We start from the raw sequence: 122426 nt of genomic DNA, 5'->3' as shown, positions 1-122426 counted from the left end.
ACAGGAAGAGAACAGGCTGATATGGAGGGCCAGCTCTGTTCTAGGATGCCCTCTGGACCCAGTGGAGATGGTGAGTGTTAGGTCTAAACTTGCAGACCTCGCTGTCTCAGTGGCCTGTTACTGTGAAGGAAGCAAGACACTCAGAGCTCCATCGGTTTTTACTTGCAAGGGAAGTCCGGTCAGGTCTAGAGTTGTAAACTTAGCCAACTCTGAATTCGGCCTCCCCTCACAGTCCTTTTATCAAGAACAGTAGTTACACAAACATTTCATTTATCATATGACAGTTAAGACACTCACATGTGAACATGTACGTCTGTGATGTGTGTGACATTTTCTGCTACACCACATATCACTGTGACCTTTCACTGATGTCCCTAGTCACCCCATGTATGGCGTAACCTTTTAACGAACCAGTGTGTAGAAAACAGAGGTGAGCAGTCTTGCTAAAGATCTAATCATCTTGCACAATGACAACCATATTGATCTACAATTCTCTAACAGTGAGTGACAGGAGAATGGAGGCTAAGCTGTCATCCCTGTTGGACAGCATCTCCCAGCCCATGCAGGAGACTCTGACAGCACTGAGCAGCTCCTTCAGTGGCAGGCTCTGGCACCCATGATGTGGGATGGAGATGGATTTTGCCGGTCTTTCCTTCCTACAGCTGTCAGACTCCACAACAAAGATTTTCCAGCTGACCAAACACACAAATCCACACATGTGCAATAACACGAAGTGCAATTCTCTTTTTCTGACTAAATTGTATTTTATTCTGTTTTATTGTGTACAGTATCTTATTCTTATTATCATATATTCCAGTATTTTTTCTAAATTTTCGCTGCTGTAACATTGCACTGTCCAGTTTTGGCTTGTTAGATTATAATATTATTTTATGCCATGTTAGATCCCTAATTAAAGATTGTGAATTATTATGTAGTTTTAGTTTGCATTATTCTCCTGAATTAGAAGCTGATAACTATTGCATCAGTTAAACTGATTTGCATTAAAGTAGACTGCTGATTTATTGTGAATGAATGATATTGTTTTATGATGCATTATACTGCTGAGTTATAAGAAATACTGTTTGCAGAAAGTCATCGCCTTATTTGTCTGATTAGAAGAGAACAGAACATACTGGAGTTTTCTGCCCCATCTCAGCAGGAGCAGATAAACAGGGAGCCAAGGTCGTAGCTTAGGCGCCGTGTGAGAGAAAGCATGTGAATGTTTAGGCTTTTATGATAAGGTGGAGGCACCAGAGGCTATAAGAGTTTGAGCAATGCTCCACCATTTTGAGATCTGAGACTGTCTGCATCAGTGTCCATCTCCCACGCGTGTGATCATTAAAATCATCGTTTGACTCAACCCGGCCGGACCAGTGTTGTTATTGTGGTTTTTCTCTTGTCTCCATCCCCAATAATTTTGAACCTAACAGGCTGTAACTAAACAAATTTCCCAGGTGTGGAACTAATAACGGTTATATAAAAATAATAAAATTATAGCACACCAGAAAGATAGTCAGGAATTCTGTGTCATCAAAGATGAAAAAACAGGGTGACACAAAACAAAGGTGCGTGAGAAAGAATCATATACTCTGATGAGGGGACTGATTTATTTTAAATAAATGTACCACTGATGGTCTACTTGTCCTGTTTGTGTTTTGGGGTCTTTGTGTCCGGTTGTCTGAGTGCTTTCCCATTCTCATCTCCAGCCCCACACCTACTATGAGAGGAGGTTAAGCAGATGTGTTGTTCTCACAAGGCATTGCTCCACCTCCGCACAGTGTATTTACATCTCAGTGCCTTCAACCAGCCTCAAACAAACTCTGGGCTTTATTTACTGACCTCTAGTGGCAGTAAGGTGACATTGTTTTTTTGAAATTAGATTTTGCCGTTTTCCATTTGGCATCGTAAACCAAGATTTTGTGTTCTTCTCCGTTAAGCACACTGATTTGCCATGTAATGAAATGTGGTATGTATAATATTACTGTCTCAATGTTAAAATGCTGGGTTAAAGAGTGAAAACAACGACACAGACACTTAAAATTCTCTTAAGCCTTAAACCTCTCTTATCAAGAGTTCAGCTTTCTCATTTTGAACCTCACAGCTTCTGACCGAATTTGGTGGTTTGTTCAGCTTCAAACTTGAGCCAGTGAGTCTGGAAAGTGTGAGACACACTCAGGTTGATGGACCCTTTTCTTCTAAAGAAACTGAAGCCAAAGATGTAAATGACAAAAAAAAAAAAAGATTTAATATACTATTAACACCTGTCAGGTACCTCCTGATGACCTGTTAAGTAAATTTATTAATTTTTCAATAACATTTTCACATAAAAGATAAAATAATAACAACATTTTAAAACTGTTCTCTTCACCAGCCTGTACAAACAAAAACAAAACAATTTATGAATGAAGACATATCATTTACAACAAAAGGTACCACACGGTGATTAGTTTAGTTTCTGAACTAGTAGGATCAAAAACATTGGCTTGTTCTCCACAGTGATGTGTTAAAATAATCAGTAGATCAGGTCCATCAGACAGAAACGGAGCCTTGAGACATCTGAGATGACGTTTTTGAAGCTCTTTGTCGACGTTTCTCATAATATTTCTACAAAAAAAACAGAAAAGTGAGAAACCAAACATTGTTAGGCCAAGAGTGTGATTTTGTGTACTGAATGGTGTGTGCGCATGCGTACCTGCAGGTTGTTGTAGTGTTTCTGGCTGCAGCAGTGGAGTTCCTTGGCGGTCTTCTCATTCAGGTAGAAAACAGAGCAGATGTTACAGAAAAATCCTGATTTTGGGATCACAAACTCCTGACCTGCAGAGGAGTAGAAACAGGAAAATTAGACAAGTGTTAACACAGCATTTGAATCGCGTGCGTGTGTGTTTATGTGTGTGTCTCACCGAGGGGGCTATTGGGGTTGAACTGAGGCAGTCTGAAGTCTGCTACAACACACGGAGACTGAGAGCGAGATCGCTTTGCCTCAGGTCCAACAAGCTCCCTCCTGCGTTTGCCCACAACTGAAAATGGAAAGAGCGACACATTAATCATCAACAAATCTGCTGCAGGAGCCACCGGGTTTGTAAAATATTAAATTATAACTTAAGTAATTAAACAAATGATTTTTGATTTATTTGAAAAGGTGAAATGTTTGTCAGCCACTTTATTAGGTACACTTGTTTGACTGCTCATTAATGTAAATCTCTAATCGGCCAATCACATGGCAGCAACTCAGTGATCTAGGTATGTAGACATGGTCAGATGACCTGCTGAAATTCAAACTGAGCATCAGAATGAAGAAGAAAAGTAATTTCGTGGACTTAAATGTGGCATGTTTGCTAATCTTAGCATTTCACTGATGGGATTTTCCCAAAGAAGCATCTCTAGGGTTTACACAAAATCGTCTGAAAGACAAAATGAGCAGCAGTTCACTGGAAGAAAATGCACTTTTGAGTTCAGATGAGTATGTAATAACTCAAATAAACACTTATTACAACCAAGGTATGCAGAGGAGTATCTCTGAACACACAGCACATCCAACATTGAAGCAGATGAGCTGCAACAGCAGAAGACCACACTGGGTTCCACTTCTCTAAGCTAAGAACGTAAAACTGAGGGACCAATTCACACAGGATCAGCAACGCTGTAAAAGAAAAAAAAGTCTCCATTTCTGCTGTGACATTAGGATGGCAGGGTCAGAAAGCTTGGATCCATCCTGCTTTGTATCAAAATTTCAGGCTGATGATGGTGTGGGATATATTCTTGACATTAGGATGGCAGTGTTAACTGAAAAGACACGACGTCGTACTCTCATCCACAGCGCTTTATTCGTTCCGCCATTTTTCACTCACAACAACAACAACCCTCTCGCGGGCAACAGAACTCTCGCGATAAAACAGAAAATAACAAGTTAACAATCTCCCTCTTTCTTAAAAAAAAAATAAAATAAAAGTATAAACACATCCCTGTAAACATTTGTATACATATATGTATATATTTATATAAACAAAAAAACATTTCAAAAGTGCTTTGCTTTACTTGAAGCATACTATCATTGCACACAATAAACAATGGTACATTTGAATGCAAAGACAACTTTGTAAATAAAGGATTACAGTATCCAGAGTCCTTCATCTAGCGCCTTTAGAAGGGCTAAAGGTGAAACTCCCTTTTTTGTCAGACAATCAGCAAGTTGAGATTTTGAATCTGACCAACAAACCTGTCTGATTTTCTTGGCTTGTATGAGCTCTTTAATGCTGCTCATTTCTAGCCTCAGTCTCTTCTCTGTAACCTGCTTAGTAGACTTGAGTGCATCAAACAAGGAATGATTATCAGTCACACAGATCAAAGGAAGAGCGTTCAGACCAGTGTTACCAGTTGTAAGCTCAGAAAAAAGTGTTGCCAGGAAGAGCGCACTGTCTATTCCATCTGACATGGCAAGAGTTTCTCCTGCCAGTGTACTTCTGACCATGCGCCTGATTTTTTTAGACTGCCAGAAGAGAGGACAAAACTTTCCTCCTTTACCCATAAGGACGATTAATGCCCCTCCTTGAGTACCGCCATCAGGAAGGTTGCCAAATGAAGCATCACTGAAAACAATCAATGCCAGATCCTCACTGTTACCCAAGTGCTGAAACTTAAGAGTCACTTTCTCTGCCTTAAGTTTACGGATAACTTTGTTCACTTCATGAATAGACTGTACAGTTGCATCTTTGATATTAGATCCAAGGCTACATGTGTCAAACATAACATCAGGCCTTGTTTGTTTGGCAACCCACAAAATCTGTCCTATTTTTGACCTGAGTTGCTCACGTTCTGTTTCACTTAAGGAAGCCTCCCTCTGTACAGCCCGTGCTGCTTGTAACTGAACCGGTTGTAGGTTGTCAATGTAAAGTTGTTGATGCACCTCTATTACATCATTAACTGTACAAATGTCCATACCAACATAAGAAAAACTGTCATGTTCTTCACGGCCCACAAGGAAGGTAGATTTCAGTACAGGAATGATATGAGTTGCAAAGTGACTTGAACCAGCCCAAAGGAAATCATCAACATGACATGCAAGCACTCCTGTAACCTCAGATTGTTCATTCTGCCAATAGAACACTGCAGGATCAACCTGTGATATTTTACCACCAGTTTTGAGCATAATGTCTTTGACCTTATTGTACCAATAAAGTGAAGCATCTGCAAGTCCATAAACACACTTTTTCAGTTTCCATAGAACATTGTCCTTGCCAGCTTCAGGTGGGGGACGAAGATGGACGTCTCTTGACAGTTCCATTCCCTGCAAGAAGGCAGATTTAATGTCCATTGAATTTACTCTCCACTTGTTTTGACATATCACAGCTAGCACCAGTCTGAGGGACTCAGACGCACATGTTGGAGAGTCTTTCTGTAGTTCTTTAGTATTTACCTCTTCAAACCCCCGTGCCACAAGTCGAGCCTTTGGGACAACACCATTAGTAGTTTCTTTGAGTGTACAGACCCATCTAGTAGACACACATTTTTGACCCAGGTCTTTCACTTCATCAAACACACCATTACTTTGCCAGCTCTCAATCTCCTGCTGCTTAGCAGAATCAAAGGAAATATCTTTTGTTATGAGTACATCTGCATCTCTGTTTTCAGCTTCAGTGCAAAGACCATCAACAAGTGACATGTCTACAGCTTTCTTTTCACCTTCACTACCATCATGCTCAAGATATTGCACATTGTACCAGTTTTTGTATTGCCCTTTTGCTTTTCCCGCTCTGCCTAGCACTCTGGCTGTGTGTTGAACACCGTTGTCTCTGTTGGTAAAAGCAATCAGCTGTCCTGATCTTAACTTTACATTAGCAGAGACATGATGAGTGGGTGTAGAGGGCTCATTTGCAGTTTGTGTGACAGACATGTTTTCTGTAGTGTGTGTGACAGACATGTTTTCTGTAGTGTTAGTTTCTCTGTCAATAGTGATGTCTTCTTCCTCACTAATACTCTGTTCACCATCGGGTGTGTCAGTGTCATCATTTTCAACTGCGTCTTTGTTGTCATCATCAGTAGTACTGTGTGGTTTTTGTTTATCTCCAGTCTGTGAATCCACTTTAGTCAATCTTGACTGGTGTACTCTTACAAGAGTCCCCCCATGTCTTACAAATACAACAGTTCCATCCTGCCCAATAACTACACCTGGACCCTTCCACTCTGTACAGTCGACTCGTTTGTAGTATACTTTATCTCCTGCCTCATATTTGTCATCTGTAGGCCTAAGTTGTTTGCGTAGTGCTCTCCTGATCCTTTCTGAACACTCTGCCTCAGTAAATGCTTTCCTGGAAGCATGTAATGCTGAGATATGTTCAGCTACTCTTGCACTTACAGTTGTGCCCTCTAAGGCAGGTGGCTTATCCATCAACACAGAAGGAAGGTTGGGGTTTTGGCCAAACACAAGTTGATGTGGACTATAACCATGTACATTAAGCATACTGTTTTTGGCCATAAGGGCCCAGTCTAGCGCAGTGTGCCAGTCACATCCACGTTCCTTTTTTACCTTCAGGAGGATTTCTGTAAGTGTCATGTTATGTCTCTCCAGTAGTCCGTTGCTCCAGGGACTATACCCCGCCGTTGTTTTTACCTCAATGTTGAAGTTTTCAGCCATGTCCCGGATGTCTGTGTTGTTGAACTCTCCGCCGTTGTCTGTGTAGAGCCGTCTGGGGGCACCGTGAATGCTTATCCAGGTGTGAATGAAGGAGTTGACAATCTCTGCAGCTTTCTTTGTCTTTACGATGCTGCCGGCACTGAAGCGTGTGAAGTGGTCGATGATGTGAAGGTACCACACATTGGGCTCCAGCTCATGTAGATCCATCGCTACTGTCTCATTATACTCAGAAGCCAGGGGTAGACCAACAGCAGGTCTCGGCTTGGTTTTGCAATATTTCTGACAAATGTCACAGTCACGAACTATCTCTTGTAGAATAACTGCACATTGTTTATCTGTATTGCCAGAGCTTTGGGTGAGCCTCAATAACCTCTCTGCAGATGCATGACCAAACTGCTTATGAAGTTTCACAAGGACTTTCTGTTTCTCTTTTGTAGACATTTCAGCAGTTACCATGAGAACTTCATTTTCATTGCAGTTTTCTGTAGTATTTTCATCTCTAATGTCCACGCAATAGTGTCCCGAACTAGTGAGCTCTAGGGGAACAGGCTGCTTGAACATGACAACACTGTCATTCTCCATGTCTAGAACAGTACCTGCTTTCTTGAGAGACGTTTTGCTCAGTAGTAGTGGAATGTCAACAGGAACTACTTCACTTTCAATGTCACATTTTGTTTGTCCAATTTTGACTGGAAGTTTCACTTTTCTGCTGGAATACACTACAATACCATCCCCAAAGCGAAATGGTCTGGAGCTGGGGGTTTCTGATTGCAACAGCTTGTTTACTTGGCCTTGGCTGAGGTCACGCATGTAACTATCTAGCCACTTCTGACCACAAACTGTACGTGTACATGCAGTATCAATAATGGCTGACCCCAATGCCTCAGTCAGGAAGATTTCAGAGTCTGTCATTGAGGCTTTAGTGTACAAAGTAATGTTACACTCCTCCACTTTCCCATCTTCAGTTAGCTTTACTTGGTCACCATTACGATGAGGACAGTCTTTCGCCCAGTGGTATCAGAATCAGAATCAGAATCAGAATACTTTATTGATCCCTGGGGGAAATTATTTTTTGTTACAGTGCTCCATTTTAAACCAACATTAAGACAAGACAGACAATACGCTAACTAAGAATAGTACAATATATACATATATATACATACATACATAAGTCACTTATAAATAAATATTTGGAAAAGAAACATGTGTAGTTGTAGCAGCAAACAGTGTGTTAAGTGGATGCGTTGTACAGGGAGATGGCCACAGGCAGGAATGATTTCCTGTGTCGTTCAGTGGTGCTTTTCGGTAATCTCAGTCTCTCACTGAACGAGCTCCTGTGACTGACCAACATGTCATGGAGTGGGTGGGAGGTGTTATCCAACATTGTCTTTATCTTGGACAGCATCCGCCTCTCCGACACCACCTTGAGGGAGTCCAGCTCCATCCCCACAACATTGCTGGCCTTACGGATCAGTTTATTAAGTCTGTTGGCATCTGCGACCCTCAGCCTGCTCCCCCAGCATGCAACAGCATAGAGGATCGCACTGGCCACAACAGACTCATAGAAAATCCTCAGCATTTTCTGGCAGATGTTGAAGGACCTCAGTCGCCTCAAAAAATAGAGACGACTCTGGCCCTTCCTGTAAAGTGCTGTGGTGTTTTTAGCCCAGTCCAGTTTATTGTCAATGTGTACTCCAAGGTATTTATAGTCCTCCACAATGTCAACACTGACCCCATGGATTGAAACAGGGGTCAAGTGTTTCCTGGTCTTCCTGAAGTCCACGATCAGTTCCTTGGTCTTTGCCACGTTGAGCTGCAGATGATTCTGCTCACACCACGTGACAAAGGAGTCGACCACAGCCCGGTACTCTGTCTCATCATCCCTGCTGATGCATCCAACCACCGCAGAGTCATCAGAAAACTTCTGAAGATGGCAGGTCTCTGTGCAGTGGGACGAGGCGTCTTTGGTACAGGGACGAGGCATGATGTCTTCCACATCACCGGGACCCTCTGCAGACTCAGACTCAGCATAAACAGTTTATGAAAGACTCCACACAGCTGGGGCGCACAGGTCTTGAGGACAAGGGGACTCACTCCGTCTGGTCCAGCAGACTTGCCTGAGTGAAGTCTCCTCATTTGCATCTCAACCTGGTATTGAGTGAAGGTGATGGGTGGGGGAGGGGTGTCAGGAATCTCACAGGAGGCAACATGTGAAGAGAGAGGCTGGCACAGTGGTGTGGCTCTGGATTCCAGGCTGACTACAGGTGAGGTTGTGGGGGTGGGAGCAGACACTGTGGTGTCGAATCTATTGAAAAACAGATTCAACTCGTCGGCTCTATTCTCACCTCCCTCAGCTCCCCTGCTGTTGGTTGGCCTGAATCCAGTGATGGTCTTCATGCCCCTCCACACCTCTCTCATGCTGTTCTGCTGGAGTTTCCACTCCAGCTTCCTCCTGTAATTGTCCTTAGCCTCTCTGATCTTGTCCTTTAGTAACACCTGGACCTTCCTCACCTCCTCTTTGTTGCCCCCTCTGAAAGCCCTCTTCTTGTTGGGCTTTCATATATATATATATATATATATATATATATATATATATATATATATATATAACATATGTAAGTGCCCTGACAAATAGCACATCTTGTTCGCTTGCCAAACTTGTCAAGTGGGTTGGTACCTTGTAGTGGTTGTCGCTGTCCACTCCGCGACGAAGTACCGTTGTTTCGTTTGTATTTGGGACCTTTTTGTTCCGTAAAGAAAACTGCTTCTTGGTTCAGTTGAATTCCGCTGAAAACTCCGGTTACTTTCCCTCCGAAAATCCGTTTCAGTGCAGACTTCATAGACGCAAACGTTAAGTCCGTGCACGCTGTCAGTGCAAGCTGTCGACTTTTCTCATCAAGACTAGCTGTATCTAGAAGCTTAAATGCTAGCACAGCGTCAGGCAGCGTCATGTTGTACTTTTTCATCCGGTTATAACGCTGTTCAAAGTCTATAATGTAGTCTGCCATGGACACGCTGTGGTTCTTTGCAATGGAGTCAAAACACGAGTAGGCTTCATAAGCGCGGTCTTTCTCTTCTCTCTGAAACACCGCGTCAAGTTTTGCAAGCAGTATTTCCATACCGTCATCTTTGTCCAAATCTTCCACGGGTATCTCCATGGCCATTTCTCTGGCTCTTCCCTCGAGCCCCAGCGCCACCGCGAGTGCCTGTTTCTTTTTATCCAGCTCCGTAACTCGTCTCCAGATATTGACTTCATTCTTCCAGCATTCGTATGGCCTGGCTTCATCAAGCTTTGGTGGTACTTTGTAATTGGAAACCATCCTCTGCTACCAATGTTAACTGAAAAGATACGACGTCGTACTCTCATCCACAGCGCTTTATTCGTTCCGCCATTTTTCACTCACAACAACAACAACCCTCTCGCGGGCAACAGAACTCTCGCGATAAAACAGAAAATAACAAGTTAACAGGCAGGGTCAGAAAGCTTGGATCCATCCTGCTTTGTATCAAAATTTCAGGCGGATGATGGTGTGGGATATATTCTTGGCACACACTGGGGCCCTTAGCACCAACCACAAAACATATTACCACCACCACAAGGTATTGGAAATGCATCTCAAAGCTATTAGTAGGCTAACAGAAGCAGGCTATACAATTTTTCTTTTAATATTCAGTTTACTGTGTTTTCGCTGTCAGAGTGATGCAGTTTGTTGATTTAAAGCAGCTCTTTGTACCTTTAATGCCAACCGTGCTCCATCCATCCTTCTCCTCTCCCTCCTCTGTCTCCTTATCAGGACACTTAGACTCTGGCTGCTGTCCAGCAGAGGCAGGTGCAGCATCAGGCTGGGTCTCTGCTTCCTCTTCAGTCCTCTGGCTCTCCGCCTGGCCGTCACCTGGTGGCGCAGATGAGTCTCGGTCCTGTGATAAAGTGGGATTAACAGAAGCTGGAGGCAGTGGTTCTGTTGTTTCCTCCTCTTCCGTCTCTTTTGTGCTCCCTGGTTTCCCTCTAGCAGATTTTCTCACTGTGGGAGGAAAAAAAACATTAATTAAGCTTCATGTCTCAGAGCTCTGACACGACTTTATCCCAGATGCCAGCCACTGGAGAATATATGTACGGATGTTACATATTTAAAATACAAAATATGAGTAACTGTATTCCATTATAGTTACTCCTTAAATAGGTGATAATTTATTGAAATAAATGGATTAAACTGCCGTATTTTTCTGTTTCATATGTTAGGCCCTCTCTACTTTTGGTACATTGCTGGAAACCCAAACAAAACACACAATGAGAGGGTCTAATGTAAGTGTCCTGTGTATGTGTGCCAGTTACACGACCTGGAGCCAGCACAAGAGATGGAAAGTTGATTCTGAAAGCAGAGCCTTTCAGCGCCGGCAGCGGGAGACTGAATATATGTTTACAGACATGCTGGTAAACCCGTGTGTCTTATTAGTGGAGCTAATGTGGCTGTAATTAAGGAATTTAATTTAAGACGGCACTACGAGACAAAACGTCAGGATAAGCTGAAAAACCTAAATGCTGAGCAGAAACTACAGAAAGTAGAAGAGCTAAAGAAGAATCTGACATTTCAGCAGACTTTTTTCACCAGAGCAAAATCACAAAGTGAAGCTGTTGTGAAAGCAAGTTTTATTGCATCAGAGGAGAAAGCCACATCAGCCTTGCACTCTGAAGAGCTTCATGATGAAGGTGTGCAACATCTTGTGTCCAGACAAAACGCAGATTTTGGCAAATGTGAGCCTGAGCAGAAACGTATGTCAAAGTGAAACTGCCCTGGGACAAACTTGTTGGACTTACAACAGATGGAGCGCTGGTGTTGTGCGGTGAAAAAAGCAGACTAATCAGCAGGATGCTGATGCAGGAGGAGAAATGTACCGGTGAGTTGACAGCATATCACACACCAGGAAAGGCTGTGTGGTAAAGTCCCAAAAATGGAGCATGTAATGATCACCGTAACACAAACCGTAAATTTTATCTGAGCTAAAAGTTTAAATCACCGTCAGTTTCAGTCTTTTATGTGGGAAATAGATTCAGAGTTTGCCGACATTCCTCATCATACAGAGGTCCGCTGACTGAGTTGGGGAAAAGTTCTCAATAGAGGTTTTGAGCTCAGCAAGGAAACCTGTCAGTTCATGGACATGACATGTATGATGCGGTGAAGGCATTTCAAGTGACTTGCAAAGAAAAGCGTCTGGACTTCTTTAAGTTAAGAGACGTTTCACCTCTCATCCGAGAAGCTTCTTCAGTTCTAAGGTCAAATGGTGGAGAGTCCCAGATATAAACCTAGTGGGAGTATTCCCCCACAGAGGGACAAAAGGACCCCCTGATGATCCTCTAATCGCCTGAGCCAAGGTGTGAAACTGGGTGTGGGCCCCAATCAGCCAGAGTTTCGGGTGAGTTCATTGTGAAACCTGGCCCCACCTTATCATGTGAATTCCTGAGATCAGATGGCCCAGGATGTGAGTGGGCGTTAAGGCGTCTGGGAAGGGATCTCAAAACTGGATTATAGATGGCAGAGAGTTGGTGTCGTAAACCCCCGCCTCTGTTCAAAGATGGTCGCTCAAAGTGGACATAGATGGCTTCTTTCACTCCTCTTTCAAACCATTTGTCCTCTCTGTCCAAAATGTGAACATTGGCATCCTCGAAAGAGTGTCCTTTATCCTTAAGATGCAGATGGACTGCTGAGTCTTGTCCTGTGGAGGTGGCTCTTCTATGTTGTGCCATGTGCTTGTGAAGTGGCTGTTTGGTCTCTCCAATGTAGAGGTCTGGGCATTCCTCGCTGCACTGTACAGCATGGAAAATTACGACACTGAATGGCCCTCGGGTTATTAGTTCCATTCCTGAAGCAACGCCCCAGCTCCGTCTACATGCGGCTCCAACCTTGTGAATGCTTTCATTTATTTTTTCTGGGGTTTTGGCAGCATGTTCATATTTCTAAATTGCAGAATTTTGACAGGATATGTTTTTATGGAGAGCAAAATATTTAAAATTAAAGTTTGTTTTTTTTTAAGTTTATTTAATCTGGAATAATATTCCTGTCTGTTTTTAATTCATATTCATGTTTAAAAAACATTGTTTTAGTGTTCAATAAATGTTTATCTTGTTTGGCCCGCGACCTAAAGTGTGCCTTGATGTTTGGTCTCCTGTGCAATTGAGTTTGACACTCCTGGTCTAAAGGCTCCAACCTAAAGAAACATCTGGAAGTTCTTTTTAAAAAACTAACGTTAGCCTGCTGCAACTACCTTGCTTTAGTTGTGGTAGCTTCCTGGGTTATGTGCCACTTCAGTATCTACGTGACTTATTACTATTACGGAAGGCTACTCGCCACCGAGCAAACATCTTATCTTATGTTAACATACAGTGGGGCAAAAAAGTATTTAGTCAGCCACCGATTGTACAAGTTCCCCCACCTAAAATGATGACAGAGGTCAGTAATTTGCACCAGAGGTACACTTCAACTGTGAGAGACAGAATGTGAAAAAGAAAATCCATGAATTCACATGGTAGGATTTGTAAAGAATTTATTCATAAATCAGGGTGGAAAATAAGTATTTGGTCAATAACAAAAATACAACTCAATATAGGGCTGGGCAATATGACCCAAAATTCATATCTCGATATTTTTTAGCTGGATGGCGATATAAGATATATATCTCAATATATTTTTTTAAAGCCATAAAGTAAGAACAAAAAGAGAGTTCTTAGACAAAGCTGTGTCCCAGATGTCACACAGGCACTTTTATTAACATAGAGCAGATGTACATAAAATTTACTCAAAAATAAATTATGAGCATTTATTAAATAATAATGCTCCATAAATAAAAGAAAACAATGTTGTTTTTGTGCATAACAAAAAGCTCACAATTGTGCAACCACGTCTCTTAACAGGTGCTATTTATGGTCCCTAAACACAGTAAGGTAATATTACGTTGAAGCACGTACGTATCACTCCGCGAGGCTCAGCCATAATGCTCCAACAATCCATCAAGCGGTGCAGCTCCGTAGCTTACCAAAGTCGTACTAAAACATTTTTTGACAGATTGCTGAGCACCGTGTTCAGCATAAAATCAGTTCGCGGCCATCAAGCACAACCAGAATTCATACATAAGGCGCGCTGTCAACTTTTGAGAAAATGAAAGGATTTTAGTCCGTGCAGCACCTCTGGGCTGCATGGCATTAGCGTGGTTAGCTCGTTAGCGTGGTTAGCTCGTTAGCGTGGTTAGCTAGCTAACACGTTGACGGCGTCCAGCCCCACGCACGGGTCGATGCGCGCAGTAACTCGTTAACGGAGATTTGCCGTGTTGATCTTGTCGCTTCCTGCAGGTGAAGCGATGGGGGAGGAGGGGAGTTGTGTTCAGTGAAGGAGAGGCGAGGCCGAGTAACGTTGTAAAGACGAAAGTGGAGGAAAGAGACGCAAACTTGCGGCTCCACAAGTATAATTATAACGTAACAGACTATATCAATATAAAGGATATTGTCACATCTTATATCTCGTATAAAAATATATCGATATTTTTTAAAAACTCGATATATCGCCCAGCTCTAACTCAATACTTTGTAACATAACCTTTGTTGGCAATAACAGAGGTCAAACGTTTACTATAGGTCTTTACCAGGTTTGCACACACAGTAGCTGGTATTTTGGCCCATTCCTCCATGCAGATCTTCTCGAGAGCAGTGATGTTTTGGGGCTGTCGCCGAGCAACACGGACTTTCAACTCCCGCCACAGATTTTCTATGGGGTTGAGGTCTGGAGACTGGCTAGGCCACTCCAGGACTTTCAAATGCTTCTTACGGAGCCACTCCTTTGTTGCCCGGGCGGTGTGTTTTGGATCATTGTCATGTTGGAAGACCCAGCCTCGTTTCATCTTCAAAGTTCTCACTGATGGAAGGAGGTTTTGGCTCAAAATCTCACAATACATGGCCCCATTCATTCTGTCCTTAACACGGATCAGTCGTCCTGTCCCCTTGGCAGAACAACAGCCCCATAGCATGATGTTTCCACCCCCATGCTTCACAGTAGGTAGGGTGTTCTTGGGATGCAACTCAGTATTCTTCTTCCTCCAAACACGACGAGTTGAGTTTATACCAAAAAGTTCTACTTTGGTTTCATCTGACCACATGACATTCTCCCAATCCTCTGCTGTATCATCCATGTGCTCTGTGGCAAACTTCAGATGGGCCTGGACATGCACTGGCTTCAGCAGCGGAACACGTCTGGCACTGCGGGATTTGATTCCCTGCCGTTGTAGTGTGTTACTGATGGTGACCTTTGTTACTTTGGTCCCAGCTCTCTGCAGGTCATTCACCAGGTCCCCCCGTGTGGTTCTGGGATCTTTGCTCACCGTTCTCATGATCATTTTGACCCCATGGGATGAGATCTTGCGTGGAGCCCCAGATCGAGGGAGATTATCAGTGGTCTTGTATGTCTTCCATTTTCTGATGATTGCTCCCACAGTTGATTTTTTCACACCAAGCTGCTTGCCTATTGTAGATTCACTCTTCCCAGTCTGGTGCAGGTCTACAATACTTTTCCTGGTGTCCTTCGAAAGCTCTTTGGTCTTGGCCATGGCGGAGTTTGGAGTCTGACTGTTTGAGGCTGTGGACAGGTGTCTTTTATACAGATGATGAGTTCAAACAGGTGCCATTCATACAGGTAACGAGTGGGGGACAGAAAAGCGTCTTACAGAAGACGTTACAGGTCTGTGAGAGCCAGAGATTTTCCATGTTTGAGGTGGCCAAATACTTATTTTCCACCCTAATTTACAAATAAATTCTTTACAAATCCTACCATGTGAATACATGGATTTTTTTCACATTCTGTCTCTCACAGTTGAAGTGTACCTCTGGTGCAAATTACTGACCTCTGTCATCATTTTAGGTGGGGGAACTTGCACAATCAGTTGCTGACTAAATACTTTTTTGCCCCACTGTAAGTCTTTTCTCCCCTACAGTAAATATATTGTCTATTCAGTCAGATTTGGGCTTACAAGCCAAGAACAAACAGGAATTTGCAGGATGTGATTGCTACATTCATGTAGTTGTGAAAAGCAATGACAGTATACTAAGTAATCCAAAGTATTCAGAATACGTTACTCACACTGAGTAACTTAACAGAATACATTTTAAAAGTAACCTTCCCAACACTGACCCGGGGTCTGCTTGGTTCTCTTCCTGGGTCGACCTCTTGTCCTGGCAATTACCGCCTCCTTCTTCACAGTCTCTCCCACCTCGTCCACCAACACAAAATTGAAACTCTCCTCTAAAACAAGAAATCAGAGGTCACAGGCAGTATTGACAGTAAAAACTTTCATTTTGTGTTGAAATATACCCAAGTTAAATGCTGTCTTCTAAGAGGGCGATGTGGGAAAATCTCCATTTAAATAAAACAATATTTCTGTCAAGCATAAAGTTTCCTGTTTCTCCTAAGGGATGATATAGGTTTAAGTTTAATCTAAATGCTTTTCTTGAAGTTGAACTAGTTGAATGAGACAATTCTTAGCAAGGTAGATGACTACCTTAGTTAGGCACACCCAAATTTTTCAAGCGCCTCACTTAACACTGCAGTTTGACATGTACACTTTTTTTGCTTTTTTATTTAAGTGTTTATTGAAGTTATGCATAAAATAAAATGTACAATATTTGATGGCTTCCTTTGTTCTAAGACTCATATGTACAGTTGTCTGGATGACCGCCATCACTTCAAGTAGTTTTCCTTCATGCAGGTATGAAAAAACAGAGAAAGAAAAGGAAAAAACAAAACACACAAACAAAGAAACATGTGTACAGTGTTACTGTTTCAGATATTGAGGAGGGGTACAACACAACACTGGTCCAGGAGGGTTAGGTCAAACAATGATTTTAATGAACACACGCGTGGGAAGATGAACACTGTCACACAATCAGCATAGATCTCCTCCTAACAATACACAAGGCGTTGTATTATATCATCAGGGTATTATTACGCCCCCTCTTGCGTCAAGCAGATACAACACATGCATAAGTTTCGGAACCACAAATGTTCTGTTAATGACTTTTGACTCATTTGAAAAGAACATTGTCTCCGTCTCCACGCCAGGTGCTTCCTGTAGATCTTCTTGCTCTTGCTTATCTCTGGAACATCAGACGCACGTCCTGCAACAAACTGTCACTTATGCAGGCACAAAATGCAGTTACAAGCTTGCAAACTAGGCATGAACTCTTACCTAGAAATGAGTCTACCTACTAGGGCTGCACGATTAATCGTTAGAAAACCGCGATCTCGATTCATACTTATGTGCGATCTCATTTCCAAATGGCAACGATTAAAAAAAGAAAAAGAAAAAAAAAAGACGACGACGACTGTACCGCATTTTAATCCGGGACGTAATCTGCGTGAAAACAAGCGCTCACTCTTCCTGCTCAACAAATGACAAGGGCGGAGCCTTATACCACGTGATATAGAAGCTGTGCCGTGTGATGCTAAAATTAGCAAGGAAAAAAGGAAAAAACAACGGAGAGAACGTCAGGGATGACGAGAAAGTGACAGGAGAAAATCCGTCCCAGTCAACCACCCAAACATCAATAACGGGAACCTTATACAGCGCTTCCCTATACCCGTCGAACTCCCGCAGGCACAAAGAAATTACGGAGGCTATCACTTATCACCTGACCAAAGATATGGCTCCCATCAACACTGTGCAAAACGAGGGATTTAGGAAAATGATCAACACCCTAGACAAACGCTACACAGTGCCGTCCCGCAACTATTTTTCTATTGTTGCACTACCTGCTCTATACACGCAGTGTCGAGCAACGGTGGAGACGGAATTTCAAACAGTACAACATTTTGCGGCAACAACAAAACGTGAGACAATTGTTGTTTTTATGTTTATTTATTGTTTTTATGTTCAGTTTCAACTGTTACGAAGTTGATGTGCAGTTAATAAGTGCAATAAATATTTATATTGGAAAAGAAAATCGTGAGAGAATCGTGATCTCAATTCTAAGCCAAAAAATCGTGATTCTCATTTTATGCAAAATCGTGCAGCCCTACTACCTACTACAGTGGGGCAAAAAAGTATTTAGTCAGCCACCGATTGTGCAAGTTCCCCCACTTAAAATGATGACAGAGGTCAGTAATTTGCACCAGAGGTACACTTCAACTGTGAGAGACAGAATGTGGAAAAAAAAATCCATGAATTCACATGGTAGGATTTGTAAAGAATTTATTCGTAAATCAGGGTGGAAAATAAGTATTTGGTCAATAACAAAAATACAACTCAATACTTTGTAACATAACCTTTGTTGGCAATAACAGAGGTCAAATGTTTACTATAGGTTTTTACCAGGTTTGCACACACAGTAGCTGGTATTTTGGCCCATTCCTCCATGCAGATCTTCTCGAGAGCAGTGATGTTTTGGGGCTGTCGCCGAGCAACACGGACTTTCAACTCCCGCCACAGATTTTCTATGGGGTTGAGGTCTAGAGACTGGCTAGGCCACTCCAGGACTTTCAAATGCTTCTTACGGAGCCACTCCTTTGTTGCCCGGGCGGTGTGTTTTGGATCATTGTCATGTTGGAAGACCCAGCCTCGTTTCATCTTCAAAGTTCTCACTGATGGAAGGAGGTTTTGGCTCAAAATCTCACGATACATGGCCCCATTCATTCTGTCCTTAACACGGATCAGTCGTCCTGTCCCCTTGGCAGAACAACAGCCCCATAGCATGATGTTTCCACCCCCATGCTTCACAGTAGGTAGGGTGTTCTTGGGATGCAACTCGGTATTCTTCGTCCTCCAAACACGACGAGTTGAGTTTATACCAAAAAGTTCTACTTTGGTTTCATCTGACCACATGACATTCTCCCAATCCTCTGCTGTATCATCCATGTGCTCTCTGGCAAACTTTAGACGGGCCTGGACATGCACTGGCTTCAGCAGCGGAACACGTCTGGCACTGCGGGATTTGATTCCCTGCCGTTGTAGTGTGTTACTGATGGTGACCTTTGTTACTTTGGTCCCAGCTCTCTGCAGGTCATTCACCAGGTCCCCCCGTGTGGTTCTGGGATCTTTGCTCACCGTTCTCATGATCATTTTGACCCCACGGGATGAGATCTTGCGTGGAGCCCCAGATCGTGGGAGATTATCAGTGGTCTTGTATGTTTTCCATTTTCTGATGATTGCTCCCACAGTTGATTTTTTCACACCAAGCTGCTTGCCTATTGTAGATTCACTCTTCCCAGTCTGGTGCAGGTCTACGATACTTTTCCTGGTGTCCTTCGAAAGCTCTTTGGTCTTGGCCATGGCGGAGTTTGGAGTCTGACTGTTTGAGGCTGTGGACAGGTGTCTTTTATACAGATGATGAGTTCAAACAGGTGCCATTCATACAGGTAACGAGTGGGGGACAGAAAAGCGTCTTACAGAAGACGTTACAGGTCTGTGAGAGCCAGAGATTTTCCATGTTTGAGGTGACCAAATACTTATTTTCCACCCTAATTTACAAATAAATTCTTTACAAATCCTACCATGTGAATTCATGGATTTCTTTTTCACATTCTGTCTCTCACAGTTGAAGTGTACCTCTGGTGCAAATTACTGACCTCTGTCATCATTTTAAGTGGGGGAACTTGCACAATCGGTGGCTGACTAAATACTTTTTTGCCCCACTGTATGTGTGTGTATGTGTGTATGTGTGTCTCGACCTCAAATGCATTCTGTCTCCCCTCGCCAACTAAACTCATGACCTCTTAGCAGATAGAAGCCACTCTCATATGTGTAACAACCTAACTGAAACTATATACGAAATGTATTGAATAAATGCTTTAATCAAATGCCACTAGATACAGTTTGTAACTATATACATCCAGAGAGATGGCAATTGAAAAGCCAACACACTAAGTAGCTGATTAGTACGTTATTATAAACAAACAAACAAAATAAACAAATATTTAAACAGCCATTCCTTCAGTGATGAATATCAATGATATCTGGCCTTATGGAACTCACACAGTGGAGCCATTTTCCCCAGTGTTTTACATATTTCTCATACTCAAAATTCACTAAAATAAGTAATCTTTTCCATATTATGAATCTCCAAAGTTACATCAATACAGCTGTTTAATGTTGGTGGATCCTTTTGGTCAGTGCCTTTTTATTTGCAGCTAGCAGCACACAAAGTAAGTATTTATACATACCCTTTATGTCTGAGGGTATGTATTTTAAAAATATGGATTTGAAATCAAAGTGTAAATATGTACTAAATGTGTTTTGCATCACTGTATGGACGTCTATCCAGTAATTCTTAATATTCTTACAAACCGAAATTATATGGTAGTGGTGTGAGGTTTCGTAGCCACAGTTCCTCCAACATTCACAACTTCCATCATCATAATGCGCCTTTAAAGCTGGGGTAATGAAAAAACAAGCAAAACCTTTCTAGCTGAACTTCCAAATATGTGATTTTGTTCTTCTCCAATGAAAAGAACAAATGTTTTGCCATTCCTCTTCTGTAATCACCAGACCTCCCTCTTTCTCCCATCTTTCTTTTATATACTTGGTTGAATAATTGCTGAGATCATGAAGACTTTTGTATATTTGTGAGATTACACCTTTCCTAATTTCTGACTTATGAGCATTTAAAAAGAGTTGGATAAATGGCCTCGCTGTAGTGGGTATTTGGTTTTTAATGTTTCGAGTATAAAAGTTTCTTAACTGTAAGTATCTATAGTGGTTTTGGTTTTCTAAATGAAATGTTTGCTTTAAAGTTTGGAAACTCACAATTTCATCTTCCTTTACAATACCGCATATGAATGTAATTACTTTACCTATCCAGTTTTTAAAACTAGGGTCTACATGATTTGGTGTAAATTCCGAATCATATGCACACCATTTTAATATTTTTATATTCTTCTGCAGCTTATTTTCTTTTGCCACCATTTTCCAAACACCTAGTGTGGCCTTTAGCCAAGGATTTCTTATTTTGGAAATGTAGTCCTGTAGATTTCTACCTGTATGTGCATATTGGTTATTGTTTTGCATTCAATTTCCTTCCAACACTGCCCTGCTCATTGCTGAAGTATAGTTTTGGGGGGGAAATTGATGTCCATAAAGACAATATTGATTTGTAAATGATTAACTAACAATTTTGTGTTTGTGCTTAAAGTGCTTTGGCACTCTTTGGCAATATTGTAGACAATATTAAACTTAATCATCACATCAGCCTCCTCTGACGACCTGTTTGCTGCTGCCTGCCGCTGAAAGGCAGTGGCGAGAGGGGACACTTGCGCAGTGCATTCATCACGACATATGTGTTTTCTGGATACATTGTGCTTTTTCAGCGTTCAGAGGTTGATGGCTCTGTGTCAGAGCACTGGCTATGAATTTCAGACGGATCAGGACTTAACAAAAAAGTTATCAATAGTTCTTTTCATCTTTTCTCATTACCCACAGCTACATCCACTTCTATTGGGCCTAGGCTACTCACTAGGGCTGGGTATCATCACTGATTTCTATGACATGAAGGAAATTTTCCTGGCCTGGCTTTTTATAGCAGATAAATATAAGAGAAATATTAAAAAATATTACCGTAAACCGTTTATTTTGCGACACCACGAAACAAACGATAGCGTAAAATGAAACGATAGATGTTTTTATATCGTCATCCGATATATATCGTTATATCGAACAGCCCTAATGTCAGAGGGAATTCATGACGATGTTTATCAAATGTGAAGCGCAGTTTGCTGCTTCTTTTGCTGCTGGATCAGTGAATTTTGGTCTGAGAGAGACAAAACCTGCTAGGGCTGAACGATATATCGCATTTGCGATAATATCGCGACATGATCAAGTGCAATTTTCTAACCGCAAAGGCTGCGATTATACTCTGGACATGTCCAAATTCATGGGCTGCATCCTCCTGAGGCCGCATTTGTAGACCGATTACGTCACAGCGACGCGCCGAAGGCTGTCCAAATTACTACCATATCCCAGAATTCATAGCGCGGCCCAGCCAAACTCCAGTTTCCAGCAATGGCGGCCGCTACTAAGTTTTAAAATTACTCATACTAATCTTTCAGGGTCACAAAATAAACTTTTAACATATTTTCAGGCGAGAAAGTAGTTGTGTAAACATCAAATATCTGCTCGGTTTATCAAGATATCCCATATTTGCAAAAGTGCTTCGACGTTTTCAGAGGCATCTGCTACCCACCAGCTCGACAGCTAGCCGGGAGCTCGAGGGTTACTGATGCGGCCGAGAACGGCACAACTCCCGGCACATCATTTTCAGATCACCGCGGAGTTTCGCTGCTCGGGTTAAACGTAATATATAAGTCACTTAGACAACCTAAAAATGTTATTGTTGGGCTTTTTTCAGTGTTTTGTTTGTTCGTGAGTAAATCGGTTTGGCTGAGATTAAAGTTATTAGATTAGATAAAATAAAACTTTATTAATCCCCCGGGTGGGTTCCTCCTTGGTTTTCACACAGCTGACTAAACGTCAAACAGAAAACTTATTAAACAGAAGTATGAGACAGTCGAGAATTTACACCAGTGTCTGGTTATATTTTAGATAGCAAGAAGCAGACGGCCGAGTTTATTAAACTCCACCGAGACAGCGGTGACGCTAATCAGAAGGCTAGACCGTCCAATTTCACGCCTTTAAATTTTAAAGGCGTGTTTGTGTGTGTGTTTATACAATTGCTATTATGTTTGCACTTTATGTGTAATGTTACTGACTGCAGAGATCAGTAAGATGTGTGTATTTTTTATTTATTAGTTTTATTTATTTAATATTATTTTTTAATTGAATGACTGTCTAGTAGTTCACAGATGTCGAAAAACTGAGTGTGGTAAAGCCACTGATTTTTTTTATGTATATTTCTGCAATCTGCACATTGTACTGACTTTCATTTTAATGTTTACACCAGGGTTCCTTGTCAGCACTTTATGCTCAGATGTTTGTAAGCTAAAAATAAACTATTGTGTATGTTCAAATATACTGTTGTGAATGAAGAAGTTAAATAAAAATGTCAGTCATCAATTCATGCATCACCTCATGTCATCATAACAGAGGTCTGTCTTCCAGGAAAGAACAGTTTAAAATTAATGTAATATAGTATTGGCCATACTATATGATGTATTGCTTGTCTTTGTTTAATAATACAGAAGACAAAGACCTTAAAAAATAATCGCATATCGCATCGCAATCGCAATATTGGGGCAAAAAATCGCAATTAGATTATTTTCCATAATCGTTCAGCCCTAAAACCTGCTACTCAGAATCAAGAAAAAAAAAAAAGACAAACACAAAGCGCAGACCCACCAACGCATCAGAATCAGTGAGCTGTCGGCTTTCAGCCCGACGGTGTGTCCGTGTACAGGCCGTTGGGTGAGAAAGCCGAGAAAGAGAAAGCTGATTCTGATGTGTCGGGTCCGCTCTGTGTTTACGTCTTTGTGTGGAATCCATTTACCTGCTCTCTCGTTTGCTGTTTGGTGGTTGTTGAAATAGTTTTGTGAGCTTTAACCCGAGATTCTGGTGTTTCTGGCAAAATACATTTATATTTAAAACTCTATTCAGGATTTAATGAATCAATATCGCTTAATTCAAGATACTCAACTCTCTCTATCCACCTGCACTTTCAAACATGTACTAAAGACTACAGGAATATCTGGACTTTCAGAGTTGCAGAGACTTTTTTTTTTTGTTACTCGAACAGCTGGTCGCACCGGTGTGACCTAAGGTTTATTTTAGTCGCACCATTGAAAAATTTGGTCACATTTGTGACGCACTCTAGAGCCCTGCCAACAAAAACTATGCTGTACACATTCGCTTCTCCTCCACAAAATCTGACCGTGCAAATCAAACTCTGTTGAGGTGGTGGTTTGAGTGTGTGACTAGGATGCCTCCTGGGAGACTCCTAGGTGCTTTGGTTTACATTTCTTCAGTTCTGAACAGCAGAGCAGGCTTTCTTGTTCAAGGTCATTTGATGTCCTATTGGGAGGAGGCCCCGGGGCAGATCCAGCAATGAGGCTATCAGGGAAGTCTGAACTTCCGACTGCCCCCACGACCCGAACTCGAACAAGCAGTTAAAAAAATGGATGGATGGAGAATGAAACTGACCTGTTTCATCATGTTTGCGTTTAGCAGATCCTGATGTCTTCTCTGCTTCCTCTTTTACCTCAGCTGCTGTCGCAAAAGTCTAAAAACAAAGACACGAAATCACGACCATCGAGTTTTCTGTTTTTACTAAAGAGGAAACAAAGATGCTCAAATAAATCTCAACATTACCTCTATGTCTGCGGCCTCCACCAATTGGCTCTCCTGTGTTGGTGGGCGGGGCTCCACTGTGCTTTCCTCTGCCTTTTCCCCCTCCTCCTCTTCTTCTTCTTCAACAATCTCATCCAGAGTGATGAGCTCTGCAGGTTCTCCCTTGGTGATCTCCCTGCTCCAGTCCTGACCCTCCACTGCTCTTTCCTCCCCAGCATCATCTGCTCCCACCTCATCCAGAGTGACCAGCTCCAGGGTGTCTTCCTCCAGATTTGTCTTTTCTTCTGGTGCAGCAGCCTCACTTTGGGACCCAGTGGCCTCTTTAGTATCTGTTTTTGGCTTCTCTTCCTTCGTTGCTGTACCAGACTCGTCTTCAGTAGATAGAGCATCACTAACCTCAGCAGTGTGATCCAAACACTCCTCTTTATCGACCACCTCCTCCTCATCTGCATTTTTTGGCGATGCTGAGTCTTTATCGTCTTTAGGCACTGTTGGCTCTTCTGTACTCTGGTCTTTCAAAGGCTCATTGTCAGCCGTCTCATCCTCAACCGAGTCAACAATCTGATAAATGGCCTCCTCCTCATCAGCCACTTTACTAGATGCAGCATTCTTTAAGGCAGCTTGTTTTTTAGTTACTTTAGTATCCTTCTTTGGTCTTCCCCTTCTTCTTTTTTCCGGAGTTTTGGCCCGTTCATCCTTAATAACTTCATCCTGCACTGGGTCTACTATTGTAAAGGTGGCATTCTCCTCGCTCTTCTTTGTTGGTGTGCTCTCTTTCACTTGAGTCTGCTGAGGTTCCTCCTTGTTTGGTTCCTGAGAATCTCTGGCAGGTGTCGGCCTCCTTCTCGTTGGTGTCTTGTCTTTTTTTGAGACGTCTTCTTCAGTTTCTCTTCCTCCTCTGGTTGACCTTGTTGTGATGGTTGGTTCGTTCATGGCAGCCTTACCCTCCACTGAGTCTAGGATCTCGGACGTAGATTCCTCTTCCCTGACGGTTTTTATACATGTAACTGTGGAAGTTGGCGTCTTTTTATTGTCTTTGTTTCCTCTGGCCGACCTCCTTCTACCAGGCCTCTCTGTGGTGGAGACATCTTGAACAAATTCATCTTCAACAGAATCCACTACCTCAAAGATCATCTCCTCCTGTGTCTCTTTCTCCTCTCTTTTAGATGTTCTTGTTCTCGGTCTACCCCTTCTTGTTGGTCTTTCAGCTTGTTTAGCCACTTCAACGTCTTTCTTGGTTTTTTCCTCCTTGTTCTCAGCCTCTGCCTGGGTCTCTGTGGTCGGTGGCTCTTCTTCCACAGAATCAATTACCTGGTAAGCTTCTTCCTCTTCTTCAGTTCCTTCAGTGACTGCTTTCGAAGTATTAAGTTTCTTCTCGTCATCTTCTCCTCTGGTGTGATCATTGACTGAATCTAACTTCTCAGAGGCTTTCTGTTTAGTAACATCTGCTGAACTGCCTTTGTTTTCTTGTTTTTCATTATTAAGAGTTTGGCAAAATGCTTTGGAAGCTTTGCTTGATTTTTCTGAGAGCATCTCCTCATTCATTTCTTTTCCATCTCCACTGGACCTTGGAGTTTGGTTCATGCTTGGATCCAACCCTTCTTTTTTATCAGCTGCATCTGGTTCTTGAATCTTTTCCTCAGACAGCTGCTTTGCTGTGGTACCTTCATCTTTGATCAGATGACTGTCCCCTTGGACTGTACTGGCTTGGTCTTCACTAACGTTGTCTATCACATAGAGAGGAGCATCCGTTTCTGTTTTACTGGACTCCTCTGAGCCTTTACCATCAATGCTGTTCAAGACCTGACTTTCCCCCTCATGCGAACTCTGGGTTTGCTCAGGCCCTGATGACTCTGTTTTAGTCTCTTGGTTTGAGTCTTCATCTATCTGTTCATCTGTTGGCTCGTCGATCGAATCAAGGATCTGGTAACTTTCACCATCATCCTCCTCCTCCTGTGGATATTTCCCCGCATTGTCTTTTTCCCCATCTTCTTTGCTTTTCTTTGACTCTTTGTGTGCGTCATTCTTACATTCAGTCTCCAGAGTTTGTGTTTGGCTCTTCATCCCTAATCCCTCTGCAGGTGGCTGTGTCTCTGATGATGTTTCCATTTTAGTTTGATTTTCCTTTGCTGACACTTTGAGGTCAGACTTTGTTGCTGCACTCTCCTCTGTTAGCTCTGCAGCAGCGGTTGATGCCATTTTTGAACGGGTCCTATAACCCGAGGACAAAGAATGCGTCAATTTGTCTGGAGGTTTGCTTGGCTGTGTTTTCTCACCAGAAAAGGAAACAGGCTTACTGACACTCACAGAGGATTCGGGTTTGGTGGATTCAAATGAGTCTTTACTTTTTCGTAGTGATGAGGTTGAACTGCTTTTCTCAGAAAATTTCGTGGGCTTGGATGAGGGAGAGGCTGAGCTGCTGGAGTCTTTGGAGGACCCTGCTGAGGTTCGTTTGGAAGCAGGAGATGCAGCTGAACTTTGACTTTCTGCATTCTCTGTGGACTTTGGCTTAGTTGAAGAGGAGCTTTCACCATTGGGGTCTGCGTCTGCTGCGTCATCGTTAATTTCATCAACAGTGACAAAGTCGTCCACATTGAAATCCAGCTCACCAAAAGGGCGGCTCTCTGAAGAAACTTTCTTCTTTAAATTATCAACTTGAACCTAGATGGAAAAACCAAAAACAGTCTGTGGAGCCATGAAACAGCTTACCCTATAATCAGAGTCTAACTATCAACGAATGTCCCTCTGTCCACAAAAACCTCCTATATGACCAGTAACCACATGACCAATATTCTCAGAGTGATTAAGCGTTTGAGTTAGCCCAGCCGCCCACCCCCACCACCCACAAGAGAAATCCTCGTGGGTCTGATGAACTTTTACCTTTTCGTTTGGTGCGTCTTCATCCTGTGCCCTACTAGGGCTGCTGATTTTGCTCTGGAAATGAAGATAAGAAAAAAAATTAACTGAATTAATTTCGTATTATTCTGTGCTGGTTTTGATAAACACCTAAAATATAGCCTGAAAGGTGTTTAATGAGTGGTGACGCCAAAAATTGGACATACACAAGCTTGCAAAAAATAAATAAGACTATATGTAGTGATGACCTTCGCTTTAATTTATCTGTTCCAGAAATAATGCAAATCTAAAAATGGTATCTTCCTCATTAGTATAGTGGACAGTATCTCCGCCTGTCACAATGGGGAGTGAGTAATCTCCTTCTCTGCTCTGCCTTCGGCTGATCAGGTGTCACAGACGTAAACTGCCAGTCTACTACTTATGTGAAATACAGACTTCGAAAACACTTTCCCCGTGATCGGAAGGTCGGGGGTTCAAATCCACTAAACGGCTACTCTGAGCAAGGTACGCCTGCTTAGTGGCTGCCCACTGCTTCACTGAGTGAACGGGTCAAATGCAAAGAGAGTAATTTCCCCAGGGGGATCAATAAAGTATACATTATTGTTATTATTATCAGCATTAATTATTCATACAGCCTGCAGCTTTACCGCAACAATCAACAGTGTACTACTATACAATGCTCATATGTGATCTCCAACATAAGGCTTTTAGTGTCTTAAGATATTTTGGGACAACACAGTGAAATTTAAAGTGTTACCTCTCTTTCCTTGCTCTGTGCCCTACTTTCTCGACCCTGTCTATGCTCACGAAGCGCCGCTGTAATGGCCATGAAAAGGTCATAGTTGATGCGATGAAGTTTTGAGTCTTTTTCCTCAGACTTGACTGGGCTTGTTGCTGAAGGAGCAGTGCTAGAAGCAGCGGGGGCGGCGTTTGCATCAGGAGTAGTGACCAAAGTTTGTGGTGGCCCCTCTTCCTTCACTGCTGCTTTCTGGCCTTCCTCACTTGGCTGCGGGACAGCGGTCGATTCTGCGGCCTTCTCGGTTTCCAGTTCGAGGTTAAGTGTGTTCTCACCCGAGTCTTGCAGACGCTGTTTCAGACTCTTCAAACTGAATTTAAAAGCAAAGATGCCAGTAGGTTACTATGAAAAGAAGTTTGTTGTCACAAAATGTTAATGTGAAATAAGAAATTCCATTTCAAATTTCTAATCTAGAGTTGCTTATGTCTAAATCACACTCTTCTCTTTCTGGATCTTTGGGAACTGTTTACTATAGCACAACCTTGAGGAGTGTAGCAGTCATCATGACTGTTTTGACTCTGCCATTAAACCTGAAAATGAAAGATACTCACGACTCAATACGTCCGACTTTACTCCTATGAAGAGGAGAGAAAAAAGCACAAGGTCAGACAAGCATGAAGACACTTTAAAGAAAATAAAAACACACAATCTAAAATCAATTTCCTCTTTGTCTCACTTCTGATTGTGGGACACACTTACCAAGAAGATAAATAGTCCTTGGTGACATTGCTCTCCATCACCTGTGTTAATCCACCAGGTTCAGCCATCTCAATGCATATCTGAGAAAACAGAAAGATATTACATCAGTGACAGTACAATTGTTTTCTTCCTGAGGATATTTGAGCAACACAGTGGTACTCAAAGGGTGCGCTACAGGCCCAATTTGTGAAAGTAACAGGACAGAGGTCCTGGCGAGTTTCTTTACTGCCCTCTACGATAGTACAACATTTTGTTAAAAGAACAAAAAAATCTTGATGTTTCAAACTTGCAAATGGAAAATAAACGCAAACATATTTCTATACTTTTGTAAAGTTTTTGATTAGAGAATAAAACCACTGAGCAAGAAACAATAAAAGAATAACTTAGTGCTGCCTCAAACTGCAGGCATCTTCCCTGCTAGATGGGCCAGGACGAAAGGCTGGACAGGTCATAAGATTATCACTTGGTTGAGAACTTAGTGCATTTCAGGCAGTCCTTCACCAGTATTTGCAAAGGCATGTAAAATTCAGATTGCCTGTCGCAGGGACTGTCTGAATATTAAAACTTGCTGAACTAGTGTTAAAAAAACAAAGTCTCCTTCAGACTCATTTAAAATGTTTCTCAATGTTAAAAGTCTTGCTTAAAGCTGGAAACAGAATAAAATAAGATAAACTTAAAAACATAGTTTAAAAACCACTTGATCATCACAGTATAAGAAAGTTACACCACTTAAACTTTTTTAATGTCTTCATTTTCCATGTTTAACCACTTATTGCTCTCTTTATCCTCCCTGATTGAATTTTTTCTGATTTTCACTGTTGGTGGAATTGGGCATGCAGCTCACTCAGGTTGCATAGGCAGTCCAGCTCCTCCTGAATGGCAGTCACAAGAAGATCTGCCGTGTCTAACAGTGCGGCCTCAACAGTGTGGAGAAAATATTAGGAGATGGTGTGTTATAATGGTTTGTAGTGATGGGATTTCCAACTCTTTTTAGAGAACCGGTTCTTTCGGCTCGGATCACTAAAAATTTTGAATTTTTGTAATCATCTTGTCCTTTTGGGGTATAATAAAACCCATTTTTTGAAGATTACATTTGTGCCTGTGTGTTCCTGGCTGCTTGGTTCATGACAGGGCCATAGAAGAGCAATGACCATTCAGCAGGTATCCTCTACTTTGTACAAGGAGAAGGACTGCTAAAGCCAAACTGAAGTTCTCTGAATTCTAACTGACTGTTATTCTGCAATGATGAAGTGCAATGTTCCCTCTAATTTTTCATGTGTCTGAGCGAACGCACAAATTCCATGAACGGTCCCTTGGACCACTGTGAGCAACAGCAGACGTGTGCACTGTGGTCACACCAGCATCGAATCCATCCAAGTTACATGGTTTATTAAAATAATCAAATTACAGCATTTACATTTATCTTAGACTACTTTTAATTAACTGCTTTAGCCCACTTACAATGACAATTAGAAAAGAAATCGTGTTCATGATCTGTGTAGTATGTTAACGCTATTGGAAGTAAAAATAACTTTTTGAAAACAACTTTCTTTTTTGTTAGATTATAAAGCTCTGACTTGTATTATGAGTCTGTGGTCTGGTAGAGAGTCCTGTAACTCTCTGACTGCAAAATACAGTATATAATGACCAATGTTGGGCAATTAATTATATAGTTCTTCACAAAGTAACTGAGTTATGCAAACAAAGGTTTTTGCAGCTGTTTACCCCAAAATGCAGTCCAGGCTTCTTTTAAACAAACATTTCAAACTATTTACAGAACAATCAGCTGTTCTGCATCAAATTTGATGCCAAACAAATTTTTTGTGCCACTCCAAAACATCCCCCTTCCTAAACAACTAAATGCCATGTTGCCATATCATTTTTTGATTGGTCTAGATGGTACATTTTTCCACCAATAGGAAAGGGTAGGGTTTTTTTGGTTTTGTTTTTGCTCACAGGCTCAGAGTGCTTTCAAATGTTTTCCTTATAAAACGCAGTTTTTACCGTTTCTTCCCGCAGTAAATATAAACAATGATAGTATTCAGGAAGAAAACCAAACATTGCATATATTTTATCATAACTCTGGTTTTACGTGGCCAATCAACACAATTTAAAAACTGGTGTAACGTCCACACGTTTTCCGTCAATTGTTCCGTCTGTCCTGCTCACATCTCCAATGGTTGTACACGTTGTCATTAACGTGGCTTCACTCCACAGCAGCCACGCCGCTTTGCTAGCTAAAACACCGGTGTTGGCACATAAGGACGCTGTCATAGCCTGTCAATGACGTTGATTAGCTGCGTATATACGAATGTGAATCGCGTGATTGGCTGGACTATGGGATAAGGTGGCAGCCAGTCACTTACTGACTAACACTGCAAACCAGAATTGTTAAAGCTTTAATTTAATTTCAATTCAGGTTAGATTTTTTTTTTTTAGGTTTTTTCTAACCCTAACCCTAACCCTGTGCGCAGAGACCGTGCCAGAAGTGCGCAATTGCGCACACACGCAGCTTAGAGGGAACATTGATCAAGTGTTCCCTTAATTTTATTAAGCAGTTTAAATTGAACCAAACTGTACCAGCTTTGCGGGTGAAATGTAAGGCTTAAAACCTTCTGAAGACTTTTCAGAAAAAGCTGCATTTTAAGAGCAGCAGACACCATAACAAGCCTTGCAGATGTAAAACGTGAAAAATTTGCAGGTGTTTATGAAATCGTACCCTGTTGGCAAGCGGCAAAAATCTGACAAAAGCAGCAATGGGAGCCACCACTTTCATGATCATCATGACAAGGTCCACATTCACCTCGGAGACCTCCACAATCAGCAGCCGGTCCTCCAGAGACTCAGACTCTGGAACATGCTGAAAAACAACCAGTGTTAAGATCAGGGAGACCCGAGCCTGCTGCTTTTACAGGACAGATTTATGTGACTGCTGACTTACAGTGCTGCTCCATTTCATCATGCTTCTGTACATGCTCTCCTGTGAAAAGAGTAGAAGATGAAAGCGGCTCACATCAATTACTTATCCTCTGTTTGTAAAATAACTATTGAATAACTCTCCTCCTGGTTAGAGTGTTTTTAATGTTCTATTGACCCCATTTAATAAGATAAATATTGGACTCCACTGTAAGTGAGAAGTAACTCGATCCTGGTTTGCATCTTTGTGGCAAAGGATTCATACTTCAGGACAGTAACGACATAACATATAACCAAAGTTTTCCAGGAACTATTTGATGCTTTTTGAGTCTCAGTGACTTTCCGCAACAGTCGTCAGACCTCAATTCCTCTTAACATGTAGCTGTGGAGAGAGATCTCACAAAGGGCCTGAATAGCTAGCCCGCAAGGAACCTTAAGATGGGAAACGCTGAAGCTAGAAGGTTAGCAGCAACGGAAGTTTCAAAATAAGTAAGGGCATTGCTTAATAGTCAGTGAAACACTCCATAACCTATGTCTGGGTCTTTAACGTTTACACAGGACTGACTTCACAAGAAGCTCTGTGGAAACTTTAAAGTGGTGGCGGAATGACGTGGGCTGTCGTCTATGAACAGAAAAGTGGATAAAGTTCATGCAGCTTTTGTGCTGCTGTCGCAAAAAGGAAGGAACAAATACAGACAAAATAATAATAAATACTTGATTTGAAATTCATGCATATTTTTAGTTTTTCCATTTCTTATTCAGATATTTATCAATAAGTGACTTATATGTATGTATATATTGTGCTATTTCTTACTTCTTGTATTATCTGTCTTTGTTACCGTTTGTACTGTAACCAACGTAATTCCCCCTAGGGATCAATAAAGTATTCTGAGTCTCATTCTATTAATATTAGCCCAGAGAAGGATGATGCTGTGCTCACTCCTTAGAGGAGAAATCTTTTTTGATTGGCATCTGAATAGTTTCAGTGAAACAGGAGCATGCCCCTGATTTAACAGCCCCCGATTGCTCCATTTTCATACCTCACTTGAACCAGGATGCACGTCTTGTAAAACAATGTGGATTCCTAGTCTCCGTCTCCGCTCTTCAACTGTAACTGGATCTTTGAGGTAATCTCTGGCGAAATCGCAGCACGCATCCCAGCTGTTAAAAAACACAAAGGCCTGGAGAGGAAGAAAGGGGACAAAATGATGCAGAGGAAACATTCAATATTAATCATTAAATTGAATTAAATTTGCAAATGCAAATTTCTCTGTATCAGCCTGCTGGGTCTACTCCTCACCCTCCTCTGCAGTGATAAAACGATTATGTTGTAGTACAGAGTCTGAACAGTCTGATCAGGGAAGTAACGCCACACCAGCTTGGCGACATCCTCCTGTCTGTAGTTTCCTTCTGGCAAACCGGTCAACATGATCGTGGAGAACGTAGAACCTTGAGATTGGGCTTTCTACAAGACACAAGGTTCAAGAACCAAAGTTTATGTGAAGAGAAACTTTGCAGTACTTTTTAAAAAATATATTACTATAACTGACCACATAGAGAAGACAAAATGAAACCAATGAAAAAAATGGACGCCTCTTGGTATTTACTCAAGGATTCCTGTTTAACACATGAAACCTTGGTTTATAAAATGCACTCACCTCAATGTCATCAGGTTCCCTGACAGTTAAATACTCTAGAAGTGTAAAACACACACAGTTAGTAACAGTCAACACTTTATATCTGGAGGTTAATTTTAGTTTCTCTCACCTGGGATTGTGAACCAAGGAGCGACAGTGGGGAACACAAAGGGACTAGTTGTCATTGTGATCCAATATGGTGAAGTGCTGCGTTGTGGGACGGTAATATCTTCTGTTGGGACAGCTGCCCCGTCAACAGCAACATCGCTGTCTGGCAAAGCTTTGTGTGGCAATCTTGGTGCTGCACAAGAAAAAATAAGTTTTGTTTATTTTTTATTTTCTGTGTGTGTGTCAGGTTTTTAACTGACTTTCAGTTTAACTTTAAGCACCTTTACAGATATCCAAGGTATCATAGGCATCAGAGAAAAATGATTAGAGAGTTAGACCAAATGCCAGTCTGAAAAAGTGGAGTTTAAGTAATGGCTCTGGTTCATGTGTCTAGGGCAGAGACAAGCAGAAGGGAATTGACCGCTGATGGACCAAAGATTTCTGGAGGGGCCAATGAGCATCAAAGGATTTGTGGGAAGGAGAATCACAGTGTTAGTGGATAAAAGTTGAGGGAATGCGTTGCAATAATTTATTGTGGATGACAATAAAGCAGCAGTTTTGCATATGTTGCAACCTTTCTCGGACTTCACTTTATCCACAGTCCAGGGAAGAACTGAAAATATATTCATGACTGTTTCACAAACAGAAAGTGAAGGAAAGATTATTATCCAGACTCTGTGTGATAGATGTGATGTGTTTCCACGATGGTGGAGATGGGAGCAGCTGGTGCAGCACTGGAGACAAAATAGATTTTGCAATATCTGGTAGTGAGGAGCCACAGCCCTGAGCTCAATCATACTGTTGAAATTTTTGAGGAAACTTCAGAATAACCGGGGTTACTGGCAGTGTTAGTTATTTCGGACCTGACTACTTGTATTTCAGTATTGATAAAACTGAACTCCGAAAATATCTCTAAGTTCCTCTTTTATGACTTCAGACAGTTCTCCTCGCAGGGGGTTTAGTGTTGGCTTTCAGTTCTTCAGCAGTCATGCCTGCCGTTTCAGTTAGGTCGGATGAGACTTAGTTCGATTCATCTGTATCACGTTGGCGCGTGGTTCTTCAGGCCGTGAGGTGTCTTCTTTCCACCAGAAAGTCTCACAGTAGTCTGTGGTTCAGCCCAATAAGTCCTTATTTTGTTCTCTAAGCAAACTTTAGGAGTTCAGAAAGTGACATTTATAAGAGAATTTTTCAGAATTCTGCAGCTCTACTAAGTTGTGTGTTACACCATGTCTTGCTCTATAGCGCCCGTAATTAGATGGATTTTAATCTGTCTCTAGTATCAGTATGCTTTTGCCACTCCTTGTAATCTTCAACTCACTTGCTTTTTTTGTGCATCACCCACTAAGACGACAATATTTGCCGTATTGTCCAAAGACAAGAGTCTCTTTGGACAATACGACCAATGTATAACATCAGTAACACACTACAACGGCAGGGAATCAAATCCCGCAGTGCCAGACGTGTTCCGCTGCTGAAGCCAGTGCATGTCCAGGCCCGTCTGAAGTTTGCCAGAGAGCACATGGATGATACAGCAGAGGATTGGGAGAATGTCATGTGGTCAGATGAAACCAAAGTAGAACTTTTTGGTATAAACTCAACTCGTCGTGTTTGGAGGACGAAGAATATTGAGTTGCATCCCAAGAGCACCATACCTACTGTGAAGCATGGGGGTGGAAACATCATGCTATGGGGCTGTTTTTCTGCCAAGGGGACAGGACGACTGATCCGTGTTAAGGACAGAATGAATGGGGCCATGTATCGTGAGATTTTGAGCCAAAACCTCCTTCCATCAGTGAGAACTTTGAAGATGAAACGAGGCTGGGTCTTCCAACATGACAATGATCCAAAACACACCGCCCGGGCAACAAAGGAGTGGCTCCGTAAGAAGCATTTGAAAGTCCTGGAGTGGCCTAGCCAGTCTCCAGACCTCAACCCCATAGAAAATCTGTGGCGGGAGTTGAAAGTCCGTGTTGCTCGGCGACATCCCCAAAACATCACTGCTCTCGAGAAGATCTGCATGGAGGAATGGGCCAAAATACCAGCTACTGTGTGTGCAAACCTGGTAAAGACCTATAGTAAACGTTTGACCTCTGTTATTGCCAACAAAGGTTATGTTACAAAGTATTGAGTTGTATTTTTGTTATTGACCAAATACTTATTTTCCACCCTGATTTACGAATAAATTCTTTACAAATCCTACCATGTGAATTCATGGATTTTTTTTTCACATTCTGTCTCTCACAGTTGAAGTGTACCTCTGGTGCAAATTACTGACCTCTGTCATCATTTTAGGTGGGGGAACTTGCACAATCGGTGGCTGACTAAATACTTTTTTGCCCCACTGTACCTCACCCAAAGCAATCCCACAGTACAGGAAGGCCAGCAGGACAAAAGCAGCTACCCTTACCAGACAGGTTTTACAGCCAAAAAAACAACCCACCATATTCAGGGTATTACCAGATGACCTTCCATCAACTTCACCTTTTTTCCCCCGTTTAAATCACATTTATTTAAAATCCCATTCAAAACACACTCACGCAGTGATGTAAATCCACTGTGTGGTATTTCCACCCTTGACAATTTGTGGCCAGTGGCCCGTTTTAGAAGGCTGTACCAAACACCAAGGCGATCAGCATCACACACAGACTCAAATTCAATTAACACCTGAAACACAAGAAAGATAAAATTTACTCTAAACATTTTAATTTCACATTCTAAATGGTAGAAAATGGAACACATGGAAACAGTGAGCTAAGCACAGCTTTATTGTGGAGTTCACTGGATTCAAAAGTCAGAAATCCTGGATCAATGAAGCACTGGAGCCGTGCTCAACGTGACCCCTGCACTAATGCTCTAATGTGATGAACACTAGTGCGCATGAGCATATGAAGAATCATGTGCTACAGCGAACAGATTACCTGCAGTCTCTCTTTACTATCTTTATAGTTTTGCAGTTGTGCTTTCATCAAGATAAGTAGCATCCAAAACCAGTCACATTATCTTGTTTTAATGTGTCTGTCAATTTTGGGGGGATAGTTAAGAATACACTTACATAAACACATACATCTCATACAGCCTTTCACAGACTTTTAAAACATGCACTTGTTGCTGCTTATAAGTGTGTTTATACCTTGTAGAGAAGAGGCAGGTAGTTTCTTACAATACCGATTTTTCCCAAAGCTTCTCTGAGATCCCGGAACTCGTCTGGTGAGATGTTCCTGATGTAGATTGTCCGTTCTCCAATATCTATCCCTATCTGTTTCGATAAACCCGGGTGAACATTAAAACAAACCAGAAACAGTATTTAGTTTAACAATATTTCATGCTTTCTTAAACTACAGTTCCAAGATCAAGGTCATAAGTTTGCACATATAGTCACACAGCAGTATGCACCCTGGCAGCTATCTTCATTATCCAAACAATTTATAATTGCAGCTCTTGCTTTTGTTGATAACATTGTTTGAGAAAATATTTAAACTTAGCTGTGTACACAGAAAACCACTTTTGTCCCTTTCCTGGGTTCTTAGTTTTTTGCATGTTTCAAATAAAAAGACAAAAACAAAAAAAACAAAAAAAAAATAAATTTTTTTTAAAATACAAAATGCAGTTTTGAATGAGGATTTAACTTATTGCAGGAAAAAAGTTATCCAAACCTTTCCTAGCCATGTGTTAATATATGCTCATATTTTTCAAGGTGTTTTGACTTGGATGTGAGTGCTGCCAGTTATAACTTTATACTCTATACTTTATAAGGTATTCTAGTGTAGTCTGTGTTTCTGAGATATGTGTGCGTGTTACCTTCTTAACATAACACAGCCGATTCATCAGATATATATAAAACTCAAGCTGAAAGAAAAACAAATAGTTAAAAGTCATTACATCAAATAAATGTTGGATTCTGTTAAATTGATTTCAGTTCAAAGAGTATTTTTTATTACTTATAGCCTCTACAAAATATTACATTTTTTTTTTTTACTTACAACCACATTTTAAATAGATTGAACATTTAAAAACATCAGCTTGCTTTTAAGGATACTGTTTCCATCAACAAGCAGAAACAGATTTTCAATTATTTTTAATAACATATCTCACAACAGTAAAGTGTATTATCTAAACACAGTGCTCACCGGGGTCGTTAAAAAATTCTTGCTCTTCACAACCTGCAGTCGAAGTTTAGACCCATTGAGAAAAAAATGTTTATCTTCTGATGCTAGCACGATGTTTTTGGCTGCCATTGCTGTCGGCATTAGGGCAAAAGCCTGAAGGAAAAACAAACAAACACTGACACACTGCGCTCACAAAATACGTAATAACTAAATGTTAGTTAGGTCGTCTTAGAAAAGACATTTAGAATCCCATTAAAATGAAGGTAATAATCCAGCCCAATGCAAATCCATGGCCTGGTGCTTACCATGCGCGCCTGTGGTATAACGTAGATCGTATCGTCGTAATATTCAAATCTGTGTGGAGTGAGCAGATCGGCGATGTCCTCCTCTTCATAACAGCCATCACGATACTTAGGCAGGTTGCTTATTAACAGCATCTTGCATTTAAGCGAAACAAGCTGTGCAAAAGAAAAGAATAAAGTCAGCGTTTTAGATTAGTTTACAATTGAAGAAATTCCGGACAGAAATCTCAAAAAGGCAAAACATTCAGTTAGAAACAGTGCCTCACTTTGAGCACTGTCTACAACTATGAACACAATGAGGTACATCAGAATAAAATACTGAGTACAAAATGTTTCTGATGCGGATTTTGGTTTGATTTCTTTTTTTTCTTTTTTCTTTTTTAAACATAGTACAGCTCAACCTTGACTCACTGATAAAAAAAAGGCAGTAAGAGTCAGCTATGAAAGTACTTTTCATTTAAGGTGGATCCTTAAAGAGTGATAACTGATTCACAAAAGGCAATGTGTAAACAGCACTACTGCGCTTTTCAAACTCAGGAAGGAAAAACTGTTTCTGTAGTAGACTGTTTAAAAAGAAAAGCTGGGCTTCTATTAATTTGTGAGGAACTTTCATCTCTTATGCTTCTTAAAAGGTTCTTTAGTTTTAAAACAACTTGCTGAGGTATTCAAGCCCCCTACTTAAACCCCTATTTTTTTAAGCACTCAAAACCACCATGTCCTGGATGATTGTGCATATAATTTGAACATTTCAAATTAGCTTTTTAATAACAGACTTTTTTTTTGCCTGTCCCGTTTGGCTCTTTTGCCATCAGAATTATTGTCTAAAGGCGAGGAAAGATGCCCAACGGATTTACTTTACGGATTTACCAAATTGACCATCCCAGCCTTGCCATAATGGTCCATTTGATTCACCTTTTATTGTTTATTTTATTTTCATTTGCTGAATACGGGACAGACTTGACTGGGGGAAAGAAGGGGAGAAGGAAAGGGGGAGAGAAAAAAAAAACAGCTGAGAAGTGGGACGGGGGGGGAAGGGCAAAAAAACCCCCCAAAAACCAACAGAATAAGCAGAGAGAAAAAAAAAATGCATATATCGATCACCTGTTGAGAAAGAAAAAAGAAAACAAGCAGAAGAGAACAAGAGTAATAGAATAAACAACATCACAATGATATATGGGAATATGACAGTAAATACTAAATGTTAAACATTATTGTGCAGCACATAAGATCAACAGAACACAGTGTGCTTTGAGGTAGGAGCCAAAAGGGGTGTAGTTTGTGGGTGTGATCACCCGTGTGTACACCTGTGAGCATGGACGCGCTTGTTTTTTTAAAAGGTTCCTTCATGTAATGATCTGCTAGAGGGTGTGGGGGGGCCACAGCCCCGTCCTCCAGAGCATGAAGCAGGTATGGAGGAGATCAAAACTCCAGACATCCAGAGGCCCTCAGAACACAAGAGACCTAGGAAGACCAGCAGACGGGCAGCCGCGCCACTGTCCCAGAAAGAGCTGAGGAGAGTCCCAGATGAGGGCTCACTCAGCAGCCGCGGAGCAGAAGCCAGGGGGGGTTGCAGTGACGTGCCCATGAGCTCCGCCGGCAGCCAGCTGTGCCTGGGTGACCGAGCTCCAGGCCAAGGGGCCCGGGGCACTCCACCTCCGGAGTGGCCCGAGCGAGCCCCAGGCTCCAGGCCCCGATAAGCGGCCACCAAGGAGTGAGCCGGTGTGTACCTGGACGCCCTTCCCCGGACACAAAGAACCACCAACGCACCGATGTCTGAGGGAGTCCGCCACCGGCAGGGGAAGTGGTGGGGGGTGGAGATAGGCCTCCATACCTTGGATGGCCTGAGATGTCCCCAGAGAGGTGGCGTCTGATACCCAACCTGACATATAGACACAGACATACAGGCACACACAGACACAAACATCCATTCCCACCCTCATGCTCTCATATGCACTTACTCCACACTCAACCAACGTGGAGACAGACATAAAGACACAATCACACTCCCCAAGCGTACTCTACGAACAGTGTTGGGGAGTAACGGAATACATGTACCGCCATTACGTATTTAAAATACAAAATATGAGTAAAAATTCAATTTAAAATTTTGTTGTTTACTTTTAAAATTACCAATAACACTGCACCAAGCTATCTTAAGGAACTTTTAAACCCATATGCTCCTGCTAGGGCTTTAAGGTCATCCTCACAGTTACTACTGTTGGTTCAGCCCAGATCTCGACTGAAATCTAGAGGTGATCAATCGTTTGCTCTAGTTGCACCGGAGCTGTGGAACAATCTCCCGATTGGCATCCGGGCGTCTGATTCTATTCATTCTTTTAAATCACGGCTCAAAACATATCTTTTTAAACTTGCCTTTTCTACCAGTTAAATGCTGGCTTGCTTGCAGTGACCTATTGTATTAAATTCTCTGCTTTCTTTCCATTATTGGTGTCTTTTATCATGGTGGTACAGTCTTACCTTGCTATAACCTATGTGTTGCAGTTTACTCTTATTGGTGGCTTTTACCTGTGAACATAATCCGTTACTTTTATGAATTTGATGTTAATGTGTGAACTGTTTTATTTTTTATTGTTTTATGTAAAGCACTTTGGTATGCCCAAGGCTTTTAAATGTGCTCTATAAATAAAGATTGTTGTTGATTGTTGTTAACTGTATTCCGTTACAGTTACCGTTTAAAAAGGTGGTATTCAGAATACAGTTACTTTGTTGAAATAAATGGATTACACTGCGGTACTTTCCTGTTTCATATTGTCGCGGGTCAGGACTGTTTGGGTTTTGTTTGACAGCTACGTTCTGTTGTTCCAGGCGGCAGCGTTACGGTTGCCATGGTTACAGGGCAACGCTCTCTCTCTGCAACTGTGTGTTTCCTGGGTGAGAGAGCGCCTTTTCGTTGTTGTTGTTGTGCTAAGCTAACAGGCGGAATGCTACAAGCATAGCTCTAAAGAATGTAGCATCATGGGCAGTGTAGTCCGTGTTGCAGGGAGAATGGACTGCCATACACGTTATGGGTCTGTGAGCGCGAGGAGGGAGAAAAAGGGGAGTGGAAAGGTACGAGTTGTCATCGAGGAAAAACGGGAGCTGGAAGCATGTAAATATAATAATAACCACTTCAGCCAAGAAGAGAGCCTGACGAGCCCAGATGTAAGTAAGCTATTAAGACTCGACTGTACACCGTGTTCATGTTTTCCTCCGAAAACAATAAGTTCCGTTGGAGCAGCCTTTCGACGCCTCTCTCTGTCTCTCGCAAGAAAAGTTGACCCACACAACAAAGTAAAGCTATTTTTTGGCTACGAGCCGACAGGGACCCCGCCGTATTAGTCAGAGGTCCTTTACTACAGTTCGGAGTCGCGGACCTTCAGTAATAGTAATAAATCACACAGCAATAGTACATTCACGTAGTTGTAAAAAGCATGATAATATATTAAGTAATCCAAAGTATTCAGAATACGTTACTGTCATTGAGTAACGTAACGGAATACGTTACAGAATACATTTTGGGGCATGTATTCTGTATTGGAATACATTTTAAAAGTAACCTTCCCAATACTGTCTATGAACCAGGTCTAGGTACCCTTGCCCCTGGAGGGGGGAACTGCACCCAGACCCAGGTGGTGTTACCCTTTTCCCTGTGGTGGGGAGAAGCAGACCGCCCGACTCCACAGCAGCAGGGAGGCCCCACATTCCAGGCCGCAGTTGGACGGCCAACTCCTCCTCCTAGCCCCCCCGCTCCAGCAGGCCGCAGAGAACAGGGGTGAGAGAAGACTCCAAACCTCCCTCCGGCCGCTTATATGTAGTGTTGATGCATATGTGTTCTAAGGTGCATTTAAAACCCAGGAGGGCATGGAGCTACCTGCCAGAGAGCAGCAGGTAAGCGCATAGCCCCTCCTGCTAGCCCTCAATGTATATGTGTATTTAAAATTGAGAGGTGGGCAACGACGCCAGGGGTGAGGTGTACAGACTTTTAATATGTGTTAGTATACAAGATAATTTTTCGCCATCTTACAATGCTGTGATTGCAGCCATTCTCCAACTCTCTGTGAATAGTACTCATGGCCATTGATCAATGGGTTTTGATCAGTGGTTGTTGATCAATGGTCATGAGAATTTGCATAATTAAAATTAAGGGACTGACTTCCCAGCCCACTGTTCTTTCAGTGGGCTGGTTTCAGTCATTATGCAAATGTACTGTTTATAAGATTTGGGGAAACCTGCAGTCAGCTGAGACTGAAGAAGTCAGTTGGATGGGTGACAAAACGGTTCTCCCACAAAACGCTACGTCCAGATGAACAGAATCAACTTTTGGAGATACACGATAATTATTTTGTTTTGGTACTAAATTGGTAACCATGCTTTGTGTAATTCTATTAGTGTATGTAAATCTCTGGTATTGCGACATACCTACTGAATTTTTAACATTTTTCTACATTTACACCCACTTGAGTGTCACCTGACAATGAGATATAACCCAACTATAAACTTTTAAAACAAATTGAACTATTTCAGATCAAAACTTAACCACTTTGACAAAGCATGTTTTTCTTACAGGTATAATTTAAGTGTTTTTTTAATGTTACCTTTTTACGGGGAAGCCTGACTGTCTTGAGACAAACTGTAAAGTGCAGAGCAAAAGAAAAACAGAAAATAATTATAAAATAGAAAATATCTTCACACTGGGAAATCTTTCATACAGATCTTTGGGGATTTCTTACGGATTTTTTCTGGACATAGTTGCTTTTCTATCAGTTCCTCAAATGTTGGGTGGGTAGGAGCGACCGGCTGATCCTTTGAGATCTTCTTTGCAGTCACAGAGACTTAGAATAAAGGAAATGTAGTTAAGTTAAATAGTGGTAGTTTAGATAGGATGCAAATTACCCAGCTGATTTAAATAAAAATCTGAAAACTGTTCTCGTCATGAAGCACAGTCTTTAGCTTTTGATTCCGTCCAACATCCTGCTGTCAAAGATACTCCACACTTGAAGGTGTTTTCTGTCCACTTACCTTTGTCCTTTGTAACCGTTTCTACACTTTCAACTCTTTGCTTTGCCTCCACAGAAATCTCAGGTGATTTTCCTGCAGTCTGCTGTTGTGTTTCTTCTTGTAGAGCAGAATCTGAGCTCTGTTCGGTCTGTTCTGAAGCTTTGAGTGAATCTTCTGGACTTTTGATGACAGTTTGTGGTTTCTGAGGTGGATCAGTGGGTTTTGGTGGCGATGTATTTGGCTTGGTCTCAGCTGCACTAGTTGGTAGTTGATTCTCACTTGATATAGTTGGTGACGTCTGATTATCTTTGCCGTCAGTAGAAGTTTCAACTTCTGTGTGGTCCTCCCTTTCAGAAGCTGATGATTTTCGTGCTTCACCTTTAGGCCCCATCGCAGATTCATGAATCTTTGTTTCAGGTTTCTTGTGTTTTGTCTCTACATCAGGCTTATCCTCTGACGTTGTTGATTTAGAAGGATCCATTTTTTCTTTTTTCAGAGTTCCTGCTGATTTAGATTTCTGCGTCGTTGAGGCCGTTTCTCCTTTGGAAGTCAAGACTTTTGGCTCACCATCAACTGCAGCACCTTTAATTGGTTCAACAGCCTTCATAGTATTGGCTGTATTTTTAGGTGCCACCACAGCTTCTTTAGCACCGGTTTGAGACCCTTTGGGTTTACGTTTTCCTTTCAAATCACTGGTGTTAGGCTGCTTTTCGGGACTCTTCGTAGATTTACTCTTAGATTTTTCGAGGCTTGAAGCTGCTTCTTCAGCCTTATCACCAGTTTTTACAGTTTTAGCTTTCTGCTCAGCTGAGATGTTTTTCGCTTTGGAAACCGAGACTTTTGCTGTAGTTTCCAGTTTAGTTTTTGTGGTTTTCTTGAATGCAATTTCCTGCAAACAAAGATAATTTCGGATTAATCAGATAACTGATTATTTTGCCACAGAAGAGCTGCAATGTTAATATTTGTATTTCTCAAGGGAAAACAAAGTTACCTTTTCATTAACAACACTGACAGTTACTTCTTTTATGTCAAAGTTCTTTAAGCTCTTCAGTTTCTCAGCATCTTCCTGTTTCTTGAAACACACAACTGCCTGGGTGTGCACAAACACACACACACATTAATTTGGATTACTACCAAAACTATTACGTTACTACATTCACACTAAAAATCATATATGAGCACTTGTCAGTAGCTTACAAGTATTTGATGACAAGTTTGAGTTTTCCAAGAAAACTACAAGCAACGGTGGCAACTTGCAAGAAACCAGTGCGATTCCAAGGATGTTTTTAGTGCAATGTGTATATATAGATTTTAAAAAATGCATAATGCAAAGCAGCAAAATAAAAACAAAATACATTGTGTATGCTTTCATAGGATTAGACTTGAGCAGAAACTTCCTGACATTGCGATGTCTATATAAAAGCTCAGTATAATCCAAAGTAGCCTTGAATGTGAGGGCTGCAAGACCACAGAAGGAAAGTAAGGATAACCAACTGACTTTAAACCGCATGATGAATGCAGGACAACAACCATGAATGGACAGTACATTTATAGAGAATTGTAGCTACGATGCATAAATATCTATCTTCGATTGCAGAAGCAAACCAGGAGACACATTTTCTCTAGATTCACAAGCAGGTCAATGAAGTCATCCATCTATAACAGTGAACAAATTTCAGTGTACATACCTGTAATTTTGACCTAAACAAAACAACTGACTTGGTTTTTCCGAATTTCTCCACAGCAGAAATCACTTCACTGTGAGAGAGACTACTGACAATCCCTTGTAGCCTCACCATGGTTGGAGGGGAAGATTTAGCAGCCTGCGGAAACACAGCGAAGAAAAATATGAACAATATGAACCAAATGCAGATTTCATCATGACAACTGGACTCAAAGTTTGTGCTTGTATAAATTTGTGCTGAAGGATTTAATCTTGGTTTTGTGGCATCAACAATCATGTCATCTGTCACTGACCACATTATAAATTGTCCAAAACTGTCCATTCATGAAAAAAGGCATCATGTGAAGTCACCTTGGTCTTCTCTGTGCTAGGCCTCCCTTTAAGTGATTCTGGAGATGCAGAACGTGAGGACGATGATGTTGATGGGGACGACTTCATCTTGGCTAGCTCAGCCAGCAGGGCAGGAGCCAAAGTTTTGACGACAGTCTCCAGGTCAGACTGTTTTGATAAGGACTGGAGAGCTAAAATACCACAGGTACAAAAGAGATTCACACATTGGTGGGTCCCAAGTCTCAAAAATCATCTATTGCTTCTGAAAGTTTTATAATCGTAGAAAAAACTATACTGACATTTTCTGGTGGTACTGGTCTTTATTTATAATTTGCATTAGTAAAGTTAATGTTGTGTGTGTGTGTGTGTGTGCGGGGGGGGGGGGGGGGGGGGGGGGGCAACTTTGATCTTAGAAAAACCTAATGAGTACATACCAAAAAATACCATGAAGCAATTTTCAAACCTGATGTTTCCAGCAGTTTCTTTGCCAAGATCTTCGAGCTGCTCAACTTTCGCATAGGAGATGACCTCTCTGTCGACGATCGCCTCTCCCAGCTTCTCCTTGGTGATGAACATTTCTCATCTCTTCTTCTCGGCGAGGATCGTCTCTCACGTCCCCTTGAGCGTGATCGATATCGTGAAGAGGAAGGACGGTCATACCATGAGGAGTCAGAATGAGACCAGGACCTGAAAGAAGTATGGATCAAAGAACTTAATGACTCATAAACATCTCAAAGCACACATGCAGCATGGATACAAAAGGAAAATAGTCCACCAATTAAGTGTTTTTAAGTTTACATTATTAAATAAATTACATTTCGCCCTCTCCACTGGAGAGCTAAATCTTTTTGATTGATCCTAGTTCTCAAAATGTATGTTGGACAGACCTGCGATTACGTCTGGAGATGTACGGAGATCGTGATCGGCTTCTGTGTCTCTCCCTTCGGGGGCTGCGTGATCGAGAACGGGAATGACTAATTCGTCTGTCCCTCCTACGCTCCAAGTCACGGAGGCGACGTGAACTGCCGGAGCGGGAACGGCAACTTCGTCTGTCCCTGCTACGCTCCGGGTCATGATGGCTGCGGGAGCGGGAACGGCTACTTCGTCTATTTCTTCTTCGCTCCGAGTCACGATGAGTGCGGGGGCTGCGAGAGCGGGAACGGCTACTTTGCCTGTCCCTGCTACGCTCCGAGTCACGATGGCTCCGGGGGCTGCAGGAACGGGAACGACTCTCATGTCTGGTTTTCTTCTGGGAAGTCTCAGCAGAAGTTGAGGGAGAGGGCTTGGCACCTGATGCACTAACAATTGCATATAAAAAGAAAGGCACATGTTAAATCAAAGAAAATGAAAGCCTCCAATACTGGCATGTTTTTTTATTTGCCAAATGACTTCAAATGAAGATAATTACTCTAGCAGTGATGCTATTTCACCGTTCCATTCTGGGTATCTGTGGAAAAACACAGATACATTTTTGTCAGATGTTGCAAGGTAGAATGTCCTTAAAAATATATTATTGTTCATTAATCCAGAAACTCAGAAATGTATTCAGCCTTTCAACAATTTAGGTTAGGGAAAATGGCGCATGGTAAATGCTGCAAATCATTAAGTTGCTTTAAATTAAAAAAATACAAATGAACAGTTCTTAGGAAGCTATCCTAGCATTACAACCCCGGCATCATTTTGGCACACCCATGGTTGTGCTGCCCCAAAGATATCGGTTCATAATCACGAAGTACAGAGAAGAAAGATTGACCGCTTTCGCAGAAGTTTGAAGTTCTCGATGTGAAGGCTGGTATTCTGGTGGGAGACCCAATCCTAGTGGTCACAACAAAACACAAACATTTAGACAAGGTTTGTTATTATCAGGAGCAACGTTTGTCATTGACATCACTTGCTGATAAAAGGTCACTAAACTTTGCAGTGGCCTTAAAAAAATTCTTAAAATATTAACAGTTAGTCCTTCACTGAACGCAGAAGCATTATAACATTAGCCAGGAGTTTGGATTGTATTTAAACCTTCATAGGCCAAAAACCAGGAACAAATAAGCATGACACATTATACCTCTCCTGGGATAAAATTTTAAAAGTGAAATTATTTAGTATATATAGAAAACACAAGTCAAACATCTGATTACACACAACCAAAACGAAAGGATCATCTTAGGCTCTGGATTCTGGACTCTCAGGCTCTTCTTATGTCATCAAACTTTCCCGAGGCTCCAAGAAGGTCAGCGCAGTAGAGGCCAAGTTTGGATTAGGACAAAATGCACCACCTATGACGATCACAGTTGGAGTAGCGACAGGAAGATGATGTTGAAATAGGCCAGAAGAGGAAGGCGCTGTTTCTTTGACGAGGAGCTCAAATGTGAAATTTGGTGCAGCGAAGGAAGGCCGATCCATAAAGAGAGATTCAACAACAAATCAAATCTGGTGCTTGTGTAGCTCATGACTGGGCGCAGCGGGTGCTTATGTTTGTGGTAGTAAATGATGTTGCCTTTTGGGACACAGAAACACTAACTTAAAAAGAAAGTATGAGTAAAAAAAAAAAGAAAAAGAAGCAAGTATTACACAAAAACAAGGTGCCTACTAATGTGAAATAAAGGACAAAACACACTATTCTTAACTCTAATGACAAAAGACAAAAAGGGAAACTTTCACATTCAGCAACAGTTCCAGAAAAAGCAAAGCTGAATGTGCACTGTGGAACAGCAGCCCAAGAACAGAGACAAATGAAAAAACAGCCATCTTCCAACATTTTCTGATGCACAGGCTCATCAGGTTTGCAGGTTTCTCCTCATCATGTCATCCGAGGCCTTGGTTCCATTGTTAGCAAAAGCCTTGAATGTCTTCGCATCAGTTTATGTCATTTTAAAAGAGATTAAATCTATCAATTGCAAGTACAGACCACTGAATATTCTGAAGGTCTCTTATTAGTAGTGTTTTTCAATTACAATATCTGATAGACATATAGTTAACTTTAGTCTGCACTGTAATCCTTCAGAAATTCTGGTACAGAATACTGAATTGCAGAAATATGTGAAAAATTTGTCCAAATGTTTGTATTCCAAGTTGGTAGTCTTCCTACAGTCATCATTATGAAGGAATAGTGTATAAAACAAACCAAATAGACTTTAAAGTAGCATACATGAAGTTTTTTCAAAACTACAATTCTATAATGGGATCCAAAATCAATTCAAAAACAAAAAACATTGCATGTCAAATAAATAAAAACCGACAGAAAGCAAAAACATCGAACAATCTTCCACTTACCTTCATCTGAGTACATTCCTTGTTACATAAAGAGCAGGTATGAGGAAAGACCATAGGTGAAGCGCCAGTGTAGTCTTGCATCTGGGCCAGCACTGGGATATTCCTTGTCACTTCTACCTTTGCTGGAAGCTGCTTCGTGGAAGCGGGCTGCGGTATATGAATGAAATTCATGAAGTTCTGCATTAGCGGAGAGAGACCCGGAGGAACGGGCATCATGAGCCCTGGCATGAGGGACGGCTGTGGAACTGGCTTTGCAGCCGAAAAAACTTGAGACTGCAAAGCTTGTCCCATATGCACAGCTGGCTGATTCTGCATCTGCTGCAACCCAATCGGCAGGTTAGGTACCTGGGCCGTCTGCTGCTTCAGTTGCGTCTGCTTCAGTTGTTGCTGTTGCGTCTGCTTCAGTTGTTGCTGTTGCGTCTGCTGCTTCTTCAGTTGTTGCATCTGCTTCAGTTGTTGCTGTTGCGTCTGCTGCTGCTTCAGTTGTTGCTGTTGCGTCTGCTGCTGCTTCAGTTGTTGTTGTTGCGTCTGCTGCTGCTTCAGTTGTTGCATCTGCTTCAGTTGTTGCTGTTGCGTCTGCTGCTGCTTCAGTTGTTGCATCTGCTTCAGTTGTTGCTGTTGCGTCTGCTGCTGCTTCAGTTGTTGCGTCTGCTGCTGCTGCTTTGGTGGTGGTTGTTGCATTGTCTGTTTCACTTGTTGCTGTTGTACCTGCTTCTGCTTCTGCTGCATTTGCTGTTTGTTCATCTGCTCAGAAACATTTGATACTTGCCCGTGAGTCTTACTCTTTTCTTTGATGTGACTGTCGCTGCTGCTGCTGCCAATGAGTACAAGGCCAGGTCGGCTTGGATGCACACTATGAACTATATTAGGAGTTAGTTGGCTTTTTGATGCTGAATAGCGATCTGGCTCTGGATTTTTCAACGGAAGGGCTTTAGTGACTTCTGCTTTAAGAGATCTTATGTCTGTGTCCGTCTTCGGCAGAGAGAAACCTTTGAAGATTTCTTGAGATGACTGGTTCGGTTGGGTGTGCAGTTGTTGAGCTGGATCGCTGCTTCGCATTGAGCCATGACTGGTAAAAGAGCTGCCTTGATCACGGGAAGAAACCAAGGTGCTGTTTTTCACCTCTGTCATACTTTTTTGCAGTGATTCTCGACTGTGACCGCTACTATCATAGGAGCCCATCAGCAGCGTACCTCCAGTTCCACCACTACTGGCTCCACTGCTGCTCCTTCCAATTTCATCCCCAAAGCTTCCAGTATATTTTCCAGTATGTCCATAATCAATCACTTTACTTGGTTGGACAATAGGTGACAATTCATCCCGGCACATCCCTTCCCCTCTTGAAGTACTTAACCTTTCCTTTCCACTCATACTTGTGGTGGAATGAGGATCATAGTAGGATTTTGATGGATCTGCTGTGGCAGATCTCTTTGCCTTTTCCATGCGGATTTGTCGTAAGATAAAAGGCAGGTTGTCAGGAGTCATCTGATCTTCTGGGTATGAGATCAGATGTTCCAGGTCCCCTTTTTCAAGTCCAAACTGCATAAGGATGTTCACAGCTGTTTCTGAAGTGTACTTGGGACGAGTAGACTCTGCAGAACCCACAGGTTTGTCTGGCACTGGGTAGTCATAATCACCTAAGCCTGGAATGGATTGCACATTGCGCTCTCTTTCATTCGAGGCATTAAACTTACTGTCGCCAGTGCTTTGATAGCTCAATGAAGCAGATGATGAACAGTATTTAGACGAATCATCCTCAGTTTCCCGTTTGTAGCTTGGCAACCAGTCCATGGAGCTAGTGCTACTTGCAACATCAGGGGGTCTTCGAGAGTTTGAGGACAACACGTAGGAAGTCACATCTTTGCTTGAAGAATGATACTCATGTCTTTGAGTAAAATGACTGCTCTTGTCTACAGGCTGATGACTCACATCCTCTCTGGCTCTACTTATATGCATGTCTATGGACCTCTTTATGTCCTCTTCCATTGAAGTCTTACTCGCTTCTGGCCTGTAGCTCATTATTCCCCCAGATTTTGCAGGAGTCGCAGATGAAACTCCGGAAGAGCTAAAGCTGGACCCAGGCCCAAGATGAGGAGATGTCTTATGAGAGTCTCTCTCTGCCTGCATACTGGACTGTCCATAGTGCCCCTGGGCTGAACTTTGTTTCCCAGAGGCATAGGGGTTATATGAGGGATGGGACATGGTGTTAGCAACCTTCAGAAGGTTTAGTAGACTGATGGCTGCAGCTGTGGGGGGTGTTGTGGGTATAAATGGGGCAGGTGTGTTGGTTCGACCATCAACAGCAATAGCGTTATTTATCTGTGTCAACGCAACGTGGGCTTTCAGCTGAGCCAGCCGCAAGCATGCAGCTTGCTGTCCGATCAGTAAAAAGCTTCCTGGGAGCCCACCCAGTAGGGGGCTCTGTTGGGGCCCTGGTGCAGGAGAAGGGGTGTAACGCTTCAATGACAATGGAAAGCTGGAAAGTTAAAAATAAAGAAAACAAAGAATTAAGGTTAATCAGTTGTACTGGGCCTCAGAATCTTGGAAAGATGAAATCCATCGTCTGGGAGGCCTTTTCTTAATTTGCAGACTTCCCGAAGATCATTCATTCATTCGGATTCATTCTGTTAGTATCATCTTCAGGGCTTCACTAGTAAGAAGGAAAGGTAGAAACAAAAGCATCAAAAACAGAGAAAAAGAAAAAACAAGAGATTAAAACAATAGAGACACAGGAGACAACAACAACAAAATAGAAAGGAGGTGTTAATCTCAGAAGAATAAGGTTAATACACTCAACAAAAATATAAACGCAACACCTTTGTTACTGCTCCCATTCCCCATGGGATGGACGTAGAGACCTAAAATTCATTCCAGATACACAATATAACCATCCCTCCCAAACAGTGGTCACAAATCAGTCCAAATGTGTGGTAGTGGGCACATCTGCCATATTGAGATAATCCATCCCACCTCACAGGTGTGCCACATCAGGATGCTGATCTGACATCATGAGTAGTGCACAGGTGTACCTCAGGCTGCCCACAACAAAAGGCCACCCTGGAATGTGCAGTTTTGTCTCACAGCAAAATGCCACAGATGCCACAAGCAATGAGGGAGCGTGCAATTGGCATGCTGACAGCAGGAATGTCAACCAGATCTGTCGCCCGTGCATTGAATGTTCATTTCTCAACCATAAGCTGTCTCCACAGGCGTTTCAGAGAATATGGCAGCACATCCAACCGGCCTCACAACCGCAGACCTCGTGTAACCACACCAGCCCAGGACCTCCACATCCAGCAGGTTCGGGATGTGCTTGACCGGCGTATACGACAGCGTGTACCAGTTCCCACGAATATCCAACAACCTCGCACAGCCATTGAAGTGGAGTGGACCAACATTCCACAGGCCACAATTGACAATCTGATAGACTCCATGCGACGATGTGTTGCACTGCATGAGGCAAATGGTGGTCACACCAGATACTGACCGGTTCTGGGTCCCCAGACCCCCAATAGCGCAAAAAAACTGCACATTTCAGGGTGGCCTTTTGTTGTGGGCAGTCTGAGGTACACCTGTGCAATAATTATGATGTCAGATCAGCATCCTGATGTGGCACACCTGTGAGGTGGGATGGATTATCTCAATATGGCAGATGTGCCCACTACCACACATTTGGACTGATTTGTGACCACTGTTTGGGAGGGATGGTTATATTGTGTATCTGGAATGAATTTTAGGTCTCTACGTCCATCCCATGGGGAATGGGAGCAGTAACAAAGGTGTTGCGTTTATATTTTTGTTGAGTTTAGATCTTCCAAAGCAGGTTATCTTATCCTTCTCTATCCTTTGCATGTCCCTGATCTGTGGATAGAGACACAGAACATACACGCTAGTCGTCCAATGTCCAGATGATTCTAACAAGACCCATGATTAGTACCCAATAAGGTTGAACTAACATATGCACACAAATTTGTGTGCATATGTTGCTACACGGGTGTGTTTTTTTATTATGACGATCTTCAAGTCCAGTCCACAAGTTGCAGTGCTGTGCTGGATAGGCAGCATTCAGAAGAGAGATGACGTATGGCTTGGAAAGTTGGTGAAGGAAGCTGGATCTGCTGTTGACTTTCTGGTAATGACAGCACACAGATGGACCTCAACCGGTGCAAACTGCCATTGTCATGAACACATCCTCCTACCCCCTAAACATGATCGCATAAACCAAAGGAGCATGCTCAGTGGCAGGTTGGTGGCATAGAGCAGCTTATGATGATCTTCTGTCTCCTCAGAGGACATGATTAGACTCCTCCGCTCATCTTGAATTGCAGCAGATAAGGGACTAAAGTTGAGTACCATAATTGATGCTCTGTTGTCTGCTTGCACTTAATTTAACTGGTTATATAAGCTCTCTCCACTTTCAGTGACTTTAGTGTCACTGTAAAATCATTTTACACCGTGGAATAATTTAATTAATCCATACACTATCTGCACAGACATTGTCCTGATCATTATGTAAGGACTTTTTACAAACTTTTCACATATGCAACAGGCTATGTTCCGAGAAGTGCAGTAAAAGCGTCCCAACAATTCTTACATTAAACAACAGCAACAGTGAGAGAAAGCATTGTCACGAATGAAAACCAATGACTATTTTTTTGAAAACCTTTGCAAACCTCAAAAGAAAATTAGTTGGTAAAACTGCAGCTACAAACTACTGAACGTTTGCTGTTTGCTCCCTTTGTGCTTTGATGGCTCTCTAATTTTAGGGACAAACTGTTATCCAGTGCAAAACTGGACTGGTGCATGTCTTCTATATAGATCCTTACTACCAAAGTCATCAATGATGACATCAATGATGACTCAATGATTTCCCTCAATGTTACTATTTTTGTTTGTTTGTTTGTTTTGGGGGGTGGGGGGGGGGGTTGTATTGCTTGTGTTAGCTAGGTTATGCTTAAAAGTAATTTAAGAGAAAGTGAATTGCATAGATACACACACCTACCAGATGTAAAGAAGAATAACGCAATAGGAGAAAAGACTGAAATAAATAAATGTTTAAAAAAAACATAGATCCTTAAGTGGTAATATAGAACAACACAACTAACCAACAGCTCAGCTGAACACAACATGATTAGTTGTTAATGACATTAGGGCTGCACAATATTAGGAAAACCTGCGATGTGCGATAACTATGATCAATACTGCGATAACGATATGACTTGCGATAAAATAAATATAAAAAAAACAAATACATAGTTTCCGTTTTACTGCAAGTTTTATTTAAATAAAGCTGCTGTATTAGCAGTGTAACAACAAAGTGCACTTTAACATTGAAACATTGCCCCCATAAAAAAAATTCTGAGGCTTGAATTCTGAAAGACATCCTTCCTGGTCTCTAGAATTAGTTTTAAATACATAACTTAAATTATACTGCAAATTATCTCAATGCAGTTGTTCATCATTTTACAACTCACAAAGTAGTTATGATGTAAGTCAAAACTGGAGAGGAAACTTTACTGTAGTGTTTGCGTAGTTTTCAGCTTGGCTCAGTTCAAACATGACGGTCTTGCGGCATGTTTCGTACACTTGTGGAATGGCGACATGGGAAAAGTAATTTTGTGAGGTGTCTCCGGTCCACTTTATGTATCAGACTGGTGAAGCACTCTCTGCTAACTGTATTTATAGGCATCATGTCTTTGTCAAAAAATGTGTAATGACCTCTGTTATTTCTTTGTAGCGCTTTGACGCTTTCTCATAAGGAGTCCCACTTGAAAAACTAATACAGAGACGGCTTTTGGACTGCGGTGCTCTTTGTCTTAACATTAGCAACCTTTGTTTGGTTTGCCCTGTCTTTCTGGAACTCTTCAAACAGTTCTCTGTGGTTGTATTGAAGATGATGGTTCAGAGTAGTCATGTTTCCTCTGGTGGTTGCCACGAGTGTTCGGCAAGTTTTGCAGAGTACCTGTGTTTGGAGAACGTTGTCTTTATCAAATCCAAAGTACCTCCAAATAAGCGAGGTACTATCTTTTTTTTTAGGCACGAGTTCATATTCAGTAGCGTTCTCGTCATGCGTCTCGCTCTCAGCCTTTACAACTCTGACTCGTTGCTGCAGCGTTGTTCGCTCACCACCTGCGTAGGAGGCGGGCCTCTAATCCATTTAATTGGTTAATGCCGTGAAGGGCTCTATTCGACTGGTCAAATGTATAAAGGGGTTTCTTTGATTGGTAAATTCTCTAAAGCACGTGTGTAAACATTTTAAGGTACCCAATTATCGCAGTATACGTCATCTTTTGCGATGGGCCCATCGCACAGGCTGGTATCGCGATGACAATCAATTTTCAATTTATTGTGCAGGCCTTAATGACATCTGTAGTTTTAGTCAAGGATTTAGTTAGCCTACCCTACATTGCAGCTGTCTTTACACTGCCTTTAAGTAAGCACCTGCAGCAGTGGATAAGTGATTTTTGCTCACTGCACATGCGTGGGAGCAGGTTAATGACAGGCGATCTTTTCCATAGTCTGAGCGTCCAACTGTCTTAATGTCTAATGCCAGGCAACTGATAACCAATACCATTACGTCTGGGATGAGTCTTAAGAGCGGGGTTAACGTCAGGGCTCGCAAAATCGCTAGCCCGACGTCCCGGGGCTAGTGATTTTTCCAGTCGGGATACCAAAATCTTTCTCTGCCCTGCCCGTCGGGCTATCATAGGAAGGAAAAATATATGTCAATGCTTTTGCATTCTTTCGGAAATGTAGCTGGATAATTATGTCATTGGCATCAGTGAGCAAGAATTTGCGCTTGTTTTTTGCTTTCACTTTGCAATCGTGCGAACTGTGTATAGAGAGCGACAGTACTGATTGGTGAGTGACGATCATTTGCGCACCAATTCCTCTGACATCGTCTTATCAGTCGTTAGCTTACTATGCAAACATGACAAGTGAAATCTCCCGCAGCAAGCTTAAACATGGACAGACATTTGTTTAGAACTCTTAAAGATGTTGAAGCAAGCTCCTTTAAGCAATTACTTTGGTGTTCCTCCATCTCCAAAGAAATGTCAGAAGGAGTCCAAACCACAAAAGAAGCGCGTATTCTCGGAAAAGTGGTTGCAGGAGGTGAGCTGGCTTCAAACAAATGATGAACGCACAGAGATGTGGTGCAGAATGTGCCGTGAAAATCCCACTCTAGCGGACAAAAACAGTGCCTTTTATAAGGACGCAAACGCGCATTGCAACTTCTTATCTGGTGAGTGTCTTTTATTTTGACAGTGAATGCGCACATGCGGACCACTTATGTGCACCCGTGTAAATAACATAATGTTCTGCTGGGTGTGTTGTTGGTTTTCCCTCGATTTCTGAGTCGACAAGCGCCTTTGTTACTGGGACCAGTCATTTTAAGAAAGGCCCCCATTAGAACCCATGAGAAATGCAAGAAATGCATTATTGCTCAGTCTGCAATATCTTTCCCAGAACAAACATCAATTGCAAATAACATACTAAAAATAAACCTGAAAAATCTGTTTAGAACAGCGTACTATGTTGCAAAGAGTGAACTACCACTGACAAAATTTAGCAGTCTTTGCAAACTTTAAAAAAAAAAAAAAGCAAATGTCCTAGATCTTGGTTCCACTTGCCTCTTAACCGTAACTTCAGTGGAAATTTCAAATTCAGGATCTGACACAGACTGATTCATGTTCTACACAGTTCTTACAAGTTCATAGAAATTTCTGTTCAATTAGAACCAAGTATTTGAGTTGACGATTGTAATTTTTATACAATGTTGTAATTTGTGTTTCAACAATTTTTTGATTGTTTTGTTTCCGTTACAATATTATACTTTAATGTATAATATTGTAACGGAAACAAAACATCAATCAAAAAATTGCTCTCTCTTTTATTTGGGCTACTTAAATTTATTTTGGGCTACCAAAAGCTGAAGAGTCCCTGCCCGAAGGGCTACCAGGGATTTTGAAATTTTGCGAGCCCTGAACGTGCATCACTAAAGGAGAGAAAACTTTAATACAAGCCAGGTCTGTGGAGTGGGGGCTTATCATAAGTGAAGGACAAGTGGTTGTTTTTCCTCAATCAGTAGAATTCATGTTGTCAGTATTTGTTGTAAATGCTGCCTTTTATGAATGCATTTAAAATGTGTTGTGGGATTGTGTAGTGTGGCTGTTCCCGTGGGTTTTCCCACCTAACTAGCTTGCAATGAAAATAAAGGAAAACTGTGGCTGTGGGGATACGTTGGATAACGACTGTCGTGCCACTGAGTTAAGTTGGATTGCGCAAAATCTGTGCAGCAGTGAGATATGAGGTGAGACCATAATCCACCAGTCCAGCCACAAGGGGGCAAAAAAGGCAAGGCAATGTATGCAGCTACCGAGGAGCACTGCAACCTCCTGCAGGCCCGCTTACCACCACAAGTCGACAAACAGCGGCTGTAAGGAAAAGCTGTTCGCTTGTGGGTTTGTTTGGGATTTTTTTTTTTTACAACAACTCTGGGTACATACTTTATTAGTATTTTCCTTAAATGTGTTAAATATATATTTTCTCATCTAAATGTCCACTGAGCTGTGAGCCAGGGGGCGGTAATGCACCTTAACATTGGTTGCCAACCAAGAAGAAGAAGAAGCTGTGAGCCAGGAGGGAGAGAGGGGGTGAGTGAGTGAGTGATTCGTTCGCTCTATGATTCCGCACAGGAGGGAGGGGGTGAGCGAGTCCTGAGTGATTCGCTTATGCTTACGATTCAGCACAGGAAGGGAGGGGGTGAGTAGCTCAAATGTGCTGTTAGCATGTTAGCAGAGCGATGCTAGCAGAGGAGCTATTTTCTTGATGTGAGCTTCTACTCGGGGTTTTTTCTTCCAGTTCAGAGCAGAAATTTTTTTGTTACGATACTGGATGTTGTGTTTTTCTCCACAATTGTAATTATAAGCTAGATACATTGTTGCTAACAGCAACAGGGATGAGTCAGTGAGTCACTTGAGCTTGTGAATCATGATTCATGAGTCAGTAAAGTGATTCTCAGGTATTGAACGAATCGCTTCGCACATCACTACTATCATATCTTTTTTTACCACTATAACACAGCCTGCATTTTAATATGTGAAATTACTTTTACACCCCATCACCAATGCTGCACAGATTAATTTTACATTATAAAATTATTATTTATGTTGTGACTGTGAGACATGAGTAAGTTTGCGAAAAGGAAGGCAAGGCAAGTTTATTTGTATAGCACAATTCAACAACAAGGTGATTCAAAGTGCTTTACAGAGACATTAGAAACAAGAACAAATAAAAAGCATGATTTAAAATTGAATAAAACAAGCAAATAAACTAACTAACTAATTAACAAACAAACAAACAACAGTATATAAAATCAAAACAGATAAAATCAGAACAGTAGATAAAATCAGTAGTTAAATGTAAGTTTTGAAATTTAAGCTTAAAGTGTGGATTTGGTGCTTTATTCAAATGCAGCTGAGAACAGGTGAGTCTTCAACCTGGATTTAAATAAACTGAGTGTTTCAGCTGATCTGAGGCTTTCTGGGAGTTTGTTCCAGATATAAGGAGCATAAAAGCTGAATGCAGCTTCTCCGTGTCTGGTTCTGACTCTGGGAACTGATAAAAGACCGGATCCAGATGACCTGAGGGATCTGGATGGTTCATACTGGGTCAGGAGGTCATTGATGTATTTTGGTCCTAAACCATTCAGAGCTTTATAGGCCAGCATCAGAACTTTAAAGTCTATCCTCTGACGGACAGGCAGCCAGTGTAAGGACCTCAGAGCTGGACTGATGTGGTCCACTTTTTTGGTCTTAGTGAGGACTCGAGCAGCAGAGTTCTGAATGAGCTGTAGTTGTCTGACTGATTTTTTAGGTAGACCTGTAAAGATGCTGTTACAGTAATCAAGCCTACTAAAGATGAATGCATGGACTAGTTTTTCCAGGTCCTGTTGAGACATCAGATCTTTTATCCTTGATATATTCTTGAGGTGATAGTAAGCTGACTTTGTTATTGTCTTAATGTGTTTTTCTAAGTTTAGGTCTGCATCCATCACTACACCCAAATTTCTCGCCTGGTTTGTGGTTTTTAGATGTATAGATTGAAGTTCTCTGGTGACCTGTAATCGTTTTTCTTTGGCGCCAAAGACTATTACCTCAGTTTTGTTTTTGTTTAGCTGGAGAAAATTGTGGCACAACCAGTCATTGATTTCCTCAATGCATTTACCAAGAGCCTGTACAGGGCCTCGGTCTCCTGGTGACATTGTGATATATATTTGTGTGTCACCTGCATAGCTGTGATAGTTTATTTTGTTGTTGTTTATAATCTGTGCCAGTGGGAGCATGTAGATGTTAAACAGAAGGGGTCCCAAGATGGAACCTTGGGGAACTCCACATGTGATACTTGTCTGCTCAGATGTGAAGTTACCTATTGATACAAAGTATTTCCTGTTTTCTACGTATGTTTTGAACCAGTTTAGTACAGTTCCTGAAAGACCTGTCCAGTTCTCCAGTCGTTTGAGTAATATGTTGTGGTCAACTGTATCAAATGCTGCACTGAGATCCAGTAAAACTAGGACTGACATTTTTCCACTGTCTGTATTCAGACATATGTCATTAAACACTTTGGTCAGAGCGGTTTCAGTGCTGTGGTTCTGTCTAAAACCTGACTGGAAGGCATCGTAGCAATTATTCTGTTTTAAGAAGTAACTGAGCTGTTGGGAAACTGCTTTTTCAATGATCTTACTTAAAAACGGGAGATTTGAGATCGGCCTGTAGTTGTTCATTTGTGTCTTGTCAAGATTGTCCTTTTTCAGTATAGGTTTGATTACAGCAGTTTTTAGTGATTCTGGAAACACACCTGATAATAAAGAAAAGTTGACGATCTGTAACAGGTCTGACTCTAAAGTCTTTGAGACCTTTTTGAAAAAACTTGTTGGCAGGACATCTAAACAGCAGGAGGAGGAGTTCAGTTGACCTAAGATGTCCTCCAGGTCTTTGCTGTTAATAGGTTGAAACTGTTTCATGGTGTTTAAACAGTTTTTTGGTGGACACAGTACATATCCTGGATCTGCTGTTGATGTACCAATTGCTTGTCAAATTTTTTGGATTTTTTCAGTGAAGAATTTGGCAAAGTCATTGCAGGCCATGGTCGAATGAAGTTCAGCTGCCACTGACACAGGAGGGTTTGTTAGCCTGTCAACTGTAGAAAATAAGACCCGAGCATTATGGCTGTTTTTAGTGATGATGTCAGAGAAGTAGGACCTCCTTGCATTCCTCAGTTGTAAATTATAATTGTGAAGTTTCTCTTTATAAATGTCATAATGAACCTGGAGGTTTGTTTTTCTCCATCTGCGCTCAGCTTTCCTACACTCTCTTTTTTCATTTTTCACCAGTGTGGAGTTTCTCCATGGAGACTTTTTCCTTCCAGAGATAACCTTCACCTTAATGGGAGCAATAGTGTCCATTACATTTAACATGTTAGCATTGAAGCTATTGACGAGCTCATTGACTGACCCTCTGGGCAGGTCAGGTGTTAATGGGAAGACCTGGTTAAAAATTGCACTACTGTGTTCAGTTATACACCGTTTTGTGATCACTGTTGTTGATATATTTGTGTGGGCTGAGATTTTACTTTCAAAGAAAACACAGTAATGATCAGACAGGCCCACATCAGACACAGTAACCTTTGAAATGCTCAGGCCTTTGGAGATCAGTAGGTCAAGAGTGTGTCCTCTATTATGTGTGGCCTCTGTTACATGCTGAGTCAGCCCAAAGTTGCCCAGAGTGTTACTCAGGTCTTTAGTCCCTTTGTCCTGAGGGTTGTCCACATGAATGTTAAAATCCCCAGCAATAATTACACAGTCAAAATCAACACAGATCACAGACAGCAGTTCACTGAGGTCATTAAAAAAGTCTGTGCAGTATTTGGGAGGCCTGTAAACATTAAGAAACACAACTTTGGATGGGGCCTTCAGCTGTAAAGCCACATATTCAAAAGACTGAAAACTTCCAGGAGATAGCTGCTTACATTGAAATGATTCATTAAATAAGACAGCAACCCCTCCTCCTCTCCTGCTCGACCTGACCTCACTGATAAAACTGTAGTTAGGAGGGGTCGTCTCGATGAGAACAGCTCCACTGTTACTTTGGTCCAACCAAGTTTCAGTTAAAAACATAAAATCAAGGCTGTGCTCAGTGATTAAATCATTAATTAAAAATGTTTTCCCAGCTAGAGATCTAATGTTTAATAAAGCCAACTTAAGTGTTTTAGAGGTATTACTTGTCCCCTCATGTTTGGGAGCAGTCTGTGGCACACAAGGTATGTTTACTATGTTTAAAGATCTTTTAGAGTGCAGCTCTCTGTGTTTTGACCAGGCCACATGTCTCCTGTCACCTAAAAGTACAGAAATTTTAAAACCTTCTAGTAAACAGGGTCCCAGCTTCTCCTGGGAAAAGTCATCACTGCCATAATCCTCACAGCCCGGACCCTTCACATATCACATATCAGACTGCGGAGACAGGGCATGAAGAGGAACTAAGGGGGGCGAGGCTGGGCAATGTGACTTCGATTGCTCTGTTGAGGGTGGGGCTCGATGGCGAACCTTTGGCCGCTCTGGTGGGGGGTTTATGGGGGACAAAAAGGGATTGGGACGGGGGGTAGATCTGAGCCCAGCATTGACCTGCTCCATCATCTCCTCAGTGAATTTCAGGTGTGGGGAGGAGGGAGAAAGGGAGGGGGAGGAGGGTGATGGCCTGTCAGGGGTTTGGGGGACTGGGGAAGGTCGTGGTCCCTTGTCCTGGTCGTTGGTGTTGTTGAGAGAGTTGGAGGCAAATAGGGACCCCTCTTCTTGCCTTAGATGTCTCTCCTTTCTGAGGCTCTTCCTCAGATGCCATGGATGTCTCTCCTTTCTGAGGCTCTTCCCGGGTGGGGGCAAATGGAGCTCCTCCTCAAGGTTTCTGCTGGGCTTTGTCTGTTCTTGGAGTACTGTTTGTTCCTCTTTATGAGATAACTCCTCGTTTATCTCAGCCTTGGCACCAAGCACGGATGGATGACGTATGGAATAAAACAAGTTGGAGGTGAACAGTTTCACCCCTGACTTGTTAAAATTAAATCCATTTGCTTTGAACAGATGCCTGCGTTCCCAAAAAATATTAAAGTTGTCGATAAAATGCACTGAGTGGTCAGCACATGCTGATATAAGCCATTTATTCAGTGTAAACAACCTGCTGAATCTCTCGTCTCCTCCTCTGACCGGCGGTACAGGTCCACTGATGAATACAGCTGCATTCAGAGAGTTTACAGTATTTAATAATCCAGTAAAGTCCCGTTTCAGAACCTCCGACTGTTGTTTGGACACATCGTTTGACCCTGTATGCAGAACAATGTTTGTCACAGTTGGATATTCATCTGCAATTTGAAGAATTCTCTCCTTCAGGTTGTTGACCATATCGTTAGGAAAGCAGAGGACTTTAGTGTTCTTACCGCACATCCTTTGTACATCCTTTACGGCAGAGTCACCCACAATCAGAGTTTCAGGCCTAGCCTTTAGCTTTCCCTGTGGCCTTTCACTTTTCAACAGATTTTCAGACCTTATTTCGCTGCTTTTAGATGGATGGTTGTCCGATATAGATCCAGGGTCCTTTGATAGTGGAGCAAATCTGTTTTGCAGTTTCACATTCAGTTGTTTTGGAGGTTTGTTGTTAACCTTCCTATTCACGGTTGTCCAGTCCTGTTTCCTCCCGTATACAGGGGTAGAAGAGCTTCTCTGTCTCGTAGGAAGTGAAGGCCAGTCGGTTTCAGAGATTTCAGCTCGCTGTGCCCTGCCTGTGATACGTCCTCCCCCTTCCAGGAGACATGATTTATGTCTTGGTTTTGCACCAAGACAGTCTAAGGGGGGATTATCACTTGAGGATTTATAATAATGCACAGAGTCTACTTTCTTGGTCATGTTATCTGTGCTCCTTAGCTGTGTACTAGCTTGCTCATCGCCATTGTTTTGAATCAAAGGCAAGGTTGTTTCATTTCCACACAGTCATTTACCTCCACGTTTACTTCTAAGCGATGAATTTTTGTCTCCAGTACTGCAATCTTCTGCAGGAGGCTGTGGTAGTCATCTGTGGAGAGGGAAGGCATCTTGTTGCTAGTTAGCCTAGCGGTTAGCACCTTTCCAGGCTATTGAGGCTGCTCGGTGCCCAGACGCTGTAATCAGGCTTCAGCTGTGTCTAGGCCACAGACACACGGAGCGCTGAGGATAAGGTAACCATAAAATGTTGCTGTTTCTGTTAAGAACACTCTAGTCCTAATGATCTACAAGTGTCCAGAAGTTATCGCAGGTAAGCTCACACGGAAAAAAGGGAAAAAATCAGCATAAAAATCAATAAAAATCAATATAAGAAGCAAAGCATTCAAGAGCAAAGAGGTGAAGCGTCCACACAAGGAAGCATGGCAAAGGGGGGAAATAAGGTATGATTCTCCCTGAAATAAGCTATATGATTCTCCCTGAAATAAGCTATATACCAAATAATTATAATACTAATGCAGTCACATAGTGTAGTATGGCTGTTCCCGTGGGTTTTCCCACCTAACTAGCTTGCAATGAAAATAAAGGAAAACGGTGGCTGCGGAGATACGTGGGATAACGACAGTCATGCCACTGAGTTAAGTCGGATTGCGCAAAATCCGTGCAGCAGTGAGATATGAGGCGAGACCATAATCCACCAGTCCAGCCACAAGGAGGCAAAAAGGCAAGGCAATGTATGCAGCTACCGAGGAGCAATGCAACGTCCTGCAGGCCCGCTTACAAACTACCACCACTAGTGATGGGACGTTCTGTATCGAGGCTTCGGAGCGTGTGTCGAGTAATGGAGGGGGCGTTTCCGCGAAGCGCGTATCGAGGCTTGCTTCATTTATGGGAGGAGCTGAAAATGATGACGTCCGAAGCCTCGCTGCCCGGCTGTACCACGTGACTGGTTCATGAAGTGGTTCGAACTTTGCAGCGAGATATGACAGCGATATAAACCCCTCAGACTTCATTCAAAAATGTGGGTGTTTGATGGAGAGTTGCGGTTAGTGAGAGTTTGGAGACCGTTTGGAGGTTTATGAGAGTGAGGAAAGTCAGGAGAGAATGGAGCCAGCTAAGAAGAGGAGGATGTCCTCCCCTGTGTGGGAACATTTTGATCTTATTCCTCCCAACAAGGTATGTAAATTTCTACAGAAGATGTATTTTCATGATACTGATGGTGCAATACAATTTATGTTGAGCTGTCTTGACTTTTGTACAAGGTGAAGTGTTTTCTATGTGCCAGGGAGCTGGGATATAACAACAACAACACCTTATCCATGCTTAGGCACTACAGAGCTTTGCATGAGAATAAGGGGGACACCGATTGTGGAGCAAGACCAGGTGAGCCATCAAATGCAATGATAATATAGGATGCAGTAATGTTACTAAATGATATAACAATATTATACAACTGTTATAAGTTACGTGTGTGATATTTATATTTGTGCTTTATCTTTATTGTCTTTCCTCAGGAGAACAATCTCAAATAGATGAAGACCTGGTCAGCATGGTGATTGAGGACTCCCAGCCATTTAGCATTGTGGAGGACAAAGGATTCAAAAGATTTGTTAAATCATTAAATCCTAGCTATGTTCTCCCCACTAAAAAGGTCATAAAAGCAGTGAAAATTTAGTTTTTACAGAATAAAATGTGAACAGGTAGTGTGTAGCTGTCCATACCTCAACGTTACAAAAGCACAACCACTGTCCACACCCCAACCACACCTCACCTCACAGTAAATGATCATTTCCATTTCAAGCATTTCCAAATAATCATTTCCCATACTGCCACTATAAATATACACAGTATACTGCCATCACTACAATATACATGTTTTACACACTCCTTTTGTTGTTGACATTTACAGGCTGTGTGCAAAATGCCACACTCTTCAAATTCATGCCAGCTATTATTTTTACGTCCAGTAGGTGTCCTGCTAGAGCAAATGAAGCTTCATGAAGCTTCGCGTTGGGGTGAACCAATTGGATGAAAAGCTTCAGTGCTTCATGGGGCTTCATCTGCCCATCACTAACCACCACAACTCGACAAACAGCGGCTGTAAGGAAAAGCTGATCGCTTGCAGGTTTGTTTGGGATTTTTTTTTTTTTTTACAACAACTCGGTGTACATACCGTGCTTTATATGTGTGGAATCCGTTTGTTCTGATGTGCTCAAATGAATCCTCACGAAGAACTTCTTGCAATCTACAGCTTTGCTAACGGAAAGGAAACGCTAACCACGTGACCCAGCGCAACGATTTCCGTTTCAATGGTCTGCCTTCAAAATAAAAGCACGAAGGGAAACGACAACTTTCAAGATACTGTCGTAATTCCACTAACGCATTCCGTGCATCATACTATTGATATTATTCTTATTATTAGAAGGAATTAGCACTTGTTTTTCTTTTTTAAAATTTGTTTAGTTTTTAGAAAAATACAACTGTGAGTTCTAAATGTTTTATTGAGTGTGTTATTGGAAGTTTCACTACATCTTTCTCTGTGATGGCTTATAGTGGCCGCAGGATAAGTGTACTATAATTAATTTTTCACACGGTGGCGCTATTTCCATAGGAAAACAACTCATATATAAATGTCCTTGATGATGATCTATCATATCTTTTTTTACCACTATAACACAGCCTGCATTTTAATATGTGAAATTACTTTTACACCCCATCACCAATGCTGCACAGATTAATTTTACATTATAGAAATATAATTTATGTTGTGACTGTGAGACATGAGTAAGTTTGCGAAAAGGAAGCATGGCAAAGGGGGGAAATAAGGTATGATTCTCCCTGAAATAATCAAAACTCCAGACATCCAGAGGCCCCCAGAACACAAGAGACCAAGGAAGACCCACAGAGGGGCAGCTGCGCCACTGTCCCTGAAAGAGCTGAGGAGAGTCCCAGATGAGGGCTCACTCAGCAGCCGCGGAGCAGAAGCCAGGGGGAGTTGCAGTGATGTGCCCGTGAGCTCCGCCGGCAGCCAGCTGTGCCTGAGTGACCGAGCCTCAGGCCGAGGGCACCCTACCTCCGAAGTGGCCCGAGCGAGCCCCAGGCTCCAGGCCCCGATAAGCGGCCGCCAAGGAGTGAGCCGGTGTGTACCTGGACGCCCATCCCCAGACACAAAGAACCACCAACGCACCGACACCTGAGGGAGTCCGCCACCGGCAGGGGAAGTGGTGGTGGGGGGAGATAGGTCTCCATACCTTGGAGGGCCTGAGATGTCCCCAGAGAGGTGGCGTCTGATACCCAACCTGACATATAGACACAGACATACAGGCACACACAGACACAAACATCCATTACCACCCTCATGCTCTCATTACTTTTTAAAAGTCAGGTCAAGGCTCCAAAAGCCCAAAGGCGAAATGAGGGTGGCAGCTCACAACAGTTTTTGTTTGCTACATGGATTAGTTCAGCTGGGTGTCTTTCCTTTTGTTATATTCCTTTAAGAGTTCAAAATGTGTTAACTACATAAATAAAATGTAATTTTCTCTGTAGCACTTCATGGATTTCATAAGCAACACACCTTAGTTGCTCTTTGGATTCTTTTAAAAAGCAGCTGAAAACTTTTCTTTTCAAACAAGCCTTTTGTTGATCTACATATTTTATATTCTTTACATTTGATCTTTTACATTGTGTACAATGTCTATTGATTGTATTGTTTAATTTAATATTTGTGTACAGCGCTTTGTGACTGACTGTCTGTGAAAAGCGCTTAATAAATAAACTTTACTTACTTTAGTTGTTCACACAAAGCATAAAGGTAAAAAAACAACAATATATACAGTGTTATCTTCATTTTAGATTTCAAAAAGTATTTGCGGCTCCCAGTGTTTTTTTTGCGTGGAAACCGGGTCCAAGTGGCTCTTTGGGTGTTAAAGGTTGCTGACCCTGGCCTAGGCCATCTGCTACGGTGTTGTCTGCGGGGGCGGCAGCATCTCTGCTGGGGACAGGAAGAGAACAGGCTGATATGGAGGGCCAGCTCTGTTCTAGGATGCCCTCTGGACCCAGTGGAGATGGTGAGTGTTAGGTCTAAACTTGCAGACCTCGCTGTCTCAGTGGCCTGTTACTGTGAAGGAAGCAAGACACTCAGAGCTCCATCGGTTTTTACTTGCAAGGGAAGTCCAGTCAGGTCTAGAGTTGTAAGCTCTTCACCCGAACTCAGCCAACTCTGAATTCGGCCTCCCCTCACAGTCCTTTTATCAACAACAGTAGTTACACAAACATTTCATTTATCATATGACAGTTAAGACACTCACATGTGAACATGTACGCCTGTGATGTGTGTGACATTTTCTGCTACACCACATATCACTGTGACCTTTCACTGATGTCCCTAGTCACCCCATGTATGGCGTAACCTTTTAACGAACCAGTGTGTAGAAAAGAGGTGAGCATTCTTGAGAATGGAGGCTAAGCTGTCATCCCTGTTGGACAGCATCTCCCAGCCCATGCAGGAGACTCTGACAGCACTGAGCAGCTCCTTCAGTGGCAGGCTCTGGCACCCATGATGTGGGATGGAGAGATTTTGCCGGTCTTTCCTTCCTACAGCTGTCAGACTCCACAACAAAGATTTTGCAGCTGACCAAACACACAAATCCACACATGTGCAATAACACGAAGTGCAATTCTCTTTTTCTGACTAAATTGTATTTTATTCTGTTTTATTGTGTACAGTATCTTATTCTTATTATCATATATTCCAGTATTTTTTCTAAATTTTCGCTGCTGTAACATTGCACTGTCCAGTTTTGGCTTGTTAGATTATAATATTATTTTATGCCATGTTAGATCCCTAATTAAAGATTGTGAATTATTATGTAGTTTTAGTTTGCATTATTCTCCTGAATTAGAAGCTGATAACTATTGCATCAGTTAAACTGATTTGCATTAAAGTAGACTGCTGATTTATTGTGAATGAATGATATTGTTTTATGATGCATTATACTGCTGAGTTATAAGAAATACTGTTTGCAGAAAGTCATCGCCTTATTTGTCTGATTAGAAGAGAACAGAACATACTGGAGTTTTCTGCCCCATCTCAGCAGGAGCAGATAAACAGGGAGCCAAGGTCGTAGCTTAGGCGCTGTGTGAGAGAAAGCATGTGAATGTTTAGGCTTTTATGATAAGGTGGAGGCACCAGAGGCTATAAGAGTTTGAGCAATGCTCCACCATTTTGAGATCTGAGACTGTCTGCATCAGTGTCCATCTCCCACGCGTGTGATCATTAAAATCATCGTTTGACTCAACCCGGCCGGACCAGTGTTGTTATTGTGGTTTTTCTCGTCTCCATCCCCAATAATTTTGAACCTAACAGGCTGTAACTAAACAAATTTCCCAGGTGTGGAACTAATAACGGTTATATAAAAATAATAAAATTATAGCACACCAGAAAGATAGTCAGGAATTCTGTGTCATCAAAGATGAAAAAACAGGGTGACACAAAACAAAGGTGCGTGAGAAAGAATCATATACTCTGATGAGGGGACTGATTTATTTTAAATAAATGTACCACTGATGGTCTACTTGTCCTGTTTGTGTTTTGGGGTCTTTGTGTCCGGTTGTCTGAGTGCTTTCCCATTCTCATCTCCAGCCCCACACCTACTATGAGAGGAGGTTAAGCAGATGTGTTGTTCTCACAAGGCATTGCTCCACCTCCGCACAGTGTATTTACATCTCAGTGCCTTCAACCAGCCTCAAACAAACTCTGGGCTTTATTTACTGACCTCTAGTGGCAGTAAGGTGACATTGTTTTTTTGAAATTAGATTTTGCCGTTTTCCATTTGGCATCGTAAACCAAGATTTTGTGTTCTTCTCCGTTAAGCACACTGATTTGCCATGTAATGAAATGTGGTATGTATAATATTACTGTCTCAATGTTAAAATGCTGGGTTAAAGAGTGAAAACAACGACACAGACACTTAAAATTCTCTTAAGCCTTAAACCTCTCTTATCAAGAGTTCAGCTTTCTCATTTTGAACCTCACAGCTTCTGACCGAATTTGGTGGTTTGTTCAGCTTCAAACTTGAGCCAGTGAGTCTGGAAAGTGTGAGACACACTCAGGTTGATGGACCCTTTTCTTCTAAAGAAACTGAAGCCAAAGATGTAAATGACAAAAAAAAAAAAAGATTTAATAAACTATTAACACCTGTCAGGTACCTCCTGATGACCTGTTAAGTAAATTTATTAATTTTTCAATAACATTTTCACATAAAAGATAAAATAATAACAACATTTTAAAACTGTGCTCTTCACCAGCCTGTACAAACAAAAACAAAACAATTTATGAATGAAGACATATCATTTACAACAAAAGGTACCACACGGTGATTAGTTTAGTTTCTGAACTAGTAGGATCAAAAACATTGGCTTGTTCTCCACAGTGATGTGTTAAAATAATCAGTAGATCAGGTCCATCAGTCAGAAACGGAGCCTTGAGACATCTGAGATGACGTTTTTGAAGCTCTTTGTCGACGTTTCTCATAATATTTCTACAAAAAAAACAGAAAAGTGAGAAACCAAACATTGTTAGGCCAAGAGTGTGATTTTGTGTACTGAATGGTGTGTGCGCATGCGTACCTGCAGGTTGTTGTAGTGTTTCTGGCTGCAGCAGTGGAGTTCCTTGGCGGTCTTCTCATTCAGGTAGAAAACAGAGCAGATGTTACAGAAAAATCCTGATTTTGGGATCACAAACTCCTGACCTGCAGAGGAGTAGAAACAGGAAAATTAGACAAGTGTTAACACAGCATTTGAATCGCGTGCGTGTGTGTTTATGTGTGTGTCTCACCGAGGGGGCTATTGGGGTTGAACTGAGGCAGTCTGAAGTCTGCTACAACACACGGAGACTGAGAGCGAGATCGCTTTGCCTCAGGTCCAACAAGCTCCCTCCTGCGTTTACCCACAACTGAAAATGGAAAGAGCGACACATTAATCATCAACAAATCTGCTGCAGGAGCCACCGGGTTTATAAAATATTAAAATATAACTTAAGTAATTAAACAAATGATTTTTGATTTATTTGAAAAGGTGAAATGTTTGTCAGCCACTTTATTAGGTACACTTGTTTGACTGCTCATTAATGTAAATCTCTAATCGGCCAATCACATGGCAGCAACTCAGTGATGTAGGTATGTAGACATGGTCAGATGACCTGCTGAAATTCAAACTGAGCATCAGAATGAAGAAGAAAAGTAATTTCGTGGACTTAAATGTGGCATGTTTGCTAATCTTAGCATTTCACTGATGGGATTTTCCCAAAGAAGCATCTCTAGGGTTTACACAAAATCGTCTGAAAGACAAAATGAGCAGCAGTTCACTGGAAGAAAATGCACTTTTGAGTTCAGATGAGAATGTAATAACTCAAATAAACACTTATTACAACCAAGGTATGCAGAGGAGTATCTCTGAACACACAGCACATCCAACATTGAAGCAGATGAGCTGCAACAGCAGAAGACCACACTGGGTTCCACTTCTCTAAGCTAAGAACGTAAAACTGAGGGACCAATTCACACAGGATCAGCAACGCTGTAAAAGAAAAAAAAGTCTCCATTTCTGCTGTGACATTAGGATGGCAGGGTCAGAAAGCTTGGATCCATCCTGCTTTGTATCAAAATTTCAGGCGGATGATGGTGTGGGATATATTCTTGGCACACACTGGGGCCTTTAGCACCAACCACAAAACATATTACCACCACCACAAGGTAGTGGAAATGCATCTCAAAGCTATTAGTAGGCTAACAGAAGCATGCTATACAATTTTTCTTTTAATATTCAGTTTACTGTGTTTTCGCTGTCAGAGTGATGCATTTTGTTGATTTAAAGCAGCTCTTTGTACCTTTAATGCCAACCGTGCTCCATCCATCCTTCTCCTCTCCCTGCTCTGTCTCCTTATCAGGACACTTAGACTCTGGCTGCTGTCCAGCAGGGGCAGGGGCAGCATCAGGCTGGGTCTCTGCTTCCTCTTCGGTCCTCTGGCTCTCCGCCTGGCCGTCACCTGGCGGTGCAGATGAGTCTCGGTCCTGTGATAAAGTGGGATTAACAGAAGCTGGAAGCAGTGGTTCTGTTGTTTCCTCCTCTTCCGTCTCATCTTTTGTGCTCTCTGGTTTCCCTCTAGCAGATTTTCTCACTGTGGGAGGAAACAACAGATTAATTAAGCTTCATGTCTCAGAGCTCTGACACGACTTTATCCCAGATGCCAGCCACTGGAGAATATATGTACGGATGTTACATATTTAAAATACAAAATATGAGTAACTGTATTCCATTATAGTTACTCCTTAAATAGGTGATAATTTATTGAAATAAATGGATTAAACTGCCGTATTTTTCTGTTTCATATGTTAGGCCCTCTCTACTTTTGGTACATTGCTGGAAACCCAAACAAAACACACAATGAGAGGGTCTAATGTAAGTGTCCTGTGTATGTGCGTCAGTTACACGACCTGGAGCCAGCACAAGAGATGGAAAGTTGATTCTGAAAGCAGAGCCTTTCAGCGCCGGCAGCGGGAGACTGAATATATGTTTACAGACATGCTGGTAAACCTGTGTGTCTTATTAGTGGAGCTAACGTGGCTGTAATTAAGGAATTTAATTTAAGACGAGACAAAACGTCAGAATAAGCCGAAAAACCTAAATGCAGAGCAGAAACTACAGAAAGTAGAAGAGCTAAAGAAGAATCTGACATGTCAGCAGACTTTTTTCACCAGAGCAAAATCACAAAGTGAAGCTGTTGTGAAAGCAAGTTTTATTGCATCAGAGGAGAAAGCCACATCAGCCCGCTACCACTCTGAAGAGCTGCATGATGGAGGTGTGCAACGTCTTGTGTCCAGACAAAACGCAGATTTTGGCAAATGTGAGCCTGAGCAGAAACGTATGTCAAAGTGTAACCGACATGAAACTGCTCTGGGACAAACTTGTTGGACTCACAACAGATGGAGCGCCGGTGTTGTACGGTGAAAAAAAGCGGACTAGTCAGCAGGATGTGAGTAAAGATGCAGGAGGAGAACTGTACCGGTGAGTTAACAGCATATCACAGCATCACACACCAGGAAAGGCTGTGTGGTAAAGTCCTAAAAATGGAGCATGTAATGATCACCGTAACGCAAACCGTAAATTTTATCTGAGCTAAAAGTTTAAATCACCGTCAGTTTCAGTCTTTTATGTGGGAAATAGATTCAGAGTTTGCCGACATTCCTCATCATACAGAGGTCCGCTGGCTGAGTTGGGATAAACGTTCTCAATAGAGTTTTTGAGCTCAGCAAGGAAACCTGTCAGTTCATGGACATGGCATGTATGATGTGGTGAAGGCATTTCAAGTGAAGCTGTCACAAATGCACCAGTGCAGCCTGCCTCACTTTCCCTGTTGCCAAGTAATGTTGAACCAAGTCAGCGCACTTTGCTGATAAACTGAGCGCACTGAGCACGCACGGTGCTTTGGTGACTTTGAAGAATTTCGAGCTGCTTCACAACCCACTTACAATTGACGTGGAAACTGCACCTGTGCAGATTCAGATGGAGCTGCATTCTAATGGGAGAGTTCTCAAGGAAAAGTACGACACACCATCAACTAAACACTGAATGGCCCTCGGGTTATTAGTTCCACTCCTGAAGCAACGCCCCAGCTCCGTCTACATGCGGCTCCAACCTTGTGAATGCTTTCATTTATTTTTTCTGGGGTTTTGGCAGCATGTTCATATTTCTAACTTGCAGAATTTTGACAGGATATATTTTTATGGAGAGCAAAATATTTAAAATTAAAGTTGTTTTTTTTTTTTAAGTTTATTTAATCTGGAATAATATTCCTGTCTGTTTTTAATTCATATTCATGTTTAAAAAACATTGTTTTAGTGTTCAGTAAATGTTTATCTTGTTTGGCCTGCGACCTAAAGTGTGCCTTGATATTTGGTCTCCTGTGCAATTGAGTTTGACACCCCTGGTCTAAAGGCTCCAACCTAAAGAAACATCTGGAAGTTCTTTTTTAAAAACTAACGTTAGCCTGCTGCAACTACCTTGCTTTAGTTGTGGTAGCTTCCTGGGTTATGTGCCACTTCAGTATCTACGTGACTTATTACTATTACTGAAGGCTACTCGCCACTGAGCAAACATCTTATCTTATGTTAACATAAGTCTTTTCTCCCCTACAGTAAATATATTGTCTATTCAGACAGATTTGGGCTTACAAGCCAAAAACAAACAGGAATTTGCAGGATGTGATTGCTACATTCATGTAGTTGTGAAAAGCAATGACAGTATATTAAGTAATCCAAAGTATTCAGAATACATTACAAACTACATTTTGGTGCATGTATTATGTAATCTGTAGTGGAATACAATTTAAAAGTAACCTTCCCAACACTGACCCGGGGTCTGCCTGGTTCTCTTCCTGGGTCGACCTCTTGTCCTGGTAATTACCGCCTCCTTCTCCACAGTCTCTCCCACCTCGTCCACCATCACAAAATTGAAACTCTCCTCTAAAACAAGAAATGAGAGGTCACAGGCAGTATTGACAGTAACAACTTTCATTTCTTGTTGAAATATACCCAAGTTAAATGCTGTCTTCTAACAGGGCGATGTGGGAAAATCTCCATTTAAATAAAACTATTTCTGTCAAGCATAAAGTTTCCTGTTTCTCCTAAGAGATGATATAGGATTAAGTTTAATCTAAATGCTTTTGTTGAAGTTGAACTAGTTGAATGAGACAATTTTCAGCAGGGTAGATGACTACCTTAGTTAGGCACACTCAAATTTTTCAAGCGCCTCACTTAACACTGCAGTTTGACATGTACACTTTTTTTGCAAACTAGGCCTGAACTTTTACCTAGAAATGAGTCTACCTACTGTGTGTGTGTGTGTGTGTGTGTGTGTGTGTGTGTGTGTGTGTGTGTGTGTGTGTGTGTGTGTGTGTGTGTGTGTCTCGACCTCAAATGCACTCTGTCTCCCCTCGCCAACTAAACTCATGACCTCTTACCAGACAGAAGCCACTCTCATATGTGTAACAACCTAACTGAAACTATATACGGAATGTATTGAATAAATGCTTTAATCAAATGCCACTAGATACAGTTTGTAACTATATACATCCAGAGAGAGGGCAACTGAAAAGCCAACACACTAAGTAGCTGATTAGTACGTTATTATAAAAAACAAACAAAATAAACAAATATTTAGACAGCCAGTCCTTCAGTGATGAATATCAATGATATTGATGATCAATGAAGGCCTTATGGAACTCACACAGTGGAGCCATTTTCCCCAGTGTTTTACATATTTCTCATACTCAAAATTCACTAAAATAAGTAATCTTTTCCATATTATGAATCTCCAAAGTTACATCAATATAGCTGTTTAATGTTGGTGGATCCTTTTGGTCAGTGCCTTTTTATTTGCAGCTAGCAGCACACAAAGTAAGTATTTATCCATACCCTTTATGTCTGAGGGTATGTATTCTAAAAATATGGATTTGAAATCAAAGTGTAAATATGTACTAAATGTGTTTTGCATCACTTTATGGACTTCTATCCAGTAATTCTTAATATTCTTACAATCCCAAATTATATGGTAGTGGTGTGAGGTTTCGTAGCCACAGTTCCTCCAACATTCACAACTTCCATCATCATAATGCGCCTTTAAAGCTGGGGTAATGAAAAAACAAGCAAAACTTTTCTAGCAGAACTTCCAAATATGTGATTTTGTTCTTCTCCAATGAAAAGAACAAATGTTGTGCCATTCCTCTTCTGTAATCACCAGACCTCCCTCTTTCTCCCATCTTTCTTTTATATACTTGGTTGAATAATTGCTGAGATCATGAAGACTTTTGTATATTTGTGAGATTACACCTTTCCTAATTTCTGACTTATGAGCATTTAAAAAGAGTTGGATAAATGGCCTCGCTGTAGTGGGTATTTGGTTTTTAATGTTTCGAGTATAAAAGTTTCTTAACTGTAAGTATCTATAGTTGTTTTGGTTTTCTAAATGAAATGTTTGCTTTAAAGTTTGGAAACTCACAATTTCATCTTCCTTTACAATACCGCATATCAATGTAATTACTTTACCTATCCAGTTTTTAAAACTAGGGTCTACATGATTTGGTGTAAATTCCGAATCATATGCACACCATTTTAATAGTTTTATATTCTTCTGCAGCTTATTTCTTTTGCCACCATTTTCCAAACACCTAGTGTGGCCTTTAGCCAAGGATTTCTTATTTTGGAAATGTAGTCCTGTAGATTTCTACCTGTATGTGCATATTGGTTATTGTTTTGCATTCAATTTCCTTCCAACACTGCCCTGCTCATTGCTGAAGTATAGTTTTGGGGGGGAAATTGATGTCCATAAAGACAATATTGATTTGTAAATGATTAACTAACAATCTTGTGTTTGTGCTTAAAGTGCTTTGGCACTCTTTGGCAATATTGTAGACAATATTAAACTTAATCATCACATCAGCCTCCTCTGATGACCTGTTTGCTGCTGCCTGCCACTGAAAGGCAGTGGTGAGAGGGGACACTTGCGCAGTGCATTCATCACGACATATGTGTTTTCTGGATACATTGTGCTTTTTCAGCGTTCAGAGGTTGATGGCTCTGTGTCAGAGCACTGGCTATGAATTTCAGACGGATCAGGACTTAACAAAAAAGTTATCAATAGTTCTTTTCATCTTTTCTCATTACCCACAGCTACATCCACTTCTATTGGGCCTAGGCTACTCACTAGGGCTGGGTATCATCACTGATTTCTATGACATGAAGGAAATTTTCCTGGCCTGGCTTTTTACAGCAGATAACCTTAAAACTATTCTGCGATTTTGCATAATTTTATAAAGTTTACATTTCTTCAGTACTGAACAGCAGAACAGGCTTTCTTGTTCGAGGTCATTTGAGGTATAAAAAAAAAAAAATAGACGGCGACCGACAGCGCTGTAAACAACGGTAGACTGGTGGGTAATGAGCAAATGAATAATGCACAAAACAGAGATTTGAGACGGGAAAGTGAGAGAGTGAGAGAGACAGCTGTGCATGAAGTGTGATTTTTATCGTGGTGGAAGCAAAACAGCCAATGTCAGATAGGGCTGTGCGATATGACCAAAATCTCATATCCCGATATAAGAATTCTATCGTCCGATAACGATATAAATCACAAAAATGTTACATTTTCTGTAAATTCTGTGAATCTCGGGCAGCTCGACTTGCGTGAAGCGTTTCCAGCTGCGCGTCATGTAGCTGGAGTCGAGTGTTTTAACTGATGCATGAAACTATACATTTTTAGACATAAGTTGTAACGGCCGCCATTTTCTTTGTGAGTATTTATTACACGGCGTGCTGCGGGGAAAAGCCTGTTCTAACGTTTGAGTCTAAGGTTTATTTTTTAGCACCTGGCGGCTCTTTTTTAATTCTCATCCGTAAATACTCTGCTCTTTCACGTGATTCAGTTTATTTTGAAAAGTCTCAACAGGATCTTGAGCTTTATTGTGAAAGGTTTATGTGGAACATAAACAAGCGGACACGCGATGGTGTTACCGTCGTTGTTGCTAACGACAACGCATAAAAACAGGCGCTTGTCCGTACGTAGTGTGGTTATATTAAATATAAGAGAAATATTAAAAAATATTACTGTAAACAGTTTATTTTGCGATACCACGAAACAAACGATAGCGTAAAATGAAACGATAGATGTTTTTATATCGTCATCCGATATCCGGTGCTGGAAGGTGCTCCACCTGGAGACTCTGTTGTCCTGCTGGGAGACTTCAATGCTCACGTGGGTAACGACAGCGAGACCTGGAGGGGCGTGATTGGGAGGAACGGCCTCCCTGATCTGAACCCGAGCGGTGCTTTGTTATTGGACTTCTGTGCTAATCACAGTTTGGCCATAACGAACACCCTGTTCGAACATAAGAGTGTCCATAAGTGCACGTGGCACCAGGACGCTCTAGGCCGTAGGTCGATGATCGATTTTGTAATCGTATCACCAGACCTGCGACCATATGTTCTGGACACTCGGGTAAAGAGAGGGGCTGAGCTGTCAACTGATCACCACCTGGTGGTGAGTTGGATCAGGTGGCGGGGGAGGACACTGGACAGACCTGGTACACCTAAACGCGTAGTGAGGGTGTGCTGGGAACGTCTAGCAGAGGCCCCAGTCCGTGAGATCTTCAACGCACACCTCCGGCAGAGCTTCAACAGCATTCCGAGGGAGACTGGGGACATTGAGTCCGAATGGACCATGTTCAGCGTCTCCATTGCCGAAGCTGCTGCATTGAGCTGCGGCCGCAGGGTGGTTGGTGCCTGCCGTGGTGGTAATCCCCGAACCAAATGGTGGACACCAGAGGTGAAGGGAGCCACCAGGCTGAAGAAGGAGTCCTATCTGGCTTGGTTAGCCTGTGGGACTCCGGAGGCAGCTGACAGGTATCGACAGGCCAAGCGGAATGCGGCTCGGGCAGTGGCTGAAGCAAAAACTCGGGTGTGGGAGGAGTTCGGAGAGGCCATGGAAAAAGACTTTCGGACTGCCTCGAAGAGATTCTGGCAAACCGTCAGGCGTCTCAGGAGGGGAAAGCGGTGCTCTACCTGCACTGTGTATAGTGCTGGTGGAGCGCTGTTGACATCGACTGAGAAAATTGTCAGGCGGTGGAAGGAATACTTCGAGGACCTCCTTAATCCCACTGACACGTCTTCCGAGGAGGAAGCAGAGTCTGGGGATGAGGGGAATGACCCGCCAATTTCCGGGGGCGAGGTCACTGAGGCAGTTAAACAACTCCTTGGTGGCAGAGCCCCTGGTGTTGACGAGGTCCGCCCCGAGTTCCTGAAGGCTCTGGACGTTGTAGGGCTGTCCTGGTTGACACGCCTTTGCAATGTTGCGTGGAGATCAGGGGCAGTACCTGTGGACTGGCAGACCGGGGTGGTGGTCCCCATCTTTAAGAAGGGGGACCGGAGGGTGTGTTCCAACTACAGGGGGATCACACTCCTCAGCCTCCCTGGGAAAGTCTATGCCAGGGTGCTGGAAAGGAGAGTTCGTCCGCTAGTCGAACCTCGGATACAGGAGGAACAATGCGGTTTTCGTCCTGGTCGCGGAACACTGGACCAGCTCTTTATCCTCTCGAGGGTACTTGAGGGCGCATGGGAGTTTGCCCAACCAGTCTACATGTGTTTTGTGGACTTGGAGAAGGCATTCGACCGTGTCCCTCGGGGTGTCCTGTGGGAGGTGCTGCGGGAGTATGGGGTGTCTGGCCCATTGCTACGGGCCATTCGATCCCTATACAACCGTTGCAGGAGCTTGGTTCGCATTGCCGGCAATAAGTCGGACTCGTTCCCGGTGGGTGATGGGCTCCGCCAGGGATGCCCTTTGGCTCCGGTTCTGTTCATAATTTTTATGGACAGGATTTCTAGGCGCAGCCAAGTGGCGGAGGGCTTTCGCTTTGGTGGCCTCAGAATCTCATCTCTGATTTTTGCGGATGATGTGGTTCTGTTGGCTTCATCAGGTGAGGGCCTCCAGCTCGCACTGGAACGGTTCGCAGCCGAGTGTGAAGCAGCGGGAATGAGGATCAGCACCTCCAAATCTGAGGCCATGGTTCTCAGCCGGAAAAGGGTGGAGTGCCCTCTCCGGGTCGGGGATGAGTTCCTGCTCCAAGTGGAGGAGTTCAAGTATCTCGGGGTCTTGTTCGCGAGTGATGGGAGAAGGGAGCCGGAGATTGACAGACGGATTGGGGCTGCAGCTGCTGTAATGCGGACGCTGCACCGGTCCGTCGTGGTGAAGAGGGAGCTGAGTGTAAAAGCGAAGCTCTCAATTTACCAGTCGATCTACGTCCCTACCCTCACCTATGGCCACGAGCTGTGGGTAGTGACCGAAAGAACGAGATCGCGGATACAAGCGGCGGAAATGAGCTTCCTCCGAAGGGTGGCTGGCCTCTCCCTTAGAGATAGGGTGAGAAGTTCGGCCATCCGGGAGGGGCTCAGAGTAGAGCCGCTGCTGCTCCACATCGAAAGGAGTCAGCTGAGGTGGTTCGGGCATCTGACAAGGATGCCCCCTGGGCGCCTCCTGGGTGAGGTGTTCCAGGCATGTCCCACCGGGAGGAGGCCCCGGGGAAGACCCAGGACACGCTGGAGAGATTATATCTCTCGGCTGGCCTGGGAACGCCTTGGTATTCCCCCGGATAAGCTGGAGGAGGTGGCTGGGGAGAGGGAGGTCTGGGCCTCTTTGCTTAGGCTGCTGCCCCCGCGACCCGGCCTCGGATAAGCGGTTGAAGATGAAGATGGATCCGATATATATCGTTATATCGAACAGCCCTAATGTCAGAGGGAATTCATGACGATGTTTATCAAATGTGAAGCGCAGTTTGCTGCTTCTTTTGCTGCTGGATCAGTGAATTTTGGTCTGAGAGAGACAAAACCTGCTACTCAGAATCAAGAAAAAAAAAAAAAGACGTAAACACAAAGCGCGGACCCACCAACGCATCAGAATCAGTGAGCTGTCGGCTTTCAGCCCCGACGGTGTGTCCGTGTACAGGCCGTTGGGTGAGAAAGCCGAGAAAGAGAAAGCTGATTCTGACGTGTCGGGTCCGCTCTGTGTTTACGTCTTTGTGTGGAATCTGTTTACCTGCTCTCTCATTTGCTGTTTGGTGGTTGTTGAAATAGTTTTGTGAGCTTTGACCTGAGATTCTGGTGTTTCTGGCAAAATACATTTATATTTAAAACTCTATTCAGGATTTAATGAATCAATATCGCTTAATTCAAGATACTCAACTCTCTCTATCCACCTGCACTTTCAAACATGTACTAAAGACTACAGGAATATCTGGACTTTCAGAGTTGCAGAGACTTTTTTTCCTTTTTTTTTTTTTACTCGAACAGCTGGTTGCACCGGTGTGACCTAAGGTTTATTTTAGTCGCACCATTGAAAAATTTGGTCACATTTGTGACGCACTCTAGAGCCCTGCCAACAAAAACTATGCTGTACACATTCGCTTCTCCTCCACAAAATCTGACCGTGCAAATCAAACTCTGTTCAGGTGGTTTGAGTATGTGACTAGGATGCCTCCTGGGCAACTCCTAGGTGCTGTGGTTTACTGTACTGTACTGAACAGCAGAACAGGCTTTCTTGTTCAAGGGAGGAGGCCCCTGGGCAGATCCAGCAATGAGGCTATCAGGGAAGTCTGAACTTCCGACTGCCCCCACGACCCGAACTCGAACAAGTAGTTAAAAAAATGGATGGATGGAGAATGAAACTGACCTGTTTCATCATGTTTGCGTTTAGCAGATCCTGATGTCTTCTCTGCTTCCTCTTCTACCTCAGCTGCTGTCGCAAAAGTCTAAAAACAAAGACACAAAATCACGACCATCGAGTTTTCTGTTTTTACTAAAGAGGAAACAAAGATGCTCAAATAAATCTCAACATTACCGCTATGTCTGCGGCCTCCACCGATTGGCTCTCCTGTGTTGGTGGGCGGGGCTCCACTGTGCTTTCCTCTGCCTTTTCCCCCTCCTCCTCATCTATTTCAACAATCTCATCCAGAGTGATGAGCTCTGCAGGTTCTCCCTTGGTGATCTCCCTGCTCCAGTCCTGACCCTCCACTGCTTTTTCCTCCCCAGCATCATCTGCTCCCACCTCATCCAGAGTGACCAGCTCCAGGGTGTCTTCCTCCAGATTTGTTTTTTCTTCTGGTGCAGCAGCCTCACTTTGGGACCCAGTGGCCTCTTTAGTATCTGTTTTTGGCTTCTCTTCCTTCGTTGCTGTACCAGACTCGTCTTCAGCAGATAGAGCATCACTAACCTCAGCAGTGTGATCCAAACACTCCTCTTTATCGACCACCTCCTCATCATCTGCATTTTTTGGCGATGCTGAGTCTTTATCGTCTTTAGGCACTGTTGGCTCTTCTGTATTCTGGTCTTTCAAAGGCTCATTGTCAGCCGTCTCATCCTCAACCGAGTCAACAATCTGATAAATGGCCTCCTCCTCATCAGCCACTTTACTAGATGCAGCATTCTTCATGGCAGCTTGTTTTTTAGTTACTTTAGTGTCCTTCTTTGGTCTTCCCCTTCTTCTTTTTTCCGGAGTTTTGGCCCGTTCATCCTTAATAACTTCATCCTGCACTGGGTCTACTATTGTAAAGGTGGCATTCCCCTCGCTCTTCTTTGTTGGTGTGCTCTGTTTCACTTGAGTCTGCTGAGGTTCCTCCTTGATTGGTTCCTGAGAATCTCTGGCAGGTGTCGGCCTCCTTCTCGTTGGTGTCTTGTCTTTTTTTGAGACGTCTTCTTTAGTTTCTCTTCTTCCTCTGGTTGACCTTGTTGTGATGGTTGGTTCGTTCATGGCAGCCTTACCCTCCACTGAGTCTAGGATCTCAGACGTAGATTCCTCTTCCCTGACGGTTTTTATACATGCAACTGTGGAAGTTGGCGTCTTTTTATCTTCTTTGTTTCCTCTGGCCGACCTCCTTCTACCAGGCCTCTCTGTGGTGGAGACATCTTGAACAAATTCATCTTCAACAGAATCCACTACCTCAAAGATCATCTCCTCCTGTGTCTCTTTCTCCTCTCTTTTAGATGTTCTTGTTCTCGGTCTACCCCTCCTTGTTGGTCTTTCAGCTCGTTTAGCCACTTCAACGTCTTTCTTGGTTTTTTCCTCCTTGTTCTCAGCCTCTGCCTCGGTCTCTGTGGTCGGTGGCTCTTCTTCCACAGAATCAATTACCTGGTAAGCTTCTTCCTCTTCTTCAGTTCCTTCAGTGACTGCTTTCGAAGTATTAAGTTTCTTCTCGTCATCTTCTCCTCTGGTGTGATCATTGACTGAATCTAACTTCTCAGAGGCTTTCTGTTTAGTAACATCTGCTGAACTGCCTTTGTTTTCTTGTTCTTCATTATTTGGAGTTTGGCAAAATGCTTTGGAAGCTTTGCTTGATTTTTCTGAGAGCATCTCCTCATTCATTTCTTTTCCATCTCCACTGGACCTTGGAGTTTGGTTCATGCTTGGATCCAACCCTTCTTTTTTATCAGCTGCATCTGGTTCTTGAATCTTTTCCTCAGACAGCTGCTTTGCTGTGGTACCTTCATCTTTGACCAGATGACTGTCCTCTTGGACTGTACTGGCTTGGTCTTCACTAACGTTGTCTATCACATAGAGAGGAGCATCCGTTTCAGTTTTACTGGACTCCTCTGAGCCTTTATCATCAATGCTGTTCAAGACCTGACTTTCCCCCTCATGCAAACTCTGGGTTTGCTCAGGCCCTGATGACTCTGTTTTAGTCTCTTGGTTTGAGTCTTCATCTATCTGTTCATCTGTTGGCTCGTCGATCGAATCAAGGATCTGGTAACTTTCACCATCATCCTCCTCCTCCTGTGGATATTTCCCTGCATTGTCTTTTCCCCCATCTCCTTTGCTTTTCTTTGACTCTTTGTGTGCGTCATCCTTACATTCAGTCTCCAGAGTTTGTGTTTGGCTCTTCATCCCTAATCCCTCTCCCTCTGCAGGTGGTTGTGTCTCTGATGATGTTTCCACTTTAGTTTGATTTTCCTTTGCTGACACTTTGAGGTCAGACTTTGTTGCTGCACTCTCCTCTGTTAGCTCTGCATCAGCGGTTGATGCCATTTTTGATGAACGGGTCCTATAACCCGAGGACGAAGAATGCGACAATTTGTCTGGAGGTTTGCTTAGCTGCGTTTTCTCACCAGAAAAGGAAACAGGCTTACTGACACTCACAGAGGATTCGGGTTTGGTGGAGTCAAATGAGTCTTTACTTTTTCGTAGTGAGGAGATTGAACTGCTTTTCTCAGAAAATTTCGTGGGCTTGGATGAGGGAGAGGCTGAGCTGCTGGAGTCTTTGGAGGACCCTGCTGAGGTTCGTTTGGAAGCAGGAGATGCAGCTGAGCTTTGACTTTCTTTATTCTTTGTGGACTTAGTTGAAGAGTCGCTTTCACCATTGGGGTCTGCGTCTGCTGCATCATCGTTAATTTCATCAACAGTGACAAAGTTGTCTACATTGAAATCCGGCTCACCAAAAGGGCGGCTCTCTGAAGAAACTTTCTTCTCTAAATTATCAACTTGAACCTAGATGGAAAAACCAAAAACAGTCTGTGGAGCCATGAAACAGCTTACACTATAATCAGAGTCTAACTATCAACGAATGTCCCTCTGTCCACAAAAACCTCCTATATGACCAGTAACCACATGACCAATTTTCTCAGTGTGATTAAGTGTTTGAGTTAGCCCAGCCGCCCACCCCCACCACCCACAAGAGAAATCCTCGTGGGTCTGATGAACGTTTACCTTTCTGTGTGGTGCGTCTTCATCCTGTGCCCTACTAGGGCTGCTGATTTTGCTCTGGAAATGAAGATAAGAAAAAAAATTAACTGAATTAATTTCGTATTATTCTGTGCTGGTTTTGACAAACACCTAAAATATAGCCTGAAAGGTGTTTAGTGAGTGGTGACGCCAAAAATTGGACATACACAAGCTTGCAAAAAATAAATAAGACTATATGTAGTGATGACCTTCGCTTTAATTTATCTGTTCCAGAAATAATGCAAATCTAAAAATGTTATCTTCCTCATTAGTATAGTGGACAGTATCTCCGCCTGTCACAATGGGGAGTGAGTAATCTCCTTCTCTGCTCTGCCTTCAGCTGATCAGGTGTCACAGACGTAAACTGCCAGTCTACTATCACATGTGAAATACAGACATCGAAACTACTTTCCCCGTGATTGGAAGGTCGGGGGTTCAAATCCACTGAACGGCTACCCTGAGGTAACCCTGAGCAAGGTACCATCCCTACACATGGTACGCCTGCTTAGTGGCTGCCCACTGCTTCACTGAGTGAACGGGTCAAATGCAAAGAGAGTAATTTCCCCAGGGGGATCAATAAAGTATACATTATTGTTATTATTATCAGCATTAATTATTCATACAGCCTGCAGCTTTACCGCAACAATCGACAGTGTACTACTATACAATGCTCACATGTAATCTCCAACATAAGGCTTTTAGTGTCTTAAGATATTTTGGGACAACACAGTGAAATTTAAAGTGTTACCTCTCTGTCCTTGCTCTGTGCCCTACTTTCTCGACCCTGTCTATGCTCACGAAGCGCCGCTGTAATGGCCATGAAAACGTCCTCGTTGATGTGAGGAAGTTTTGAGTCTTTTTCCTCAGACTTGACTGGGCTTGTTGCTGAAGGAGCAGCGCTAGAAGCAGCGGGGGCGGCGTTTGCATCAGGAGTAGTGACCAAAGTTTGTGGTGGCCCCTCTTCCTTCACTGCTGCTTTCTGGCCTTCCTCACTTGGCTGCGGGACAGCGGTCGATTCTGCGGCCTTCTCTGTTTCCAGTTCGAGGTTAAGTGTGTTCTCACCCGAGTCTTGCAGACGCTGTTTCAGACTCTTCAAACTGAATTTAAAAGCAAAGATGCCAGTAGGTTACTATGAAAAGAGGTTCGTTGTCACAAAATGTTAATGTGAAATAAGAAATTCCATTTCAAATTTCTAATCTAGAGTTGCTTATGTCTAAATCACACTCTTCTCTTTTTGCATCTTTGGGAACTGTTTACTATAGCACAACCTTGAGGAGTGCAGCAGTCATCATGACTGTTTTGACTCTGCCACTAAACCTGAAAATGAAAGATACTCACGACTCAATACGTCCGACTTTACTCCTATGAAGAGGAGAGAAAAAAGCACAAGGTCAGACAAGCATGAAGACACTTTAAAGAAAAAAAACACACAATCTAAAATCAATTTCCTCTTTGTCTCACTTCTGATTGTGGGACACACTTACCAAGAAGATAAATAGTCCTTGGTGACATTGCTCTCCATCACCTGTGTTAATCCACCAGGTTCAGCCATCTCAATGCATATCTGAGAAAACAGAAAGATATTACATCAGTGACAGTACAATTGTTTTCTTCCTGAGGATATTTGAGCAACACAGTGGTACTCAAAGGGTGCGCTACAGGCCCAATTTGTGAAAGTAACAGGACAGAGGTCCTGGCGAGTTTCTTTACTGCCCTCTACGATAGTACAACTTTTTGTTAAAAGAACAAAAAAATCTTGGTGTTTTAAACTTGCAAATGGAAAATAAGCGCAAACATATTTCTATACTTTTGCAAAGTTTTTGATTAAAGAATAAAACCACTGAGCAAGAAACAATAAAAGAATAACTTAGTGCTGCCTCAAACTGCAGGCATCTTCCCTGCTAGATGGGCCAGGACGAAAGGCTGAACAGGTCATAAGATTATCACTTGGTTGAGAACTTAGTGTATTTCACCAGTGTTTGCAAAGGCATGTGAAATTCAGATTGCCTGTCGCAGGGACTGTCTGAATATTAAAACTTGCTGAACTAGTGTTAAAAAAACAAAGTCTCCTTCAGACTCATTTAAAATGTTTCTCAATGTTAAAAGTCTTGCTTAAAGCTGGAAACAGAATAAAATAAGACAAACTTAAAAACACAGTTTAAAAACCACTTGATCATCACAGTATAAGAAAGTTACACCAGTTAAACTTTTTTAATGTCTTCATTTTCCGTGTTAACCACTTATTGCTTTCTTTATCTTCCCTGATTTAATTTTTTCTGATTTTCACTGTTGGTGGAATTGTGCATGCAGTTCACTCAGGTTGCATAGGCAGTCCAGCTCCTCCTGAATGGCAGTCACAAGAAGATCTGCCGTGTCTAACAGTGCGGCCTCAAAAGTGTGGAGAAAATATTAGGAGATGGTGTGTTATAATGGTTTGTAGTGATGGGATTTCCAACTCTTTTTAGAGAACCGGTTCTTTCAGCTCGGATCACTAAAAATTTAGAATTTTTGTAATCATCTTGTCCTTTTGGGGTATAATAAAACCCATTTTTTGAAGATTACATTTGTGCCTGTGTGTTCCTGGCTGCTTGGTTCATGACAGGGCCATAGAAGAGCAATGACCATTCAGCAGGTATCCTCTACTTTGTACAAGGAGAAGGACTGCTAAAGCCAAACTGAAGTTCTCTGAATTCTAACTGACTGTTATTCTGCAATGATGAAGTGCAATGTTCCCTCTAATTTTTCATGTGTCTGAGCGAACGCACAAATTCCATGAACGGTCCCTTGGACCACTGTGAGCAACAGCAGACGTGTGCACTGTGGTCACACCAGCATCGAATCCATCCAAGTTACATGGTTTATTAAAATAATCAAATTACAGCATTTACATTTATCTTAGACTACTTTTAATTAACTGCTTTAGCCCACTTACAATGAAAATTAGAAAAAAAATCTTGTTCATGACTTGTGTAGTATGTTAACACTATTGGAAGGAAAAATAACTTGAACTCCAATTTTGAAAACACAACTTTCTTTTTTTTTTTAGATTATAAAGCTCTGACTTGTATTATGAGTCTGTGGTCTGGGAGCAAGTCCTGTAACTCTCTGACTGCAAAATACAGTATATAAAGACCAATGCTGGGCAATTAATTATATAGTTACTTCTTCAAAAAAAGTTACTGAGTTATGCAAACAAAGTTTTTTTGCAGCTCTTTACATAAAAATGCAGCCAAGGCGTTTTTTAAACAAACATTTCAAACTATTTACAGAACAATCAGCTGTTCTGCATCAAATTTGATGCCACACAAATTATTTGTGCCACTCCAAAACATCCCCCTTCCTAACCAACTAAATGCCATGTTGCTATATCACTTTTTGATTGGTCTAGATGGTACATTTTTCCACCAATAGGAAAGGGTGGGGTTTTTTGGTTTTGTTTTTGCTCACAGGCAGAGAGTGCTTTCAAACGTTTTCCTTATAAAACGCAGTTTTTACCGTTTCTTCCCGCAGTAAATATAAACAACGGTAGTATTCAGGAAGAAAACCAAACATTGCATATTTTTATCATAACTCTGGTTTTACGTGGCCAATCAACACAATTTAAAAACTGGTGTAACGTCCACACGTTTTCCATCAATTGTTCCGTCTGTCCTGCTCACATCTCCAATGGTTGTACACGTTGTCATTAACGTGGCTTCAGTCCACATCAGCCACGCCGCTTTGCTAGCTAAAACACCGGTGTTGGCACATAAGGACGCTGTCATAGCCTGTCAGCGACGTTGATTAGCTGCGTATATACGAATGTGAATCGCATTATTGGCTGGACTATGGGATAAGGTGGCAGCCAGTCACTTACTGACTAACACTGCAAAACAGAATTGTTAAAGCTTTAATTTAATTTCAATTCAGGTTCGATTTTTTTTTTTTTTGTGCTCAACACAGATGTTCTGTGCGCAGAGACTGTGCCAGAAGTGCGCAATTGCGCACGCGCGCAGCTTAGAGGGAACATTGATCAAGTGTTCCCTTAATTTTATTAAGCAGTTTAAATTGAACCAAACTGTACCAGCTTTGCGGGTGAAATTTAAGACTTAATACCTTCTGAAGACTTTTCAGAAAAAGCTGCATTTTAAGAGCAGCAGACACCATAACAAGCCTTGCAGATGTAAAACGTGAAAAATTTGCAGGTGTTTATGAAATCGTACCCTGTTGGCAAGCGGCAAAAATCTGACAAAAGCAGCAATGGGAGCCACCACTTTCATGATCTTCACGAGAAGGTCCACATTCACCTTGGAGACCTCCACAATCAGCAGCCGGTCCTCCAGAGACTCAGACTGTGGAACATGCTGAAAAACAACCAGTGTTAAGATCAGGGAGACCCGAGCCTGCTGCTTTTACAGGACAGATTTATGTGACTGCTGACTTACAGTGCTGCTCCATTTCATCATGCTTCTGTACATGCTCTCCTGTGAAAAGAGTAGAAGATGAAAGCGGCTCACATCAATTACTTATCCTCTGTTTGTAAAATAACTATTGAATAACTCTCCTCCTGGTTAGAGTGTTTTTAATGTTCTATTGACCCCATTTAATAAGATAAATATTGGACTCCACTGTAAGTGAGAAGTAACTCGATCCTAGTTTGCATCTTTGTGGCAAAGGATTCATACTTCAGGACAGTAACGACACAACATATAACTGAAGTTTTGCAGGAACTATTTGATGCTTTTTAAGTCTCAGTGACTTTCCGCAACAGTCGTCAGACCTCAATTCCTCTTAACATGTAGCTGTGGAGAGAGTTCTCACAAAGGGCCTGAATAGCTAGCCCGCAAGGAAACTTGAGATGGGAAACGCTGAAGCTAGAAGGTTAGCAGCAACTGAAGTTTCAAAATAAGTGAGGGCTGACATACTTAAAGAGGCAGAGTGTAGATGTCGCTTTTATCCAGGAGAGCCACCTCACAGACGCTGAACATTTAAAATTACGAAGAGATTGGGTAGGCAATGTTTTTTACTCATCATATACTTCCAAAGCAAGAGGCGTTACCCTGCTTATTAATAAACACCTGAACTTTCAACTAAATTCAGTTGAAAAGGACAAAAATGGCAGATTCTTACTTGTAGATTGTGAAATAAATAGAAATAAGATAACTTTGGTAAATATATATGGGCCCAACTACGACGACCCTTTATTCTTTAACAACTTAATAATGAAAGTGGCTACAATTGAGGGCCAGTATATTGTGGGTGGAGACTTTAATTTGGTCCTAAACCCCTCTTTGGATCGGTCCTCACCCAAAACAGCTTCACTATCCAAGGCAGCAACAGCACTGAACCAAGGTATGAAGGATATAGGTATAATTGATTTGTGGCGAAACCTCCATCCAGGCCAGAGGGACTTCTCCTTTTTTTCACCAGTACATAATACATACTCTAGAATTTATATGTTTCTTGTACCACAAAATATGATGGCAACAGTGATAGATTGCTCCTACTTAGCAGCTACTTTTTCAGACCATAATCCCATTAAACTTTCCTGGGCTACCAATATGTCGCAAAGTGTAAGAGTTTAAACGGTTCTATGAAGATCTGTATAAATCTGAGCAAGGGGTCGACAGTACTGCTGCAAAAAGATTTATAGATGGAATAACCCTTCCTAAATTACATAATGAGGACAAAGAACTGCTTGATGCAGATATATCTGAGATGGAGGTTCTTCGAGCCCTCAAGTGTTTACAAAATAATAAGACCCCTGGACCAGATGGATTTCCAGTTGATTAATATAAGGCTTTTTCTAATAAATTATTGACACCACTTACAAATATGATTAAAGAAGCTTTAGAAAATAATAAATTACCAGAATCATTGGAAATTGCAACAATCACATTATTGCCAAAACCAGGCAAGGACAAACAGAGATGTGACTCTTACAGACCCCTCAGGCTTTTAAATGCAGATTATAAAATATTATCTAAAATAATTGCACTTAGATTGGAGGACATTATGCCTAAGATAATAAATGCCGACCAAACAGGCTTCATTAAAAACAGACATGGAGCAGATAATGTGCGGCGTTTGCTCCATATACTGAATACTGCTCAAAAAAACCAAAACCCACTGCTAATAATCTCCATGGACGCTAATAAAGCATTTGACAGGATTGAGCCAAACTTTCTATTTCAGGCAATGGAAGCCATGGGCTTCGGAGAAAAGTTCACCCGCTATGTTAGGACACTTTTTAATGCCCCCAGAGCCAATATCATAACAAATAATGTGCTTTCTGGCACTTTCTCTTTAACTGGAGGTTGCAGACAAGGTTGTCCAAGTTCCCCCTTGCTCTTTGCGATTGCGATCGAACCACTAGCAGTTGCCATCCGTACTAATGCCTCCATATCTGGAATCAAATTCGGCACAAGTGAACATAAACTTTCTCTATACGCAGATGACCTCCTACTGTATATAACGGACCCTCTTAAATCAATTCCCTCTTTAATGAAGTGTCTTAAAGAATATAGTGCAGCCTCAGGATACAAGTTAAACTATACCAAAAGTGAGATTATGTCATTAAATATACAAGATAGCCGTATTACAGCTCTTACTGACCCATTACAGTGGTGTAATAATGGATTTACGTATTTGGGTATACAAATTGGTAAATCCGAGGATCAAATATTCAAATTAAATCATATCAAACTGTTGGAGCAAACCAAACTTAATATTCAGAGATGGATGGATTTTCCATTATCTCTTATAGGGAGAATTAATGTTGTTAAAATGAACATTTTGCCTAAGTTTATCTACTTATTTCAATGTCTCCCTACAAATGTTCCTAAAAGTTTCTTCAAAGAGCTTAACAAACTCATAACTTCTTTCATATGGCAAAAGAAAAATCCAAGAGTCAAACTCTCCTCACTACAGGCCTCATATTCAAGGGGAGGACTTAATTTACCAAACGTTAGGAACTATTATCTTGCCTCCCAGTACCGATCAATTTGGATCTGGCTACATGCAGAGAGGAGTGAGGTTCGATGGGTTCCAATAGAACAACATGAGGTGAACCCCATACCATTAAAAGATGTTCCATTATTAGGTACAAAAAAAATGTCTATCCAAGCTCACAAACAATTTGATAATATTAAACACCTTCTGTGCCTGGCAGGAATCCCACTCACTTCTGAAAGTAAATATCTCTTTTCTTAGAAGGACACCCTTATGGGGCAACCCTGATCTCTCTCATCATATTGCTGACCCAATATTGCGGGGATGGAAGGACAGAAATATTCGAACTGTTGCCGATTTATACAATAATGATACATTTATTGACTTTCAACAACTAAAGGAAAAATTCAAACTTCCAGGACAAAATTTCTTCAAATTCCTACAAATAAGAGATTGGGTCAAAGAGAAATCCAAAGTGGGTGGCTGTAGCTCAGGTGGCAGAGCAGGTCAGCCACTAATCAGAAGGTCGGTGGTTCGATCCCAGGCTGCATCCTGGCTGCATGCCAAATATTCTTGGGCAAGATACTAACCCCATGTTTGCCTACTGGTGGTGGTCAGAGGGCCCGGTGGTGCCTGTGTCCGGCAGCCTCGCCTCTGTCAGTACGCCCCAAGGCAGCTGTGGCTACAATGTAGCTTGCTATCGCTATCGCAGTGTGTGAATGTGTGTGTGAATGGGTGGATGACTGAATGTAGTGTAAAGCGCTTTGGGGTCCTATGGACTAGAAAAGCACTATACAAATGCAGGCCATTTACCATTTACCAGGATTATTCCCCGAGATTCCCAAAGAAACTCCTCTTGAAACGCATCTTTGCACCAAACCATGGAAGTCAATAAAAGGAATAGCATCTTCTATATACACTATTATCAATGAAAAGTTACCTGACTATAATAAAGCATCTTTAAAAAGAAAATGGGAGACAGACCTGGGCTATGTCTATGAAGAGGTAGAATGGCACCATTTATTGGAACAGGCACAGACCATGTTAATTTCTACAAATCACAGGCAAATGCAATTTAATATATTTCATAGGATATATTATACCCCTTATAGGTTACATAAAATTGATATTAATTACTCCCCCAAATGTTTGAGATGTAAGGTGACAGATGGTGACCTCCTCCACATGCTGTGGAATTGCCCAGTGATAGAAGAGTTCTGGAGACGGGCGATTGAAATAATCTCAATGGTAATGGGGATCCAAATCGAACTGGACCCAAAACTATGGATTTTAGGTGACACAGGTTCTATAAATGTGAATTATCACAAGAAATATTTTATTTTACTTGCGAGTACTGCAGTGAAAAAATGTATTCTGCTACATTGGAAATCTGAAAACTCTCCAACACTGAGACACTGGATTAATGAGCTAGCGTCCTACTGCACACCTGAGAAGATATTGCATAGTGTAACAGGGAAATATGGAACCTTCGAAAAAGTTTGGGGCCCCTTCCTGTCAGTACTACCGTCTTTGGACCTAACAGATCATAGAGATGATGCAAATCCCCCTGGGTCTGCCTTGAGTTGATCCCCGGTTAGGCCCTTCTGACTTGATTTCCTGAATGCTGTAGTTTTATCTTGTGGGATGTTCATTCCTGTGTATGAGAGTTTCTATAGATAGGTGTAAATATGGGCTGTCTGGATACACGAATGTGATGAGGTTGAGAGCCATACAGGGGTAAAGGGGTGGGGGGATGGTGGGAGGGGTTCACATGATGTGTTTTCTGTTTTGCTCAATTTTTTTTTTTTTGAATTCTTTGTTCTTTGTTTGTTTGTGTGTTTGTTTTAAATTTCTGTATTTACCAATATTGTCATTATTATTATTATTATTATTATTACTATTCCTGTATTTTCTGTGTTTGGTTTTTCAGATGTTTGAGGTTATCCCTGAAAGGCATAGATACAAGAGTGTGCACCTGGGAGTGCTTTTGTGGTCACAATGGCCTGCCATGCTGTGGTTATTTGATGATACTTGCTCTGTCCCATAGTTGTGAGTTTTCTGTTTGTTTGTTTTTTGTTTTGTTTTTTTTTCTTTCTTGCTTTGTGTGTCTGTTTGTTTTTTTTGTTCGTTTCTAATTTAAAAATGAAAATAAAGCTTAGAAAAAAATAAATAAATAAGTGAGGGCATTGCTTAATAGTCAGTGAAACACTCCATAACCTATGTCTGGGTCTTTAACGTTTACACAGGACTGACTTCACAAGAAGCTCTGTGGAAACTTTAAAGTGGTGGCGGAATGACGTGGGCTGTCATCTATGAACAGAAAAGTGGATAAAGTTCATGCAGCTTTTGTGCTGCTGTCGCAAAAAGGAAGGAACAAATACAGACAAAATAATAATAAATACTTGATTTGAAATTCATGCATATGTTCCCTGTTTTTCATTTCTACTAAATTGGGCAATTCCCTAGTGAAGGATGATGCTGTGCTCACTCCTTAGAGGAGAAATCTTTTTTGATTGGCACCTGAATAGTTTGAGTGAAACAGGAGCATGCCCCTGATTTAACAGCCCCCGATTGCTCCATTTTCATACCTCACTTGAACCAGGATGCATGTCTTTTAAAACAATGTGGATTCCTAGTCTCCACTCTCCAACTGTAACTGGATCTTTGAGGTAATCTCTGGCGAAATCGCAGCACGCATCCCAGCTGTTAAAAAACACAAAGGCCTGGAGAGGAAGAAAGGGGAAAAAATGACGCAGAGGAAACATTCAATATTAATCATTAAATTGAATTAAATTTGCAAATGCAAATTTCTCTGTATCAGCCTGCTGGGTCTACTCCTCACCCTCCTCTGCAGTGATAAAACGATTATGTTGTAGTACAGAGTCTGAACAGTCTGATCAGGGAAGTAACGCCACACCAGCTTGGTGACATCCTCCTGTCTGTAGTTTCCTCCTGGCAAACCAGTCAACATGATCGTGGAGAACGTAGAACCTTGAGATTGGGCTTTCTACAAGACACAAGGTTCAAGAACCAAAGTTTATGTGAAGAGAAACTTTGCAGCACTTTTAAAAAAAATATATTACTATAACTGACCACATAGAGAAGACAAAATGAAACCAAGTTTAGCAGAAAAAGAAAAATGTGGCTTTTGAGGTCGGTATTTGGAAAAATGGACGCCTCTTGGTATTTACTCAAGGATTCCTGTTTAACACATGAAACCTTGGTTTATAAAATGCACTCACCTCAATGTCATCAGGTTCCCTGACAGTTAAATACTCTAGAAGTGTAAAACACACACAGTTAGTAACAGTCAACACTTTATATCTGGAGGTTAATTTTAGTTTCTCTCACCTGGGATTGTGAACCAAGGAGCGACAGTGGGGAACACAAAGGGACTAGTTGTCATTGTGATCCAATATGGTGAAGTGCTGGGTTGTGGGATGGTAATATCTTCTGTTGGGACAGCTGCCCCGTCAACAGCGACATCGCTGTCTGGCAAAGCTTTGTGTGGCAATCTTGGTGCTGCACAAGCAAAAATAAGTTTTGTTTAATTTGTGTGTGTGTGTGTGTGTGTGTGTGTGTGTGTGTCAGGTTTTTAACTGACTTTCAGTTTAACTTTAAGCACCTTTACAGATATCCAATGCCAGTCTGAAAAAGTGGAGTTTAAGTAATGGCTCTGGTTCATGTGTCTAGGGCAGAGATAAGCAGAAGGGAATTGACCGCTGATGGAGCAAAGATTTCTGGAGGGACCAGAAAAGAGGTCAGAGAGATAACGAGGCAAATGAGCATCAAAGGATTTGTGGGAAGGAGAATCACAGTGTTAGTGAATCAAAGTTGAGGGAATGTGTTGCAATAATTTATTGTGGATGACGATAAAGCAGCAGTTTTGCATATGTTGCAACATTTCTCAGACTTCGCTTTATCCAGAGTCCAGGGAAGAACTGAAAAATATATTCATGACTGTTTCACAAACAGAAAGTGAAGGAAAGCTTATTATCCAGACTCTGTGTGATAGATGTGATGTGTTTCCATGATGGTGGAGATGGGAGCAGCTGGTGCAGCACTGGAGACAAAATAGATTTTGCAATATCTGGTAGTGAGGAGCCACAGCCCTGAGCTCAATCATACTGTTGAAATTTTTGAGGAAACTTCAGAATAACCGGGGTTACTGGCAGTGTTAGTTATTTCGGACCTGACTACTTGTATTTCAGTATTGATAAAACTGAACTCCGAAAATATCTCTAAGTTCCTCTTTTATGACTTTAGGCAGTTCTCCTCGCAGGGGGTTTAGTGTTGGCTTTCAGTTCTTCAGCAGTCATGCCTGCCGTTTCAGTTAGGTCGGATGAGACTTTGTTCGATTCATCTGTATCACGTTGGCGCGTGGTTCTTCAGGCCGTGAGGTGTCTTCTTTCCACCAGAAAGTCCCACAGTAGTCTGTGGTTTGGCCCAATAAGTCCTTATTTTGTTCTCTAAGCAAACTTTAGGAGTTCAGAAAGTGGAATGTGACATTTATAAGAGAATTTTTCAGAATTCTGCAGCTCTACTAAGTTGTGTGTTACACCATGTCTTGCTCTATAGCGCCCCTGATTAGTTGGAATTTAATCTGTCTCTAGTATCAGTATGCTTTTGCCACTCCTTGTAATCTTCAATTCACTTGCTTCTTTTGTGCATCACCCACTAAGACGACAATATTTGCCGTATTGTCCAAAGACAAGAGTCTCTTTGGACAATACGACCAATGTATAAAAAGTATAACTCTTAAGCTTGCCTTGTAGAAGACCACGTAGATCTCCAAAGCAATCCCACAGTACAGGAAGGCCAGCAGGACAAAAGCAGCTACCCTTACCAGACACGATTTACAGCCAAAAAACAACCCACCATATTCAGTGTATTACCAGATGACCTTCCATCAACTTCACCTTTTTTTCCCCGTTTAAATCACATTTATTTAAAACCCCATTCAAAACACACTTACGCAGTGATGTAAATCCACTGTGTGGTATTTCCACCCTTGACAATTTGTGGCCAGTGGCCCGTTTTAGAAGGCTGTACCAAACACCAAGGCGATCAGCATCACACACAGACTCAAATTCAATTAACACCTGAAACACAAGAAAGATAAAATTTACTCTAAACATTTTAATTTCACATTCTAAATGGTAGAAAATGGAACACATGGAAACAGTGAGCTAAGCACAGCTTTATTGTGGAGTTCACTGGATTCAAAAGTCAGAAATCCTGGATCAATGAAGCACTGGAGCCATGCTCAACGTGACCCCTGCACTAATGCTCTAATGTGATGAACACTAGTGCGCATGAGCATATGAAGAATCATGTGCTACAGCGAACAGATTACCTGCAGTCTCTCTTTACTATCTTTATAGTTTTGCAGTTGTGCTTTCATCAAGATAAGTAGCATCCAAAACCAGTCACATTATCTTGTTTTAATGTGTCTGTCAATTTTGGGGGGATAGTTAAGAATACACTTACATAAACACATACACTCAACAAAAATATAAATGCAACACCTTTGTTACTGCTCCCATTCCCCATGGGATGGACGTAGAGACCTAAAATTCATTCCAGATACACAATATAACCATCCCTCCCAAACAGTGGTCACAAATCAGTCCAAATGTGTGGTAGTGGGCACATCTGCTATATTGAGATAATCCATCCCACCTCACAGGTGTGCCACATCAGGATGCTGATCTGACATCATGAGTAGTGCACAGGTGTACCTCAGACTGCCCACAACAAAAGGCCACCCTGGAATGTGCAGTTTTTTGCGCTATTGGGGGTCTGGGGACCCAGAACCGGTCAGTATCTGGTGTGACCACCATTTGCCTCATGCAGTGCAACACATCGTCGCATGGAGTCTATCAGATTGTCAATTGTGGCCTGTGGAATGTTGGTCCACTCCACTTCAATGGCTGTGCGAGGTTGTTGGATATTCGTGGGAACTGGTACACGCTGTCGTATACGCCGGTCAAGCACATCCCGAACATGCTCAATGGGTGACATGTCCGGTGAGTATGCTGGCCATGCAAGAACTGGGACATTCTCAGCTGCCATCTGCCCTGAACAATGTGAACCATGATTCATCCGTGAAGCGCACACCTCTCCAACGTGCCAGACGCCATCGAATGTGAGCATTTGCCCACACAAGTCTGTTACGGTGACGAGCTGGAGTCAGGTCAAGACCCCGATGAGGACGACGGGCATGCAGTTGAGCGTCCCTGAGACGGTTTCTGACAGTTTGTGCAGAAATTGTTTGGTTGTGCAAACCAATTGTTCCAGCAGCTGTCTGGGTGGCTGGTCTCAGACGATCTTGGAGGTGAACCTGCTGGATGTGGAGGTCCTGGGCTGGTGTGGTTACACGAGGTCTGCGGTTGTGAGGCCGGTTGGATGCGCTGCCATATTCTCTGAAACGCCTGTGGAGACGGCTTATGGTTGAGAAATGAACATTCAATGCACGGGCGACAGATCTGGTTGACATTCCTGCTGTCAGCATGCCAATTGCACGCTCCCTCATTGCTTGTGGCATCTGTGGCATTTTGCTGTGAGACAAAACTGCACATTCCAGGGTGGCCTTTTGTTGTGGGCAGTCTGAGGTACACCTGTGCACTACTCATGATGTCAGATCAGCATCCTGATGTGGCACACCTGTGAGGTAGGATGGATTATCTCAATATAGCAGATGTGCCCACTACCACACATTTGGACTGATTTGTGACCACTGTTTGGGAGGGATGGTTATATTGTGTATCTGGAATGAATTTTAGGTCTCTACGTCCATCCCATGGGGAATGGGAGCAAAAACAAAGGTGTTGCGTTTATATTTTTGTTGAGTGTAGCTCATACAGCCTTTCACAGACTTTTAAAACATGCACTTGTTGCTGCTTATAAGTGTGTTTATACCTTGTTGAGAAGAGGCAGGTAGTTTCTTACAATACCGATTTTTCCCAAAGCTTCTCTGAGATCCCGGGACTCGCCTGGTGAGATGTTCCTGATGTAGATTGTCCGTGCTCCAATATCTGTCATTTCCTGTTCCGAGAAACCCTGGTGAACATTAAAACAAACCAGAAACAGTATTTAGTTTAACAATATTTCATGCTTTCTTAAACTACAGTTCCAAGATTAAGGTCATAAGTTTGCACATATAGTCACACAGCAGTATGCACCCTGGCAGCTATCTTCATTATCCAAACAATTTATAATTGCAGCTCTTGCTTTTGTTGATAACATTGTTTGAGAAAATATTTAAACTTAGCTGTGTACACAGAAAACCACTTTTGGCCCTTTCCTGGGTTCTTAGTTTTTTGCATGTTTCAAATTAAATTAAAAAAAAAACACACACACACACAAAAAAACCACATTTTTTTTTAAATACAAAATGCAGTTTTGAATGAGGATTTAACTTATTGCAGGAAAAAAGTTATCCAAACCTTTCCTAGCCATGTGTTAATATATGCTCATATTTTTCAAGGTGTTTTGACTTGGATGTGAGTGCTGCCAGTTATAACTTTATACTCTATACTTTATAAGGTATTCTAGTGTAGTCTGTGTTTCTGAGATATGTGTGCGTGTTACCTTCTTAACATAACACAGCCGATACATCAGATATGTATAAAACTCAAGCTGAAAGAAAAACAAATAGTTAAAAGTCATTACATCAAATAAATGTTGGATTCTGTTAAATTGATTTCAGTTCAAAGAGTATTTTTTATTACTTATAGCCTCTACAAAATATTACATTTTTTTTTTTTTTACTTACAACCACATTTTAAATAGATTGAACATTTAAAAACATCAGCTTGCTTTTAAGGATACTGTTTCCATCAACAAGCAGAAACAGATTTTCAATTATTTTTAATAACATATCTCACAACAGTAAAGTGTATTATCTAAACACAGTGCTCACCACCGGGGTCATTAAATTCTTGTACTTCACAACCTGCAGTCGAAGTTTAGACCCATTGAGAAAAAATTTACGATCATTTTCTGATGCTAGCACGATGTTTTTGGCTGCCACTGCTGTCGGCATGAGGGCAAAAGCCTGAAGGAAAAACAAACACTGACACACTGCGCTCACAAAATACGTAATAACTAAATGTTAGTTAGGTCGTCTTAGAAAAGACATTTAGAATCCCATTAAAATGAAGGTAATAATCCAGCCCAATGCAAATCCATGGCCTGGTGCTTACCATGCGCGCCTGTGGTATAACGTAGATCGTATCGTCGTAATATTCAAATCTGTGTGGAGTGAGCAGATCGGCGATGTCCTCCTCTTCATAACAGCCATCACGATACTTAGGCAGGTTGCTTATTAACAGCACCTTGTAATTAAGCGAAACAATCTGTGCAAAAGAAAAGAATAAAGTCAGCGTTTTAGATTAGTTTACAATTGAAGAAATTCCGGACAGAAATCTCAAAAAGGCAAAACATTCAGTTAGAAACTGTGCCTCACTTTGAGCACTGTCTACAACTATGAACACAATGAGGTACATCAGAATAAAATACTGAGTACAAAATGTTTCTGATGCTGATTTTGGTTTGACTTCTTTCTTTTTTTTTACTTTTACACAGTACAGCTCAACCTTGACTCACTGATAAAAAAAAAAGGCAGTAAGAGTCAGCTATGAAAGTACTTTTCATTCATTTAAGGTGGATCCTTAAAGAGTGATAACTGATTCACAAAAGGAAATGTGTAAACAGCACTACTGCGCTTTTCAAACTCAGGAAGGAAAAACTGTTTCTGTAGTAAAATATTTAGTATACACATCCAGAAATGCATACACTATTATATATTGTACATATATTTATTAGTTTCAGGTTGGCCATTCTTGTATTTTGCTCGTTTGTGTTGTTGTGTTTGCACATCTCTGTTGCTTGTGGGGCTCGCACACAAGAATTTCACTCGCATGTGCTGTGCCAGTGTGCCTGCAAATGTGATGTGACAATAAAAGTGATTTGATTTGATTTGATTTGATAGTAGACTGCTTAAAAAGAAAAGCTGGGCTTCTATTAATTTGTGAGGAACTTTCATCTCTTATGCTTCTTAAAAGGTTCTTTAGTTTTAAAACAACTTGCTGAGGTATTCAAGCCCCCTACTTAAACCCCTATTTTTTTAAGCACTCAAAACCACCATGTCCTGGATGATTGTGCATATAATTTGAACATTTCAAATTACCTTTTTAATAACAGACTTTTTTTTTTTTTTGCCTGTCCCGTTTGGCTCTTTTGCCATCAGAATTATTGTCTAAAGGCGAGGAAAGATGCCCAACGGATTTACTTTACCAAATTGACCATCCCAGCCTTGCCGTAATGGTCCATTTGATTCACCTTTTATTGTTTATTTTATTTTCATTTGCTGAATACGGGACAGACTTGACTGGGGGAAAGAAGGGGAGAAAGAAAGAGGGAAAGAGAAACAGCTGAGAAGAGGGACGGGGGAGAAGGGCAAAAAACAAAAACCAACAGAATAAGCTGAGAGAGGAAAAAAAAATGCATCTATCGATCACCTGGATCACCTGTTGAGAAAGAAAAAAGAAAACAAGCAGAAGAGAACAAGACTAATAGAATAAACAACATCACAATGATATATGGGAATATGACAGTAAATACTAAATATTAAACATTATTGTGCAGCACGTAAGATCAACAGAACACAGTGTGCTTTGAGGTAGGAGCCAAAAAGGGTGTAGTTTGTGGGTGTGATCACCCGTGTGTACACCTGTGAGCATGGACGCGCTTGTTTTTTAAAGGTTCCTTCATGTAATGATCTGCTAGAGGGTGTGGGGAGCCACTGCCCCGTCCTCCAGGGCATGAAGCAGGTATGGAGGAGATCAAAACTCCAGACATCCAGAGGCCCCCAGAACACAAGAGACCAAGGAAGACCAACAGAGGGGCAGCCGCGCCACTGTCCCAGACAGAGCTGAGGAGAGTCCCAGATGAGGGCTCACTCAGCAGCCGCGGAGCAGAAGCCAGGGGGAGTTGCAGTGATGCGCCCGTGAGCTCCGCCGGCAGCCAGCCGTGCCTGAGTGACCGATCCCCAGGCCGAGGGGCCGGGGGCACTCCACCTCCGGAGTGGCCCAAGCGAGCCCCAGGCTCCAGGCCCCGATAAGCGGCCGCCAAGGAGTGAGCCGGTGTGTACCTGGACGCCCATCCCCGGACACAAAGAACCACCAACGCACCGATGTCTGAGGGAGTCCGCCACCGGCAGGGGAAGTGGTGGTGGGTGGAGATAGGCCTCCAAACCTTGGAGGGCCTGAGATGTCCCCAGAGAGGTGGTGTCTGATACCCGACCTGACATATAGACACAGACATACAGGCACACACAGATACAAACATCCATTCCCACCCTCATGCTCTCATATGCACTTACTCCACACTCAACCAACGTGGAGACAGACATAAAGAGACGTTGTACACACGATCACACTCCCCAAGCGTACTCTACAAACCGGGTCTAGGTACCCTTGCCCCTGGTGGGGGGGAACTGCACCCAGACCCAGGTGGTGTTACCCTTTTCCCTGCGGTGGGGAGAGGCAGACCGCCCCGACTCCACAGCAGCAGGGAGGCCCCACACTCCAGACCACAGTCGGACGGCCAATTCCTCCTCCTAGCCCCCCCGCTCCAGCAGGTCGCAGAGAACGGGGGTGAGAGAAGACTCCAAACCTCCCTCCACCCGCTCATTGTAGTGTTGATGCAGCAGGTAAGCGCATAGCCCCTCCTGTTAGCCCTCAATGTCTATGTGTATTTAAAATTGAGAGGTGGGCAACGACGCCAGGGGTGAGGTGTACAGACTTTTAATATGTGTTAGTATACAAGATAATTTTTCGCCATCTTACAATGCTGTGATTGCAGCCATTCTCCAACTCTCTGTGAATGGTACTCATGACCATTGATCAATGGGTTTTGATCAGTGAGTTTTGATCAGTGGTTGTTGATCAATGGTCATGAGAATTTGCATAATTAAAATTAAGGGACTGACTTCCCAGCCCATTGTTCTTTCAGTGGGCTGGTTTCAGTCATTATGCAAATGTACTGTTTATAAGATTTGGGGAAACCTGCAGTTAGCTGAGACTGAAAAAGTCACTTGGATGAGTGACGAAACGTTTCTCCCACAAAACGCTACGTCCAGATGAACAGAATCAACTTTTGGAGATACACGATAATTATTTTGTTTTGGTACTAAATTGGTAACCATGCTTTGTGTAATTCTATTAGTGTATGTAAATCTCTGTTATTGCGACATCCCTACTGAATTTTTAACATTTTTCTACATTTACACCTACTTGAGTGTCACCTGACAATGAGATATAACCCAACTATAAACTTTTAAAACAAACTGAACTATTTCAGATCAAAACTTAACCACTTTGACAAAGCATGTTTTTCTTACAGGTATAATTTAAGTGTTTTTTTAATGTTACCTGTTTACGGGGAAGCCTGACTGTCTTGAGACAACCTGTAAAGTGCAGAGCAAAAGAAAAACAGAAAATAATTATAAAATAGAAAATATCTTCACACTGGGAAATCTTTCATACAGATCTTTCGGGATTTCTTACGGATTTTTTCTGGACATAGTTGCTTTTCTATCAGTTCCTCAAATGTTGGGTGGGTAGGAGCGACCGGCTGATCCTTTGAGATCTTCTTTGCAGTCACAGAGACTTAGAATAAAGGAAATGTAGTTAAGTTAAATAGTGGTAGTTTAGATAGGATGCAAATTACCCAGCTGATTTAAATAAAAATCTGAAAACTGTTCTCGTCATGAAGCACAGTCTTTAGCTTTTGATTCCGTCCAACATCCTGCTGTCAAAGATACTCCACACTTGAAGGTGTTTTCTGTCCACTTACCTTTGTCCTTTGTAACCGTTTCTACACTTTCAACTCTTTGCTTTGCCTCCACAGAAATCTCAGGTGATTTTCCTGCAGTCTGCTGTTGTGTTTCTTCTTGTAGAGCAGAATCTGAGCTCTGCTCGGTCTGTTCTGAAGCTTTGAGTGAATCTTCTGGACTTTTGATGACAGTTTGTGGTTTCTGAGGTGGATCAGTGGGTTTTGGTGGCGATGTATTTGGCTTGGTCTCAGCTGCACTAGTTGGTAGTTGATTCTCACTTGATATAGTTGGTGACGTCTGATTATCTTTGCCGTCAGTAGAAGTTTCAACTTCTGTGTGGTCCTCCCTTTCAGAAGCTGATGCTTTTCGTGCTTCACCTTTAGGCCCCATCGCAGATTCATGAATCTTTGTTTCAGGTTTCTTGTGTTTTGTCTCTACATCAGGCTTATCCTCTGACGTTGTTGATTTAGAATGATCCACTTTTTCTTTTTTCAGAGTTCCTGCTGTTTTAGATTTCTGCGTCGTTGAGGCCGTTTCTGCTTTGGAAGTCAAGACTTTTGGCTCACCATCAACTGCAGCACCTTTAATTGGTTCAACAGCCTTCATAGTATTGGCTGTATTTTTAGGTGCCACCACAGCTTCTTTAGCACCGGTTTGAGACCCTTTGGGTTTACGTTTTCCTTTCAAATCACTGGTGTTAGGCTGCTTTTCGGGACTCTTCGTAGATTTACTCTTAGATTTTTCGAGGCTTGAAGCTGCTTCTTCAGCCTTATCACCAGTTTTTACAGTTTTAGCTTTTTGCTCAGCTGAGATGTTTTTCGCTTTGGAAACAGAGACTTTTGCTGTAGTTTCCAGTTTAGTTTTTGTGGTTTTCTTGGATGCAATTTCCTGTAAACAAAGATAATTTTGGATTAATCAGATTACTGATCATTTTGCCACAGAAGAGCAGTGATGTTAATATATTTCTCAAGGGAAAACAAAGTTACCTTTTCATTAACAACACTGACAGTTACTTCTTTTATGTCAAAGTTCTTTAAGCTCTTCAGTTTCTCAGCATCTTCCTGTTTCTCGAAACACACAACTGCCTGGGTGTGCACAAACACACACACACACACACATTAATTTGGATTACTACCAAAACTATTACGTTACTACATTCACACTAAAAATCATATATGAGCACTTGTCAGTAGCTTACAAGTATTTGATGACAAGTTTGAGTTTTCCAAGCAAACTACAAGCAACGGTGGCAACTTGCAAGCAACCAATGCGATTCCAAGGATGTTTTTAGTGCAATGTGTATATATAGATTAAAAAAATGCATAATGCAAAGCAGCAAAATAAAAACAAAATACATTGTGTATGCTTTCATAGGATTAGACTTGAGCAGAAACTTTCTGACATTGTGATGTCTATATAAAAGCTCAGTATAATCCAAAGTAGCCATGAATGTGAGGGCTGCAAGACCACAGAAGAAAAGTAAGGATAACCAACTGACTTTAAACCGCATGATGAATGCATGACTATAACTAATGAATGGACAGTACATTTATAGAGAATTGTAGCTACGGTGCATAAATATCTATCTTAGATTGCAGAAGCAAACCAGGAGACACATTTTCTCTAGATTCACAAGCAGGTCAATGAACTCATCCATCTATAACAGTGAGCAAATTTCAGTGTACATACCTGTAATTTTGACCTAAACAAAACAACTGACTTGGTTTTTCCAAATTTCTCCACAGCAGAAATCACTTCACTGTGAGAGAGACTACTGACAATCCCTTGTAGCCTCACCATGGTTGGAGGGGAAGATTTAGCAGCCTGTGGAAACACAGCGAAGAAAAATATGAACAAACCAAATGCAGATTTCATCATGACAATTTGACTCAAAGTTTGTGCTTGTATAAATTTGTGCTGAAGGATTTAATCTTGCTTTTGTGGCATCAACAATCACGTCACTGTCACCTGTCACTGACCACATAAATTGTCCAAAACTGTCCATTCATGAAAAAAGGCATCATGTGAAGTCACCTTGGTCTTCTCTGTGCTAGGCCTCCCTTTAACTGATTCTGGAGATGCAGAACGTGAGGACGATGATGTTGATGGGGACGACTTCATCTTGGCTAGCTCAGCCAGCAGGGCAGGAGCCAAAGTTTTGACGACAGTCTCCAGGTCAGACTGTTTTGATAAGGACTGGAGAGCTAAAAGACCACAGGTACAAAAGAGATTCACACTTTGGTTGGTCCCAAGTCTCAAAAATCATCTACTGCTTCTGAAAGTTTTATAATCGTAGAAAAAACTATACTGACATTTTCTGGTGGTACTGGTCTTTATTTATAATTTGCATTAGTATAGTTAATGTTATGAGGGGGGTTGACAAGTGAACATAACTTTGCTTTTAGAAAAACCAATGAGTACATACCAAACCCCCCCCCCCCCCCCCCCCAAAAAAAAACCCCCAAATACCATGAAGCAATTTTCCAACCTGATGTTTCCAGCAGTTTCTTTGCCAAGATCTTCGAGCTGCTCGACTTATTTCGCATAGGAGATGACCTCTTTGCCAACGACCGCCTCTCCCAGCTTCTCCTCGGTGGTGAACGTTTCTCATCTCTTCTTTTCGGCAAGGATCGCCTCTCACGGCTCCTTGAGCGTGATCGATATCGTGAAGAGGAAGGACAGTCATACCATGAGGAGTCAGAATGAGACCGGGACCTGAAAAAAGTATTAATCAAAGAACTTAATGACTCAAAAATAAAAATAAAACATCTCAAAGCACACACCACCATGGATACAAAAGGTAAATACTGTCCACCAATTAAGTGTGTTTAAGTTTACATTATTAAATAAATTACATTTCGCCCTCTCCACTGGAGAGCTAAATCTTCTTGATTGATCCTAGTTCTCAAAATGTATGTTGGACAGACCTGCGATTACGTCTGGAGCTGTAGGGAGATCGTGATCGGCTTCTGTGTCTCTCCCTTCGGGGGCTGCATGATCGAGAACGGGAATGACTAATTCGTCTGTCCCTCCTACGCTCCGACTCATGGCGGCGACGTGAGCTGCCGGAGCGGAAGCGGAAGCGGGAACGGCAACTTCGACTATCTCTTCTTCGCTCCGAGTCACAATTAGTGCGGGGGCTGCGAGAGCGGCTACTTGGCCTATTTCTTCTTCGCTCCGAGTCACGATGAGTGCGGGGGCTGCGAGAGCGGGAACGGGAATGACTAATTCGTCTGTCCCTCCTACGCTCCAAGTCACGGAGGCGACGTGAACTGCCGGAGCGGGAACGGCAACTTCGTCTGTCCCTGCTACGCTCCGGGTCATGATGGCTGCGGGAGCGGGAACGGCTACTTCGTCTGTCCCTGCTACGCTCCGGGTCATGATGGCTGCGGGAGCGGGAACGGCTACTTCGTCTATTTCTTCTTCGCAACGAGTCACGATGAGTGCGGGGGCTGCGAGAGCGGGAACGGCTACTTTGCCTGTCCCTGCTACGCTCCGAGTCACGATGGCTCCGGGGGCTGCAGGAACGGGAACGACTCTCATGTCTGGTTTTCTTCTGGGAAGTCTCAGCAGAAGTTGAGGGAGAGGGCTTGGCACCTGATGCACTAACAATTGCATATAAAAAGAAAGGCACATGTTAAATCAAAGAAAATGAAAGCCTCCAATGCTGCAGGCTTTCGCCAGATGACTTCAAATGAAGATATTTACCCTGGCAGTGATGCAATTTCACCGTTCCATTCTGGGTATCTGTGGAAAAACACAGATACATTTTTGTCAGATGTTGCAAGGTAGAATTTATTCAGCTTCATAACAATTTAGGTTAGGGAAAATGGCTCATGGTAAATGCTGCAAATCATTAAGGTGCTTTAAATTAAAAAAATACAAATGAACAGTTCTTAGGGAGCTATCCTAGCATTACAACCCCGGCATCATTTTGGCACACCCATGGTTGTGCTGCCCCAAAGATATCGGTTCATAATCACGAAGTACAGAGAAGAAAGATTGACCGCTTTCGCAGAAGTTTGCAGTTCTCGATGTGAAGGCTGGTATTCTGGTGGGAGACCCAATCCTAGTGGTCACAACAAAAAACAAACATTTAGACAAGGTTTATTATTATCAGGAGCAACGTTTGTCATTGACATCACTTGCTGATAAAAGGTCACTAAACTTTGCAGTGGCCTTAAAAAAAATTCTTAAAATATTAACAGTTAGTCCTTCACTGAATGCAGAAGCATTATAACATTAGCCAGGAGCCTGGATTGTATTTAAACCTTCATAGGCCAAAAACCAGGAACAAATAAGCGTGACACATTATACCTTTCCTGGGATAAAATTTTAAAAGTGAAATTATTTAGTATATATAGAAAACACAAGTCAAACATCTGATTACAAACAACCAAAACAAAAGGTCAATTAGGCTCTGGATTCTGGACTCTCAGGCTCTTCTTATGGCATCAAACTTTCCCGAAGCTCCAAGAAGGTCGTCTCAGGAGAGGCCAAGTTTGGATTAGGACAAAATGCCGATGACGATCACAGTTGGAGTAGCGACAGGAAGATGACGTTGAAATAGACCAGAAGAGGAAGGCGCTGTTTCTTTGACGAGGAGCTCAAATGTGAAATTTGGTGCAGCGAAGGAAGGCCGATCCATAAAGAGAGATTCAACAACAAATCAAATCAAATCTGGTGCTTGTGTAGCTCATGACTGGGCGCAGCGGGTGCTTATGTTTGTGGTAGTAAATGATGTTGCCTTTTGGGACACAGAAACACTAACTTAAAAAGAAAGTATGAGTTAAAAAAAAAGAAGAAGCGAGTATTACACAAAAACAAGGTGCCCACTAATGTGAAATAAAGGACAAAACACACTATTCTTAACTCTAATGACAAAAGACAAAAAGGGGAACTTTTACATTCAGCAACAGTTCCAGAAAAAGCAAAGCTGAATGTGCACTGTGGAACAGCAGCCCAAGAACAGAGACAAATGAAAAACCAGCCATCTTCCAACATTTTCTGATGCACAGGCTCGTCAGGTTTGCAGGTTTCTCCTCATCACGTCATCTGAGGCCTTGGTTCCATTGTTAGCAAAAGCCTTGAATGTCTTAGCATCAGTTTATGTCAATTTAAAAGAGATTAAATCTATCAATTGCAAGTACAGACCACTGAAGATTCTGAAGGTCTCTTATTAGTAGTGTTTTTCAATTACAATATCTGATAGACATATAGTTAAGTTTAGTCTGCACTGTAATCCTTCAGAAATTCTGGTACAGAATACTGAATTGCAGAAATATGTGAAAAATTTGTCCAAATGTTTGCAAGCCAAGTTGGTAGTCTTCCTATAGTCACCATCATGCAGGAATAGTGAACAAAACAAACAAATAAACTTTAAAGTAGCATACATGAAGTTTTTCCCAAACCAAAGTCCTATAATTCGATCCAAAATCAAATAAAAAACAAAACAAAAAACATTGCATGTCAAATAAATAAAAACCGACAGAAAGCAAAAACATCGAACAATCTTCCACTTACCTTCATCAGAGTACATTCCTTGTTACATAGAGAGCAGGTATGAGGAAAGACCCTAGGTGAAGTGGCAGTGTAGTCTTGCATCTGGGCCAGCACTGGGATATTCCCTGTCACTTCTACCTTTGCTGGAAGCTGCTTGGTGGAAGCGGGCTGCGGTATATGAATGAAATTCACGAGGTTCTGCATTAGCGGCGAGAGACCCGGAGGAACGGGCATCGTGAGCCCTGGCATGAGGGACGGCTGTGGAACTGGCTTTGCAGCCGAAAAAACTTGAGACTGCAAAGCTTGTCCCATATGCACAGCTGGCTGATTCTGCATCTGCTGCAACCCAATCGGCAGGTTAGGTACCTGGCCCGTCTGCTGCTGCTGCTTCAGTTGCTGCTGTTGTATCTGCTGCTGCTGCTTTAATTGTTGTTGCGTCTGCTGCTGCTCCAGTTGCTGCTGTTGCGTCTGCTGCTGCTGCGTCTGCTTCAGTTGTTGCGTCTGCTGCTTCAGTTGTTGCGTCTGCTGCTGCATCTGCTGCTGCTCCGTCTGCTGCTGCTGCGTCTGCTGCTGCTTTGACTGTTGTTGCTTCAACTGTTGCTGCATCTGCTGCTTTGGTGGTGGTTGTTGCATTGTCTGTTTCACCTGTTGCTGTTGTACCTGCTTCTGCTGCATTTGCTGTTTGTTCATCTGCTCAGAAACATTTGATATTTGCCCGTGAGTCTTACTCTTTTCTTTGATGTGACTGTCGCTGCTGCTGCTGCCAATGAGTACAAGGCCAGGTCGACTTGGATGCACACTACGAACTATATTAGGAGTTAGTTGGCTTTTTGATGCTGACTGGCGATCTGGCTCTGGATTTTTCAACGGAAGGGTTTTAGTGACTTCTGCTTTAAGAGGTCTTAAGTCTGTGTCTGTCTTTGGCAGAGAGAAACCTTTGAAGATTTCTTGAGAAGGCTGGTTTGGTTGTGTTGGCAGTTGTTGAGCTGGACCACTACTTCGCATTGAGCCATGACTGGTAAAAGAGCTGCCTTGATCACGGGAAGAAACCAAGGTGCTGTTTTTCACCTCTGTCATACTTTTTTGCAGTGGTTCTCGACTGTGACCGCTACTATCATAGGAGCCCATCAGCAGCGTACCTCCACTTCCACCACTACTGGCTCCACTGCTGCTTCTTCCAATTTCATCCCCAAAGCTCCCAGTATATTTTCCAGTATGTCCATAATCAATCACTTTACTTGATTGGACAATAGGTGACAATTCATCCTGACGCATCCCTTCCCCTCTTGAAGTACTCAACCTTTCCCTTCCACTCATACTTGTGGTGGAATGAGGATCATAGTAGGATTTTGATGGATCTGCTGTTGCAGATCTCTTTGCCTTTTCCATGCGGATTTGTCGTAAGATAAAAGGCAGGTTGTCAGGAGTCATCTGATCTTCGGGATATGAGATCAGATGTTCCAGGTCCTCTTTTTCAAGTCCAAACTGCATAAGGATGTTCACAGCTGTTTCTGAAGTGTACTTGGGATGAGTAGACTCTGCAGAACCCACAGGTTTGTCTGGCACTGGGTAGTCATAATCACCTAAGCCTGGAATGGATTGCACATTGCGCTCTCTTTCATTCGAGGCATTAAACCTACTGTCGCCAGTGCTTTGATAGCTCAATGAAGCAGATGATGAACAGTATTTAGACGAATCATCCTCAGTTTCCCGTTTGTATCTTGGCAACCAGTCCATGGAGCTAGTGCTACTTGCAACATCAGGTCTTTGAGAGTTTGAGGACAACATGTAGGAAGTCACATCTTTGCCTGAAGAATCATACTCATCTCTTTGAGTGCTGGTAAAACGACTGTTCTTTTTTACAGGCTGATTTCTCACCTCCTCTCTGGCTCTGCTTATATGCATGTCTATGGACCTCTTTATGTCCTCTTCCATTGAAGTCTTACTCCCTTCTGGCCTGTAGCTCATTATTCCCCCAGATTTTGCAGGAGTCGCAGATGAAACTCCAGAAGAGCTAAAGCTGGACCCAGGCCCAAGATGAGGAGATGTCTTATGAGAGTCTCTCTCTGCCTGCATACTGGACTGTCCATAGCGCCCCTGGGCTGAACTTTGATTCCCAGAGGCATAGGGGTTATATAAGGGATGGGACATGGTGTTAGCAACCTTCAGAAGGTTCAGTAGACTGATGGCTGCAGCTGTCGGGCAGGGGGGTGTTGTGGGTATAAATGGGGCGTGTGTGTTGGTTCGACCACCAACAGCAACAGCATTATTTATCTGTGTCAAAGTAAGGTGGGCGTTCAGCTGAGCCAGCCGCAAGCATGCAGCTTGCTGTCCAATCAGTAAAAAGCTCCCTGGGAGCCCACCCAGAAGGGGGCTCTGTTGGGGCCCTGGTGCAGGAGAAGGGGTGTAACGCTTCGATGGCAATGGAAAGCTGGGAAGTTCAAAATAAAGAAAACAAAGAAAAAAGGTTAATGAGTTGTACTGGGCCTCAGAATCTTGGAAAGATGAGGTCCATCATCCGGAAGGCCGCTTCTTAATTTGCAGACTCTGCTTTCCAAAGATTCCTTCATTCATACGGATTCATTCTGTCAGTATCATATCTTATCATGGAAACAAAAGCATCAAAAACAGAGACACACAGAAAACAAGGCATTTTAACAATAGAGACACAGGAGACAACAACAACAAAATAGAAAGGAGGTGTTAATCTTAGAAGAATAAGGTTAATAGATCTTCCAAAGCAGCTTATCTTATCCTCCTCTATCCTTTTCATGTCCCTGATCTGTGGATAGACATGGAACATACACGCTAGTCGTCCAACATCTAGATGTTTCTAACAAGACCCATGATTAGTGCCCAACAAGGTCGAACTAAAGTCAATCTGTAACACGAATTTTCTCCTGAAACATTATGTTATAAAATAAAGACTGAAACACCAATACGAGCATACACAATATTGAATTGCAACCCAAAAAACTGATACGTTTTCATCTCTTTGCCTGTTTTGCCAGAGGCTTCAGTTCCACAATTCACAATAAAGCGTATGCACACAACTTTGAAGGTTTGGTAGTTTTATTATGATGACCTCCAAGTCCAGTGGTGGTGTGCTGAGTAGGCAGCATTCAGAAAAGAGACGACGTATGGCTTGGAAAGTTGGTGAAGGAAGCTGGATCTGCCGTTGACTTTCTGGTAATGACAGCACACAGATGGACCTCAACTGGTGCTGCCATAAGTCATGAATGCATGCTCCTGCCCCCTAAACATGATCGCAATAAATCAAAAGAGCATGCTCAGCGGCAGGATTTTGGCATAGAGGAGCTCATGAAGATCTTCTGTTTCCTCAGGGGACAAGATTGGACTCCTTCGCTCATTTTGAATTGCAGGAGATAAGGAACTAAAGTTGAGTACCATTACTGATGCTCTGTTGTCCGCTTGTGCTTAATTTAACTGGTTACATTAGCCCTCTGCACTTTAAGTGACTTTAGTGTCACTGTAAAATCATTTTGAACAGTGGAATAATTCAATCAATCTGTACGCTGTCTGTACAGACATTGTACCTGATCATTATGCAAGTACTTTTGACAAACTAAGTTTTCACATATGCAACAGGTTATGTTCTGAAAAGTGCAGTAAAAGCGTCCCAACAATTCTTACATCAAACACAGCAACAGTGAGAGAAAGCATCGTTATTGCTTTTCATTCATGACAATTTTAGTAGTTGGGTCAAAAATCTTTGCAAACCTCCAAAGAAAACTAGTTGGTAAAAGTGCAGCTACGAACTACTGAACATTTGCGGTTTGCTCCGTTCGTGCTACGATGGCTCTCTAATTTTAGGGACAAATTGTTATCTAGTGCAAAACTCATCAATGATGACATCAATGATGACATCAATGGCAAAATCAGAGACAATGACAATATTTGGAGGCCAAAAGTGAACACAACAGATTTCCCTCCCTGTGACTGTTTTTTGTTTTTGTTGTATTGCTTGTGTTAGCTATGTTATGCTGAAAAGTAATTTAAGAGAAAGTGAATTGCACAGATACACACACCTACCAGATGTAAAGAAGAATAACGCAATAGGAGAAAAGAAGGAAATAAATAAATGTTTTAAAAAATATAGATTTTTAAGTGATAATATAGAACAACACAACTAACCAACAGCTCAGCTGCAGACAACATGATTACATCTTTGACTACATTGCAGCAGTCTTTATACTGCCTTTAAGTAAGCACCTGCAGCAGTGGATAGGTGCTTTTTGCTCACTGCACATCAATGGTATGGGAGCAAGTTAATGACAGGCGATCTTTTCTATAGTTCCATCTTAATGTCTAATGCCAGGCCACTGATCACCAATTAGTGATGTTTCGGTCGCGAACGAAACAGCTCTTACGAGTGCAGGTAGTTCCACTCTCAGTAGCACAGGAACAGAGCAGGAGGGAGAGACAGAGAGCCAGGGACAACATCACATTATAAAGGTATAGTAATCATCCACAACTATTTTCAGTTGCAGATGACAAAGGATTCAGAAAGTTTATTCATGCAGGCCCATATGACAGAGAATGTGCATCTTCTTTTTTTTTTCCATATTATAATTTATATTTAATTGTGTTGTGGTTTGCAGTGTTTTGTGTTGTTTCACTTTAAATTTGTAAAAGGAAAAAGCTGAAAATTTAAATAGTTAAAAGTTGAACTGTGAATAGTTGGTTTTTGTATTATATTATTTATTTATTACATTTTATGTGGAGTGAATAAATAAAAGTATATTTATGGTGGCTCCTACAGACAAAGCACGTACGAACTCCAAAACACGTACGAACTCCAAAACGTGTACAAACTCCAAAACACGTACAAACCCCGAAGCACATACCAATTCCAAAGCACGTACAAACTCCAAAAAGCACGTACAAACTCTGAAGCACGTACAAACTCCAAAACACGTAAAAAAGACAGCAGAATGCTAGGTGCAGTGTTGAGCTTTTGTTACCTAGTGGCTACACAAGCCAGGAAGTAACAATAACAGGAAGTAACATCCATCCATCTTCATCCGCTTATCCGAGGTCGGGTCGCGGGGGTAGCAGCCTAAGCAAAGAGGTCCAGACCTCCCTCTCCCCAGCCACCTCCTCCAGCTTGTCCGGGGGAATACCAAGGCGTTCCCAGGCCAGCCGAGAGATATAATCTCTCCAGCGTGTCCTGGGTCTGCCCCGGGGCCTCCTCCCGGTGGGACATGCCTGGAACACCTCGCCCAGGAGGCGCCCAGGGGGCATCCTTGCCAGATGCCCGAACCACCTCAGCTGGCTCCTTTCGATGTGGAGTAGCACATGTGGAGTAGGAAGTAACAATTGTGTATAAATACACAGACAATACACATATGCTTTCAATTGTGTTATTTAAGTGATCTAGGTAGCTCTGTTTTGGAAGCTCAGTTAATGCTAGAAATGTGTTTTGGAGTTTGTACGTGCTTTGTCTCTAGGGGCCACCGTATATATTTATATATAAACATATAAATAAAACCATTTTTTTACATTAGTAATTCTTTTGTGCATAATTTTATATTATTGTTAATAATAAATTAATTAAAGCAACAAAACAACCTGAAAGAGCTGGTTGGGAGCCGAAAAAGCTGGATCTTTTTAGTGAGCCGAGCTGAATTTTTCTAGATAATATTCACAAAGGTAGGACGGTTTGCCACTTAATTTCGTGTGCGCAGAAACAGCGGGTAAGATGGTTTGTCAGGTAGGATGGATTCCCAGGACACCGGTTCTCCAAAAAGAGATGGAAATCCCACCACTGTAACCAATACCATCACGTCTGGGAAGAGTCTTAAGAGCGGGATTAACGTGCATCACTAAAAGAGAGAAAACTTTAATACAAGCCAGGTCTGTGGAGTGGAGTGGGGGCTTATCATAAGTGAAGGACAAGTGGTTGTTTTTCTCATGTTGTCAGTATTTGTTGTAAATGCTGCCTTTTATGAATGCATTTAAAATGTGTTGTGGCCACTGAGTTAAATCCGGCAGATTGAGCAAAATCTGTGCAGCAGTGAGATATGAGACGAGACCATAAATCCACCACTAAAGCAACACTCCTCCAGGCCCGTTTACAAACTACCACCACAAGTCGACAAACAGCGGGTACAAGGAAAAGCTGATCGCTTACAGGGTTTTGTTTTTTGTTTGTTTTTTTAAAAACAACAACTCGGTGTACATACCGTGCTTTATATGTATGTAATCCCTTTGTTCTGATGTTCTCAAATATATCCTCTCGAAGAACTTCTTGCAACCTACAGCTTTGCTAAGGGAAAAGAAACGCTAGCCACGTGACCCAGCGCAAAGTGTTCCGTTTCGATGGGCTGCCTTCAAAATAAAAGTACGAACAGAAACGACAACTTTCAAGATACTGTAGTAATTCCACTAACGCATTCCGTGCATATTATTATTATTATTATTATTATTATTATTATTATTATTATTATTATTATTATTATTATTATTATTATCAGGGATAAGCACTTTCAATTTTTTATTTACGTTTTAGAAAAATACAACTGCAAGTTTTAAATATGTTATTGAGTGTGTTATTTTTATTGTTACAACCATATTATTAACCATGTATACTTCAGTTTCAGTGAGACAGATTTTGAAAAGTTTCGTTACATCTTTCTCTGTAATGGATTATGGTGACTGCAGGATAAGTGTACTATAGTTAATTTTTCACACGATGGCGCTCTTTCTATAGGAAAACAATTCCTATATTAATGTCCTTGATGATGATCAGTTATATCTTTTTTTTTTTTACCACTATAACACAGCCTGAATTTTAATACACATGTTTATGTGAAATGTGTCTTACACCCCATCACCAATTCTGCACAGATTAATTTTACATTATAAAAATAATATTTATGTTGTGACTGTGAGGAAGCATGGGAAAAGGGGGAAATAAGGTATGATTGATGTTTCTCCCTGAAATAAGTACGGAGCCCTGTCACTACCCGATCTGAAGAGGGGGGCCAAAATGGCAGAATAAGCGGTTGTACAATCTGCAGGTCTGATTAGGAAACGTCATTTTGATGTCATGAAAAGTACTTTATCGACAAACAGTTACTCCAAAAGGAAGTAGAAGGCAAGCGAAACCCCCTGGAAGTTACTTTGAAAGACCCTTAGACGGACACAAAGATAAACATAGAGCGATAAAAATGGCTAACCCCAAGCTAGCAGGTAGCCTTTCCGATCACAATTACAACCTTGCTGCTATGAAAGAAGCATGTGAGGAGGAAGATATAGAAGAGATGGAACTTCAACAAGAAATCGCAAGACCCAATGTCAAACGTAAGGCCATGTTTCTATTCTGCAAAGAAATTAAGGAAAACATTCTGTTTTTACAAGAAACACATTCTAGTAAGGAAGAGGAAATGTTTTGGAAACATCAATGTGGAGAAAGTATTCTTTATTCACATGGCACTACTCACTCAGCAGGAGTGATGATTTTATTTAACAAATTTGCAGGGAAGGTTATTGATCATAAAAGCGATGGAATGGGACATTGGCATTCTATCATGGTGTTGGTATAAGTCTGTGAACAGAAAATTATTCTTATCACCATGTATGGATACAATAACAGGTCTCTAAATAGAAACATGATGTTAAACTTAAGTAAATTAATTGCAAATTGGAGTAATACATATGGTTCTACCCAGGTAATAACTGGAGGCAATTTTAACCTGGAACCTAACTCATGGCTTGACAGGCAACCACAGAGAGGGAAACAACCAGAACATGCTAGCATTATTTGTGACTTTTGTACAACAACTAATATGATGGATTATTGGAGGATGACAAACCCAAATACGAAGAAATACATGTGACTTGTTGGACTTGTTGGTTTAGTCCAACAAATAAGAACGTATGTTCAAGACTAGATTATTGGCTTGTCTCCCAAACAGTATCATCATATGTTACTAAATGTGAAAGCCAATCAACCCCACTTACTGATTATTGTCTGATAAGTCTCTCATTATATCTACGTAAACAACAAAGATATGAGAACTTATGAAAATTTAACAATAGTTTATTACAAAACGAAGATTTCTGTACACAAGTTTTAAAAAATTCATTTAGAAATTAACAATATGATGATGACTAATGTCAGTAAATGGGAATGGTTTAAATATAGTGTCAAACAACTAGCTATAGAAACAGGAAAGAAAGTGTCTGCCCTACCCATATGTAAACAGAAAAATCTAATCGAACAAATACATTTATTATGTGGTAAGCCTTGTATGACTGCAGAAGAGTCAGAATGCTTACAATCTTTACAAAATCAACTAGATGAGGTGTACATGATAGCCTTAGCATATGCAAATAGGATTAAGAGCGTCTTAACCAAACTAACTGATAAGTGTCAATCAGTGTTTATTAAAGGACGGCAGATTCATAATAACATAAGATTAATATTAGATATGATTGACTACCGATCCTTTATCAATTCAGAAAGTTTACTATTATTTATTGACTTTTTTAAAGCATTTGATTCAATAGACCATAATTTTCTATTTAGATCTTTAGAACTTTTTGGATTTGGAAACAAATTTTGCAACGTGATCAAACTGTTCTACAAGCAGATTTACAGTTATGTTTCGCTCAATCCAGGCATAACACCTAGGATAGACGTATTCCGTGGAATTCGACAGGGTTGCCCAGTTTCTCCAAAATTATTTATTCTTTGGCCTACCTCATTGTGAACCATTCAGGCATCGAAGGAATAAATATTTTTGGTACTGAACTGAAAATAAGTCAGTTTGCAGATGACACAGTAATATTTTTAAAGGATAAATTAATACCCGAGAAAGCGTGGAATGTAATTTAAATTTTTTCTAAAGCTTCAGGCTTGTGTCTGAATCTAAAGAAGTGTGAACTTTTGCCACTTTATGATTGTTTGGAAAATAACACGAGGACAATTCCAGTGAAAAATGAAGTCAAATAACCTAAAAGACAAAATTGATGGTATGTCCAAAACACTAAATCATTGGTTAATGAGAGATATCACAATTTTTGGACGCAATATATTATCCAAATCAGAGGGTGTCTCAAAGATGGTTTATCCACCTTACTCATTATACATTACCTCAAAAAGTATTAAAAAGATTAACTCCATAATCTATCAATTCATTTGGCGCAATAAAACACATTACATTAAAAAAATCACAACTCTTCAAAGATTACACCAAAGGTGATATAAAGACAATTGGGGTTGGAGTATTTAAAATTAACTGGATAAAAGCCTCCCTCTTGAAACCTGACTCCATATGGTTCCATATCCCTAAAAATATTTTCAAAAAGGTGGGAGGGTTGGATTTTCTCCTGAAATGTGATTTTGATATATTGAAGTTGCCTGTGAAACTGTCAGAATATCATAAGCAGGTCTTGTCTTATTGGAAAAGGTTTTTTGCCCATAACTTCACGCCACATTGCTCCACCTTGTGGAATAACAGGACCATTACAATTAATAGGAAGTCATTGTTCATTAAAGAGTGGTATGAAAAAAACATAATCTTTATAACAGATTTACTTAATGAAAGGGGGCGGTTTCTCCCAGTGGGTGTTTTCAATGCAAAGTTTAACATTCAGTGTTCCCTTAGAGAATATAACAAGGTCTGTAAGGCGATCCCCTTACCTCTGTTAAGTTTGATACAAGGCTATTTATATTACTCTAAGGGACAAATTAGTTTACCTTCTTTACAGCTAAATCAGATTCCTTTAACTAATAAAAAGTGTAATAATAAAATCATAAACAATATATTTAAAAATGAATTATTTCACGATTTTAACAGTAACACAAAATTAAAAGGGAGTAACGTTAAAATAACATACACACTTTTTAAAATGGCCTATCCCCCCCAAAGTCAAAGAAATGCAATTTAAAATAATTAATGGATATTACCCAGCAGCTGAAATGCTTAAAAAAGGTTTGGGTTTGAGGTGGAGCCATGTGGATTTTGTTTGCAAAATGAAGAAAGTATTGATCATTTGTTTTTTTTCCTGCTCAGTAACGACTGACTTCGGCAGGATTTGGTAGACTGGTTGAGTGTAAGAATAGATGGGATGACCCCACTGACTCTAACACAGGTTTTATACAATAATGGCGAGGAACTTGCCATGCTCCACAATATGGTAATAATTATGGGCAAATACCACATTCATAAGTGTAAATGGCAAAACAAAAGACCTTCCCTAAGTGCATTGAAGATTGAATTAAAGTCTTTTTTGTCATCTTTAGAATTACTGAAGGATTCATGTAAAGATGCTGCTTTGATATGTGAAAATGGGACCCAGTATCTATCCTTTTAATGAATATGTTTCGTTTGGTGTACCAAATAAGCCGCATGTATGTTAAAGTGTGCACGGAAAGGATATTGTTAAATGTCATAAGAATGGCCTTCACGCATATTTATATTGTTTTTTTGTTTTTTTCTGTTAGTCTTCTCCTATTTCTTTTGTTTTCTTACTCAACATTTCAAGATGTTGTTGCACCAATGTTGTCTCCCAATGAGAGATTGTAAATGTGTGCAAAATGTAAATGAAAAAAAAAAGTCACTACCCGATCCGTACCAGAAACCCGATCAGTACCCCGCATGCGCGAAAGATGTCTACTTCCGATCGAAGCGTTTTACGATTTTTACGGGTCAGAGTATCTGTTAAGATGTTAAGAATAACAAATATCTCTTAAAATGTTTCGAGTAATCAAACATTTCAATATAATGTAGACAAAAATGAAAAATAAAAAGATAGTTATGGATCAGGAGTGGAAGCGCATGTGCAAAGTCGGACCATACTGTCACTACCCGATCCGTAACCCGATCGTTACCCCGCATGCGCAAATCTTACGTCACTTCCTCTCTTTGCCAACATTGCGACATTCAATCGCGCATGTGCAGGGGTTTTCTTCTTCTTCTGTTCGTTTAATGGCAGTTTACGAGGATACTGCCACCTGCTGACCAAGCGAATGAACCCTATTGTAAACTGAATTAGCGTCATTACAAACATGTGTTAAATTTGATTTAGTGATAGTCGAGTGTGTTTATGCTTGTCTGCAGTGTTGAGGAGTAATGGAATACATGTACCGCCGTTACGTATTTAAAATACAAAATATGAGTAACTGTATTCCGTTACAGTTACCGTTTAAAAAGGTGGTATTTAGAATACAGTTACTTTGTTGAAATAAATGGATTACACTGCGGTACTTTCCTGTTTCATATTGTGGGGGGTCAGGACTGTTTGGGTTTTGTTTGACAGCTACGTTCTGTTGTTCCAGGTGGCAGCGTTACGGTTGCCATGGTTACAGGGTGACGCTCTCTCTCTGCGTGTTTCCTGGGTGAGAGAGCGCCTTTTTGTTGTTGTTGTTGTGCTAAGCTAATAGGCAGAATGCTACAGGTATAGCTCTAAAGAATGTGGCCTCATGGGCAGTGTAGTCCGTGCTGCTGGGAGAATGGACTGCCATACTCGTTATGTGTCTGTGAACGCGAGGAGGGAGAAAAAGGCGAGTGGAAAAGTACGAGCTGTCACTGAGCAGAAACGGGAGCTGGAAGCATGTAAATATAATAATAACCACTTCAGCCAAGAAGAGTGCCTGACGAGCCCAGCCCGTGTTTTCCTCCGAAACAACAAGTTCCGTTGGCCTTTCAACGCCTCTCTCTGTCTCTCGCAAGCAAAGTTGACCCAGACAACAAAGTAAAGCTATTTTTCGGCTACGAGCCCGACACGGACCCGACGTATTAGTCAGAGGTCCCTTTACTACGGGTTCGGAGCCGTGGACCTTCAGTAATAGTAATAAATCACAGCAATAGTACATTCATGCAGTTGTAAAAAGCATGATAATATATTAAGTAATCCAAAGTATTCAGAATACGTTACTCTCATTGAGTAACGTAGTGGAATACGTTACAGAATACATTTTGGGGCATGTATTCTGTATTCTGTAACGGAATACATTTTAAAAGTAACCTTCCCAACACTGCTTGTCTGTGTGGAGAGGATTGATTAGAATAGTGATGATGATGTCCGCTATCACTGTCAATTGTTAGTAAACACTTCATCTGGCTGATGAATCTTCACGTGACATATTACAAAGTCTGTATTATTAACTCTGTAATTAGGCGCCATTCTTCTTATTTTACGGCGCTGTTGTTCAATCGGGGAAAGCTCTCTGCTGAGGAGAAAAGCGTGAATTTGTTTGTATACAGATTATCCATTGTTTTAATGTCCCGGTAGTCGAAAAGGAGGCAGAGCTGTTAAGAAATGCTAGGAGCTAACTGGGCACTAACCGTATCATTCAAATATATTGAATGTCGCAATGTTGGCAAAGAGAGGAAGTGACGTAAGATTTGCGCATGCGGGGTACCAATCAGGTTTCCGGTATGGATCGGGTAGCGACAAGCCCCGCAAGTAGGGATGGGTAGCGGTATCCGGTGCCATAATGGCACATAAACAGCAGTAACCAGACTGAAAAGACCGAAAAGCAGCGCACATTTCGGTGCTTTATTTCGGTGCTTTTTTTTCCCTGAGATGTCACACTTTGAATTCTAGCCAATCATTTTACCTTTCCAAGGATAGTAGGTGGGCCCAGGTACGTACGTTCTTTTAGAGCAGAGCTACAGATTAAAAATGCCCAAGGCGAAGCGGTCAAAAGTCTGGCTGTACTCCACAGCAAAAGATGCAAACTCAGCAGCCTGCAACAAGTGCTTTAAGGTGATACTGTGCAAAGGAGGTAACTCCTCAAATCTGATGAAACACATGGCAACGCATAGCAGGGGTTTTTTAAAGCCGAGAAATGCACCGTATTTGATAGCTTGCTGCAAGAGCTAACACCTAGCACATCTACTGCGGGTGGGTTGCCTGTTATTGACCCGGAGTTAGCAACATCCCCCCAAGAACCCGAAGATTAGAGTCCTGGCCCCTAGCCCTGCCAGTGTAGCAGAAATGATGACGGATGATGATGGCAGACACAGCCGTTCTTCTCTGGGTGAGTCGCTTAATGTTGTTCGTGTGTAACTTATGTTGAGTAGGCTAACCGCGTTATTACATTAATGCATGTAAGGTGAACTAGCAAACACCGTCGTAGTTACATGCGGCTGTCTTCTTGTTTGATGGCAGATACTACCTTCACCCTGGCCAAAAAGGCTAAAATTACCAAAGAAAAAGAGGGAAACAGCTGAACATGAGAGGTTTTTGGACAAAGTCTGTGTTTTTTCCATTGTTTAAGCACTGCTTCCAGCCAAGAGTGATACCATATATCCCCTATAGCCAGTGTTGGGGAGTAACGGAATACATGTACCGCCGTTACGTATTTAAAATACAAAATATGAGTAACTGTATTTTGTTATGTGGATCAGGGAAATTATTTTACTGCTATTGTTAAATAATCATCATCATTACCATTGCATTAATAATATAATCTGCAGCATTGATATTGCATTCAGAGGTTTAAACAGTGTGTGTGTCTTTCAGAAAGACTAAGTTGCAGGAGTTGACAGGAAGTTGCAGAGAGTTTGCAGAAGTGAAAGCAGAGTCTAAGTTATTCTGAGGAGCAGGTTAGACGAGGCTATTTGAATTACTAGGTTATTCAAATTGTCTGTTATACTTTTATATTCTTTTATTAAGCTTTTAGTAGAAGTTCTTGATTAAAACATTTATTCAACATAGTACATATAGTTTCAGTTAGGTTATTACACATAAGGATGAGCCTCTGGTCTGGTAAAAGGTCAGAAGTGCAACAGGTGAGATGAGAGAGCATGTAAGGTCAACACATACACACACACACATTAGTTAGACTCATTTATAGGTGAGAAGTTGGTCATGTTTGTCTCTGGAAAGAGGAACAGCGTCTGGCAGGATGTGGGGCTCGTGTTCCAGACGAGATAGAAGACAATGTTCTTTTAAACCGTGTTAAAAGTCATTGTGGTTTTGATTTGACGTATGTATATATTCTGTCTGTGACGTATGAAGGGGCGTCATTAATTCAAACCCTGATGCTATAAAAATCTGTGTATGCTTTGATTAAGTCGAAGATTAATTCCTGTCTGCGTACAGAGTGGTCTTCCCACGCGTGTATTCATTAAAATCAATTCTTTGACCAAGATCTTCTGGACCTGGTTGTTTGTACTCTCCTTCCTCAATTATGTGAACCTTAACAGTTACAGTTACCGTTTAAAAAGGTGGTATTTAGAATACAGTTACTTTGTTGAAATAAATGGATTACACTGCGGTACTTCCCTGTTTCATATTGTGGCGGGTCAGGCCTGTTTGGGTTTTGTTTGACAGCTATGTTCTGTTGTGTCAGGTGGCAGCGTTACGGTTGCCATGGTTACAGGGTGACGCTCTCTCTGCGTGTTTCCTGGGTGAGAGAGCGCCTTTTTGTTGTTGTTGTTGTGCTAAGCTAATAGGCAGAATGCTACCGGTATAGCTCTAAAGAATGTAGCATCATAGGCAGTGTGATCCGTGCTGCTGGGAGAATGGACTGCCATACACGTTATGGGTCTGTGAGCGCGAGGAGGGAGAAAAAGGAAAAGTACGAGCTGTCATTGAGCAAAAACGGGAGCTGGAAGCATGTAAATATAATAATAACCACTGCAGCCAAGAAGAGTGCCTGAGGAGCCCAGTTGTAAGTAGGGATGGGTACCGGTATCCGGTGCCGTGATGGCACCGGTTCTGACATATACAGTAGTAACCAGACCAAAAGCAGCGCACATTTCGGTGCTTTATTTCGGTGCTTTTTTTCCTGAGCTGTGATACACTTTAGATTCTAGCCAATCATTTTACGTTTCCGAGGATAGTAGGTGGGCCCAGGTACGTACGTTCTGTTAGAGCAGAGCTACAGATTAAAAATGTCCAAGGCGAAGCGGTCAAAAGTCTGGCTGTACTTCACAGCAAAATATGCAAACTCAGCAGCCTGCAACAAGTGCTTTAAGCTGAAACTGTGATACTGTCAAAGGAGGTAACTCCTCAAATCTGATGAAACACCTGGCGACGCATAGCGTTTTTTTTAAAAGCCCAGAAATGCGCCGTATTTGATAGCTTGCTGTGAGACCTCACACCGAGCACATCTACTGCGGGTGGGTTGCCTGTTATCGGACCCGGAGTTAGCAACATCCCCCAAAAACAGGAAGAGGAGAGTCCTGGCCTCTAGCCCTGCCAGTGTAGCAGAAATGATGACGGATGATGATGGCAGCAGCAGCCGTTCTTCTCTGCGTGAGTAGCTTAATGTTGTTCGTGTGTAATTTACGTTGAGCAGGCCACATTATTACATTAATGCATGTAAGGTGAACTAGCAAACATCATCATAGCTACATGCGGCTGTCTTCTTGTTTGATGGCAGATACTCCCTTCACCCTGGCCAAAAAAGCTAAAATGACCAAAGAAAAAGTGGGAAACAGTTAAACATGAGAGGTTTTTGGACAAAGTTTGTGTTTTTTCAAATTCAAATTCAAATTTTATTTGTCCCACACACACAACCATACACAGTATGACATGGGGGTGAAATGCTTTTAGCTGTACAATGCCCGACCATTAAATGACAGAAGAAAGTTTTACAATATTTACAATTTACAGTTTACTACAAAAATTTACAAATTAACTTAGGAATTTACAGTAAAGAATGTGCAAATAGCGGAAGAGATTATAAAGATAAGGATTATAAATTATAGGAATTATAGGATTATAGGAAATGTGTGGTGACGTGTGTGAGAGTTCAGTCTTATAGTGACGTGTGTGGGAGAGTCCAGTCCTACACCTGGTTCAGGCCCCGAATAGCCTGGGGGAAGAAGCTCCTCCTCATTCTCTCTGTTTTGGCCTTAAGGGAGCAGAAGCGCTTCCCAGACCTCAACAGTGAGAAGAGTCCATTGTTGGGATGGGAGAGGTCCATCATAATCTTCCTAGCTTTGGACTTGCACCGCTTGGTGTAGATGGACAGCAGGTCAGGGAGCTCTGATTGAATGATGCGTTCTGCCGAGCGCACCACCCTTTGCAGATCTCGTCTGTCCTGCTTGGTGCTGTTCCCAAACCAGGTGCAGATGTTTGCCGTCAGGACACTCTCGATGGTGCAGGAGTAGAAGTTCTTGAGCACCTTCAGTGGCAGATGGAAGTCTCTAAGTCTTCTGAGGAAGAAGAGACGCTGACGGGCTTTCTTAACCAGGGTGTTGATGTGGCAGGACCATGACAGGTCCTGAG

At 41.9% G+C, this 122426-nt stretch overlaps 2 protein-coding genes and 1 long non-coding RNA gene across 5 annotated transcripts; all 3 read right to left on the bottom strand.

Annotated features, from left to right (window-relative positions):
- Window positions 1-2273: 2273 nt before the first annotated feature.
- Window positions 2274-63919, bottom strand: LOC309703787 (uncharacterized protein). 3 transcript variants are annotated; one of them, XM_082528683.1, is made up of 34 exons: window positions 63795-63919; window positions 47599-50248; window positions 46082-46143; window positions 45737-45775; window positions 45216-45626; window positions 44792-45015; window positions 44350-44519; window positions 44003-44137; window positions 43306-43404; window positions 42336-43203; window positions 42047-42148; window positions 41912-41946; window positions 37320-37472; window positions 37036-37167; window positions 36707-36754; window positions 36039-36164; window positions 35446-35572; window positions 32931-33101; window positions 32822-32856; window positions 32464-32628; window positions 32204-32344; window positions 31189-31227; window positions 30967-31107; window positions 28248-28327; window positions 28100-28123; window positions 27510-27858; window positions 26777-26830; window positions 23918-26557; window positions 23750-23828; window positions 15802-15912; window positions 10366-10653; window positions 2901-3017; window positions 2693-2814; window positions 2274-2604 (listed from the first exon to the last, which is right to left on the bottom strand). In XM_082528683.1, exons 2-34 carry the CDS (start codon window positions 49798-49800, stop codon window positions 2530-2532), a joined length of 9564 nt encoding a protein of 3187 aa, XP_082384809.1. In that variant the 5' UTR covers window positions 49801-50248; window positions 63795-63919; the 3' UTR covers window positions 2274-2529. The 3 variants fall into 3 exon arrangements, with proteins under 3 accessions (XP_082384809.1, XP_082384808.1, XP_082384810.1); XM_082528682.1 differs by having other exon boundaries at window positions 47599-50074; XM_082528684.1 differs by lacking the exon at window positions 15802-15912 and having other exon boundaries at window positions 47599-50074.
- LOC309703812 lies at window positions 3930-9167 on the bottom strand. The gene is made up of 2 exons (XR_014276040.1): window positions 4509-9167; window positions 3930-4472 (listed from the first exon to the last, which is right to left on the bottom strand). It is a non-coding gene; the product is annotated as an uncharacterized lncRNA (long non-coding RNA).
- A 3916-nt stretch (window positions 63920-67835) lies between the features above and the next one.
- On the bottom strand, window positions 67836-112542 carry LOC309703784 (uncharacterized protein). Its single transcript, XM_082528675.1, has 34 exons — window positions 112415-112542; window positions 106230-108639; window positions 104714-104775; window positions 104415-104453; window positions 103634-104311; window positions 103195-103421; window positions 102741-102910; window positions 102396-102530; window positions 101693-101791; window positions 100727-101594; window positions 100438-100539; window positions 100303-100337; window positions 97072-97224; window positions 96789-96923; window positions 96458-96505; window positions 95786-95926; window positions 93840-93966; window positions 92216-92386; window positions 92107-92141; window positions 91707-91871; window positions 91453-91587; window positions 86359-86397; window positions 86137-86277; window positions 83419-83498; window positions 83273-83296; window positions 82683-83031; window positions 81920-81973; window positions 79061-81700; window positions 78893-78971; window positions 72031-72141; window positions 69507-69797; window positions 68457-68573; window positions 68249-68370; window positions 67836-68160 (listed from the first exon to the last, which is right to left on the bottom strand). The coding sequence occupies exons 2-34, from the start codon at window positions 108357-108359 to the stop codon at window positions 68086-68088; spliced, it is 9777 nt and encodes a 3258-aa protein (XP_082384801.1). The 5' UTR covers window positions 108360-108639; window positions 112415-112542; the 3' UTR covers window positions 67836-68085.
- Between the last annotated feature and the right edge of the window lie 9884 nt (window positions 112543-122426).

The sequence above is a fragment of the Aulonocara stuartgranti genome (assembly GCF_965226115.1).
Source record: "Aulonocara stuartgranti genome assembly, chromosome: 3".
NCBI classification, from domain to species: domain Eukaryota; kingdom Metazoa; phylum Chordata; class Actinopteri; order Cichliformes; family Cichlidae; genus Aulonocara; species Aulonocara stuartgranti.
This window is presented reverse-complemented; position numbering and strand designations above follow the sequence as displayed.

What these genes read in the sequence shown, in the direction of transcription:
- LOC309703787 (XM_082528683.1), bottom strand. Translation starts at nt 49,800, where the DNA reads ATGTCCCATCCCTCATATAACCCCTATGCCTCTGGGAAACAAAGTTCA. An exon ending in CAGTGGATTTACATCACTGC is followed by an intron (nt 33,102 to 35,445) that starts GTGAGTGTGTTT and finishes TTTCTTGTGCAG; the next exon opens with CACCAAGATTGCCACACAAA. An exon ending in ACGCAAACATGATGAAACAG is followed by an intron (nt 15,913 to 23,749) that starts GTCAGTTTCATT and finishes TTCTTGTTTTAG; the next exon opens with AGGAGAGTTTCAATTTTGTG.
- LOC309703784 (XM_082528675.1), bottom strand. Translation starts at nt 108,359, where the DNA reads ATGTCCCATCCCTTATATAACCCCTATGCCTCTGGGAATCAAAGTTCA. An exon ending in TTTTGCCGCTTGCCAACAGG is followed by an intron (nt 83,499 to 86,136) that starts GTACGATTTCAT and finishes CTGTTTTCTCAG; the next exon opens with ATATGCATTGAGATGGCTGA. An exon ending in GAGCACGGTTGGCATTAAAG is followed by an intron (nt 68,574 to 69,506) that starts GTACAAAGAGCT and finishes TTCCATTTTCAG; the next exon opens with TTGTGGGTAAACGCAGGAGG.